The sequence below is a fragment of the Carex rostrata genome, chromosome 28, assembly GCF_964058835.1.
Source record: "Carex rostrata chromosome 28, lpCarRost1.2, whole genome shotgun sequence".
In the NCBI taxonomy this organism is placed as follows: Eukaryota; Viridiplantae; Streptophyta; class Magnoliopsida; order Poales; family Cyperaceae; genus Carex; species Carex rostrata.
In genome coordinates, this window is record NC_135945.1 from 1,329,848 (window position 1) to 1,439,856 (window position 110,009).

The window sequence follows — 110,009 nt, forward strand, 5'->3', positions numbered from 1 at the left end:
AGGTTGATCCAGGACTTTAGACCTTTCATTGAGCTCAGTGTTTTGCAAGATATAATTTTGAGGATCTTCAAACTGACCAAATGCTCTCCAAATGTAAGGGAAGTCAGTGATTGACAACCCTTTATAACCAAGTTCTCCAAGGCCACACAATAATGCAAGTCCAATGATTCCAAACTGGAGATGTTCGATATTACTAGAGTACGCAGAGAGGTAAGTTCATTGAAAAGCAATAGTTCACTCACCTTAAGGTTCGAACTCTGATCCAGCATCAGACTTAACTTTTGCCTTGTCCTCTCATAAACCATTGATTCAATATTTGCTAAATTTTCAATTGATATAAAAGAAAGTAGAGAACTGCATGGAAGAGGTGGTGGTCGTAAAATTAGTGGACACTCAAAAATTACGAGTCTCTCTAGAGAAGGAAACCTCTCCAAAACCTCAGATTTAACACATCCTGAGAGAGGAAAATCTAGTAATTTTTTGCATTTATTAATTTTGAGTATTTTGAGGCATGGAAACAGTTGAATTTGGTCATTCCACACCCATTTTTCGAGATATGGCAGATTTATGTCCAACTCTTCCAACGATGGGAATTTCATGCCTTGATGAGTACCATAGCACTTAGGTCCAATTTCCCTCACAGCCAATCCACTCAGCTTCAAATACTTGAGAAACTCTAACTCCCCTATAGGTGGAAGCAGATCCCATGCTTTACAATTCATTAGAGTTAGAGATTCAAGAAACATGAGAGAGGGCTCCAACCATGTGGGAGAAGCCACACCACCATATCCATTTATTTCAAGCAATTTGAGGTTGGTATTTGGTTTAAGGCCCTCCAGGACATTTTCGTTCTCTTGTTCACCATATTTCCAATTTAAATACAAGGCATCAAGCTTCTCTTTCTCTGCTAGTCTAGCCTTGCTTGCCTCTGCCATAGATTTTACGTTCTCAAGATTCCGTATGTGGAGTGATCCTCGAATATCCTTAAGAGAGCCCAATTGTTCTATCTCAAAGCCAATCTTTTGTTGAACATCAAATTGTTTCAGCTTTTGGAGAGAGGTTAGTTTCCCTACATGCCGTATCTTAGAGTGAATGTTGTTTCCTTTAACAATAAAATGCCGTAAGCTAACAAGGTCACTAAAATTATTTGGCAACTCATTCAGCAGCTGCCCATTTGCAATTTCAAGCACTTGTAGGTGATATAACCTACATATTTCTGTTGGAAGGGTCTTGCAAGTGTTAAAATTCGGAATAAGTAATATTAGATACCGGAGGCTTACAAAATTATGTTGTTCTACCCAGGACTGTAGATTTAATCTCACTGCACGGAGAAATTTTGTTTTTTTTAGCAGGTCCGAATTATTTTGAAAAATACTTGAAGTAAACGCATCCCAACTAATTATTGTGCTTAGATTCTCTCCTTCCAAAAACGACAATGCCCTCACTATTGCGTCTTCAACTTCAGCCCTTTTCATACCATGAAACATCGACAAATGACGTATGGTAGGTGAAATTTGTCTAGGTTTGGGACCATTAATGGTTAAAGATTCTTTGAAGGCAACAATATGTGCCAAATCATGAATTAAGTCATGAAATGTATAATGCACTTTATCACCATATCTTGATTGTATGGTTTGGAAGAAACCACGGTCGAACATATCATTGAAGTAAGCCCTCCCAATATCCTCTATCCTTTTGCCTTCAGATCTTACATCAAGAAAACCTTGAGCCATCCATAGATATATCAACCTCTTACATGTAAAAGGGTGATCCTCTGGAAAAATAGCACAATATGAGAAACACCTTTGAAGATGAAAGGGCATTTGCTCATAACTTAACCTGAGTGCTGGCATAATATCATTTGGTCCACTCTGAGATTTCCACTCTTCGCTATCCTTGATTTCAATCCAATATCTCACATCAAGGTTTTTTTTTAACAGAGCACTTACAGTTTTTGCTGCCAGTGGGTTACCCTTCAACTTATTGGCAATTCGTTGTCCGATATTTCTTAACCTCTGATTTCCTCCAAAGTTTGGATCATTGAATATACATGTACTAAAGAATGATAAAAATGCATCCTTATCTAGACCTTGCAAATAAATATCTCTTGCATTGACCATTTTGGCAACAGATTTGTTTCTAGTCGTCACTAAGATTATGCTCCCTTTCACCATGCAACAATTTAATGGAGCTACCATTAAATGCCATTGACTCTCATCATGCTCTTCCCACATGTCATCCAAAACAAGTAGGAATCTCCTGGAGACCAATTCGTCCTTAAGTTTATTTTGGAGCGTATCAAGGATAGTGAGTTCGTCATATCTGTTGCCACATGCACATTCTAGCATATCGCGTGTAAGTCGGTCAATATCAAACCGAGTAGACACACAAATCCATAATCTAATCTCAAAATAGCTCTGAACTTTTGGATCATTGAAAACTAGTCGAGCAAGGGTAGTCTTCCCCACACCACCACTACCAACTATTGCTAGAACAGGGACCTTTCCAACTATTGTAGATTCTTCATTTGTTAATAAGTTCATTAGTTGGTCACGCTCTTGATCTCTCCCAAAAACAATAGGTTCAATGAGAAATGATGATGTTTGCCGTAAGTTTGTTCCTTCAGTTTGACTTACTTCAGTATTCTGGGCAGTTATAACTAGTGCTTCTCTTTTCAAAGCCTTGCGTACTTCCTCCTCAGATTTCTGCAACTGCTCAGCTAACTCATTCATCCTTCGGGACAGATTAATTCTAGAAGAGAAGATTTTGGGCAGCGCTACTAGCACATCTCGTGCAGAGTGAAAAGACATCCCTTTCACATTTGAAAGGATGGAACGGCTTGCGAGCTGAAAGCTAGAAGAAGAAGAGGATGCAACTGATGATTTACTGCTGTAGTTTACACTCTCCTGGGTACCTGTTGAAAAAATTATACCAAATATAGAAATTAATTGAATCGTAGTCTGTGACCGTATAATAATGGAATTGACATCTAGCATAACTTCTGAGACGTAATATACTAATTATTGGATAATAACTAATGAGACATGTTAAGGACATATTGGAGATGTCTATTTCTGCAATAAATGGACAACACATCACTTCTTCTCCAACTTCCACAAAGGATTATTCCTCGTCTACCCAGGTTACGCACTCATTTTAAACCAGAGCTTTTTCTCTCCTTATTTGTTGGTTTAACCATAGTTAATGTAAATCATAGTTAGCTTCAGGGTTAGCCTTTGTTAGCTTTTCTACATATTCATGAATCGGTAATCGCGATGTACTCAAGGATGAATGAACAAACCTAATTCTTAAATTCTCTCCTCTCAAAGTTTACAAATCAAGACAACACTATATTTTCATGCTGGATTGTTCTTGTGGAGTGTTTACTGCATTCTTGATTGTAATTACGAGATGAATCTATAATGTTTTCATGATTGCATCATCTCCACATGTTTATGAAACAACACAATTGCAATAACTAAAGTACGTAAAAGTAACATAGCATGGATGGAGGGCCCCTGGGCATTGTGCAAGACAAAAATAGAAGAGTTTTATCTAATCTAAACAAACCTGTGCAATTACTTATGAATAGAACCAAAATGGGAATACAACAATGGTCCACGAATTGTTAATGGTCGGTTACAAGTAGAGTCAGATGAACTGCCGCAACAATATGCAAAGTTCTATAGCTCGTGGCTTGCGGTCCTATGTGCACTCTAATCTATCTAGCGATGTAGTATTTAGGAAATAGGTTTGAAGCATGGTCTGCAAACTCGGTCGAGTCAGACCGGAATCGGCCAAGTTGAATCGGAATCGGACCAGACCAAACCGAGTTTTGACCGAGTTATGTGGATGGGCGAGTTTTGCGGTGAAAATCGACATAATCGGTGAAATTGGACCGGAATCGGCTGACTTTTTGTCCAAATCAGACCAATTGTCACAATTTGGAGGCGATTTTCTCCGAGATGAGCCAATTTTGCTTTTTGTTCATGGCTGGTCGAAGGAACTTGGGATTGGGGAGGAAGATAGGTGAGACTCTGAAGAGAAGAAGGTTAAGTATTATAAAATAATAAATAAATATGGTGTTATATTGTTTTAGGTTAAGAATATAGTTTGATTCATAGTGAATCATGTCCGGCCGGCTGAATTTTCTTTTATTCAGAAATTATTTTCGCTATTAATTTGAAATAAATTATAGGTGCATGTCAGCATGTGACATGAAATGAACTGTGGCCATCTAGTATTTTTTTTTTGTTGTAGTTAGCAATTCTCACATGAATTAATCAAATGTTTAATTTACATTGATGCATATCCATCTTTCTACAAAAGAATCACATCAGTAAAAAAAATAAAATAAAAAAATAACACACAAATATAACAATTAACGTTTTGAAATAATTGGTCAGAAAAGGAACTATATTAAAGTGAGAGTATACATATAAAAATTACAATATTAGTAAATTAACTATATTCAAGTTTAAGTAAATAAAAGAGACATTACATTGAGTTGTTTAATAATAATAATAATAATAATAATAATAATAATAATAATAATAATAATAATAATAATAATAATAATAATAATAATAAAAATAATAAAAATAATAATAATAATAATAATAATAATAATAATAATAATAATAATAAATATGGAGGTTTTTGCTTTACTTTTTTTTCAATTGGCCGATTTTAAATGTTTATATATTAATATATTATCCTTTTTGTAAGATGTGGTCTTATCATTATTTTTGGAATAATTGTCTATTTGCAATTTTTCTCCACATTTTTAATACAAAGAATAACGAGCTGATCTAGCCAGTTCGATATAGTTTATGACAGTAAAATAGTGTGTTTTGATTGTCATACTTGTATTATATTATATTATATTATATTAGAGGTCATATGAGTATAATCTTTTGCCTCAACATAATTTTTGACAATTTAATTTTTTACCATTTTTTTCTACAAAATAAACTTCCGCCAGAAAAATCTGAGTTTTTATTTTGATCTGATTCGACTGATTCTAACCGATTTACCCGATTCCAATCCACGGTCAAGGAACCGATCCCAATTCCGATTCCAATTTTGCGAACCATGGTTAGAAGAGGACTTTTTCGGATTACTGATACTTGTAAATATTTTTCAATCAATACAATTGTTAATTGACTCTTAGCCGCTTATATACCTTCAGATAAAAAAAAGTCAATGACATGTAGATTTTAATTAGTTGAATTTTATATATTTCATTTCAATCAAGAAAAAGCATATATCTTCAATAATGACTGTTTATATATGAAAGAACAATAACTTTTCTCTGGTACCTGTCTGATGAACCTCATCCTCCAGCCGGTAGTAGTCTAATTCGTCAAGCAAGTTTTCAGCTCGATACGCGAGTTGCTGAAGGTTCTCAACCAACTTCTCCAGGAACCTATTGTTGGTACGAAGTCCGCGGGCACTGGTAAGCAGAGCACTAAGCTGCAGCAGCTGGTCGTTGAGGGTTTTGAACTCGTTTCCAAGGCCGATGCGCTTTGCCCATGCTTCCAACAACGCAGTTACATCCTTGTTGAGAAGAGTACTCATCAGCCAGCCGATTGCCGCAATTGACAAAGGATCCATGCTACTCTGGTATCAAACAGGAGAATACAAGTATGAAAGTTATTAACTGGAAGAAATGAGAGACAGAGGCTTCAAGAGAAAGATAAGAGCTTGTTCAACAAACTACTGCTACCTACGGGTTGGCTGTAACTATTTTTTTAAAGCGGGTCGTGTAGTTTACTAAGACTTGTGTTGTATTAGAAGTTCATCTTATGTCAGCAGGGACTAACATATATAGTAACATAGCAACATGACAGCTGGTTTATATATACTCAGAAGTGCAAAGACATAGTCAATGGATTGTTATACTCAGAAGTGCAAAGTAGGGGTGTCAACTGGTATGATACGGGTCGGGTGGAGATATTTTCATACCCGCCCGTTATGATAACGAAAAAAAATCTTTATCCTTATCCGTATTTTCGAATACGGTACGGGTCGGTAAACGGATAAAAATGTGCCATTAACATTTCGATTTGTGTTTTCGATAAAATATTTTTTTAAATAAGAAATAAAGTAATAATTAATACAAAAACTTTATTGTATCATGTAACATCTTCGTACAAATATATATCTATATATATAATTTTTTTTTAAATTATCTTATACCAAAACGGGTAAGATAACGAAAAAAATCATTACTCTTACCCTTACCCGATTAGCTAACGGAAAAAAATCTTACCCTTACCAAATTCAGACCCGACCCATTAGTATATTGTATGAGTCTTATTGGGTCGGGTTAGGTGGCTCTGGTCGTGAGAAGTAATTAACAGTTTGGAAGAAACAACCAGGAAATTTAGACCAAAGGGAAGGAAAATAAGGAACAAAAAATAATTAAAATATGTCTGTTTTTCTAAGTCAACTTTTACAAACAGCTCCTTATTATACACAAATAAATTATCCCCAAAATTTCCTTTCTCATTTATTCTTTCATTCCTCACCTCATTTACAAGTCAACTCTCCATTACAGATGGCCTTTACAGCCACAAACAACCGTACCGACATCACGAAACTCTCCAAGGTCGCCAGCGGATCGTACCGGTACGAAATCGACTTCTCACAACTCGAAAAGATCAACACCGGCGAGTATATCACCTCTCCATCCTTCCGTGCCGGTGGCCATGAATGGTCCATAACATGCTATCCTCTTGGAAACAAGGAGATTGCAAATGAAGTGTACCTATCTCTTTTCCTTGATCTCCGTACCGACTCAAAGGATGTTAGTGCAATCTTCGACTTCAATTTGTTAGACAAAAACGGCCGGCCTTCCGCCACTCAGTCAAACCGGACTTGTCATGTTTTCGAGAAATCCGGGTACGGGTGGGGTTGGCCAAGATTTGTAAAAGTCGAGGATTTGAAGGGGTCACATGTAATAGATGAACATTTTGTTATTGTTTGCACTATTACAGTTCTAAGTGCTTCTCCTTGCCCTGTCACGGTACCTTCATCGGATTTGCACTTGCATTTCGGTAAACTGTTAGAAGATAAAGAGACGTCTGATGTTATTTTCGATGTAAATGGTGAGTTTTTTCATGCACATAGGCTCGTGTTAGCGACTCGTTCGCCGGTTTTCAAAGCAGAACTGTATGGTATGATGCATGAGCATAATTCGACGGAGATAAAAATTTATGACATGGAGCCTCTCGTGTTTAAGTCGTTGCTTCATTTTATATACACAGACTCGTTGCCCAATGATAATCATGGAGATGATGATGATGATGATGATGATGATGATTTGAGTTTGATCACGGATGATATTTTGATGACTCAGCATTTGCTCGTAGCCGCTGACCGGTATGCATTAGATAGACTTAAGTCAATTTGTGAAGCGAAACTGTACAAAACTGTTACTGTTGAGACAGTTGCAACCACTTTAGCAATCGCCGAGCAGCATAACTGTCGTCAATTAAAGGAGGTTTGTATTGAATTTACTGCGGTACCAGGAAATTATACCAGAATCGCATCAATGGACGGATATGATCATCTAAAACTATGCTGTCCTCTGATAATCGAAGAAATCCAGCATAAACTCAATGGAATCTCAATTGACGAGATCCGGTGTGAAGAATCTGGTACAGAATCCCCGTGCCAATCAGTTGAACCAATTTAATTGTTCATAAGATTTTTATTAGTTATTTTTTCTGATAGTTTGTTTTGCTTTCTGATAGTTCTTTTTTCTGAGAAAATGTATAATGTATACTGTAACAATTCATAATAAAAACCAGTACAGTAAAACAAATTAAGAGAAAATCTGTATCAGTATTTTCATGCAACTGTCCACTGTAAATTTCTTTTTGGTGTTTTTCCATGGATTATAGTTGTTGATTTTTTGAATGTTAAATCTGAAACACTAATTTGATAAAAGATAAAATCGCCTGAGGCCTGGTATAAACCCAGTTTCAAAATTTTCAGCACATCAGCCCGTTAACAAACAACCCCAAGAGGCCGAGTCCATTCCTCAGAGATAACTCAAATTTTGAGATTAGATCTAGACTCCTGGATCAATCCGGTTGATTCAATAATCGTGCCAAAGTACATCGAACTGTCTGCATTTAAAGACATAATTTGAGTTACCTTAGGTGTTAAGAATTCATCGGACCCACAAAATCATCAAAAATAAAAAAAAATAAAAAAAGTAAAAGGACAAGAGAAGAGGGACAAAAAGGATTTGGTTTCCCTATAGGAACACAAATTTTGAGTTTAGATCCGAACCGTTCACTCAGATTTAACACGAATATTAAAGTGATCCCATGCATTTCATATTTGATCGAACGCTCTGAATCTAAGCTCAACTTTTGGGTTACTTAACGAGATTCGGACCCAAAACAGGTCCATTCCTGATTCTTTACTGCCATCACAGCTCACAACTGGAGAAACCCATTGACTCTTCGCCATGTTCAGCCTTCGAATCCACTCCATTGACTCCTCCGTCTCCTCCGCCACCTCCACCGCCACCGCCGGAGATTCCGCCTCCACCTCGGCTTCCGATTCTTTCGATGCCGGACCTAGCACCGCCACCTCACCACGAAACCCTAACCCTAATCAAAGGTTCAAGATTGTTCGTGGTATTGTTCATCTATATCGCAATCTTTCTCCTTCCCCAGCTGCTGCCTCCTACGCCACCGCCGTAGCCTCATCCTCCTCCTCCGCCTCCACTGCTCTTCCCTCCAATGATTCTTTTCTCCCTGTAATGCATTACTGTCACTAGTATTTGGATAAAATTATTACTGTATCTAGAAATTGGTGTTTATTTTTATATTTATATTTGAATGCATACAGGCGATGCGAGGGAAGCTTCTCTTTGTGCTGGCCATTGCTAATGCTCTATCGCCAGATGATTTTGTTTGGGTTTGTGATTCCTACATTCAACGTGCCTCTAGCATCACCTTTATTAGGTGCTTATTGAATATTGTTAGTGCCGTGCCAGTACGAATTACTTCAGAGCAGTGCTTAATATCTAATATAATTAATTTTTTTTTATACTTAATAGGAATGATAGCATGGAGGATCGATATAGTGTGTTAATTGAGTTTGATGATCAGATGGCCACTGATCGGTTCTATCTCGAACTTAATGGTTGGAGATTCCCTTCTTCAGATGTTGTAAGTTTTTTTTTTTTGTTTGGTGTGAGAAAAATGTAAAATTTTCAATTTAAAAGTGTTTGTTATATCACAAAACATCTGATAACTATAGCAACAGTGATTGGTTTTCTGTACTGGTATCTGGTATTACCTTTGTCAATAGAAAGGAATCTTGTGGACATTCATTTCTTTTGCTATGATGAAATTCAATCTGTTTCTAAACATAGGTTTAAATATTTGTAGGGAGAAGTATGTCATGTGTTTTTCTTAGTCTCGGCTGAGTTTACTCAATCTTTAGAGATTGAGACTACGCCTCCAGTTGGTTCTACCGAGCTTCCGTCTTGTCCCATTTGTTTAGGTAAGTGATACAATATTTCCTCCCTTAGGCACGACCATATCTGTTACTGGCATTCCCATGGTCCTGGTTCCTGGTTGATATAATGTAATTAATATATGAGGATTTTAAAAATTTTCATTTTTTGTGCATCCATCATGCATCCCCTTTTTAATTTTTTAATAACAAAATTTTTAAAATATATGTCTAGATAAAACCGTTAGATGTGATCTATATTATTTTCTCTACATTCACATAAATAATTATCACTTTCCGGTTTTATTTTTATACGAATCAATAATTTAAAAATTAACTTTGAGAATTTGTCCATATTTTGCAAGATCTTGATACTGATCAAAACAAACTCAATATGTCGTAATATTTTATATGTGCATAGAGAAAACGATATAGATCAAATCTAGTGTTTTATTTTGACTTTTGAATTTAATTTTTAATTTATTAATGTTGAAAAAATGAAGGCAAGAGGGAGTCACAAAAAATGGAGGCATTTGAACCCTCTAAATATATATTAATTTTTTATTCTTATTTAAGGAAAAAGCTTGAAATAATTACATTTCTTGAGACTTGATTTTGTCTAATACATGATTTTTCTGATATGTAATGACACAGAGAGGCTAGATCAAGATATCAGTGGGATTGTAGCTACAACCTGTGACCACTCTTTTCAGTGCTCATGTGTGTCAAAATGGGTTAACTCTTCATGCCCAGTAATTTTTGTTTCCCTTCTTTTTGCTATCTTTATTATGGATTTCACTGAAGGCCTTGTTATCAGAAAAAAAATAAAAACAGCATTTCTTTTCTTACTGAGCAATTTTTTGTTTTTTCATTTTTAGGTGTGTCACCTCTGTCAGAACCTCTCAGCAAAACCTACATGCTCAATTTGTGAGACAAATGAAAATCTCTGGATCTGTTTAATCTGTGGTTTTGTTGGGTGCGGAAGGTATTCTGAATTTTTATTCGATCTAAACTTAGTGCAAAGTGACTTGATAAGACGTGATCAACAATATTATATGAACTGTACCATTTCGATAATCAGGTAACATTGAGACTCGTTATCTACTATCTTAAAAACAGTCTTGAAGATCATACCTTTTGTTGTTGTTTGCAAATACCCCTAAAATATACCGTGTAGTTTTCTATGACATGCTTTGATGATTCTTATTATTCAATCACTTCACTAGTATAGCCCGAATGAGCGCACACGGCAGTAATATAAAGAAAAAGAAAAAAAGTAGGAAAAATCTGCAACAAGTACATAGATTTGTTGCATAGTTTATTATGATATAATCTGAAATTAAAGGTTATGCTTTATGAGTACGGTTAAAATGCCCCATTGTTTTTGTGCACCAATCCAGCCTCATATCCTTATTATGAAAAAAACAATAATTTTGTACCTATTTGAAAATTAGTAAAAAAGTTCCAAAAAATATAAAAATTGGCCTCCAAGCACATTTTAATACGGAGATCATGTTGAGCGGTTCGGGTCGACTGTTTGGAATTTGAAAACGAAGATAAGAATGTGAGGCATAATTGGAGCATTTTAACCCTACTCATTCTTTATTTCGTCTAAGTTCTAATAACCACCAAGTTTTGTTCTCATGGGTGCAGATACAAAGAAGGGCATGCCTTCAAACACTGGAAGAACACACAGCACTGCTACTCATTAGACCTCGAGACGCACCGGGTTTGGGACTATGTCGGTGACAACTACGTGCACCGGTTAAATCAATCCAAGGGTGGCGACAAGCTCAATAAATTGCAGTCCAAGATGGAGTACGGTGACAGTTATGACAATTGTGTTTGCAGCGAGGATTCTGGCTTCATTGGAGCTATTCTGAATAGCAAAATTGATGCAGTATGAGAGTATTATGTTAGAATGCATTTTTTTTGCTTGTATCCGTGGATTTTCATTTTTATTACCCAAATTGACCTAATTTAAGTTTGAAATCTGGACAAAGAAGGCCATTATTTTTGTCCAAATTGACTTGATTTTAAGTTTGAAATGCCTCATGTCTTTCATGCCTCACATCCTTATCTCCATTTTCAGCGTCCAAAAAGTAGATCCAAACCGCTCAACATGATCTCCATATTAAAATGTGCTTGGAAACCAAATTCTATTTTTTTGGAAATATTTTAGTATTTTTTTTAGATGGGTACAAAATCACTGTTTCTATCTATCTAAAAAAATAGCATAAAATTTTCAAAAAAAATATGAAATTTGAAAATAGAGATGAAGTATGTGAGGCACGATGAGGCATGAAAGATACGAGACATTTTAACCCTCCTGTATTTTAGAATGAACTTTTTTTGCTTGGTTCTGTGGATTTTCATTTTGGCCCAAATTGACTTGATTTAAGTTTGAAATCGGGATCAATCAAGCCATTATATCTTTTAGATTTGGGACTGTAGTTTTTTTTTTTGACAAATGTAGCACGTGATTCATTACAGATCGTGGAAGAGTACAATGCTCTTTTAGCAAGCCAACTCGAAACTCAAAGACAGGTACTGTTTTATTCCTTTAAGATTTTGGGTGTTGTTTTTTTAGTTGATTTAACAGTTGCTTTATTGGAAGGATTATAGGGGTATGGTCACCAGATCACTTCAATTCAACCTTCTTTTACTAAATTTCTGGTATTTAAATGAATTGAGGTTTTTAAAATTAGTTGGGCTGTAGTCGTAATATTTGCAGCGAAAGAAGACACTAATTTAGAGAGCCCAATTTGATAGGCTGTTGGTTTTTAAAAAATTTCTTTATTTTTTGCAGTATTATGAAAAGTTGCTTATAGAGGCAAATAACCAAAAGGAACACTTCTCTAATTCTGTGGAAAGCGGAGTGAGCATGAAGCTACATGAGATTCAGCAAAAGATAGAAAATGTAAATAAAGAAAATAAGGAGCTAGCAAATGTAAGCAAAATTTGATCTGGTCCTTCATATAATTTAAAAGATCCCTTTGTTTTGCTAATTTCTCTCCTTGAATTATTTTTTTAATACTGAATGCTTGTTTTTGTTTTCAGATGAATAATGATCTAACAAAGAATCAGAATATATGGCGTGAAAAACTCAAGGAAATTGAAGAGAGGTACTTGGTTCCTAGTTTATGCAAGCCATGTAAAAAAACAACAATAAAAAATATAATACTTGCTATATTGTTTTGATGAATGCCATTTATTTCTGACATCGTTAGTAATAGTGGATTGTTTGTGTTCTTCTAAAGGGAAAAAGAAACGTTGAAGTCGAAGGATTACATGATTCGAGACCTTGAAGAGCAGGTATGTTATACCTCCTTTGCTAAGTAAACCCACATTATGTTCAAGAACTAATCCAACATTTCAAAGTAAACTAACAATATAAACATGATAAACCCTAGTTATGCAAGCTATGTAAAAACTATTGAATTCATGTAACTGTGCCTAACTAGTGTCGTTGGTTTCTTTAATTATGTACTGTGTTTATGCTATGTAATTGCTTTGAGTGCTCTGTTTTTATTTAAAGATCCCATGTTTCTCGATGAAGGAGAACAAATTTGTTGTGCAAAATATTGTTGCAGATTTTTTTCTCTATTCACAAAGTAATATCCAGCATTTCTCACAGAAATGGCTGCATTAAACCTTTTATGCTGATCCAATTAAGAAATAATTAAAGCTTTGGCCAAAATCGACAAATAATTAGCATAATATCCATTTTGTATTACATTAGCTTTGTGGTGGTGGATTGTAATTTGTAGAGTATCTCAAGAAGTTTATGAGTGAGGCTATGGTATGGATCAATATCTTCATTTTCAAAGTTCAAATAGTCCATCTGAACTGATTTTACATTTTATAGAATTTTTTTACTTTTTTTTCAGATAGGTAGAAAATCACTACTTTTGAATGGTCTAGAATTTTTAGATCAAGTGATTTTATACCCATCTGAAAAAATAGCAAAAAAATTATAAAAAATGTAAAACTTGTTCCATAAGTACATTTTCATATGGAGTTCATGTTGAATGGTACAGATCGGCTGTTGGGACCTTGAAACCGGAAATATTGATCCATAGTACGGACCAATCTGTGCTATGCATAGTACAGGTTCTATTTGCAATGAGGGGAAAATATTGTATCCCCTACCAGCAAACCATGCTAATTATCAAGTTGGATCAATTTTTTTTTTCACCCAATTTCCAAGCATAAATTTCTTACGAGAAATCATTTGTTGGCTATACAGTTACGAGATTTCACAGTGTGCATTGAGGCTCAAAAGACAATTGGTAAGATGACAGGTGCAGATGAAATTAAGGGTGGCATGCTATTGCCGGTTCCTTCGCCTCCTACCAAAGATAAAAGGTCTTCAAGGACAACTAAGAGAAGAAATTAAAACACCATTTTTTCTCTTCTTTAACATATTACTTGTTTCTTTTGGAGGAATGAATATATTGTACAGAAGTTACTAGAAAGGCATACAGAAGTGATAATTAAGTAGTGCGGTTGCGATAGCAGTGTCTCTGTTTATAGATAATGTTGTGTTATGGATTTCTATATTCGTCAGAAATATACTCTGCTTGTGCTAGTTGTTATATGCCGCATAAAGCTAGGTTTTCTTAAGTTCACCAAACAAGTTGCGATCAAGTTGAACATGTCTTTTTCTATTTCTATTTCTTTTACTTGTTTTTTTTTTTTTGAGAAGAAGAGTTGTGAGTTGAATGTATTGTACAGATGCTACTAGAAAAGGCATGCAGGAAGTTGTGATAAATAAATAATGTGGTTGTGGTAGCAGTGTCTTCAGAAAAATATTTACCTGCTTGTTTCTTATATGCACCAAAAGTAGGGTTTTCTCAAGTTCACCAAAACAAATTACTGAGTTGAACATGTTTTTTTCTTTTTTCTTTTACTTTATTTTTGAGATGAAGGGTTGAGGCCATTGTTTATGCCCTGTCCTAAGCTGGGTCTAAAGTCTTAACCACATTTTCTTTAGCAAGGTTTGGAGAAGCATTTGACCATCTATATTTGTATGACATAAATGCTCTCAATGTGCTTAATACTGTTGAATTATTGGAAAATTAAACCATTTATTATGACCCACTGCACAGTTTGAAGTGTATACATCTTGAATTGATATGTTAATTCTATTGAATTCATTATATATAGTATCAAAATTTTAAATATGAAAATCTACGTGTTCATTTTGGCGCAGTAGTCTTTCGTTACTTTTTTTAACTTTCTGTTTTATCAAATTATCATGATCTACTTTAAACCAAGGTTCTAAATAGTGATTATAGCGGTATAGCGGAAGTTATCATACATAACGATTTTTCATTTTCAAATTTTATATTCTATATTTCTACTAATTATCAACATAATCAATATTAGAGAATTGAGGTAACAACTAAATGACAACTAATCTAAGTCTATATTTTTTTTTATCAATTACGCAAATAAAAAGAGAAAAAAAAAAATCTAAAAAGTAACATTATTTAATAGTTCATACTTCATAGTATTACATATTATAATAGATGAAGAGCAATTAATTTTATAAGGTAAATGAAGTCAATATACATATTTAAACATTTTATATATTATAATAATAATAAGCAAAATCAGCTTTCAATTTAAACGAATGATAATAATTTTACAAATGAATACTATACGAAGAGCAATCAAAATGAAGAATTAATATTTGAATATTTCTAGATATAGAATAAGAGAATAAATAACAAATAAAAACATAAGCATGTAGTTTGATTTAGCATACTTATCGTAGAATACCATATAGCATTAGAAATAAGAATAGAAGTACAGAAGCCCATATAAATTGCAAAATAAAAGCTCATGTAGCATAGCGGTAGCTATAGCGCGTCGCTCATAGCAGTAATAGCAGTCGTAGCTAAGTTAATGCACTTTTATCTCATAGCTTAGCGTTTATGGTCCGAAAAAGCTATAGTGATATTATAGCTAGCTATTTAGAACACTACTTTAAACTCTTGATCAGACTGTACTGTACCCATCAAATTCAAGATGTACGAAATTGAGGTATGAGTTATATTAACAAATAAATAAACTAAATTGGAAATTATAAAGAAAATAATTATTATTTAGCATTTTTAATTAAGGAAAACCATACTTTCTGCCATTACTCGTATAAATATTTCTTGGTGCAAAGTTGGAAAAATAATTAGTTTATAGATTGATCCATCTTAATTTAATTCTAGTTTCTTTGAAGAATGTTGCCTAAAATTTGACCATTTTAATTTTAGTAAAATCTATAAACGATAGTTATTATTAAGTTATCACTACTATTTAATTACATACAAACACTAGTAGAGTGTTGCAAAGACTCTCAATTGAAGAGTGTTGCCACTACTTACTTTTTTTTGTCATCTACAGACACTACTTGAGTGTTGCAAAATAAGTGTTGTATTAGGGTTGCAACTACCCTCATTTCTTACCATCTGAGACACTACTAGAGTGCTACAAAGACCTTCAATTAGAGTGTTGTTTTAGAATTGCAACTACCATATTCTATTGCCATCTAACGACACTATTAGAGTGTTGCAAAGATTTTCAATTGAAGTGTTGTATTAGAGTTGCAACTACTATCTTTTGTTGCCATCTTGAGACACTACTAGAGTATTGGAAAGACATTCAATTGAAGAGTTGTATTAGGATTGCGACCACCATCTTCTATTGCCATTCGGAGATACTACTAGTGTGCCTCAGAGACCTTTAATTGGAGTGTTGTATTAGGGTTACAACAACCCTCTTCGGTTGTCATCCAGAGACAAACGTTTTTCAAACGTTATAACGTTTGTAACTTGAATTTTGAATTTGATACAGTTGTACTTAACGTTCTGATATTCCTAAAACGTTACAACGTTTCAAGTTGATTCTGTACAGCTGTGATTCATCAGTTCTGTCAGTCCTAAAACGTTACAATGTTTGTAAAACGTTACAACATTTCAAGTTGATTTTGTATAGCTGTGCTTCATCAGTTCTAAAATGTTACAACGTTTTAAGCTGTTTCTGACAGACCTAAAACGTTACAACATTTTACAAACGTTACTAACGTTTGATCCCTGTGTAAACAGCCTCAAACGTACTTTACCAAGCTTTTGATTTTACAATTTGTATTCTTGATAACTGTCTTCATGATTTCTTCAGTCCAAGTATTCCATAATGCAATTCCATTTGACTTGAACCTACATATCTTTCAAAAATAAAAGAAATCATAAAATTCAATAATTGTATGTTTTGTAAATTAGTCAAATAGACGAAAAAAATTATTGCTCAAACAACAGTAGTTGCAACCCTAATACAACACTCCAATTGAAGGTCTTTGCAGCACACTAGTAGTTTCTCCAAATGACAAGAGAAGAGAATGGCCGCAACCCAAGTACGACAGTCCAATTGAAGGTCTTTCCAGTCCTCTAGTGGTATCTCCTGATGGCAACAGAAGAGGATAGTTGAAACTCTAATACAACACTCTAATAGATAGTCTTTGTAACACTTTAGTAGTGTCTTTAGATGGCAAGAGATGAGAGTAGTTGCAACTCTAATATAGTAGTTCAATTGAAGGTGTTTGCAATACACTAGTAGTGTCTTCAAATGAAAAAAGAAGAGGGTAGTTGCAAATCTAATAAAACACTCCAATAAAAAGTCTTTGCTACACTATAGTAGTGTCTCTAGATAGCAAGAAAAGTTGGTAGTTGCAACCATATGACAATTCAATTGAAGGTCTTTGCGGCACACTAGTAATGTCTAATATGGCAATCTAACTTGAGTGACTTGAGTCTCTGTATAATTAGTCAAAGGTAATTCAAGTTACTCAAAAGTTTTTATTTCTTAGAATGTGCAAAAATGGAATTAGATCTCTGTCCTTGTAATGCCTATTAAAGGCATTAATTAGGTTAGTTGTATGTTTGTATGCATGTGTTTCATTATTGGAACACATTAATTGTTTATGAAATTATTTGAATTGTTGTTCTTGATTGCAGGAGGGACCAACAGCTTGGGAATATAGCGGTTCAAAGGATTTGTGTTTGTTGGCTGACGTTATGTTTTTGTTTAAGAACAATCAGTGATGGTTCTTATCAAAGAACCGTCACTGATGAGTCATCTTCATTAATGCCAGTGATGTGAGTTCAGCTAAGAGAGAGGAAGAATGCTTTGGGATTTCCAATAACGAAGAAAGGGCGATGAAGAGAGGAGACGTTATGTTTTTTCTTTTATTTTAATTTGTTGTCTCCGTTTGTCTCATCAAGTGACCTTAATCGGCATGACTCCTAAATCATATCCAATGGTTCACACAGTAACAACACTTAGGGTGAAATTCTGTTAGAAACATATTAGTCGTACTTTATATATGTATGTATGACTGACACCCCATGAGTGCAGGAGCAACTAAAGTCAATAAAGTTACTCAACCTTTATACCTCATTTTTCAAAAGTTACCGTTATGTTTCCAACAGCTCTTTGTACATCACAGCTATAAAAAGCCCACTGTAAAAATCAGCAATATACAGAATTCATTTCTTAATTCACTGTCTCATTTATTTCCATCACTATTCCGCAAAAGCAACATGGTATCAGAGCACTGATCCATCAATAAAACAAACAAGAGTCTCAAAGAGGCCACCAAAGAACTGTGCAGAAAATACTGACACAGTCACCCAAAAACAATCTCCAAAGACTGTTTCAATTCAGCACCCATATCAGAAAAAACTGAGTTTCATCAATATGTCTCAACAATTTGATAATTCCAAACTCACATCTATAACCCTCAACGGCAGCAAAAACTACATCCCATGGTCCAGATCAGTAACCATAGGTATCAGTGGCAGAGGCAAACTGGGCTTTGTCACTGGTACTAAGAAAAAACCAGTGGCAGCTAAACCACTGGAGCCAACTGCCGAAGAAGAAGAAAAAATTGAGGAATGGCAACAGACAGACCACATGGTCATGACTTGGATAATCAACACAATGGAGCCCCAAATTGCCCAACCATTCATGTATGCCAACTCATCAAAAGAGGTATGGGAGAAAGTAGAAAAACGATTCGGGCAACAACGTAATTTTGCTCATATATTCAACCTCAAGCAAGAATTAGCACAAATCAAGCAAACAACCCAGACAAATTCACAACTGGTAACTGAAATCACCACAAAATGGGAGGAACTCAAAATATATCTCCCACCAACAGATGATCCCGATGAAATACAAAAAAGAGCCGATCAAGATCTAATATTTACTTATCTGGGGTGCCTTGATTCGAGTTTTGAAGCAATCCAGTCACAAATTCTTCTCACAACCGAAATGCCATCATTTGATGAAGTAGTGGCAACAATTGATCGAGAGGAATCTAGACGACTCCTAATGAACCCGCAAGAACCCCAAGCCTCTGAAAACAAAGCCTTCAAAGCACAAGCTCAACCCATTCAAAACCCTAGAACGGAGATGAGAGGAGATCCAGCCCTCAGGTGCGATCACTGTAAGAAAGAAGAACATCGGCGGGAGGGATGCTGGTTCCTCTACCCTCATCTCCGACCTAATCGCAGGGGGAACGGGGGTTTCAACAAAGGGGGAGAGAAGAGACAATGGGAAGGTCGTGATAAGAAGAAGGAGAAGAGGGGATTTGTGGCATCGGCGACTCAATTTGAGTCGGGCTCGAGTCAGGGGAACGGGTCTAACCAAACCGATTCAACCACATCTACTTCGGATCCTATGAGGCAGCTGCTTGAGTCTCTATCTATGCTGCTAAAGAATAATAGCAAAAATTCTGGTATGGCAACACATTTAACCTATAATTTAAATTCAATAGATTGGATTTTAGACTCGGGTGCAACTGACCACATGACCGGTAATAAAACCTTGTTAAATAACTTTGAGGAATGCACAAATGACAAGTTTGTGACCGTGGCAAATGGTGAAAAAATGCAAATAAAAGGAATAGGTACAATTAATATTTTTTCCAAAGAACTACCAAATGTGTTATATCTAGAAAATTGTTCATCAAACTTGTTATCCATTAGTAAAATCACAACCGAATTGGAATGTGAAGCTATTTTTACATCTAAGAGTGTGATTTTTCAGGAATGGATAACCAAGAGAGTGATTGGTAAAGGAGTTTTAGAGAATGGACTTTATATGTTGAGTCAAGAAAAAATTAATCTAAGTGCCAAGAGACAAGAAGATTTAAGCACTCTTTGGCATAGACGAATTGGGCATCCTTCCGACAAAATCTTAAAATGTATTTTTAATTTTTCAAAGGTAGATTGTAGCAATTATGAGTGAAAAACCTTTTGAATTAATTCACTCGGATGTATAGGGACCGGCACCCATAGAATCATTTAATGGTAACAAATATTTTGTTCTCTTTATTGATGATTTTACTCGCACAACTTGGTTGTACTTAATGAAAAATAAAAGTGAAGTTTTTTCACATTTTCAAGAATTTTACAATTTCGTAGAAAATCAATTTAATGCAAAAATTAAAATATTTAGAACCGACAATGGAACGGAATTTGTAAATCAAAATTTTTCAAATTTCTTTAGACAAAAAGGAATTTTGCATCAAACTACTTGTGTATATACACCCGAACAAAATGGAGTGTCGGAAAGGAAAAATCGTCATCTTCTAGAGATGACACGAGTTTTATTATTTCAAAATAATGTTCCTAAAAAGTTTTGGTCGGATGCCGTTCTTACCTCAACATATCTAATAAATAGATTACCAAGTGCTATACTTGAGTATAAAAGTCCATTAGAACTCCTTTATCAAAGAAAAATCAAGATAAACCATTTGAGAGTATTTGGTTGTACTTGTTTCGTACACAAACAAAGACAAGATAAATTGGATCATACGTCAATTAAAACAATTTTTTGGGATACTCATCACAAAAAAAGGGTTATAAATGCTATGATCCAATTAATCACAAGTTTTATATCTCTAGAGATGTGACCTTTTTCGAAAATGAACCATATTATAAAAATAGTGAAAAAGAAATCAACATTCAAGAACCACAAAAATTATCCATAATTCCACAAATCGAATTCTTGGAGAAAGATAGACCCCAAATTGAAAATGAAAGTGAGATAGAAGAAACCTCACAAAATGAGACCAATGAGGAAAATATGGAGAGAACTAATGAAGAGGAAACTCTACTACGAAGATCAACAAGGACCATACAACCGTCAACAAGGTTAATTAAGAGACTTTGTAACATACAAGGTACAATATCCTATTGAGAATTTTATTTCTTATGATGGAATTTCAATTCCACATAAATTATTTCTCACCTCTATTTGTAAAGAACCCGAACCAAATAATTACCTTGAGGCCGTAAAAAATCCTATTTGGATCAAGGCCATGAAAGAAGAATTGAAGGCACTTGAAAAAAATGAAACATGGGTCATTGTACAACTACCAAATAATAAAAAACCCGTAGGGTGTAGATGGATATATAAAATTAAGTATAATAGTGACGGTACCATAGAACGGTACAAGGCACGCTTGGTTGCCAAAGGGTACACCCAAAGTTATGGTATAGATTATTATGAGACATTTGCCGGTGGCCAAAATGAATACCGTAAGGATTTTATTTTCTATTGCGGTAAACCGAAATTGGAAACTATACCAAATGGACGTAAAAAATGTCTTTCTTCAAGGAACACTTGAAGAAGAGGTGTATATGAATTTACCACCCGGCCATGAGAAAGAAAATGAACATAGATTAGTTTGCAAATTGAAGAAGTCAATCTATGGATTAAAGCAATCTCCAAGGGCATGGTATGGCAAACTAAGCTCTTATTTAATTTCTTGTAATTTTAAAATTAGTGATGCCGATCACTCATTATTTGTAAAAAACTTAGGAACCAACACTACTATTGTATTAGTATACGTAGATGATCTTATAATTACCGGAAATAATCAAGAATAAATTCAAAGAATAAAATCTCAATTGAGGGAACAATTTGACATTAAAGATCTAGGTTATTTAAAATATTTTTTAGGTATAGAAATAGCTTACTCAAAAGAGGGGTTATTTATTTCTCAAAGAAAATATATTTTAGATTTATTGAAAGAAACCGGTAAGATAGGATGCAAACCGGCCTCCACACCAATAGACGGTAGGTACAAGTTGAATATTGAGGATGGGGAACCTTTAGAAGATGTCAATCAATTCCAAAGACTTGTAGGGAAATTAATATACCTAACCGTAACTCGTCTGGATATTTCTTTTTCGGTAAGCCAAATTAGTAAATTTATGCACTCACCAAGAACACCTCATTTAGAAGCAATTAATAGAATTTTAAAATATCTAAAGGGAACCCCGGGAAAAGGAATTTACATGAGAAACAATAATTCTAACAATGTGTGTGGCTATTCCGATGCAGATTGGGCCGGTAGCTTCGATCGAAAATCGACAACCGGATTTTGCACATTTGTAGGCGGAAACTTAGTCACATGGAAAAGCAAGAAACAAAACGTCGTGGTACGATCAAGCACCGAAGCGGAATATCGTGCCATGGCATCCACCGCAAGTGAGTTGACATGGATCAAGCAACTACTTTCGGATTTGGGAATTAAAATTAATGCGCCAATGCAAATGTTTTGCGATAATCAATCGGCTCGCCACATAGCATCAAATCCAGTATTTCATGAGAGAACTAAACATATCGAAGTTGATTGCCATTTCATTAGAGAAAAAATTCAAGCGAAAGAAATTGAAACTCCATTCGTTAGAAGTGAGAATCAATTAGCGGATGTCTTTACAAAAGGGTTAGATCCGAAATTATTTGAAGAAAATATAGGCAAGTTAGGCTTGATTGATATCTATACGCCTAACTTGAGGGGGAGTGTTAAGAACTAATTAGGATTAGGGAATAATAATAGCCTCAGATTATACCATTACGGTATTTTATTCATCATAGGCTAGTATGAGCATTAAAGGGAGCAACTAAAGTCAATAAAGTTACTCAACCTTTATACCTCATTTTTCAAAAGTTACCGTTATGTTTCCAACAGCTCTTTGTACATCACAGCTATAAAAAGCTCACTGTAAAAATCAGCAATATACATAATTCACTTCTTAATTCACTGTCTCATTTATTTCCATCACTATTCCGCAAAAGCAACAGTACTGGAAAAATATATACACACTACTGACAATTCATATAAACATATTTCATAATCCTGACCAGTTAAAATATATACCTGTCCAGGTGGGAATAGGAGAGGTGCATCTGTTAGCATTATTTTGTTTGCCTCTTGTATAGCTGTCTCATGAAATTTCTATAAAGAGAACTTCCATTGATTATGATAATTTCATAAAGAAAAAGAAAAGAAAAAGAAAAGTAAAAGAATATATATATATATATATATATATATCTTTTTCTTCTTTTTGCTTCTTTCATTCTTTCCAGCATACCACGTAATCAGATAACTAGCTAACAATAGTAATCTCAATGTCAATTCTAACATATTACAAAGTTGTAATATGTAAATTCTTCGCCCTTCAAGATATACACACTTGGTACATATGCATATACATTATGTACTTTTGGAAAAACAATTGTCATATAAAAGGAAGGAGAGAAATACCTGCACAGTTGTCGAGTTCACCATTTCTTATTTCACCAGATTCCTACAAAATAAAAAAAAGGAATTCAAAAGAAAGACAACACAATTTACACAAGAAAAGAGAAGAGAAAGAAAGAGGGCTCACTTCCAAGTCCTGAACAAAGCCATTGATTGATCGATACAGAGCATAAACTATAAGATCAAAATCTAAGCTCTGTGGTAAGAAAAATTAAGCAAGTCTTTAGCTATGAATGCCGATACATGATTCTCTTCTACTTTACATGATGCATATATGCAAGTTAACCTATACCATTTTAAGATCACATTTCATTACCTCAACCAAATAAACAATTAAACAAAACAAAATTAAATAAAAAACCATATATTAGCTTACATGATACTTTTAGGGTGATGTTGCATGACCGACCACTGCAAGTAGAACCTCTTGAAATATATTAATGAAGTGGCCTACAACAAGAAACACATAATTAGTTTAATTTATGCAATATGATCCATGAAAGGATATAAATTGAAAGTGAAAGGGAAGCATAGCGTACCTGAATTTTAATGGGGAATTGAAAGGCCTTACAAACTTCTTGTATCTTTTGTTCATAAAAGATGCGCATGTATTCCTCATCTTGACATATAAGAGAGATTTTATGTTGGTATTTGGTTCAACTGAATTTGCAAAATAAAAAAAATAAAAAATTAGGGGGGGGCTTTTTGCAATTTCTTTCTTTTCCAAAGAATTTCAGAATTTCAGAAATGGTTAGAAATGGTTACCAGTGGTATTGAGGTCAAATAGAGGTTCGGGATAAGATATGGATCTATTTAGATAGATAAACGATGAATCTCATACTTTAAACTGAATTCTTACACTAAATTATCAACACTGACGGTTTTTCAAAAAATAGTTAGTGTTGAGAACCAACACTGACCCTTTTTAAAAAGAGTCAGTGTTGGTACTCAACACTGACTTTTTTTAAAAAGGGTCAGTGTTGAGTACCAACACTGACTCTTTTTTAAGCGTCAGTGTTGAGTACCAACACTGATGCTTGAAAAAGAGTCAGTGTTGGTACTCAACACTGACTGTTTTTTGAAAAACTGTCAGTGTTGATAACAAACACTGACTGTTTTTAAAGCGTCAGTGTTGAACTGCAACACTGACTATTATTTAATAAAAGAGTCAGTGTAGTATGAGCAACACTGATGCTTTGCTTAAAACAGTCAGTGATTAAGGGTCGGTGAAGGGGTTTTTTGTACTAGTGACAACATATATAAATATAGTGACTATAATAACTATTTCTAATATAATTAAAAGCCTACGGGTCAAGTGTTAAAAAAGGAAACATATCTTTTAAATAAAATAAGGAGTGGACACTGGAGCCATACTTTCAACGTCTCAGATTTAGAAACTAATGAATATTTTATGAAAAAAAAAATCAATCAGCAATTTTCAATATGGAGAACAAGATGAACGGTTCGGATCGACCGTTAGGATTTTAAAAAGTCGAATATTGAGCCGCTGCACGGAGGGGAGCTATGTTATGCGTAGCATGCTAGCATATTCCTATATATATATATATATATATATATATATATATATATAGTACGGCTAACGCGCTTCCTCTAGCATATGGGCCGAAATGCTTCCGGTGGAAATTTGAAATTTTAAAATCCAAAAAGTCGATCTGAACCGTTCATCTTCTTCTCCATATTAATATCTGCTTGGAGACCAAATTTTACATTTTTCTGAAATTTTTTACTATTTATTAAGCCATTTTGAAAATCGCTGATCCAACGGTAGCTTCTGATTTTTACTGTTTGGTAAGCCACCGTTGGATCAGCGATTTTCAAAATGGCTTAATAAATAGTAAAAAATTTCAGAAAAATGTAAAATTTGGTCTCCAAGCAGATATTAATATGAAGAAGAAGATGAACGGTTCAGATCGACTTTTTGGATTTTGAAATTTTAAATTTCCACCGGAAGCATTTCGGCCCATATGCTAGAGGAAGCGCGTTAGCCGTACTCTATATATATATATAAATACACACTCATATACATAAATCAAGAATGGCTAGAAACTAATAACATAAGGCAAACTAAGACCTGCCAAATGCTAACTCAAACAAAACAGATGGTGTAAGACACTTTTTCCATCGGTTGATAAATCTAATAGACATTGTTAATAACATTTGTCATCGGTTGCAAAATGCAAGAAATGGCATTGGATAGTCAACACTGTCTGTCGGATGTTCGAACCAACGACATAAGAGCATCTCCAATCCAGCAATTAGAATTAATTGTTAAACAGTCACGTCATTGAATTTAGCAATTAAAGGGTTCATAATTTCTTAACCCCTCCAACCCAGCAATTGCTTTTTAACTTTTTTTTCAACTCAACAGCGATATTTCTGTATTTCCTTTCGTTGCCCTCTATCTTCTTTATCAGAGGAGCACGCTCTCATGCATCTCTCCCAATCCACCATCAGCAAAGCAAAATTCCCTCTATCTTTCTTCCATTAGAGCACTCCATCTCCATCCCAGCATCTCCCTCTATCTTTCTCACTACCGTCGATTTCCCAATTCCTCTTATTTTTGTCTCTACTCTCTACTCTTCTCCTTTCTCTCACTTCCAATTTTCTAATGGAGATCAATACAAAAGGTCAAACACTCAAGCCTCTGTCACGAATCCTTCTTACACCACTATTAGCAACTTTGCATTAAAAGTTGTTGATTTGAAACTAAAATCTTTTAGCAAAGGATAATTTAGCAGTCCATCCATGCTTTAGTATGATTAGAATTAAGTTCAAATCACAAATTAATAGAACAAAATAAAGATTACATTAAACAACAATTTTACGGGAACTGAAAAAAAATACAATATAGTTGTTTTACTGAGATTTCGATGGAAGCATCAATCAACAAAGTCTATGCCAGAGACACACACACACACACAAGTATTTCCTTTCTCATTTCGCATCATTCCTTATTCACGCGCACACTCAAAGAGAGAGAGAGATATACAGAGAGGTTTTTGATGGAGATAGAGTAAAAAAAATATGAGCAATTGAGATTTCAAAATGTAGAGAATAAAAAGGCGAACTGAGAGAAGGTATCGGTACGACGTAAGATGGCCAGAAACATGAGACATCTGATCGGAGAAAAGGCTTTTTTTTTTCGTTCTTCTGGGTTCTGAATTGATGGGGAAGAGAGAGGGGTTTCGAATTTGATGGGAAGAGAGAGAGAGTGATTGAGACAGTAGCCAATAAAAATATAGGATTTTGCCAGCGTAGTCTTTAGAAAGCGTTTGCTTTTAAAGCAAATTTGCTTATTTAGGAAGTGTCGTGCATTCCAACAATTCTATTAGCAATTAACACGTCGGACTAAGCAATTCAAAAACAATCTGCGTTGTAGATGCTCTAAGTACTTACGCCATCAATATTGAGTTGATGGCATATGTGTATACATGCGATAGAAATCGATTCAGCAACTGATGACGAATTATAATTTGAATCGATGGTAAAGTGTTTTTCTGTAGTAGTACTCACATTTTGTGGAAGGGTTGAAATGGAGTTCGTCTGGGTTAGGGAGATAGGATTTTCGATGATGTTGTGGAATGTGGATCAAAACATGTACTTAATTGAGGCAAAGCTGATCTAGCAAGCTTTTGATCACCGTATGTTACGCATAACATCCATCAAAATATAAATATTACACATGCATTCCAAACATCAGAATTAAAGACACTTATTCTTACCAAAACATACAAGTTAAAATAAGGTTTCTCACTCGAACCCTTAACTTCCTAGGATAACATAGATTCAAATAGCCAACATAAATAGCCAATATAAAATTCAAGTTGATGCAAGCAGAGAAAGCACATCTGCGGTGATTCAACCCCTACTATGAGGCACTGCACACAACAAAAGAGGAGACTTCCTTTTTGTAGTTACTCCTCTAGTCACGGTCATGTCCAGTTCTTGAGGCTTCAACCCAAAAGGAAGCTCCCAATTGAAATGATACAGAAGGTTTGCCATTGTCAGTTGAACAAATACTTAACTAAAGGATTTACCCGGACAATTCCTACACCCAGCACCGAATGGAAAGAATCCAATATCCATTTCTTTCGAATCTGCACTGTCACTGTTCACCAAATACCGCTCTGGCTTGAACTCCTCTGCATCTTCCCAGTACTTTGAGTCCCTTCCTGCCAGTGCACAAGAAAAATCATTGATGAGCAGGCTGTACATATTGATTACTGTTTTATTCTGACGTATTTTACAATTAATGTTTAAATAGTATCAGTCAATTTAAAAAGATATATACCAATAGCCCACATATTTACAACAACAGCAGTCCCCTTGGAAATTTCATGGCCAAAGATGTTAGATGTCTCTTGACACACCCGTGGGATTAGCGGAACCACCGGATGTAATCTCAATGTCTCTTTGATATATAACAAGAGGTAAGTAGTCGAGTTCAGCAAAGTCAGATTCAGTTATGATTTTACGGCCTCGTAGTCGTCTCACCTCATCTCTGCTGGTTAGAGATAATTCTAAATATGGCAGGATTATGTAAATAATTTACATTTCTGTATATAACTTTTTCTTGATTAATATATGTTGGCTTTCAGCCAACCTTCAAGAAAAAAAAAGGGGTGCAGGTTTTAACAGATTAGAATTTAATTCATGCAGGGCAAAGGTGAGAGAAATTTTCTTTTTGGGCCATACTGTCCTCTCTCAGAAAATAAAATTAATGTGTTCTAATCTTTGAAATTAGGAAAGTAACAACAATTTTAATATGCATGTCCCCCAAATAGGAATGTTGAAAAATCTCATACTTCTGTTTCTAAAAGGTTAAAAGATATCATTTTTTTACTTGGATCGTTAGAAGAAATAATTAATTATTTTGTCCTCTAAAAATTATTTTATGCAATGTTTCACTAATAAACGATATTCAGAATAGAAATGGACAAGTGCTATACTGTCCTCACAAATTAATTAACAAATAATGCAGCACAGCAAGAGTAATTAATAAACATAACATAAATGATAGAAAATTAAAAATTATGTGAAAACTATACAACATAAAATAAAATTCATTACTCCTAAAAACTTTATTTTAAGAACATATATATAAATTCGGATAGGATGTCTGACATACAATTTATTATTATTCTTACAATATAACTAAATACTTCAGAAAATAAAATAAAAATATTAAAATTAAGCATACTAATAACATTATTCTAAAATGTCACTAAAAGTTTTTATTTTCATTCATCGATTCATTGACTTGAGAGACTTGATTGCTGACGCATGACTTGCGTCTTTTTTATATTTTGTTTTGGTGGTATTCTAAATCAGGTCATATGGTCAACATTTTCGATATCTTCTTGTGATAGTTGTCAAAGAGAATAATAGTCACGATAGATGCTCCATGATTGTGAGATAAGTTCAAAAATAAAAGTAACAAAACATTTTGAATTATCTTTGTTAAGTTGGAACTTGAGAATTTGAAATAATATGAAAGAATGTTGATGATCAAAACTTATTTAAAAGAAATAAAGGTATTTACTAATATGTCAACTAAAATAAAAGACATATCTACTTTTAGTTTCATTATTTATTTCCCTTATTTGTACCGATGATTATCTTCCTTTATAATTAAAAATTTTCAGCTTTATTAATTTGCTTTTCTGATAGGGGACAGTATGGTATAAAAGAAAATTTCTCTCACCTCTTTATCGTGCACGAATTAAACTCTGACCTGTTAAGATCTGCACCCTGATAAAAGCTAGGCCCTTCTCTGGTATAAATACAATTTTGAACCTCATGGAATCGTGGTCCTAATAAAATCCATTGGATGTATAGCTAGGCTCGTGCACGGTCCATATATATCTGAGACCTCACAGCAAGAATGAGACACTTTTCGCGAGGATAAAAAAGTGACTTTTTGTGACGGACTACTCTCATTATTTAGTTTTTTCTTTTTGCGACGGACGACCGTCGTAAATGTATTTTTTCTCTCTCAAAAAGTATTTACTTTGTTGTAGTGCCTGAAGCCGGATCATGCCATTGGTACAATCATTCTCTGAGACCTAACAAAATATATATGTTCCGACTAACAGATCCAAATTTGATTCGACTCGACTTCTTAAAAAAGTCTAGCTGAGTCGAATGCAGACCAAATCAAGACCAGAACATTTTTCTTCAAAATTGAACGATCCGAAAGTTGACCTAATACAATCCTATCTGTTACCTTACAATATTTCAAGAGTCAAATGAATCCGACCCGATCAAAACATGATGATGCCAATCTAATGCCACATTAGAAGTAATAAATTTCACTCAACTAAAAATATCTCTCTCCCAATCCGACCCGACCCATCACAAATTTGCAACTGATTTAAAATTGGACCACTTTAGAAATAAGTTTCACTCAACCTTAATAATCCGCCCCGATCCGCCATAACCCATCTGAAATTTGTAAATGTTTTAAAATTAGACCACCCGAAATGTAATCCGTCTATGAAAGAAGAACTTCAAGTATTAAAAAAATTGTTATATGGAATATTCAACCATTACCATAAAATAAAAAAAACAGTAGGATACAAATGGGTTCATAAAATAAAATACTAAAGCGATAGATTCATAGAAAGATATAAAACTCGGTTAGTGGTCAAAAGATATACCCAAACTTACGGTACTTATTACAAAGAGATCTTTGCTTCAGTAGTACAAATGAATACCATAAAAATTTTACTTTCTATAACTAGGAAATAATGGTTGAAATTTACATCAAATGAATGATAAAAATAAGTTTCTTCAAGAAATACTCAAGGAAGAAGTTTATATGAACTTACCATGGATCATGAAAAGAAAAAAAAATACAAACCTTATAGGTTAAAAAAAATTATTTATGGACTTAAAACAATCATCAAGAACATAATATAGAAAACTATCTCAATATTTAATTTATTGTGATTTTAAAGTAAGCCAATCTAATAGAACAGTATTCTCAAAACATGAAAACAATGATATTACAATTGTTTTTTGTATATGTCAATGACATAATTAAAACCAGAAACAATTATGAAAAACATAACAACGTTAAAAGATACTTAAAAGAAAATTTTGAAATGAAAGACCATGTAAACTTAATTATTTTTTAGGAATTGAAATAATTCATTCAACCAAGAGACTATTCACTTCACAAAGAAAATGTACCTTGGACCTTTTAAAGGAAACGAGAAAAGTAGAGTCCAAACCGTTCTCAACACCCATGCATAGATAGTAATTATAAATTAAATTCTGAAGATGGAGAACCACTGGAAAATATAAATCAATTCGAGTGACATGTGGGAAAATTAATAAACCTAATAATAACTAGGCTGGACATATCATTTTAGTAAGTCAAATTAGTAAATTTATGCATTTATCAAGAAACCCGCATTTTGATGCAATTGGTAGAATTTTGAGATATTTAAATAAATCACCCGGAAATGGTATATGGATGAAAAATAATAAATGTAATGTTGTGTGTGGTTATTTCGATGGAGACTAGGCCATAAGCTTTGATAGAAAATAAATAATCGTCTATAATATTGCACGTTTGTAAACAGAAACTTAGTCACATGGAAAAGAAGCAAAATGTTATGGCACAATCGAGTACGGAAATGGAATAACATACCATGGCATACACCGCAAGCGAACTTACGTCGATTAAATAATTGTTCAAGGAATTGAATTTCACTATTCATGGACCAATGTAAATGTTTTGTGATAACAATGCGGAAAGGCATGTTGCTTTGAAAGCGTTGTTTTATGAAAGAACAATGCATATTGAAGTGCATTATCATTTCATAAGAGAAAAAGTTTCAGCAAAAGAAATCAAAGCTCCTTACGTGAAAAGTCAATATCAATTAGTAGATATCGATCTTCACGAAATATCTCATTTTGAAAGCATTTAAAGAAAAAACAGGCAAGCTAGGATTAACTGGTATCTATTAACTTGAGAAGGAGTATTAAGAATAAGAAATAATTAGAGAATAAATTAGAAATTATGTAAAATAGGAAAAAGTAACTTTTATCTTTCTTACAATTAGTAAAGTACCAACGGTACAATAGATCTAGACACTATATAAACCCCATCATATATCTTTTGTTCTAAAACATAACAAAATATCAATAACAATATAATACTTCAATATTAATTCATAAAACTTTCACGTAGTTACAACTTACAAGGATAGAAATGTTGAACATTGATTCAATAATAGAGTTAATGGATTCCATAATAATATCTCAGAAATTTATAGCGACACTTACCTATGAATAGGGGTGTCAATGGGTACGGTACGGGTCGGGTGGAGACATTTTCATACCCATACCCATTATAATTGACCTTACCCATACCCTACCCATACCCATTAAAAATTGATCTTACCCTACCCTACCCTTACCCGTTAATATTATCGGGTAACGAAACGGTAGCGGGTGAATAACGGATAATACTAGTATAATAATTAGTTTTATTGTATTTTACAAATTAAACATCAAAAACTCATTCATTTTAACACATATATAATTGTATTTCTAATAAAAAATAAAATAAATGTGCAATCAATTCCAACTAAATTATTTTGTATAAAGAATAAAAATTCAAAAACACGAATATACATTTAAGTGGGTTGAAAATTGAATTGAGTATACATTTAAGTGAGTTGAAAATTGAATTGAATATATATTTGAATTTTATAATTACCCTATAGGGTAACGGGTACGAAATAGTCATTACCCATACCGTTACCCATTTATTTAACGAAAAAAAATTCTTACCCATACCCATACCCAATAAGCTAACGAAAAAAAATTCTTACCCATACCCGCCTTATCGAATACGATACGGGTCGGATAAACGGCTAAAAAGGTACCATTGACACCCCCTACCTATGAAGGTCGAGCATTTCTCTCTTTGCGGTGACTCGTGCTAATTAAAAGCCGAAATTTTTAAAAATACCATTTTCGGAAAATTAATAAATCAAAACACCATTTTCGAAATTTTTTATTAAAAACAGCATGGCCGCTTCTGTGGGAAGCGGCCACATACAATCGGGCCGCTTTGGAGGGCAGCGGCCACTGGAAAACACAAATTTTCTGAATTTTTCCTTTTTTTTTTTTTTTTTTTTAAAACAGAAATTTTTTTATTATTTTTATTTTTTGTATTAAAATATTAGAAATGTTGAATATATTTCTTTGAATATAGATGGAATGCAATATAATTTGATTTATTAGAAAGACTGCAACAAATAACCCGGATTAATATTTTTCAGGCCGGATTTTTCGCGGCTGTAAGAAAAATTAATATATTTCTTTATGTGTTATTGGAAAAAAATAAAAATGTTTAGATTCTGAGTTATTGATCCCGCTTCAAAAGTCACTTCTAGATAATTCAGAAAATATTGTGATCTTTCTAATACATTTAATTTATAAAAAATTATATCTATTTTGAGAATTATTTTTTAAAAACAATCATTAAATAAATTAAAGTTTTTATTTTTTTTCAAAAATAGATACAACTTTTTATAAATTAAATGTACTAGAAGGATCATAATATTTTCTGGATTACCTAGAAGTGACTTTTGAACCGGGATCAATAACTCAGAATCTAAACATTTTTATTTTTTTTCCAATAACACATAAAGAAATATATTAATTTTTCTTACAGCCGCGAAAAATCCGGCCTAAAAAATATTAATCCGGGTTATTTGTTGCAGTCTTTCTAATAAATCAAATTATATTGCATTCCATCTATATTCAAAGAAATATATTCAACATTTCTAATATTTTAATACAAAAAATAAAAATAATAAAAAAATTTCTGTTTTCAAAAAAAAAAAAAAAAAAAGGAAAAATTCAGAAAATTTGTGTTTTCCAGTGGCCGCTGCCCTCCAAAGCGGCCCGATTGTATGTGGCCGCTTCCCACAGAAGCGGCCATGCTGTTTTTAATAAAAAATTTCGAAAAGGGTGTTTTGATTTATTAATTTTCCGAAAATGGTATTTTTAAAAATTTCGGAATTAAAAGCTAGGCCCTTCTCTTGTATAAACACAATTAATTTTGTATCTCATGGAATCTTCGTCCAAATCTGATATATGAAGCACGGCCCATAAAGGCCCATATCTGATATATGAAGCACGGCCCATTTCTAGAGGTGCTAAAACCTGATCTGACCCGAAGGATTTGTCCAACTCGTATGATCCAATTTCCGAATTTCGATTCGATTATATATCTTTTTTAAAGTCAAACAGTGTCAAACTCAACCAGATCTGAAGTGAAACGACTCGACAAATTAAAATTTGACTTGAACTGACCTTTGGCTAATTCTATCCGTGACCATGATCCATAATTACACATCCTCAATTAGATCCGAAATCAGACATGTCACTAGAGGTGAAAACAGGTTGGATATTATTCGATAAAATCTGAATTTGTATTCAAAAATTAGACATGGATATTTGATATCCGAATATCCGTACAGATAGTGGTACATATATGGCTTTAAATTTTAATTATACATATCTGAATAATAAATATATACCATATAGGTTAATATATATTTACGAACATCCAATATCCTATCTGTATCGAAATGTATCTTTCCAAAATTCAATTTATATATTTATCCGAAAAAAAAAATATGGTTATAATTTTACCACTATCGGATCCGTTTTCAGCCCTACCTGACCCTACATGGGACCAAAAAAAAAATTGAACACTTCTTTGCAAGAATAAATCAAATGAATTTTCGAAATTTGTCTCAATTTTTTTTCAGACTATTCTCTAGTTTTTCAAAGATTATAATTATTTCCAAATTGATCCTTAAATATTCACATAATTAAGTTTTTTTTTTCTTGAAACATCAGAATTTTAATCTACTTATATGAACTTAAAGAGAACTAATTAAATATTCTCGAATCGTACATATATCATCCTCAATTCACAAACTTAAAATCTCATCAAATTATTTCTAAATTTTAAATTTATCATTATATAATGACATACAAAATTTACCCAATTCATCATTGCACTCGAATTATACATTAATTATAACTAGATTCGCAGACATATTTTTTTTTAATTAATATAGGAGGTTAAGTTATCAAACTATTTAATATACATAAAAAATATTATTGCAAAGACCAAAGACTGATTCGACAAACTTTTAATCTCATGGATTATTTATCATTTTTCAATTTATTATTATGTACTCGCATATAAAATTTACCCAATTCATCATCAACAAGCACACAAATGTTGTATAGCAAATGCATCATAAAATCCCTAAACAGGTGCACCCAAAAAGCATCCAACGATTCCTATCACCTCGCATTCTTTTCCCCAGAAACAGAAACCTTCCCGCCAAACCCCGTTTACCCTTCTTCCCAAGTTCCCATCACCTCTCTCTCTCTCTCAATCTCTTCTCCTCCCAAAAATGGGGAGCATGACAAAGCTTGCACTTGGAGCAATGATCACAGTGGCACTAATCTTTGCTCTTTTCCTCATTCTCTTCCTCCTCCTCTTGGTCGATTTCGTAACCTCCCTTGTCAAAACCCGAAAGCATAACCCGAATCAAAAACTCGACTTGGAATCTCCAGATCCAAAATCACAACAAATTTCGAAACCAAACACATTTCCTTCTTTCTACGCTCATGGTGTTTTACAAGCTCCTACTTCCTTCCTTCTAACCGTGCCCAAGCTCGAAGCCGCCGCTGCTCCACCGATCAAACCGACATCTTCTTCCCCAGTTTCTGTCTGTTCATTGTCGGGTAGCGAGAGGTTTGTTTGTATTTCAAACCCAGTTTATGACGGTGTTCAAGGTGAGGTTCATCATGAGAGTAGTACTCCATTTGAGACCCCAGGTACTTCTCCTTCGCATTTTGGAGAGGAGGAAGAATGGTCACCGCCACTTGGATTTATGAAGAAGTTGCCACCGGTTCGACAATGGCATCATGAGTCGGTTTGTACGAATGACGTGAACCAGACTTCGTCGTATTCGTTCTCGTCTAACACTCATTGTTTCTCGCCTTCTTGGTGATTAATTTGAGAAAAGATTTTACCTTTAGTGCTAATATATTGTTCTTGTTCTTGTTTACTTTTTATGTTGATGTTGAATGTATACTTGTTAAAAAATTTCTTGTTAGTGCTTTTAAGAGGGAGATATTAGAGCTAATTGCTAATAATATAATTAATACATTCTCTTTAGAATAGATTATTAATGGAAGTTTGATTTTGATTAGCCTTCTGCTCTAATTGGTTGTTTTTTTTTATTAATTTAATTTTTTGGAATGTGTATACACTCACTATTTTATTCCCACTCTCATGATTCTATTCATGATTATCTAATTTGTTGTTATGATTCATGTGACCAATCTATTGTTGTACTTTATAAATGAACTTTAGTTTTATTTCATTTGCAATAGAATAACTAAAATTCCATATTAACTTTGTAATTTCTAAGTAGGGATGGGACAAAATGTTGGATTTAATATAAGTCAATTAAGAGAATTATTACCATTGGTGTACATTAACAAATTTCTTTTTAAGTTCTTATTAGTGAATTGTTTATTTTTGAGACAAACAGGGGATGTTTCTAGGAGGCACAGAACCCTATTTAGAATCTTGGAATTATCCTCTATTTTATTTGTGTTTTTAATTTATTGTATTGTACTTTTTTTGGGCTTCAAGCCTTCAACAAAGCAGCTTCTTAATTTTGGGTCCGGATCCCCTAAAGTAGCCCAATCTTTGGGTTTTAGATCGGGACCGTCCGATTCGAATCTGTCGCTTGAGATTGCTTCGAGATTTGAATTCATCTCTCGGGATGTGTGCACTTCACTTTGAATAAATTATCTCATATTCAAATCGGACAGTCTTAATTTAAAACTCAATCTTTAAGTTACTTCACTGGATCTGAATTCCTTAATTTTAGACAAGAAACAAATATGTTTTAAAGTACAAGACAGATATGATAATTTTTCGATGGTATAAACTACATATTTTTTCGATGACATTTTTTCTTGAGATTCTTGGAATATCAGTGTACCTCTAAGGTCATCTGACATCCAAAGCGTATGTCAAATAAACTTTGCACTTACTTTTGAATCCGGTACGTACCAGAGTTATCTGATATTTTAAGATTTGTACGCACAAATTTAAAAGCGTATCGAACGGATCTCGTGATGACCATCAAACTTAAAAGTAGATCCAAAACACATTGAACTTACTTTGCGCTTGCATCAGACTTTTTGACTAACTGTGCAAATGAGAAACCGCACCTACATTCGTGTATTTCCTTTCATGTTAATCATAAAGTATTTATTTCTTTTTCAAAAAAATAAAAAAATCTATCAAATGAGATACAAGAAAGCTATGTTACTCTATACTCCACAATAGACTCTTTACTCATATCGGATACGTATCGAATACTGATACAAGTATGATACAACCACGATACGTAACAGACGCTAGCCGGTGTATCGGATGAGTTGACATATTCTTAACCTTATGATACAGTCACCAAATACTTGTTGAAATGCACCAATATGGCCGGAGACAAGCGCACATGAGTTGCGCCCATAAACCGTGCATACATCGGTGCAAATGTGCATTTTTTGTTTCTGTCGATTTCTTGATTCGAACTTGGAAAGTCCTGTTGAGCATCAAAATCTTTAATCACTACTAGAATATTGTTAGTAATAGATTTTCGTAACTATGGTATTTAATTTGTACTTAGGTTAAGTTTTTAAAACTGTGTAAATTTGATTTAAGTTATGATTATCTAAATACAATATATAATATAATAAAAAATAATATATATAATAGACGTATGATATTCTTATTATTTTAAATTTTAGGTATCATCGATTTACCGTATATATATCGTATCTGATAAGATATCTGTACTTGTATCCATACAATAGAGAGGATGAGTGAAGTAATTAGAAAACATTTTGTGATAATGTTCTATGCAGAAGCAGTTGGAACTTAGGAAGGGCTGTCATGTGGTGGTTTATGTGGGCCTAATAAAAAGGTTGGTCAAATACACGGTCTGTGAATTCAAAAATTTAAAAGACAAGGAAAGTTCAAGGCTTGGAAGCTTGAAAAGGAGAGTCCATTAGCTCTGTTATCTTAAAGTAATTGCAAAGTTGTACTATTATTGTCATCTAACAATAAAGGTAAAAGTAGAATATTGGACTCCTACTTTCATAAAAGCTGAAACAATATTATACATGCTAAAAGATATTAATACTTTTTTTAAATTTATAATTTAAGGAATTTGGAATAAGAAATGCTAAATTTAACTTATATTTTAATTAAGCTCTAATTATGAATCGATCCATATTGTTATTCTTTTATAAAACCAATTATTGCTTTAGATATTTTTTACGTAGTTCTTATATATTTTCTTAAATAAAATTGTTGTGTAAAGCTACAAATTGTTGGATTCTAATATTTTTATGTGAGAACAATTCTATGTTTGAACATTGTATATTAATAAATTATTCTTGATCATGATGCAAAAATAAATACAACTTTTGCTTTTGTACATAGTAAAAATATTTTGTTGAGTAAAAAGTTCTTAACACAGAATAATGGCTGATAATGTAGTAAAAATATTTTGTCATAAAAATATGTTTGTTGTTCATAATATTAACAATGACACAATAGTATATTATAACAAGCAAAATGGTCTAAATTTTATTATGGGTGAGTTTGGATACAGAGAAAATAACGTTGTTCTGGATTAGTGCAATATTTTTTTCTGCTATATATTTTCTATTTGGATCACACAAAGAATAGCGTTATTCTCTGAGTTAGCATCGTTCTCGCTAACCGACTCAAAACATGAGTTAGCACTAATTCTAGAAAAAAAATCACCATTCTTGCTGCAACATCCAAACACACCATATATATCAAAGGTGATTTAAAGCTTCCACCTTAATCTCATACAAAACACCAATTTGATCTACCAAAATGAGTGAAAATAAATTAAATGTTACAATTGACAAATGCGAAACTTATTTGAAAAGGGTTAAAATGCACTGTTCCTTTTGTGCTCCTAACGTGCACCCTTCTCTCATATCTTCATTTTCAAAGTTCAAATAGTCGATTTGAACCTTCCAACGTGTTTTTTCATATTAAAATGTGCTTGGAGACCAAATTTTACATTTTTGAAAAAACTTTACTATTTTTTTCAGAATTTTTGATGTTGTTTAGTTTAATCAAAAATTCTGAAAAAATAGTAAAAAAATTTCAAAAAATGTAAAATTTGGTCTCCAAGCACATTTTAATACGAAGAACACGTTGGAGGTTCGAATCGACTATTTGAACTTTGAATATAAAGATATGAGGAGATGGTGCACATTAGGAGCACAAAAATATGATGCATTTTAACCCTCCTCAACTTATTTAGCAATTTGGCGCAACAACAAGAATAGAATCGAACTAGGGTGTTCTTAATCTCACCAAATTGTTTGGTGAGCTTCACTCCAAAAATCATCAAATCGGTTTTAAATGACGAATTCGAACCGTTGAAATCCACCTACCTTACGAGTGATGCGTCTGCATGTGAAAATTTTAAACATTCGAATTAATTTAGTATAAAGTCAAGCGGTCAAAAAATGTTCAAAAAATGAATGCACTAAAATTAATTTATTAACCTTCTAATTTTGACCTATTGACTTTATACTAAATTAATTCAAAATTTCAAATGTAGACACATCACTCGTAAGGTAGGTGAGTTCTAACAGTTCGAATTCATTATTTGAAACCGATTTGATAAATTTTAGAACTAAGCTCACCAAACATTTTGGTAAGCTTAAGAACACCCTAGTTCTACTCCAACAACAAATAAAACAATATAAAATAGACGTTCTTTTGTAACAGATATAATTGCATGCATACACATGCAATAGATTAGATAACAGAACAAGATATGGCTAAAAGGACAAGGATTGGTATAAAGTAGAGATATTAAAAGGCCTGGCAAAGTGTGCATACCTATTCTATGGCTCATGCTCTTCCCAAAAAAAAAAATCAATGACAAATGAAAAGAAAGCAAAACACTGTAGCTCGTGAGGCGCATTACCTACTCTAAAGTCTAAACTGTATAGTTTAATAGCAAAATGTTAAAAGCACTTGAGTATCAGCTGGTAGAAAAAGGAGTGCGTATCCTCTGAGATATCTCAATTTTTGCGTGACCGATGTGTCCGGTGCCTATTCGGGGATAGCGAAGGGGGCCAGTATTATTTTTGCTTTGAGATTCGTATAAAACTATTTAAACGGTTGAGAGATTCCAGAAAGTCACGCAAAGCTTGAGATATCTCAGAGGATGCGAATTAGGTAAACAAGGGGTGCACTTTTTACCAGTGCATGTCGTTTTATTGCTTTGTGCTCAGCAATGGCAACATATGTCGCTTTCTGGTATTCTGGTTTTCTGGTTTCCACTTGAAGGAACTTGTCTTCTCTCTGCGCTGCGCACAACTTGTGATGTCAGTTGTTGCTGTGCTTCTTTGGCTCTAAACTCTGGTTAGGGTTGTCAATTAGGTATGTCAGTATGTGGCAGGATTTTCTGATACACATTTCATGGAGAATAGCGTATGGTAAGATGCTGACCGACGGTTATTGCATCAGAATTTATATATCTTTCTTTGTGTTTAATGGGATATGCTCCTGTCTATGATTGGAGTGAATTTTTCTTTTTTTGGTGAAAAGTGTTTCATTTTCAATTCAGACAATTATTATACAAAATTAAATATAATTGTTGTTGGCTTTGTCCATCAAACAAACATACATGACAGGATGTTATTCAAAATAATAGTGTACTGAAAAAACCCCTCGGGTCTAAACCCGGATCGGGATCTGACTCGGACTGACCTGATTCTTGCTAGACTTCAGGACCGGACTGGACTAATTCTAGAGTCAGATCTAGCAAGGGTTTGGGCTGGTTTTTCCACTATACCTGTCCAAACCCGACACCTGCCTAACCCCGATCCGGTTTGGCTTGTTGTCTAATCACTGAAAAAAAAATATATGAAATTCGATTTGGCTTTTTTAACTTTTAAAATAGAGACATTGATTCATAACACAGATCGATTCATAATATGCATATTACCATAATCTCACTCAATGTACAAAATTAAAAATTTTATATAGTTAATTATTGACACAGGTAAGATTGATACTTACAGACAAATAAATCGGCTGTTATTCTTTTGGAATAACAAGAACCTGTTTTTTCTCATCAAATAGTTGACTTTTATCGAGATTCGTGCATGAAAAAATTTAAATAATTGAATGAGAAAAGGTAGGTTTCTATTATTCCAAAAGAATAACAACATATTCATACTCCACTTTTAAGGGATTTATATTATTTTTTTAAATCTAGTTTACTCAATCACAATAATGGGGTTGTGTTAAATATATCAAACTGAACCGACCACTATTGATTGAAATTTTAAGTTTGGAATCTCGTTATTTATTAATATTTAAAGATAGTTGACTTAAGTCTATTTTTATCTCACTATTGAATATTAATTTGTTTTGACTGAACTAATTAATTTGGTAAATAATTTTATTCGACAAATGGAAAGATCGTGCTAATTAATTGAATATTATTTTGATAATATAATATAAGTCTAGTCGACAAGTGGAAAGAGATCGTGCAAATTTGACTTTTACGGATCCCCATAAATTTTTCAATTTTTGAAATTTGGTACAGTTCGTAGGCTCCAATCAAAACATTAACTTGGAATCTTGGATGGAATTCAAAAAAAGAGATGCATTGCAAATTTATTTATGTGCATAGCAGATCTACGAATTTTTTTTAATAAGCCATAATTAGAAAAAAAAATTTATGAAACCAACATAATTATTTGTTTTTTACAAAAAACATAAGACCTAAAATGCCATTTCAGTCCCGATTTTTTTTTGTGGGACCGAAATGGCAATTCAGCCCCATATATTTTTACAATTTTCAACGTATTTTTTTTTTTCAAAATATGTGAAAACGGATGAGACCGAAATAACAATTCGGTCCCAAAAAAAGAGACTGAAATGGCTTCTCGGTTCATATGATTTTTGTAAAAACCAAAGCAAATAAGTTGGTTTGGTAAAATTTATTTTTTTATTTATGGTTTCTAAAAAAATCCCAGATCTACAGCGATTTAGAGGGTTTTCTTCTAATTTTTTTAATCATATCTATTAAAATTTAATTAATTTTTATTTATTTCTTATATACTTCGTCCCATCATAAAATGATAAATGTGTACTTGTTACTTAAAAGTGAGAATTCTATTTTGTGACTGTGAATATTTGACTTCAATTTTCAACAATCACACATTATATATTTTACGTTTCAGTTCTTCTAATTTAAATTTTCGAGTTCTGTTCTGCTTATGCGAATTATAAATTAAGGCCTAATATCGAGTTCTAATTTTCATGATTGTTGTCAAACTCTAAATTAAGACCAAATATCCAGTGGTAATTCTTAATTTCAAATTGATCGAAGTTCAAGCTAAGTTCATTTGGATGCAATGTGGAGCACAATGGTTTGTAGAGAGACAAAATGTAATTCAAGAACAACGAGAAATATTATACTACCTTAATTGTTTTTGGGCTTTAATGGGCCTCTTTTGGGCCAGATATATCCTGATGTACGATAATTTTGTTCCTTTCATTTTTTTCTCTTTGAATTTTTTTGTACATTGTTTGTTGCATTGGGCTTTTACATCGTTCGCTCAGTTGAACGAGTATTCTCTTATTAGCTAACTCAAAATTTTAAATCTATTTAAACTATAATAATTGAAAAATTTGGATCAATTTTAAAATTCACGAGACAAATTAATGAAAAGGAAACAGCTCTTAAGTTTGCAACAATTATAATGAAACGGTCCGAATTCTTTACAATCAAACTCAAATTTTGAATTACCTCAAAATATGTGAATTTTGCTCAGTGAGGAATGAGACCACATCTTTTCTGACATGCTTATATGTTGTTAGTATTATCATATTTTGAGTTAACTACCTAACATTTTGTTGGGATAGGATCCTCTGAAGTAACTCAAATTTTTAGTTTAGATCCGAACCGTCCAATCAGAACCAGAACCAATTCGATCTAATATGAAAGGTACATGCCTTTTTTTATTATTCGTGCCAAAGCAGATTCAACGGCCCAGATCTAAACTCAAAATTTGAGTTACTTTTGCCATAATTGAGTAGCAATCTTATAAATTGAAACATATAGAAGTCCTACATACTCCATTTATTCTTTGTAGCTGTATACTTATATAAGTGTCATATTTCATGACTTGAAATTAGATTAAACCTACATATGATTCAAGAAATTAACTTAACTAGAATTAAACTAAAATAGCCTAATAGTAAGAAACTGAATAAAAATAACAACAAACTAGAGACAGAAAACAACTAATAAATAAATAGAAGGACTGAGCCCAAAATCTTAACTAAAACATTACAAAACTCAAGTAGTATCCCATACAAAATAGATTTGGAAACGACCTATTGAACCTTTAAAATGGACTTACAAGGTACCTAGATCAAGATTATGACAATAATATAATCAAAGCAACCTTCCGGCTGACCAACAACCTATAACACTAGTCACTACTCACACAAAGGTTAGGAAGTAAGCCCCACAACCCAAAGCGGCAAAGAACAAATATAATTTGATACAATCCCTTAAATTCTAAATGATCTGTTCACTTTAATTCAGAAACATTAATCTTGTTAAATATCTCTTTCGCAATACTCGAGCAACTTTTTATCAAATGGATAAATCCGTTGGTTGCCATGGAAGATACCAAGGCTTTAGGAGACGAAAGATAACAAGCACTTTTTAAGGTACTTAACTGTGTTGATCAGCTAGAGCAAGTGCGGTGCACACATTTCTCACATCAAGTCCCTCACACAGCTTCTCTTCAACTTCACCAGTGCAAATCGATCAGCTGCTACCAAAAGATGCTGAGCCATCCCTGTATCAGTAAGTGTTTCAATTTCTGGCAGATTGTCAGTATAAATATACAAAAGTAGGGCCTCAAAAACCGGAGTCTCAATATCTGTAATCTTGATCGACGGCTCTTTAACCTCTTTGAACATACTCGAAATATGTGCGCGGAATACAGGTGAGCTAGCTGCTACCACGCTTCTATGAACAGGATAACATTAACCATCAACCTCAAAATTTATGTCAGCTCCCTTTTCAACAGACATGAGAGTGCCTAGTTGCTTATATAAAATGGAGGGTTTAACTATTAGGGGAACTCTAGAATCGTATGTCTGGGGTTCTCCTATAATGGTAACATTACAAATTATGGTAAGACTATCGTTTCTCAAATACGATGATGCTTCCAAAACATTCCTCCTGATAAATTTCTTCCAAAATTTACTGATGTATAATCCAGCCTGTGTTGCTCTCCTCCTGTAGAGTGGACTAGAAGAAATAGGCTAAACTTAACTCTTGCTTTTTCGTCTGATTTAGGACAGGAAGACTGATATGTAATCTGAGCTCGTCTCGATGTCCCCATCTAGGTAGCACTTGATTCTCCAGTCATGTTCTCCTACTGTGAAGGTTTTGGAAAGGATATTTGTGCCAAATCCACGACCTTTGGTGAGTGAGTAGTTGTGTATCTCGAAGTGGTGAACTCCATTAGATGTGTCAACACAGCTTACTGAGCTCAATTGTGGAGGGCTATTACAAATAGTAGAAAGAGATATTTTAGTTGTGTTATTAATACATGATATGCATGACAAAATAAGACATTAAATGCAAAATGGGTCATATTATGCAATACATGAAGAGACACAAAATCGGGAAATACCATGCAATTAACTTTGGTTTTCTTGATAAAAATTCAGTTAACTATTTGTATCAAATCGTTTCTTATGGGTAGCTGATTTCCTAATAGTAGTAATAGGTCCATTATCCAACTACAGTGAGGCATAATTTGGAGATTTATTTTAGTACAGGTACTCTTCGTAGCATGCATCATATTCTAATAGCAAGTGCTGGACTTCTCCATTTTAATCAAACACTTTAGAAGACCTGAGACGAATATTTCTTCTCAATCAAGAATAAAAGTTTCCTTTTGTATTTGTTTAATTGACAGCTCATGCTTACCATTTCTTATAGCTTACCTTGTAATCAAGTCGCCTATTAATAGGCATGTCATCTTCTTATTCGATATATACAAAACAGAGATTTAAAACCTTCTTCTTATCATTTACCAGTATCAAATGAATAGAAAATAGAAACTTTTATATTCATATATAATACAAGAGGAGGGTTCAAATGGCCTCATGCCTTTCCAAAAATATAAAATTTTCTCACCAAGCATATTTTAATATAGATATCATGTTGAGCGAATCAGATCTACTATTTTGACTTTAAAAACGAAGACAAAAGTTGCGAGGTCCAAACGGGCATGCATGAATGGCATGAGGTAATTGAACCACCCTCACACTAGTGGAAAAACTGAAATCAGGATCGGCCTATTTGGATCGGATGTATGAACTAACCGATACTAATACCTATCTGAATCGGTTTTATCAATAAAACCGATACTAAAAGCTAATGAAAACACAACACGTGAACTAATTGAATCGGTTCCTAGTTAAGAACCGATCCAGATAGTATCTGGATCGGTTCTAAGCTAAGAACCGATCCTAATACTTGATAATTAGGATCGGTTCTTAGCTTAGAACCGATCCAGATACTATCTGGATCGGTTCTTAACTAGGAACCGATCCTGATACTTTTTTTTTTTCAAAGATGGTTCTGCAAAAAAAAAAAAATATTAATAATAGTATCAGGATCGGTTGTTTATAAACAACCGATGCTGATACTTTTTTTTTTTTTTTTTTTTTTGCAGAACCAACTTTTAAAAAAAAAAAAATAGTATCAGCATCGGTTGTTTATAAACAACCGTTCCAGATAGTCCATTTTAGGTTTTTATTTTTCCGAGCTCATCCCTTCTCTCCTTGCGTTTCTCCATTATTCAAAATTACAACTCTCTCAACTCCTTGTCTCCTCTAGCCGCCAGTCTCCTCCTCTCCCTCCATCTTGCCGTCTCCTCTCAGTCCGATTGGCTCAATAAAAAGAGTGCTCGGTGCTCAACGCAAGTGTGCTCGGCGCAATAAATCCACTCACTCGCTCGGTGCTCGGTGCTCAGCCCTCTCCTCTCAGTCCGCTCGCCTCTCAGTTTAGGTAAATTTGCTAGATTAGTTTTGCTAGTTTAAGTAATTTCAAATTATCAAATCAATTCAATTCGGTTTCAAATCAATTCGGTTTCATTTAAATCAATTCGGCTAGTTTAGTTTTGGATTGAAATTACATGAGATGGTATTATGTTTTATCAAATCAATCCGGTTTCAATTCTTTGGGTACCATAAATCCTAAAAGAATAATATTGCAATTTTGCAGAACCAACAAAAAAAAAAAAAAAAAAAATAGTATCAGCATCGGTTGTTTATAAACAACCGATGCTGATAGTTTCTATCTGGATCGGTTGTTTAACCGATCCAGATTATTGTAGTATCAGTGTCGCCTTCATCAGGATCGGTTGTTTAACCGATACTAATATGCGTATATAACCGATCCTGATTCCATATTTTCCACTAGTGTCATAATACAAATAAATATGTAGCTGGACTAGCTTAAAAGAGAAAAATTGCATTGGAAGGTAAAGAGCGCACCAGGTTAGAACAAAGCCATCTGAGCTAACAAGGTTTCTTTGAGCAGGAAAACTTCGACCATTAACGTTTCTAGAATCGTATATCTGGGGTTCTCCTATGATGGTAACGTTACAAATTATGGTAAGAGTATTGTTTCTCAGATACGATTAGGGGTGTCAATGGGGTACGGTACGGGTTGGGTGGAGGCATTTTCATACCCATACCCATTAAAATTGACTTTATCCATACCCTACCCATACCCGTTAAAATTTTACCTTACCCTACCATACCCTTACCCGTTAATATTATCGGGTAACGAAACGGTAGCGGGTGATAACGGATAATACTAATATAATTATTAGTTTTATTATATTTTACAAATTAAATATCAAAAACTCATTCATTTCACAATATGTAATTGTATTTTTACTAAAAAAAATAAAAATGAATGTGCAATCAGTTCCAACTAAATTGTTTTTTTATAAATGAAAAAAATTCAAAAACACGAATATATATATTTAAGTGGGTTGGAAATTGAATTATATATAGGGTCCGGCTAATTTGCTGCCGGCAGCATTTTAGCCGGAGGTGCTGCCACTGTTTTTTCTATTTTTTTGATGTTCAAATGACAAATCTAAACCGTTAGATGTTTATTCTATATTATAATCTACTTGGAGACCAAATTTTACATATTTTGGAATTTTTTTACTATTTATTAAGCTGGTTTGAAAATCGCTGATTTCAGTAAATTTCTGCAGCATTGAAATCAGCGGTTTTCAAACCAACTTAATAAATAGTAAAAAAATTTCAAAAAAATGTAAAATTTGGTCTCCAAGTAGATTATAATATAGATTAAACATCTAACGGTTTAGATTTGTCGTTTGAACATCAAAAAATAGAAAAAACAGTGGCAGCACCGCCGGCAGAAATGCTGCCGGTAGCAAATTAGCCACAACCTATATATATATGTAAATTTTATAGTTACCCTATAGGGTAACGGGTACGAAATAGTCATTACCCATACCCTTATCCATTTGATTAACAAAATTATTTTTTTACCCATACTCATACCCAATAAGCTAACGAAAAAAAAATCTTACCCATACCCGGCTTATCGAATACGATATGGGTCGGGTAAACGGCTAAAAAGGTACCATTGACACCCCTAGATACGATGATGCCTCCAAAACATTCCTCGCGATAAATTTCTTCCAACCTAATTCTTTGGAAAAGGAGCTGAATAAATTTACTGATGTATTGTTCGCTTACAAAAGTATGCTACAAAGTTTCAGTACAATGATTAATTGTACCTTTTAAAACCTTGAGTTACTCTCGATTAAGACTGTAAGTGCACAGCCCTGCTCGTATAGTAAAATCAGGTATCGATCCACAGGGACGGTTCTTTTCTATTCTAAATCACCACTTATCCGAGCTAAGTACTAGAAGTGTGAAAAGTTGGGTTTGATTTGTTTATATTTCCTAATTTCGAGTGACAGTTCAATTAACAGTAAATGAAAGCAATTAAAGGTTTTGGTTTTGAACAATGATAAAAGGCGCTCCCAGGGTTTCAGGTTTCATCCCAAACTTTGCCCTCTCTGGACCTATCATCCGACTCGCATCATCTCTGATGCGACCCGTTTGATGCGACTCGCATCATCTCTGATGCGGGTCGCATGGCCCTCGAGCAGAGCTGACATGTGTTCGTATCTAAGTTGATTTCTTGTGCGAGGCTTCAACCTGTAGCTCTCACCTACTGGTATCTGACCTAAATTGATTGTCTGGTTTGCTAGAAGTATCCACAACCTTTCGATAATGGAAAGTTCACCTCTCGGCTACTATTGATCTTAGATCTACTTCAAATACTCAATCACAATTGCAAGAAACATCAAGGCCAAATTACTAGAAGAGATGATATAGACATCTAACAGTAGACAATCAAGAATCAATCAAGCAATCAAAATCAAGCAATCAATGAATACTCAAACAAAGAATCACACAAGTTCAAACTTAGATCAAAACAACATGCAACTCAAAGACAAAGTTTAGAGACTACATCCTAACCCTAGGAACTAAAGATCTACTCAAGCATGGTGAAAGAAAGCATAAAAGAGAGGAGAAGAGAAGAGATCATGATGAAGCTCGAAGATCCAAGGTGGATTGGAGAGGATCTTGCAATCTCCTCTTCTTCTCCAAGCGATCTCCAATCTCTCTCTTCTTTCTTGATCAACACTCCAATTCTTGAGGATTTGAATCTTCAAATTCGGAACTCCCTCCCTGGTAGCAGGGGTGGTCTATTTATAGACATTTCAAAACGAGTGCTTCAATTCTGGGCCTTAATTGGGCCTTTGCTGTCTGCTCTGGAAGCTCGCGATGCGACCTGCATCAGGTTTGATGAGGGTCGCATCGACTCTGATGAGGGTCGCGTCAGATGTGATGAGGGTCGCGTCAGATGTGATGAGGGTCGCGTCAGATGTGATGAGGGTCGCATCAGATGTCTCAGAATTTAGTAACTTCCCTGATTTTGCCCGTTTTCTGCAAAATAAGAATGAAATCGCAGCAGTACCACATTCTATGGATATTTAATGTAAAATACGCGATTTGGTGGTTTAAAACGCAGATTTTGATACAAGAATTGGTCGGAACAATAGATCAAATATGGAGATATCATGTATAATCTGGCCTGTGTTGCACTGCTCCTATAGCATGGTCTAAAAGAGATATGGTAAACTTGACTCTTGTTTTTCCGTCGAGTTTAGGACAGTACAGGAGGAAGACTGATATGTAATCTGAGCTCTCCTGTTTGTCCCCATCTAGGTAGCAGCTGATTCTCCAGTCATGTTCTCCTACTGTGAAGGTTGTAGAATGGATACCTGTGCGGATCACAACCTTTAGTAAGTGAGTAGTTGCGTATCTCGAAGTGGTGTACTCTAGTACTAGATGTGCCGACACGGCTTATTGAGCTCAATTGTGGAGTGCTATTACAAATAGTAGAGATTTATATATAACACATATATAATGTGTAGTGTCAAAATGTAATAGTTGGGTTATTTATTACCATTTCCCGGTGTCCATTTTGGTATAGAGCTCGAGTTCTCATTTCAATTTCCTTCTTCTTCTCGATTGCAATTAGAGTTTGTGAGAGGATCTTATCTGTAATGATTTAGACAAAGAGGAGAGGGTGAAGGCCTCTAACGGTCTCAGATAAGAGCTTGCAGAAAGCTTTAGTATTTAGTTCGGAATTTGAGTTTCAATCTCAGCCAAAACGCAAGAGAGAGGAGGAAGAAAGGAAGAGCGAGCTGACGTGGAGGGGGGGGGGTCCATCGTCAGTTTCTCAGAAACACGACATATCGCGTTTTATCTTTTTAATTTATCTTGGTTGAACCTGGTGTTCGATGAGACTCATAAGGGCTTGAACACGGCACAATAAACGCCTGGAGCATGCGGGTTGAAGGGGTTAGAGCGCGCTCAGAGCATCTACATCCGTGAAACTCTTGGAGTTTCTAAATAACTGTTAACTAATTTTTAGAAATTTTGTCTCTGAAAGTTTCTAAACTCCCACATCCCTGAAACTAAGATTAGAGTTTCTTAATTGCCACATCAGCAAATAAATTACAAGAGAAAAGAATTTCAACCAATTATTTGGCCACGTCAGAGTTTATAAACGGTTTCTTATTAAGAAACTTTGGAGCAAAGTTGCTAAATAAGAAACTCATCTGCATCCCTGAAACTGGTTTAGCAACTGCCACATCAGATTAGAAACTCCAAGAGTTTCAGGGATGTAGATGCTCTCAGCGCTGAGTTTTAATTCTGGCTCCGGGTTTGGGTAAACTGGGTTCTTGATACACCGAGCCATTGATAGCTTGGTGCATGGGGTTTAAACTAAATGAAACAAGTTCAGCTATCTTTGAACATCAGCAAAAAAACACATGTAGAGGCTGATCTGTGGGTCCCACCATGTTAGAGCTAGTTTGTTTACCCAAACTGTACCCAGATAGCCCAGTCTAATTGCTAGGGGTACCCCCAAACCACGAGGCACCAATCATAATTTTGAATTTTGTGAATTTCATAAATTTTCAACAATTTTGAGTTAGGAGATGTGTTTTTATATAAAAATTCATGATTTTTTTTTTGTACACTTTAATCATGAATTTTGTTTTGTGGACTTTGTCTCCTCTTTTGTGGTATTGTACCAAATTAACATATGATTGACATGTTGATTGGCCAATTTGTTAATAAGAACATCTTTGTCAAAATTAATTAAATCCCAACTTTTTAGGGTACACCAAAGTGTTAATACCAATTTTTTTTTTATAATAAAATAGTAGAATTATACGGGTCAGCGAAAGAGGAGAGGAGAAGAAAGGATACGATAGATTTTTACTCTTTTTTGTCTCTTCACACTGACACAGACAGATAGAAATTTTTGTTTCATCTGAACAGTATCATCTGGCAATAATTCTAGACACAAATCTAAAAGAAATCAAACGATCTACACTGACCATCGGACCAGATGTCTGACGGATATCGGAATGTCCCCGCTACCTTATATTGAAGGTAAAGTAAAAGGAAAATTACTCTGATTTGACTTTATAAATATAAAGGGTCCTCATATTCAATTCTTTGTTTTTGAATTGACTCTTGAAACAATTGTAGTGCTAAAATCAGATCTATGTTCTTGTTTTTGCAATGATAATATGTCAATTAACTCATGAATGCTTTGAATATAAGTAAAATAATAAAGATGGAAAACGTGATATTATCCCATAAGACATTCACCTAAAAAAATCAAGCTAATCATCTAATTTTTCCTGAAGAGATGAATTTTCGATCTCAGTTGTTAGTATTAAAATAAAATAAAAGATCTGACACCTTGAACTATCTTTCAGCGCTACTCCATCTGCTGTTGTGCACTTAGGATGGAAAAAAAGGCTTCGGGGAGTCGGATCCGAGCAACCAGGTTTGGTTGATCTGCGCTTGGGCAGAAACAGGGGTACCAGTATAGTGGAGCCACCGATGCGTGCCTCTAGGTCGAGCTCGGTGTTGAAAGTATTTGTTATAGTTTTTATTTTCTTGATGTCAACAAAAAGTGGATGTATGAAAAGAAAATACCGTAATATATCCTTATGAGAATACAGTGTTGATATCTTTTTAGGAACTATCCCGATAATTCAAAAAATAAAAGAAAAAGGAAAACAATTACTGTCACTCAAAGACACCGTTCAAATCTCATCTGCTTTCAAATAAGACACACTTCTAGCTAGGAACACTAAACTTTTTCATGAACATAATTTGTTTTTCCACAAGGCTTTTGATCAGTAATGATCATATAAACCGAAACATATATTCCCTACATGCTCCATTTTCGTACAGTCATATATGTGTCATATTTCATTACTTCAAATTAGATTAAACCTTCCCCTAATTTTAGAAACTATTCTAAAATTAAACTACATTTGCCTAATAGAGAAAAAAAAAACTGGATAAAAATAATGGTAAACTAGAAAGAAAACAACAAACTTCCATTGCTTCATTGCTTCACATCTCTCGTGCAGAAAAAAAATAAAGAGCTTCGTCCTAATTGAGAAAGCTGCTAGAGCAAAACATGTTCTTTATTTTAGTTTTGGAATATAAAAAAAAATATAGATGGGATGAGCCCCAAAACTGAACTAAAATATTTCAAAACTCAAAGTAGAAGACCATACACCATAGATTTAGAAACGGTTCATTGAACCTCTATAATTGACATACAAGGTAAGATCATGACAATAAGATTATCCCTACAAATTTTGAATGCTCTGTTTAATTCAATTTAGAATTAATCTTAATGGATATCTCCTTTGCAATACTCGGGCAACTTTTTACCAAATGAATATATCCGTCAGTTGCCATGGAAGATACCAAGGTTTTAGGAGAGGAAAGATACTGCAAACAAGCACCTTTCAAGGTACTTAAATTGTGCTGATCGGCTAGAGAAAGTACAGTGCACACATTACTCACCTTAAGCCCCTCACAAAGCTTCTTTTCACAACTTATCCTCAACTTATCTAGTGCAAACTGATCAGCTGCCACCAAAAGATGCTGAGCCATCCCTGTATCAGTAAGCATTTTAGTTTCTGGCAGATTGTCGGTATAAATGTATAGAAGTAGGGCCTCAAAAGCCGGAGCCTTAATATCAGTAATCTTGATTGATTTCTCTTTCGCCTCTTTCATCAAACCTGAAAGTTGTGCGCGGAATACTGGTGAGCTGGCAGCCACCACGCTTCTATGAGCAGGAAAACTTCGACCATCAACCTCAAAATTTATGTCAGCACCCTTTTCAACTGACAAGAGAGTACCGAGTTGCTTATATAAGATGGAGGGCTCAACTATCGGGGCAACTCTAGTATCATATGTCTTTGGTTCTCCTATCACGATAACATTACAAACTATGGTAAGACTATCATTTCTTAGACAAGATGATGCTTCCAACTCATTCTTGTTAATAAAATTTGGCCAACCCCAACATTTGGAAGAGGAGCTGAATACATGTTGTATTGAATTTGTCCTGTGTTGCACTGCTCCTGTAGCGTGATCTAGAAGAGAGATGGAAAACTTGATTCTTGCTTCTTTGTCTGATTTAGGACAGTATAAGAGGAAGACTGATATGCAATCTGAGCTCTTCTGGTTCTCCCCATCTAGGAAGCACATGATTCTCCAGTTATGTTTTCCTACTGTGAAGGTTCTTGAAAGGATATTTGTGCCGATTCCACGACCTTTGGTAAGTGAGTAGTTGCATATCTCGAAGTGGTGCACTCCAGTAGATGTGCTGACATTGCTTACTGAGCTCAATTGTGGAGTTCTATTACAAATAGTAGAGACATATATAACACATAATGTGTAGTATCATAGTGAGAACAAAGTTCAATTTAGTATAGGTACTCTTTGGATACCATATATAATATATACATATATAAACTGAGTGAGCATAAAGCCAACTGAAAGATATATGTAGGGAATTTGCTGGTATGTGTTAGGCAGAATTTTTTTTTTATTATTTAGTGTAACTTTAAGAATTTTCAACAAGAAGTCGACCGACTTCATCGCTCGTATTATAAATGTAAAGTTTGAGCAATTGATTTTGTCAAATTTCAACAAACAATAGACTATGCTGGAATAGTTATAGTAATTTTCTGAAACAATTTATGGATGCTAAAGATTGAAGAGGGAAAGATGATACCTATTGGTTGTATGCTTTCGCAACCAAGAAATTATTGACATGCTCATCTGTTGGCAATCTGCAGTGAGGTAGATGATTCATAAACTACGAAGACGGGTTGAAAGAAATTAAATACTATAATCAAAATGTAGTACAGAAAATAAAATAAAAAAGGACTGTGTTTGGGTTGAAATGGTATGGGGTTGGGAACTGGGGATGCAAGCGATCAGTGTTTCATATTCTTAATTTTTACCATAGCAAAATTTGGATATTCTTATATTAGATGGCAATATGATGAAATATTATTACCTATTTTAAGTAGACGCTATTAAATGAAGACGCTTATTATTTTTAATTAGAAAATAAAAGAAAAGAAAAGAAAAGAAAAGAATAAGAACTAAAAGTAGTTACAATTTAGGACGTGGAAAGTATCAATTATAATTTGTTTGTTTTGTTGATGTCAGCAAAAAGTTCATGAAAATAATATATATAAAATTATAAGCCAAAATATAAACTAAGTATATGATCCTCAAATGCAATGATCGTTAGCTCTCGACCCCGCCACAGTTTATTGTATTTTGACGTCACCCCTGAATTTTTCTTCGTATCAATTCACTGATAATGGTAATGCTAAGTGCAAAATTTTACTTAGGTGCACCCATATCACATTAACAACCATGCACAGAGGCTGATCTGAAGGTTAGTCAGGAATGGCTAAGCCACCATATGATTTCAAAATTTTAAATATGTATATTGAAATTTGATCTAACTTTTTATTAAACTTTATATAGAGTCTAGCCCTCTTCATAAAATATCAAAAGTTTGCTTGTAGTTTAATGGTCAGACTACTATTTTGTGAGTGCGAGTACCTGAGTTTAAATCCCACCTATCACATATTGTGTATTTGAAATTTCAGTCACCTATCTATGATTTTTTAGTTCCGTCGTTAACCATGAATGTAGTCAATGTGCATGGTCAGCAAGGGAAGATGGGGTACGGCAGTCATGCGGCAATGGACATTTTGGGGGACATCATTTGGTTTGAAATTGTTTGGGGTGGTGAACAGGGGATCGATAGAAGTGATCAATGTTTTATTCTTAATTTCTAGCTACCATACAAATATTTGGATATTCCTATACCAGATGGCAATATATATGATGAAATATTACTACCTTTTTAAAGTAGATGCTATAAATTAATGAAGACGCTTATCATTTTTACAAAGTAAAGAAAATAAAATGAAACTAAAATTAGTTACAATAGATGTGTGAAAATTAAATCTTCAAAATTAGGGATATCATATGTGATATATTGCAGCCTTTTTATATTTAATTATAGGCATTGGAAGATTTATATTTTAGGACGTGGAAAGTATTTGTTAGAGTTTGTTTTGTTGATATCAACCAAAACAGCATAAAACTAATATATCCACAGATCATCATTCAATATGAATTCTTGATTCTCCGATAATGGTTCAATGTTAGTAATCTTGATCGACTCCTCTTTCACCTCTTTCATCATACCTGAAATATGTGCATATAACATAGATGTGTTGATAACCACCACACTTCTATAAGTAAGAAAACTTTGACCATAAAACTCAAAATTTATGTCAGCACCTCTTTCAACAAGTAAAAGAGTGCCGAGTTGATTATGTAAAATTGAGGACTTACCTATCGGGAATAATCGAGAATTGTATATTTGGGTTCTTCAATAATAATTGTTTAATTACTCATAACTTAGCTAGATATTTTATAATTCCTGCTATGTAATGTTGATTTTCTCCATTATCTTAGTAAATTATTATTTGAAAACTAAATTCTTAATCATAGTTGATAGCACACAATCAATAGCATCTTTATACAATATTACGTTATAAATGTTGTTACATACGCTGCAAAATATGTTGTTGCTCCATATTATTGAATGCAAACTATATAGTTATGTTATAAAAGTTAATTCACAATATACTTGTGAGAGATAATGCATTATGCATGATAGAAAACACACATTTGTGATGAGTGATCCATGCAATAATGTATGACAAAACTTCTGCGAATTGATTTGTGTAATTGACTCATTACCATTTTTTCAGAAAAAAATATTGATAGTAATAAAACAAGCGGTTCTTGCATGGACTTGAAGGGTTAAAGCTTTTAAGAAATATGCATTAGATGAACTTATGAATATATATAGTCATTATACAAGTGAATTGGACACATAATAAACAAATCACCAATTTAGTTAAAACAACTCGCTCAAAGTGCATCAATATGCAAAATTTAATTAGACACACCATTACACTGTCAAAATTACACCAGGACCAAATAATAAGGTAAAACCGAGACGTAACAAACATAATATTTTTTCTAAAGTGACAATATATCTTTCTTTTATATATCTTATATTGTTTCAATATACATAATTTGTTTTTGGAAGAGGTTAAATTATAAATCTCATGGAAAAATCAAAATGTTATATACGGTAATTAAGATACTAACTAAAAAACTGTTGCTGAATAATATTATTAAGAGGATTTCTTGTTGAACTATATATATATTAAGTTTAATATTATTAAAATAACTACAATTTTATAATATAAATACAAATTTTTCTTTCCTAATAGTATGATTGCATGGTTGAACCAGAATCCTTGTAGGATTTGTTGAACCGTGTACACTTCTATGCATAAATCAAGTTTTACATTTTACCCTTTATCCCAACATTAAACTTCAAGCCCTTGATCCCCCCCCCCACACACACACACACACTATAAATGAAGGTGCTTATTATTTTTAATTATAAAAGAAAATAAAATAAAAGAATAAGAAACTAAAAGTAGTTACAATATGTACTTGAAAAATGAAATCTACAAAATTAGGGAAATCATATGTGATATATTGCAGCGTTTTGTTACATTTAATTATAGACGTACGTTCATGAGATTTATAATTATGACATGGAAAGTATTTGTTTTATTTTTTTTGTTTTGTTGATGTCGGCAAAAAGTGCATGAAAATAATATATATATAATTCACATACAATGCAACGGTAATGTTGTCCAAAAATATAAGACAAAATATAAAGTCCTCATCATCTATACTAAGCATATGATCCTCAAATGCAATGATCATTAGCTCTCGACCCCGCCAGAGTTTGTTGTATTTTGACATCACACCTGAATTTTTCTTCGTATCAATCCACTCATATTTAATTTATATAATATAAATGTTGAATTAATAGATCATGAACAATCTTTACAAGCACTTGAAATGCTTGCAATCGACTAACATTTGGCTTATTGTGTTGTGGATCCACTAAAACCTCGATATTCTATAAATGTGATACGCATTAAATGCTACCCACAGATCATTATTCGACAAGAATTCTTCTTGTCTCTTCAATAATGGAGCACCAAATTATTAAAATGTGCCGAAGAAGCTCACATTCACTTCTTGTAATATAGATGTGTCATTGAATGTTGTTGATGTCGGTGTCCACGATTCCACAAGGAAAATATCGGCCATTCACTGGTTGTGTCTGTGGCTTAGGAGGACATCCTTTTATTTTCTTTTCTTCTGCATTTTTTTTTGCTTGACGGTAAGTGTGTAACTCTGTCGACTGATAATAAATTTTGTTTTGTATAATTCTATAGCTGGAAATAACAAAATGAAAGCCACCATTCCAATCAAAACTGCTTCCAAGCAAACACAATAATAGGACGACCATATATTTTCAAGAACATAATTTGTTTTCCCAAAAGGCAATTGAGTAGCAATCATATAAAATGAAACATAGAGAAGTCCTACATGCGCCATTTATGTCGTGTAGTTATATAGGTGTCATATTTCATGACTTCAAATTAGATTAAACCTACACCTGATTTAATAAACTTAACTAAAATTAAACTAAAATTGTCTAATTAGTAAGAAAATGAAGAAAAAGGGCAGTAAACTAGAGAAAGAAAACAAAGAACTTTCTTTGATTCATTCTTTCATATCTCTCATGAACAAAGAAAAGAGCTTCGTCCTGTTTGAGAAAGATGCTAGAGCAAAAAATGTTCTAATTTATTTAAGTTTTTCAAACAAACAAATAAATAAATAATAGATGGATGAGTCCAAATATTAAACTAAAATATTACAAAACTTAGTAGAAGTCTGTAAAACATTGGTTTAGAAACGGGTAATTGAACCTCAATAATTGACATACAATGTACTTAATTCAAAATAATGACTGCAAGATTATCCCTACAATTTTTAATGCAATGTTTACTTTAATTCATTAAAATTAATCTTATTGAATATCTCCTTTACAATAGTCGGGCAACTGTTTACCGAATGGATAAATTCGTCGGTTGCCATGGAAGATAGCAAGGATTTAGGAGAGGAAAGATACTGGAGACAAGCACTTTTCAAAGTACTTAAACTGTGTTGATTGGCTAGAGCAAGTACAGTGCACACATTATTCACATTAAGTCCTTCACAAAGCTTCTTTTCACAATATCTCCTTAACTTATACAGTGAAAACCGATCAGCTACCACCAAAAGATGCTGAGCCATCCCTGTATCAGTATGTATCTGAATCTCTGGCAGATGGTCAGTATAAATGAACAGAATTAGTGCTGCAAAAACCGGAGCCTCAATATCAGTAATCTTGATTGGTTGCTCTTTTGCCTCTTTCATCAGATTTGAAATATGTGCGTGGAATACAGGTGAGCTGGCAGCCACCACGCTTCTATGAGCAGAGAAATATTGACCGTCAACCTGAAAATATATATCAGCAACCATAAACCCAAACTGAGCAACCATTTCGATAGACAAGAGAGTAGCGAGTCGCTTATATAAGATGGAGGGATTAAATTTTAGGGAAACTCTTGAATCATATGTCTTCGGTTCTTCTATGATGGTAAGAATACAAATTATGGTAAGACTATCATTTCGTAGACACGATGATTTTTCCAACTCATTCTTCCTGATGAAATTCGAGAAGCCCAAACCTTGGGATGTGGAGCTAAATAATTGTACTGATGTATAACCCGGCCTGTGTTGTGCAGCTCCAGTAGCATGGTCTAGAAAAGATAGGGTAAACTTGACTCTTACTTTTTCATCTGATTTAGGATAGTATAGGAGGTAGACTGATATGTAATCTGAGCTCTCCTGTTTGTCCCCATCTAGGTAGCAGCTGATTCTCCAGTCATGATCTCCTACTGTGAAGGTTGTAGAAAGGATATTTTTGCCAATCCCACGCCCTTTTGTAAGTGTGTAGTTGCATATCTCGAAATGGTGCACTCCAGTAGATGTGCCGACACAGCTTACTGAGCTCCAAGGTGGAGTCCTATTACAAATAGTAGAGAGATATATAACTCATAATGTGTAGTGCTATAGTGAGCTTACTCTTTGGACACCATATATATATAATATATACATATATACACCGAGTGAGCATAAGGCCAATAACTAAATGATAAACGGGGAATTGGGTGGTATGTGTTAGGCAGAAAATCAAATTTTTATTATTCAGTGTAACAAAAATTTTCAGCAAGAAGTCGGCACATGTTATCCCTCGTAATGATAAATGTGTAGTTTTGATCAATCAAGTTTCTCTAATTTCAACAAACTATAGAATATCCTGGAATAGTTACAGTACTTTTTTGAAATAATTTTAAGGATAATGAAGATTCAAAAGAGTGAAAGATAATACCTATTGGTTGTTTGCTTTTGCAACCAAGGAATGACTTCTAATATGTTCATCTGTTGGCTATCTTCAGGGAGGAGAGGAAAAGAAACTAGGAAGAAAAATAATCTATTATAATGCAGTACAAATAAAAAAGGACTGCTTTTGGTTTGAGATTGTTTAATTTGGGGGTGGTGAACAGGGGATGCAAGCGATCAATGTTTCATTCTTAATACCAAAATTTGGATATTGCTATATTAGATGGCAATATGATGAAATATTATTCCCTATTTTAAGTTGGTGCTATAAAATGAAGATGTTTATTATTTTTAGAAAAGAAAACGAAACTAAAATATGTTACAATAGGTACTGAAAAATTATATCTACAAAATTAGGGACATCATATGAGATATATTGCAGGCTTGTTATATTTAATTATAGGCATTCAGATATTTAAATTTTAGAACGAGGAAAGTATTTGTTATAGTTTGTTTTGTTGATGTCAGCAAAAAGAGAATGAAAATAATATATTCACAAACCATTCGATATAAATTCTTCATTCTTCGATAATGGAGTATCAAACTATTAAAATGTGCCGAAGAAGCTCACATTTCCTGAAATCTAGATTTGTCTAAACACTATTGATGTCGGTCTTCACGATTCAACAAGGAAAATATCGAGCAAGCAATGGCTGTGTTTGTGACTGAGGAGGGACATCCTTTATTTTCTTTTCTTCTTAAACTTTGTTTTTGCTTGACTTGACTAGTCTATAACTCTGTTTGATATCAAAATTTTGTTTTGTACCTTTTGCGAGCCCACTACCCCCCCCCCCCCACCCCCCCCACCCCCCACCCCCACCCACCCACCCACCACCACCACACACACACTACTATTTCAATCCATGTACTTCCAAATATATATATATATATATAAAAGGGAATAATAGAAAAATATAAACTATCAAAGCCACCATTTCAATCTCATCTACTTCTCAATGTATAGAATAAATATAAAAAAAAAAAAAGTGGCCAATCAATGAACGAAAGAAATCTCCAAATGATCAAGTCCCATGCAACATCTCCATTCTCCGGTTCACTTAAGAAAAAATTAACCATCTTTGAATAATTGCGTAAAATTAATAGAAAATAAGAAGGCACAATACAATTTGTTTGATCAAAATTCACCATCTTCAAAGAATAGTAATTTACATCTTCAGTGCAAGTTTACTTCTTGAGCTTGGAAATCGGCAAGATTTAATTTTAAAAAAATGAGGTTTGTGTTTGTTTGTAATTTTTTAATTACTATTCATTATAAATTTGAGATTAAAGTTGATTTCACTTTTATGTTATGAAAATAATGTTTTTTTTTTTAATTTGTACATAGATAAATTTATGTCTAAGTGAAAGAAGTTGGATTCATATATATTTCAAGGTGAATGAAAGTAACTTAAATTCTCAAACTCCAGCTAAAAATTCAAGTCTTCATAATCAGATTTCTGAACCAATTCCACATGTGGTGAATATTGAATAAGTTAAACCTTCACATAATTCTTCTAGATCTTTTAAATATAAGAGAGATCTAGGTAAACGTCTTCAAATATTAGATTTATCGTACTAATGAAAGAGATGAAATTAGAAAATTTTACATACTTAACGGGCCTTGCCAATTTCATATGGATGAATATCCATATCTAGAGCAAGGATATCAACGCCGTAGGTTTCAATATCATTGGTTCAAAAAAATTCCTTAGTTAAGTATGTATTACGTAAATTTGCTTGTGTTATATAAATTTTATTTTTAAATAATGTTTAGTCCCCCTATATTCAAATCCTAATTCCGCCCTTGCTTCCAACATGGCACACTTCTTGGACCACCTTACATTTTTATGAACATATATAATTTGTTTTGCCATGAGTAGCAATCACAAAAAACGAAACATATAGAAGTCCTACATGCTTCATGCTCCATTTATTAAGTGTAATTATATATTTATATAAGTGTCTTATTTCTTGACTTCTAATTAGATTAAACCTACACCTGATTTCTGAAATTTAACTAAAATTAAAATAAAATTGCCTCATAGAAAAAGTGTTATCATTTGTATGTATCTCCATTCTATTATTAAGCACGTTGGGTGTCCGATCCGCCAACAGCTACGATTGAAAGGTGAAACTTCGGATTTAATCTCAGCACTTCAATTACATAATTTGTCTTTTTTTGATTAAATGCATCTGTTTTATGTATAGAAATCTAAATTTAGTTAAAAACATACCCACCACATGTGCTATCACACGATAAGTTACAATTAAAATTGAACAAATTCTAAAATTTAGCGATATATTTATCTGTTTCCTTATTTCTATGTTTTCATATTTCTTCTCTTCAATTGAGAAGACTTTACCTTCCATTTTCTTATTTCTTTGTTTCCTTATTTATTCTTTGTTTCTATACATATTGGTGTGGGCAATTTAGAATATATTTCCAATATATAATATATCAATGTGTGTGTGTGTATATATATATTCTATAAATTGAAAACAAATAAGAAGAAGAATATAAATTAGAAACAAAGAAGAATATAAATTGGAACGTGTGTGTGAATATATATTTCTCTTATAATATGTGTGTGTGTGTGTGTGTGTGTGTGTGTGTGTATTTCTCTTATAATATGTGTGTTTATATTCTTCTTTGTTTCCAATTTAGAACACACACACACACACACACACACACATTGATATATTATATATTGGAAATATATTCTAAATTGCCCACACCAACATGTATAGAAACAAAGAAAGAAAAACAAGGAAATTAAAAAAAAAATGATTTCCATTGTGATTCGTATAGAAACGAAGAAGTAAGGAAACAATAAATAAGAAAATGGAAGGTAGAGTCTTCTCAATTGAAGAGGAGAAATATGGAAATAAAGGAATAAAGAAACAAATAAATATATCGCTAAATTTCATAATTTGTTCATTTTAAATTGTAACGTATCGTGTGGCAGCACATGTGGTGGGTATGTTTTTAACTAAATTTAGACTTCTATACATAAAGGAGACGATGCATTTAATCAAAAGAAGACAAATTATGTAATTGGAGAGCTGAGATCAAATCCGAAATTTCATCTCTCAATCGTAGCCGTTGGTGGATTGGACACCCAACGTGCTTAATAATAGAATGGAGATGTGTAGTTTTCAGCAATCAAGATTCTCCAATTTCAACAAACTATAGAATATCCTGGAATAGTTACAGTATTGAAGTGCCACAGAAGATCTGGAGTATACCATAATGGAAGGTGGTGCGCAATATTTGGAAGGCAAGCTGGAGATTAATCTTTGTTGTATACGATTATTATTTGTTGCATTATAATATTATGTAAACATAGAATTAGTCAAGCTAAGTTTGGAAAGTAGAATAAGGCAGATTGTTGCCTTCCTGCGCATGACTCCTCTATATATTGATATATCTCCTGTAAGCAATGTACACAAGAATTATTATTCCATTAAATAAAATTGGGAGGGAAGGGAGTTTCATGGGAGAGCTGTGTTCTTTATCTTTATTCCGTTAAATTAACATACAGTACGTTTTTGAAATAATTTTAAGGATAATGAAGATCAAAAGATTGAAAGATAATTGTTTGCTTACGCAACCAAGGAATGACTTCTAATCTGTTCATCTGTTGGCTATCTTCAGGGAGGAGAGGATTAAGAAACTAGGAAGAAAAATAAACTATTATAATGCACTACAGAAAAAATAAAAAAAGGGACTGCATTTGGTTTGAGATTATTTGGGGGTGGTGAAGAGGGGATATAAGGGATCAATGTTTCATTCTTAATTTCTAGCTACCATACAAAAATTTCGATATTGCTTTCCTAGATGGCAATATAATGAAATATTATTACCTATTTTAAGTATATGCTATAAAACCAAGATGCTTATAACTTTTGCAAAAGAAAAAAATAAAGAAAATGAAACTAAAATTAGTTACAATAGATACATGAAATAGTAAATATTCAAAATTAGGGACATTATATGTGATATATTGCAGCCTTTACATTTAATTATAGGCTTTTACAGATTTGTAATTTAGTACGCGGAAGGTATTTTGCAATAGATCCATCCATATCACATCAAGAACCATGGTCTGTACGGAAAGATAGATGCGGTACAACAAGTATGTGACAACAAACATTTTTTATAACCCATGCATTTTTTAAACCTACGGACTTCGCGAACAATCTCCACATGAACTTGACATGCACTCGATTATCATTCGACTTATGTTGTTGTGGGTTCACTTAAACCTCGATATTCTATCAATGTGAAATGCTTTAACGGTTATCCGCAGATAATCATTCGATATAAATTCTTGATTCTTTGATAATGAATCATCAAACTAATAAAATGTGCCGAAGAAGTACATTTACCAAATACAGATTTGTCATTGAACGCTGTTGATGTCGGTCTCCACAATTCAGCAAGGAAAATATCAAGTAGTGGTTGTGACTGCGGAGGGCTGAACCCAAAAACATAGATGGGCTGAACCCCAAAACTAAACTAAAATATTACATAATTCAAGCACAAGTCCAGACAACATAATTTACATACACAGTACTTAGATCAAGATCATCATGACAATAAGATTATCACTACAATTTTGTAATGCTATGTTTACTTCAATTCAGAAAAATTGATCATATTGAATATGTCCTTTGCAATATTCGGGCAACTTTTTACCATATGGATAAATCCATCAGTTGCCATGGAAGATAGCAAGGCTTTAGGAGAGGAAAGATACTGGAGACAAGCACTTTTCAAGGTACTTAAACTGTGCTGATCGGCAAGAGCAAGTGCAGTGCACACATTCCTCACATCAAGCCCCTCACAAAGCTTCTTTTCACAGTTTCTTCTCAACTTATCCAGTGCAAATCGATCAGCAGCCACCAAAAGATGCTGAGCCATTCCTGTATCAGTAAGCGTTTCAATCTCTGGCAGATTGTCAGTATAAATGTACAAAAGTATGGCCTCAAAAACCGGAGCCTTGATATCAGTAATCTTGATTGATTGCTTTTTCGGCTCTTTCATCAGACCAGAAATATGTGCGCGGAATACAGGTGAGCTGGCAGCCACCACACTTCTATGAGCAGGAAAATTTCGACCATCAACATCGAAGTTTATGTCAGAACCCTTTTCGACAGATAAGAGAGTTCCTAGTTGCTTATATAAGATGGAGGGCTTAACTATCGGGGGAACTCTAGAATTGTATGTTTGGGGTTCTCCTATGATAGTAACATTACAAATTATGGTAAGACTATCATTTCTTAGACACGATGATGCTTCCAAAACATTTCTCCTGATGAATTTCTTCCAACCCCAATCTATGTGAGAGGAGCTGAATAATTGTACTGATGTATAACACGGCCTGTTTTGCGCTGCCCCTGTAGCATGATCTAGAAGAGATAGGGTAAACTTTACTCTTGCTTTTTCATCTGATTTAGGACAGTATTGGAGGAAGACTGATATGCAATCTGAGCTCTCCTGTTTATACCCATCTAGGTAGCACAGGATTCTCCAGTCATGTTCTCCTACTGTGAATGTTGTAGAATGTATCATTTTTCCGACCCCTCGCCCCTTGGTAAGTGAGTAGTTGCGTATCTCAAAGTGGTGTACTCCTGTAGTTGTGCCGACACAGCTTACGGACCTCGATTTAGGAGTGCTGTTACAAATAGTAGAGAGATATATATAACACATATATAATGTGTAGTGTCAAAATGTAATGTATTTATGTTGTGTTATTAATATTCTATAGTGATATGTATCACAAAATAAGGCACTAAATGAAAAATGATTCATATTACACAATACTACATGAATAGAGAAAAAAATGGGAAATACCAGGCAATTAAATTTCCTTTCTTGATAAAAATCCAGTTAAGTTTTTGCATCAAATTGGTTCTTAAGGATAGCTGATTCCCTAATTGGTTTATCATCCAAGCACTGTGATGCATTATTTGGGGATATATTTTAGTATAGCTACTCTTTGGAACATGCACCATATATAATACATAAACATATGTAGCCGGACTGGTTTAAATGGGAAAAATTGCATTGGTATGTAGAACGCGCTCCAGGTGATGAGCACAAAGCCAACTGAATGATATACACAGAATTGGCTGTTTTGTGTTCGGCAGGAAATCAAATTGTTTAGTGTTTGGTTTAACTTAAGAATTTTAAGCAAGAAGTAAATACCAATTCTATTACTAGTAATTATATAAATGTAAATTTTAAGCTATCAGCTTTCTGATTTTTTAACAATGAGAGAAAAGGAAGAGAACAAAGATGGTACCTGTTGGTTGTTTGGTTTTGAAACCAAGAAATGATATTTGGAGTGCTCATCTTTTGGCTATGTGCAGGGAGGCAAAGGATTCAAAAACCACAGAGGCAGGGTGAAAGATAGAAAATAGTATAAGAAAAAGAGAGTACAAAAGTATAAAAAATGGGGACTGCGTTTGATTGTTTGGTTTGGGGTGGAGATGCAGGGCGATCACAGTTTCATGAAAATATTAATATGCTCAATTTAGAGACAAAAATTAGAAACCACAAAATGATGCATTCATTTATGTCATACCAAAAATATGGATATTACTAATTTGAAGTCAATATGATGAAATACTATTACCTATTTTTAAGTAAATGTTATAATTGAAGATGCTTATTATTTGGGAAACAAAATGAAACTAAAATTAGTTACAATATGTGAAATATGAAAGCTACATATTTAGGGACATCAATTGTATGTGATCTATTGCAGTCTTTGGTAGGCATTCAGAGTTGTGCAAATTAGGTCGTGAGAAAGTATTTCTTTTACAATTTTTTTATTGGATGATGTTGATAAAAAATGCATGAAATTTTTTTATATAAAAATCACATAAAATTAAGAGGCATTAGTTGTTGTTTATATGGATAAGCTAAATTTATTCAGTTCCCAACATAGACTGACTATGTTGTATATCAATTCAGAAACATGACCAAAATTAGGAGAGATCATCGATCGACAAAAGGATAGTACATCTGTACATGTTGACAAAGATTTCATGAAATAGATTTATCTAAATTAGAAACAAAAAAAAAAGATCTTAATTTTACCAATTCGGTGAGTACGCGTATAGACGGTTCTCGTAATCTTGAATCATATGCTTGCACTGCTTCAGCTGATCAACTCATAAATGAGACCACATTCTATCAAATTCCTTGCTAACAGGTTACATGAATTGACACAGATAAACCAAATTTGTTTGCAGAACACCAACTCCGAGCTACAAAAATACTGATATACATTCAATGAATTTCTTTTGTCAGTTCAGTTTGTATTTTCTCTTTAATATATAGTTTATTTACCATTTCTTTTCAAAATGAAAAGCACTAAATTGTATGTTTATTTAGACAGTTTGTTTGTAATTGGTAATATATTTTTTTTCTAATTGCCAAATAATTATCTATTTAAGAAATTTTGCAATGATCTTGCTCAGGTCATTTTATACCAAAATCAATAGCTCCAAAAATAAAAGCACTAAATTCATATTATATTAATTGTACTGTAATTAAGTTTCTTCAGTAATTTAGTACAGCATATTTTATCTTGTAAAAACATGCTTCCAGGTCAATGCTTCAGTATTTATGGCATTGATTGAGATCCATGATTGTAAAACTGTAATTTCAGCTAACCTCTCATCTTCTCGCTCTCAATTGGATTTCTAATAGGGAAATAAAGTTTTCCCACTTAGAGTGAGAAAAGAATCCAAATGTACTAAAAAAGACAAAACCCTCCTTGTCACCTATTTATAGCCACTGGTCATTACATTGGATTCATGGTTGCTTGAACCCTGGAACCCATTGTTTGCCAAAACCATAGATCTTAAAATGGTTTTTGAGGAGCTTTTTTCTATAATGTGTAAATGTGCATATACTAAAATATTTACTTATGTGAAGTAACCAGATTAGTCAGTAAATTGGCCCATAGGGACATCAAAACAACTGAAATAACTTGTCACAAAAGCTTAGTCATTGAATTGTTAAATGACTTGATGAGTATCAATATAAGAGAGCACATATGTATGTTTCAGTCAAAAACCCATATTCATAGTAAAAATTAATTTGCATTAAACAAATTCACTTTCATCCAGGGGTGTCAACAGGTACAAATTAGTTGGGTGGAAGCATATTCGTACCCTTATCCCTTATGTTAACAAAAAAAAATTACCTTTACTCGTATCTGATCAGCTAAATGAATAAAAATCCTTATCCATACCCATCTTATCGAATTTGGTATAGGTCGGATAAATAGGTAAAAGGATGGTATTGGAAGATATATTTGAGCCATGAATAAAACTATATCATATAATTCATCAACTCCGTATAAATATATATATCTATATATATAATTTTATAATTTTTATTTTTAATTATAATGGGTAAGGTATAGTCTTTACCCGTACCCTTACTCATACTCAGTAAGCTAAATGAGAAAATGAAAAGCATTACACATACCAATCTTATCAAATACGGTACGGGTAGGGTAAACAGGTGCCCTTGAGACCCCTACTTCCATCCAAATTTGGTCCAATTATTTCGCTTTTGGTTGATAAAAATAGCAATAAATGGTTCAAATCCATCTCTTTTCATTATTTATAATCTCCCTTATCCTAAACATATAGAATTTTAAATATCAACCAACTTTATTATAGATACATTCCGAAAGGTACAAAGAGCAAACTCAGAAGAGATGCTACATATCAACAAAGTTCCATTTCACTAAATTGATGCAACGCTACAGCACTAGAAAAAGCATCTTATCAATTCAATTGGGAAGCGTAAGAGACAGTTCTCACTATCTAGGATTATATCTTCTTGTACTAGCCTTTCCAATCTGCCATCTCTTGGGATCCTACGGCTGAGATGCAAGATGGTCGTCACTGTCTCAGCTGGTCGATTTATGAATAAGCCCATGAATCCCACCAAATTCCTTGCAAATAGCGGTGCTAGAGGCTGCATAAGACACAAATTAGTTAAAAATATATATATATATATTGATCAAAGTGGACAAAAGAAAAGGTTTTGCTTCTTACCATGAGTAATCAAATTAGTAGTCGGGAGTAGATTCTATGAGTAATGATCCTACCAAACTTAGAGTGAATGCCTAAATAATAGATATCGTTTTGACGGCCTAAGAGTTTAGGCACGCCAACAAAAGGACAAAATAAAGGTGAAGGTTACTCAAAGTTACAAACAATACCAGTAGGCATGGTAATAACAAGTGCCATCTGTCAAGGCTTACCTTCCCGTATTACCTCTCGAATGCACGTGTCATTCCTCTGCCAATACCTTTATTCAAAGAAAATCGTTCCTGCAAAGCTTGTCACGTGACAACACCTTCCTTGCTTCTCATGCTTCCATATAAAGCAATTTAAAGAAAACCTCGCTGATCCCTTAAAAGGGCATCATCATTTGGATTGCCAAATTAAATTAAAAAAAAAACCCCGATAACAGGTCATGTATATGGATGAACGAACAAACTGCATAACAGAATTCTTTTAAATGAAAATAAAAAATAATAAAATGAACAGATCAGTACAAATCCCATTTGTTCCTGATCTTATTAATAGACCAAGTATCATTAAAAACTGAAGTCTAATAGGAATATTAAAAAGGGCAGTAGAAACTATATTAAAATATTCAATGCACAAAAAATGGTACACAAATAAAACCATGCAAAAAAAATAAACTGGCACTAAAATAGAAGTCTAAGAGACCATACAAAAGGACACACAGTTAACATACTGATAGCTGGTAAAGAAGAATATTCCACAGCAGAAAATGTTATACTACTCAGAAATCTGGTTCCTCCACATATTCCTGCTCTTGCTCCTCTTCATACTCCTCTTCGTCTTCATCGATTTCATCGTCAGGCGCCACATCATGGGGCAGCCATGTTGTCAGTGGTGTTGGAATTGGAGGAAGTTGCGGAAATACATTTGTTCTTGCAGGAGGCTTCGGCCTATCCACCTCCTGAAATCTCAGAGAATTATTTAGAAAAAATGAGCAAAATGTAGATGGGTGGCAATACTGACATTTATAACAAGTGAAGGAACTAATGCAACAAAGGTAATTAAATTAGATGTAAACTGAAGACAAGTCACTAAAATCTGACAGTAAAGACCCTTGCATCTTTTTCAATTCTAGTTCTGGTATCAAAGTTCACATTTAAGGATAAAAGCCTATAAGTAACAGCACAAAAACAAAACTTCAAAATTTAGTATAAATTAAGACCAAAGAAAACAATACTGCCACCTCACAATTCACAAATTGAATTGACAAATGGAACCAATGAAATCCAATGCAAGAGTTACAATTTTACGTTCTAGTAAACATCCTATTGTCAGATGTACTCCATTTTACATTCTGGTAAACATCCTATTGCTGGGAGTAGGTTCTATTACATTGCACTAGAATCGACTTCGTAGAGAAATTACCAGAAAAAATCAGTACAAAAAGAAAGTAATTAAATTAGATGTAAACTGAAAGACAAGTCAGCAAAATCTGACAGTAAAGACACTTGCATTTTTTTCAATTCTAGTTTTGATATGAAACTTCAAAATTTAGTATAAATTGAGACCAAAGAAAACAATACTGCCAGCTCACAAATTTAATTGAAAAATGAAACCAATCAAATCCAATGCAAGAGTTCAATTTTACATTCTGGTAAATATCCTATTGTCAGATGTACTGAATTTTACATTCTGGTAAATCACTATTACGCATCAAAATCACTGTCACTTCAACTAATCAATTAGAAGGGAACAAAGAAAAGAAAGCATACATATGGAAAATCTAGAGGGTGGCGATAGGTGTGCTGCTCTTCCTCCTGATCCCACACCAAGCACACCGTCAAATCTCTCCGACGCCGTTGAAGCGCGCACGGCCGACTTCGAAGAGAAATGCAGCTATTCGTTGGACTAACAGTGACAGCTCCGTTAGAGTTTTTGACGACCGGAGAAGGAGAGAAGAAGGCGGCGGTCGCCGCTGAGAGACACCACAAAGAGGCCATTTTTTGTTCTCTCGTTATCCCTTTCCTCTCTAGGATTTTATCTGAGACTGAATAGTGGGCCATTGGGCTGAAACTGGGCCGAACAAAGCCCATAATTTATATATTTCGTCCGTTATTTCATTTTAAGTCCATAAATGAAATGGGTTCCGTTATTCCAAATTTTGTGTTTTGATCAGAACTGTCCAATCAGAGTTCGGACAAAAAGTGGGAAACATCTGACGGTCCAGATCTAACCTCAAAATTTTGAGTTATTGTAGGGGATTAGGATCACATCTAATCCGACTTTGCTTTTTTAGTTTTTCTTCTGATCTCGTCACAAGTTAAAACAGTAAAGTCGTTCTCTTTATGATAAGGCTTGTGTTGCTATTTTATGTGAAGAATGGAGGGAAGAAACATAAATTAATTATAAACCTTACAAATTCTAAAATTTAAATGATTTACAAGTTATGTTTATACATGTTGCACACTATTTGGTATTTTGTGTGTTTGGATGAGAGTGGGGTTAGCGAAAATAGCGAGCTAATTCAAATTCGAAATAGTCGCTAATTCAACATTTCAATGAAAAATAATGGAATAGCGAGCTAATTAATTCTGCTAATCCAACAGTTTGGATCAATTACTTTTTCACCCAGACACTTTACATATTTCAAATTTTCTTTTGTCCAAATTAACAATCCTACGTACTAGAGGACCAATTATTTGAAATACTGACAAAAATATATGTAACAAATAGGTACCAATTTTTTTATCAAATTATGCCTTGCACACTCTAACAAATGGATTAATCACAGAACCAATCCAAAGAGATCCATCTATCTCACTAACCTCACTGATCAAAGTACTGTCATCTCCATTCAAAGCCTCCAAAATCATGCCTTCCTGATTCAACCTAAATGCCACTGGTACAGTGCCGGCTGGGTCATCGAGCTTCGTCGAAGCCATAGCAACCCAGTATTCCCCTCTTGGGTTTCTTTTTATGTTATCTGGGTAACCTGGTAGATCGACAAAGTGCTCATAGCTACCCGTTTTGGGGCCCTTGATCCAGTATTTATGGATCTGGCACAAGGAGGTTTGTGCAATCAGGAGGTGTGTGCCATCATGGCTCACTACTACGCCGTTCGGGTACATTAGATGGCTTTTCAGGATGGCGAGTTTTTCAGTCCTTGGATCGTACTTCATCAGCCTACCAGTCGAGTCATTCGAAGCGATCATGTCATGATGGTTCCTGTTATACATTACATGTCAGATTGAGATTTTAGTTTCAGTAAGGATCAGCCATTACATGGTAAAGACAGAGCATTAATTGGAAAAAAAAAAAAAAGCTTTCAGTTTCATTCTCATTATCAAATATCAATATTGAAAATTTGAAACAAAAAAATATTTTATTATTATAACTTACTGTTACTTGTTTAATTTTGTAGTAAATATAGTTTTAGAATTTAGAGTATCTCTCTTTTATGGTTCATTTCTTGGAAAATATAATTTAATTTAAAACATGAAAATAATATGTGTTGTTCATATAATTTAAATTTTTTTCAACAAATAATTAAAAAAAATAAGTTGAGCTATAATGGCATTTTGATGTATTACCAATGATATTTTAAATTTAATAACATATATAATGCGCCTTATTTATATAAAAAATAGTACATCAATACGTTTAATCTTTTAACTTGAACAGTATGGTGTAAGAAATCAAATAAATGTACCATATATACATCAATTAAAAATAAAGTATCTTTACTATCCATCAGTTCTGAGAAAAAAAAATGGCAGAGCTAATTGAAACTGAAATCAACCATACTGGTCCATTTTTTTATGCTATTGCGTCGGATGATGTATCAGGTGTGTGTATATATATATCAAAAGTTTAAATAACATTTATCACGTTATAACGGAACAGTTAAAAAAATAACGGTATTGTCATATTGTGCCACTATGGCATGCTATAACATCAATAGCGCTATTTAGAACTCTGATATAGATTAATGACTAACTAAATGTACTCACTAAGTTGATGGGACAAGATCAGATCCAAGTATTGGATGGTGGGATTTACAACTTTACAGTTCAGATTAATTTAATCCGATGTCTATTTGGGGATAGTACACGGAGACAGTCTTATGTGTGCCTTGAGATCCGTGCAAAGTTAAAAAGGTCGGTCCAGATCCATTAATTCTAAAAGATTTTCTTGTCCGGTACGTACCGGGAAATTAAGATATGAATTCGAGTGGATGCGGATTTTGAAGTTACGAAATTAAGAAGTTATTTTTACAAAAAGCACGGGATCAATTTACGGTATTCATAATATTTTATTGAAAAGTAAAATTAAGTGATCGCTGCTATCGGTGAAATAAACAACACCTGTTTCTTGATCCACATCTAACCCATTAGTAAATTTAAATGGATCTCCTCCTGCCTTTCTTGCCAAAACTTTCACCAGACCGCCTTCTGGTCCCACTACCAGTAAGCCATGGGAAGCATCTGTTATGTACAAATTTCCAGTGGCATTGTGGAATTGCAAACCCAACGGTCTACCGCACTTGCTCTCCGTCATCTCGCTGGTTTCCCCCTCGCAATCTGGGTCACTGTAATGAGAAAAAAATTAAATGGATCAATGTGGAACATTTAAGAATGAGTTGAACTAATCCTACTTTTCTTCGGCATTGAGGGTTTAATTCCAATCTGATTAGATCGATTCCTACCAATTCATCCGATTCCGACTTCAAAGCCAACTTATCGATTCCAATTCTGGTTCCGATTTTCAGCGCTTAACAATGCCTGATTAAAAGAACCGGGACTTTTCGATGCAAATTAAACATGAAATTCATAACTAACATAAATAATAGCGTAATTTTTTATTTTTCTCTTATGAGGATTGCGTACCGATGCATCGAGTTGTAGGCGAACTCCTTCCAACCAAGTTCAACCCCTAGCCACTTTAGGATTCTTCCATTAGAGACCCCAGTATATGGCCCGTGCCCAAATCGATCAAAGGATATGCTCTCGGGACCAAACCCGTTGTGGAGCTGCAGCTCGACAATGCATTCTTCAATGGTCTTTGTCTTATAACCCACACTGAAAGGAAGAAGAGCAACAAAAACAGCAATGAAAGATAAGTACCTTGGTTTCATATATATATTGTTTGAGGAAGAGTTTAGTTTTTACTTTGAATGATGTTGTTTGACATCTTCTTTTGTCTTCAACTTATAGCTAGGTTTTTATATAAGGTTGAGGCCTTATTGCTTTACCCTTTTTTTTTTTTAATTTGGTTTAGAATGGTATATATCCAGCTGTGCAAGTACCTCTATAGATATATAAATATGAGCTTGGTTGGGGCCCGGTGGGGTACACATTGAATAGGGGTGTCAACGGATACAATAAGGATTGGGTGCAACTATTTTTATATCCGCATCCATTACAAATTATTCTAATTATCTATACTTTATAATTATCTGCTACAAATTATTTTACTCGTACCTTACTTTTAACCGTTATGTTTATCGGAAAACGGAAACGATAACATATAGATAACAGATAATGCTAATATAATAATTATTTTTATTATTTATTAAATAAGACATTAAAATATTAAAACATAAACATTTATTTCACATATGTATAGTAAAGTGGTATGTTGCATATTGGTACCTTATTTCATTCATAAAAGACTAGGATTTTCTGTAGATACAAATGAACTAGTTTCAGCGCTTGCACAACATGCACGTGTATAATTATTTGTTCAAATATTAAGTACTCTTTTCAATACTTATTAATATATAATATATATAATTTTTTTATAATTAAATAGGCTTTACCTACACTTTTACCTATTTAGATAACAAAAAAAAATCTTTACCCGTATTCGTATCTGATAAGTTTACAAAAAGAAAATCTTACTTGTACCTGTCTTATCAAATACGGTATGGATCGGATCGGGTAAATGAATAAAACAGGTGCCACTGACGCCCCTAACAATTGATGTATACTAATTTTTTTAATCTCTGAGATGCTTATTTATTTCGAATTGAATCCCAGCTGATAATACGGTGGCCACACGTTTCCGATCTAAAATCTGTTAGTAATCTTTTCCGAAATATTTTATGTGCTAATTAATTAATTTAATCTCTTGCCCAACTGTCCAAGCTGTCTTACTCGTGCTTATATAATATTTTGTGTAAAATGTCAATCGATCAAATAATTTAGACATAATATTATAAACATTTTGGGCATTTTGGACATTTTTGACAAGAATAAGTGGATTTTTTATTTCAAATAGAATCAAATTTTAATTATTTTAAGAGAACAAGCACTATTGGTTTGATTTGTATAAAAAACAATTCCACCGATTCTAGAGATCAATGGAGGGAAAAATAATTATTCGATTTATGACTTGAACCAAATTTAAATTCTCTCTCCACCGATCTCTAAAATCAGTGGAGCTGCTTTTTATAGGAACTATATAAAACAACAATGCTTATTTCATTAAAATAATCAAAACTGATTCTATTTTTAAAAAAAAATCGAATAAGTGAGTATCATAGAGTACAAGTGCTTAACAAATAACAACTTGGGTATTTCTTTCAGATATTTTGGTCGGTAATAACTATACTTTAAAAAATTTCCTTTTTTTTTTTTTTTTACTTATTTGAGGCTGAATAGTGGGCCACTGGGCTGACACTTGGCCTACTAAAGCCCAGACTTTATATATTTAGGCCGTTATTGCTATTTAGTTCACAAAATCTAATGTTTCTGTTCCCCTAAATTAATCAAAATTTTGTGTTTTGGTAAGTATTGTTCGATTAGAATCCGAATCAATTCAGTTCAAAGTGGAGTGCATGAAGTCCCTTTAATATTTGTGCTAGAGCAAATCGGACGGTACGGATCCAAACTCAAAATTTGAGTTATTGTAGGGGATCAGAATTCAAATCTAATCTTCTTTTTTTTTTTTACTTTTTGAAATAATCTCTATAAATTTATAATTTGCAAATCAACCCCTACAGTATGCGTGAGATAAAATATAACCCCCAAGTACGTGCTCTTTAATTACAAAAAAGTTCCTTCTGCATTGTTGAGGAATTATGAGTAGATTTTTCTCCGTCCTTCAAAAGGACCGTATATGTGTATTATTGATATAATGTACATATATTTATTTGAAGGTTAGTGATTTTAATATCTACTAACAATTCAATCGATAAAAAATATATTTACAACAAGTTTAGTGACTTCAATTTCTAAATTTGCTTCTTTATTTTCACGAAAATTTCAAAATTACTCTAATCACCATTAATCACTCTCTAAATTCCTACATTTACTCTTCTAATTAATCATTTTTCTATACACTCATAATCACTCTAATACCTTAATTTTCATCTCGCTCCACGACTAAATCTGCTTAATTTTGTGACCATCACTGCGCTATGACAACTGGATCTAGTCATTATCAAGTTCCGATCAAGATGAGGACTCAACGCTCTGAACTCCAATGATACTGCATTCTCAAGTTCGTTCGATTCGACTTCCTCCCCTCTCCGTCATTCTCTTCTCTTCTTTAAGAGGTAGAGCCGAGAAAGAAGGAAAGATATTGCTGTCGGAGATGAAGCTTCTGCTCATTCTAGATGGAAGGGGTAGAATGAAGGAGTGAAAGGTGGAGGGGACGGGTTGGCGCGCGGCTGCTCTTATTGTAGATATTTCTTATATACTAGTTGTCCATGCTTTAATTAACCTTCTGCTCATTTTCCTTTTAGGCACATATATATGAAATTATATATTTGAGACGTTTAATCTGGAACGAAGGGATCCCATTGACATTTGTTAATTTAAACTTGATAATTTTAACAAGAATTATAAATCAAGGATACATTACTGCAAAACAAAAACAAAAATTGTAGATGTTTCATTGGAGATATAAATAATTGCTAAACTATATATATTTTTTTCTGCAATTGATCATATGGTATCAGACTTGAAAAGTTGTAACAGGAAAAAAAGGGAATGAACAACAAGACTGATGCTCAATTCCTCAATGAATCCATTTCTGGGTGTACTCGCATGCATTAGATGACAATTAAACAAGTGTGTTAGTTTCCAATTCCCAAACTAAGATGACATTTCTTGATTTAAGCGAACATGCATGGTATGTGATGCATTATGTCAGCTTAAGGAACAATTTTTTAATTTAATTTAATTTAATTTTTTTAGAACAGATTACAGATCAACGCAATTAATTGTGTAATATTCACATAATTACAAGAGAACTTTCATCTGAATTTCGAACCTATAACATTTCATGCATAAAATATTATATTTTGCCACAAGATCAAAGACTGATTCTTGACTTAAGAATAATAAAATTACAAGACTTGATTGGCATTCCAATGCCTATCAGCTGGTGTCATGTCAAATTAGTATGTATTTATTTGAAGGACTTAATAGATTCTATATGATTTGAGGTTTTATGTACACTGTGATCAGAAACAATCTTTGCAAGAATTCAATAGAGTTCAATAAAGTTGATTTTAGTATGATTGATTTAGAATTGAATTTTTCTGACCACAATAAAAACTAGATCGAGAAGAATTCAGTATAACAGGTTTCAAAAAAATCCTAACTTTTATCTCTATTTACACTTATGCCATTCATTTAGGGTTAACGCTTACAACATAAAAGGTAAAAGAAAAAAAAATTAAAAACAAAAGAGAAAACAAAGAGTGTCTCGCAACCCAAACTCCATTTTATCAGAAGAGAACAAACAAAATTACTCACCGTAGAGGTGAAACTATCGATAGATGGCGAACGAAAAAGAAGGGAGAACAAGGTTAGGAGTGTCTCTTCACAGTGGTCCGTACAAATTGCGTCAAATACTATCAAATTTTGAGGCGATTTTACAGCGTGATTTCATCTCCTTCAAATCGCACTGATTTAATTTGACTCTCGCCTCTTTTTCGTCATCAAATCCATTTTCATTTCCAATTCCTAGGAGGTGTACTGTACTAGGATAGCATCAATTTAAAACTAAAATGAGGCTACCAAGGATGCAAAAGAAAAAAACTTTAAGAGTTATAAATTTTTGTATTCCTTGTATTGGAAGTTTGTGGCAGCAGAGATCATCCAATATGTACAGTACCTGTTTTAATTTCTAGTGTGCAATCCGTTTAGCTATGATTTGGCCCCCTACTCTATGCTGGAACAATCAAATGTCAATCAATGTGAACTTTTTAAAAAAAATATGTGCGCTTTTGAAGGTGTACTTGTCATGTTTTATTTTTTTTTTTTTTTTTGTGTGCAAATTTCATGTATAAATTAACCTCTCAAAAATCTCGAAATTAAGTATTTCTCCCTCTAAAAATAATAATATCATATTTACCCTTATAAATTTTAAAAGCTCACAAATTTATTCAATTTATGAATTTTTCCAATACAACTCATTTAAGTTAATATAAAATATCCATTTTATCCTTGATGTGGATCAAGTGCGCACAACTCTCGACCATGATCAGATATCAAACTAAATTTGATTTGATACCTATTGGAACGCTCCCTACTCCATTGCTGAGTCCTGAGACATGACTCGATCGGAGGATTTGGGGTTGTTTTGTGGTAATTCATTTTTTTTTTGTAAACCACAAAACTTCCCTATCTCGATCGGTGGATTTCTATAGGATGATTTTATTATTGTTTTAAATTAGTTGATGAAAAGATTATAGTGTCATTTCAGCCTATATAACGCCAACTTCAAAATATATCGAATCAACTTCAAACGGTGAATACAAATCGTTCAAATCCATCTATTTCATTAGTTGCACGTTTACATGCAAAATTTATAACTTTGCGAATTTATTTAGTATCAAGTCAAGCGGTTAAATGTGTGAGTTTTTAAGTTAATTTTAATGCATTCATTTTTCAACATTTTTGACCGCTTGATTTGATACAAAAATTACTAGAAAATATAGAAATATTGCATGTAAACGCATCACTCATAAAGTAAATCGATTTGAACGGTTTGGATTAGTTTATATTAGTCGTTTGAAGTTTATCCAATCAATTTTGTAGTTGGTGTTATATAACACCAATATCATACTAGGCGCCGGACTCAAGATTACATGTCTTAAATCAATCCAAATTTAATAGTGGTTTAAAAGTAAATATTTCAATAAATTACAAACGACAAAATAACTGAGTAATTTATTGTTGACAGCGCAGTTCAGATTATAATACTAGGTTTCTGCTATCGGGCAAAATATAGCAAATGGATATGGGCATTACCATTATACTGGTAAAACATCATTTTCAAGGAAAGAACTAGAAAAAGACAACAGTCCTTAAATTATTTCCAATTGTACCACAATCTCAACTACTGCATGGAAAAAGTCAAATTCATCTTTCACATTATTGACATCCACATGTATATATCACGCTGTTTCCTTAAGGCCAAAATAATAAAATAACAAGTTTAATTAGGTCTCCGTTAATCCATCAAACATGTATATATTTCTAATTAAGTTTAAATTCAGTTGACTTTATTTTGGCATCTTTTTTGGAATTTTAATATATTTTTTCTTATGGTCATTTAGTTTTGTTATTTACATCAGAAACTATTTTGACTTCAATGTTTTCCTAAGAAAATATCTATTAATGAAATAATTTTATTTTCCAGAAAATGTGTTTAATAACATTTATATGATAACTTCTGTTTGATATTATTGCTGTAAGTTGTGTTATATGAATCACTGCAAATATTTTCTGATATATTTCTTCTAATGTCGAATACTAATAAATATCTATATATCCATGCAAACAACTATTGTCAAAATGGAACATAATTTTCTGAATATTTCTTTTAATGCAAATAATGATCAATATGTCAATACAAATTAATTACCTATAAATTAAACTATTTAATTATCGACTTTATTTAAATTGATTGAAAAACTATTGCCATGATTTTAAAAATAATCATTATCAAGTGTTACCTCTCAATAAAAATAAATAATGATGAAGAAAATAAATTTTCATCATTGTAAAATTTTCCTCCATCTACATTATATATGTATGAGGAATTAGAATTCTGTTAAGAACCCAAAAAAAAAAAAAAAAAAATTGAATTCTGTCGTGGTCAGATGTGGATTTATTTGTGGGTCAAGTCTGTTATCTGTCATTTTGTTAATTTTAAGGAATGATGCTTTGCTTTGATATCATTATTTTTTATTTATTTATTTATTTAGTTCAAGGCTGTACCAAATTAACAGGAAATATTATAATAACGAAAGCCTTGTGATGATATTTTTTTTTAAGGTCAGCGAGCATATGCCTTGTGATATTATTTTTTCTTCATGTTTTATTTTATATATATGAACTAGTTGCCTATATATATATGGCGACTAGTTACTCCTAAGTTTTGGCAATTAATTTCTAGTAAATCTTCTTGTTTCGATCCAAATTATACAGCAAGTACAAAAATTAGAAGTCACTACTATAGAATACCATATCACCTACGGTTGGAAATCAATCAACATCGGTTATCCAGAAGTCAGTGATGGCGTCGACAGGATAGGTATACCCATTACCGACGGTTCTCTGCGTAGTAAACGTCGGTCTAGAGTGCACAAATCAACAGTTTATTAGAAACATAACCATCAGTGCTAATTTTTTTTATCTACTGTTTAAATGTGAACCAACTATCGGTGTTGAATGTGTTTTGTCGATGTTTCTTACTGAGACCGTCGGTGTTGGGGTTTTTTATCGACATTTGTTTTGTTCGAGCCATTCATGTTGGATGTTTGTTTCATCCTACAAATATGAATGGACCATTGGTGTAGGCCATTTTTATCGATATTTCACACAATTTAACAGTCGGTGTTGGTAGGAAATCATTCATAGAAATCTACAATATATAAACCAAATTTACAAGACACAATATAAACAAAATTTACAACTTCCATACACAAAATATTGTATTTTAGCAATCTTATGTTATGATTGATTTTTATTTGTATTTCCTCTGATCTATAGCAGCTTATCTGACAAGTAGATGTGTTGAATTATAAACTTAATTATTGTATCGAGAGCATCGACTCAATTTTGAGAAGTTAGAAGTCTTCAAAGAAAAAGAAAGTAAAAAAAAGAGGGCTGCCTACATAAGAGTTCAAATTCAAATTATCTTGTAATATATAATAGCCTTTAGAAATCATGAATGTTCTAGAGTTAACCAACTTATGTATTATATAAATAGAGGTATGAGCTTCTATAGGAAGTAGTGCATGAGTGAAATATATACAAGCCGTGGAATAGGAAAAACTAGTCTCTTGTACTCTTGTTTTGATATAAGAAATATATTTTGAAGTTATCTGAACTGGCAGTCCTAATCTATCTGATCTTTTAACTCGGCTACTCTTCCAACTCTATAAATAAACCCCATAACTATTCGTGTTCTTCACTCACTCACAACCTTTTCTTTGTTTATATATACTCTTCTACTTAATTTCATTCAGTAACTCAATAACCATGGGCAACGAACCAACATTATTCACAATCATCAACAAAGCCGATGAGGACTACTGTCTTGCCATCCATGGTCGTAAGGTCGTGATTGCTCAATCCATCCCACATGATCCCTACCAGGTTAGCTAGCTGATTCTTATATTAAATCTATCTTCATCAATCATCACCATGTTTTATATTAATGTGATATGATTTCGAATGTGAGAGCAGCAATGGTTTAGGAAGGATACTGCGACAATGGACGAGGAAGGTCAACATGCCTTTGTGCTTGTCAACAAAGCCACTAATGAAGCAATCATGCACAACGGAACAAGTGGTCCTGTGAGTCTTTAGTTTTCTTCCTCTAGACACATACATATTTCTTGACTACAGAGCAAATAAAATTACAAATCTCTGACAAATTTAGATCATGTTCTGTATGGTTTTTTACTCATTACCTTCTTCTTTCCAAATTAGATGAGTCTGGTTCCATATGATGTGGCGTCGCAGGACAAATCAGTGCTTTTCACTGAGTCCAAGAAGGATGACCAGAGTTTCAGGTACATCCGTAGGGCCAGCGTCATCGCCTACCACATGACCGCCAACAACCACGAAATCCAAGATGGTAGAATCATTGACCTTTCGACTGGGACCCACATCAGCGAATGGTGGAAGTTCACATATAACAATAAGGACCAGCTGGGTGTCACCATCTCCTGTCGCAGCAAAGAGGGCTATAATCTTACCATTCGTGATGATACTGTAATGTTGGCTCCGGCTGATTCGAAAGATAAATATCAGGCGGGTCATATATCTCCTTCATTATTATTATTAAATTCCTTTATAAATATTAATATAGTTTTACCTTACATATTATATGTTACAATCGCAGGCATGGATCAAAGATATTTCATACGGTAACCAAGTCAAAGATGAAGACAATCGACGGTCCTTTGCATTGGTTAACAAAGCCACAGGCAAAGCGATCAAGCATGGTTTTGGCCCTGGATATCTAGTAGGCATCCACATAGCTACATAATACATCCTTTATATAAGAAAATAAAATATTTTGTTGCAATGGTGTCAATATATTGACAGCTTTCTCATTCAGGTCCAGTTGGCACCATTCAACCCAAATTATCTGGATGTATCGCTCCTATGGACAGAGGACAGCAAGGATCTTGGCTTCCAACAAATAAGAATGCAAACCAACAAATCGGTGGTCTTTCATGCATTTTATGTGCACCAGCCAGACTCGAACAAGGCACTCCTAGCATTACGGCCAAAGAGTGATAGCTATGATCAACATTGGAAATATCAAGAAATTGTGTGAGTTTTTAGGAAATTTCTGTTGGCAAGTAATAACTTCTCTTGTGCCATCTTTTTTGATAATTTACTCTTGGTTTTCCTATAATAATAAAACAGAAAGATCTGTCTCTATCAATGTTTTTTTTTGATGAAACTGTCTCTATCAATGTTTTCTTAACATATCCAGTTCTTTCTATTTTGACTATATTTTGACAGAGGTTTACTTTTTTATAACAATTTTTATATTGCACCAGATAGTTTGTTCTAGTAGCTATCACAACACCAGTCCAGTATGTATTTCATATTTCCAAATGGGGTAATTAAGCAACTTACATGACACAACTGGTTGTTAGATATAAATATGTCACACAACCTAATCCTCAGCTCTTGATGACTTCCTTTCTTTAGCATGTGAGATGTTGGAAATGCTTCCACCACGGGCGATCAATGGGACCCCAGTAAGGGAGACTTCTTTTTTTGACAGCAGCAAGATGATTCCAAGCCGGGCCGGTAGTAATGAATGAAATTAATTAGTTGTTGATTGTGTTATGGATTGCTTAAGCTAATTAAGAACTCTCAGCTATGGTTTCTTATGAAATTTGGTTTCTGGCAACAGTAATATATGCTTTGTATTTCAATAAGAACATTTGTCATCAGGTGTGTTTCTCAGTTCATGTGTGAAATTGTAATGATGTCAGTTTTAATAAATCATTGTGTGGTGTTGTTTGTTTTTATTCCATTTCTCTCTGCTTCTGAAACCAGGTTGATCTGGAGATTAATATTGGATTCCAGTGCTACACGATGTATGTACTTGTTAAGATGAACACGATAGGTCTCTAATGTGTTATAACTTAGGAAGTGACGGAGTTCGAATATTTATATAGGATATAAGCTAGGGCTGAGCCAGACTTTCAAACTATGGGTACACAAACAAATTGTAGGGTTAATCATATAAAATTTGCATGATGTGTATTGAGGTGAATTTTATAGTACCCGTAGCATTTTACTCTAAACTATATAGAAAATCATGTATAAGCACATAGATTTTGAAAATGAATAGGGTTAATGACCCTCCATTCACTATCACTTAATCCGTCCCTGAGGGGAGCCAATAAAATTTGTATGGGTGTTTCGAGGGTTCGTTCAACATTTTTGAAGGACAGTGAAAACACTGTCAATTTCATTGATAGAAAAAGGTTATGTACAAAGTATTCCTCATCACTACATCTCTGCAGTATATCTACATGTAATTACAACTCAATTAATTAACTAACTAATCAGTAGGCCGCCTGATCTTGGTGTACACCCTTTGATAGAATGCGCACTAGGAACATCCGTTTTTATGACATATATATATACATATCCACGATAACTACAGTAAAATTTCATTTGTGAATCAGAATTAATAAGCTAGAATATAATTAATATCTAACTAGCTTCCACACATTGGAAGACATATGCTAGAATCTATTTCTTCCACATTGGAAGACATATCTAACTAGCTTCCATAAGATCAATGGAGATGCCGTAATGTTTTTACCACAAAATAATAACAGACACAAATTTAGAAAAAGCAAAAAATAAAACGTACGAGTATAAAATCATAAGCATAGAAGGAAAAATCAGCTGAGTAGGTCCGGAATCGGATGTAAGTGAGCCAAATTTCAACCGAATTACACAGATTGCGAGTTGTCATAAAAAAACCGGACTCAACAGTGTGAAACCGGCTGAGTCAAGCAATTCCAGACTGAGTCTCTCCTAGATGGCCGATTTTGCATTTATTTTTTCGGAATCTGGAATTTGTTGTTCTAAGTAGCAGCCCGAAAATTACAATTTACAGATTATGCGTAAAAATGAAGCAAAGCAAACGATGCGGGGGGAGACTATTCTGACATATAGGGTCCGCACTAAAAAGCATCAAGGGAATGAACCTAATAGATTGGGCCTCTGTTTTATCATATTAGGATAATATTTATTTTCCTTTTTATCATGAGGAGGATCCACTTATAACATTTGTTGTAAGTTACAATATCTTACAATAATTCCGATTCCGATTTTTTCTTCTATGCTCATAAGCAGTCAGATCTCAATCATACATACATCTTTCAAATTTAAGTATCAACGTTAGTGGTACAATCATTATTGTACAAAGATCGTTCATAACACTACAAAGTTTCCTAGGAACATATTTTTATATGTTACAATATGATAATCTGCTTCTCAGTAACAAGTTGCCTGGGTATTCCTAAGATCGTTAATACAACTACAATGACAACTAATTAACTGAATAGTGAATACTATACATGAGGTTTGCTCTAATTCATTTTGTAATTACTCAGCCAATATCTTCTTGTTTATAGCATTACTGTTCACGAGGACAAGAGATTTCTCGAATTCAAAATCAAATTATGTACTAAATTTAAATTATTATTTACTGTGTGGTGTGTTTTCCCTTACACTTTTGTCAAAAACTAAAAGAAAATACTATGACATGATTTTTTATGCGATTGCTCATGTAGCCAGTCCGCTGGGCTTGATCGAGTTCTTTTGGGGCTAAATAAATTGAGGCATATAGAAATCAAAGTCATCAAGGAGTTGAGTTTTATTTCTACAAATTTGAGGGACCAAAGTGAGTATTTGGATAGAATTAGCAACGCGTTGTGTGCAACTAGAGCTATGGCGCACAACATCAAGATAGTAGGCACCAATGGGTGGAGACCAATAGGAAAGGGCAATTTGAGAGACTCAACTGGGATCGTGGCAGATGGCGGTTTTGACGGAAGTTTGTGTGCAATGTTATTAGTAATTATACATTGCTCTCCTAATAAGATGAGGCATTAATTTTAATTACAACATCCTTTTATGACACTGATTCAAACCATATATGTTTCAATTTTTTAAAATTTTATATGCTAAATTTCTGTTTTTCTCCATACCTTTTACATCCCTAAGACTTTTATCACAATAAAATCCTATACATAACTTCCAAAAGCAAAACACAAGTATATAAAGTCGTTTAAGCATCAAACAAAAACACTTCATAAGACTTAACATCACCCTTCATTCTGCTATGTTATATAGTCAAGTCAAGTCATTTTGCGTATGATGTCTTTCACAACACTTGAGCAACTCTTTAACAAATGCTCAAAACCATCTGTTTCGATGGCAGAGTTCAAGGCTTCGGGGGAGGCAAGATGCCTGAGACATTCAGCTTTGAGATGTGATAAATTGTGCTGCTCAGCCAATGCAAGTGTTGTACCAATATTACTCGTGTCAAGATTGTTACATAGCTTTTGTTCACAAGTTGACCTCAACCTCTTCAACAAGTACCTATCAGCTGCAACGAGCAGATGTTGAGTCATCACTGTATCAGCATGCTTATCAATCTCTGGAAGGGTGTCGTTATAAATGAAATGAAGCATAGCCTGAAATACTGGAGCCTCCATGTCTGTTATCTTAATCTTCTTCTTTTTCGCCTCTATCACCCGACCGAAAAGAAGTGACTTAAATACTGGTGAGCTAGCAGCCAGAATGCATTTATGCGCCTGAAAGCTCTTACCACCTACTTGAACAGTTATATCAACACCAATTTTATTGGACAGGAGACTACCAAGTTGCTCGTGGATATTAGAAGGTGGAACGGGAACTGTCACGGGGACATTATCGTAAGTCACCGGTTCTTCTATAACGGTTACATCACAAATTATTGTGAGACTATCCTGTCTAAGACATTTTGAAGTTTCAAAATCTTTTGTTTCCAAGAATTTGGGGAAACCCCAGCCGGCGCTAGAGGTCTTGAAGGTTTGCGGTTCAGATTTTGCCATGTACATTGCTTCACCAGAAGCGTAGTCCAGAAGTGAGAAGCTGTAGATGGCTCTCGGTTCACCTAATTGGGATGTGAATTCGAGATAGACAGACATATAATCTGAAGACTCCTTTGTTACTCCATGAGGGTAGTATTTGATTATCCATTCATAGCCATCGACAAAGAAGGTTCTTGAAACGATGAACTTGCCTATACCGCGTCCCTTGGTGAGCGAGTAGTTCTGAACTTCGAAACTGTGCCTTCCATTTATAGTACGCATGTGACTTACAGAATCTATTTCTTGCCTGTTATTACTCAGAGCAAATTATACAAAAATGAAGATGTTAGAATTTGATATGTCATGTTATATACACTATACTATAATTCAAGAAATTGACGTAATATATATATACATTTTTTAGAATTTTTTTTTACTATTTTCTTAGAATTTTTTAAAACCAGAAAAACACTGATTTTGAAAATTCTAAAAAAACAGTAATTTTTTTTTCAAAAAATGTGAAATTTAATCTCCAAGCACATTTCAATATTAAGAACATGTTGAGAAATTCGAATTGATTATTTGAACTATAAAACTGGAGATATAAGCGCAAACTAAAACACTCACTTTAATTTGCAAAGTATGGTAACCTATCTCTCAATATATATACATGTGTACTGGCTTAATCATATATGTAACTAACACAACAAGTAACACGCAACAAGAATGGGAGGAGTATTCGCGACCGATACTGTCGGTATACCGTCGCAAATATTACCTTCACTAATAGAAAAAAATACTTTTATGACAGTATACCTTCATAAATAATCACTTTTATCGTCGCGAATACTTTCACATTCTTGTTGTCATGCACACTTGACCGACATTACAAAGCGTCGGTGATAGAATGCAAAGGCACAAAAGTATATTTTGTACAAACCACTTATATTATACTCTCCCTACATGCTGATGATGCTGAAACACATACATATATAAACTTATCAAATTATAAATATTTATTGCTACATGGTCAATCTATATCACCTATTACTTAACCAAAGTTGAAATTTATTAATCCCCACTAATTAGTTGCTAGCAATTCATGAGGCTTTTTTGTATTTTGTTTCATTCTTTATTAGAAACACTACTAGAATAATCGTTTGTTGCATGCCCAGCATCAGTTTGTTGCATGGTAGAGACGGCCCATGCGATGTTTATTGACTTTCTTAAACTTGTTGCATGCAAATGCCCATGTAACAGGTATCACATGCAATTGTGTGATGTACAACCATACAACTGTGTGATGTTCAACCATGCAAATAAGTTTTGAAGGTCAGATATTATAATTAATTCGATATCCATGCAACAGCTCAACTCTATGGCCATACAACTACTTATTATATTTTATTAAAGGTCCATGCAACTACTTAAATCCATAGCCGTGCAACTACTTAACCCCATATTTATATTATATTTTATTGAAAGTCCATTTGAAAAGTCCACTATTCGCATGTAAATAGTCTGGACTGAAAGTTCCAAACAATTGCATGGGATTAGCCGTGCAGTAGTTTATTTACTGGAGACAGATTCATTTCTGTTTATTTGATATCTCTTTTTCAATGAAACTCTTTAATTAAAATTCACAACAACAACATGAAGTTCAATGATTTTTTGTACGTAAGCTTCTTAAATATTAACCCAAAAGGAGCCCTATCACATAACCTAGTTCCATACTAAAAATTAAGACAACAATTAAGAAATCTCTGGATAGTTGACTCGACGAGCTTGTTCTCAACATTATAAGGTTAATATTTCAGGTTCTTGTAAATTTCTTAAATGTTAATCATAATGCAAACGTAGAGAAGAAAGAAAAATTTGAAACAAGAGATTAAAAAGAAAAAAGTACCCTTTGATTGTTTGCGTAGGCCCACAGGAGTTTGTTGAGTTTTCCATTTACAATACGTGTGCTTCTGTGTGTGTGTGTGGGGGGGGGGGGGGGGGGGGGGGGGGGGTCTATCAATGAGACAAAGGGAGAAATATATATAAGGTTAATTGATATTGCCCCCATTTTTTACCTCTATTTCCTCTCCAATTTTATCATCAAGTTCTAAATATAACTTTAGCATGATCTTCATTTTATGACATCCAAAATTTAATGAGGCCTTGCTATATATATAGTGGCCTCATTTATAGAGTGCTAATTAAAGAGAAATGGGCGCATTCAACCTAGTGCTTTTTTTGGAGTTGTTTTGCAATGTGGTTATGTGAATAATTGTGACCAGGCACGGAAATAGCTAGAAACTTCATATTGAAGAAAAATATATATTGATAATAATAAAGTTTGATGAACAAAATTATAAATTTTCATTTTATATATCGGACTTAATTAGCCTCCATTCTCTCCCACTTAGAATGAAATGAGCTATATATTTTGAACACGTTCATTTCTTATTATTTTTTAACCGCTTGATGTAATACTAAATTAATTTATAACTTTATAAATTTAATATGTAAAAATAATACTTATTAAGTTCACAGTCACAGACAACTCAAGAACCCGATTTTTTTATTAATAGAAAAAAGGTAAATAAATATCGAAATAGAGATAGGATTTCGTGAAATTTCGGAATATAAGAAAAACGTGATGGAATATCACGTTCATTGAATATTATAAACTATCACGTCCAGCTAATCTAAATTGTAAACTCCTTCATTTTCTAATTAACTAAAAAAAAATTACTGGACGTGAGAGTAAATCACGTCTAGCAAAAGAATTTCTGCTTTGGTCATTAGTTTACATTTTAAATTTTCAAGAAAAACAATCACGTCCAGATTTTGAATTGTTGGCATGTTTTGGCTGAACGTGATACTCTATTACGTCTAGAATTTTTTTTAGTTAATTAACAAGTGTGGTATTTAATTAGCTGGACGTGAAAGTTTATAACGTGCAATGAACGTAATTGAAATTTCATGAAATCCTATATCCTACGCTCAAGAACACCTAGTTCTACTTATTTTTTCTTTACAGCAGCAGATCGATGGAGTCCGTGTCCCTCCAAGTACCTTAGATGCAATTTAAAAAGATGGACGATCCAGATTAATTCCAGCCGGACCAAACTGAATCCAGTGCCAGGTCAAACAATGGGGTCTTCTTTTGAGATTCGTGCCAAACTAAAAGAATGGTCTGGATTTATCCCTCGAACGTCAGGTACTGGAGTGATACGGCTTCCAGCGGATGCGGACAACACGAACACTGAGCGAGCGCCAAAACGAAGAATCCGTTTCCTCTAAGGTAACATAATATTTCCATTTGGATTATATGCGTCCGATTGGAATCGGCACCGCTTTAGTAGTCTACGGATTCTGATTAGACAGTCTAGATCCAGACATAAATATTCTGTTACCTTAGGTAACTAGAATTCCAAAATAAATGCCTCTTCTTTCTAAAATCAAAATCAAAAGCAATTCAAATCGAATTATCTCTCTAGAAAAAAAGAATGTCTTGCCAGGCAGTGGCAGTCGACATCCTCTCCGATTCCGACGGCGATTCCTCTCCTCCTCTTGCAAAACCCCCATCAGCACCAGCGCCTTCTCCGATTCTTCTCCTAGACGACGATGATCCGACTCCGACCAAGCCCGGGCCTACTAAAACCACCCCGTCGGCTCTCGTCGCACTGTCTCCTCTTGGATCTAGCCCCGATGTCACCATTTTGCCTTCTTCTTTCGCTCGCCCCAAGCCCCGTGCCTCCTCTGGTAACGTCGCTGGTAAGTAACAGTAGCGCTTTGGTTCTTAGGTTTTGTTATTATATTAACTGGTAAAGAGTTCTGATTGAGATAATTAGGGAAGTAGAGAAAATACCCGTTTTACCCTTTATAAAAGGTATAAGAAAAATGTATCCTGTTTAAGAAAAATATCAGTCTTATATTTGATTGGTTTCTAAGGGCAAATGGGTAATTTATCTACTTCTGACAAATACACGGTGACATTTAGGTATACCCTTGTGTATGCATCAAATGTAGAGAAATGACTCATTTGCCCTCGAAAACCGACCATTTATAAGACCGACATTTTTGCATATTTTTCGATGTTTATATTAAAGGGTAAAATGGATATTTTATAAATTTAAAATAAGTTTAAATATAAAAGACAATAAAATTGGTAAATTTGTGGGTTTTTGAAGTTTAGAGGGTAAATACGTAATTTTGAAGTATTTGAGGGGTATACATGAAATTGCCCATAAAACTTTGGGGGAATATACCAAAGAATGAAATACATGAAGTGAACTGATTCAGCCTTTTATATATTTATTATATATAGGGATATCTGGAATGATACTTGTGGAAAGTGATGATGAATCAGATAGAGCAAGTTGTGAAGGAATTGACAAAGAGCCTGTGGCATCTTCTCCCGAAATAGAAAGTCTATCAGATTTAGATAAAAACTGTGATTCTCAGTTATCTGGTAAAAGCAATACTAAATATGAGAGCGCTAGTAGAAGTATCAGCCTCAGTCAATCCGATGACTGTCATGGTAATTATCTATTGTAAAATTTATATGCTTCTTTATTGTTGGGTTTTGTTGAGCATAATTTCATGTATGCCCTAGTGCAAAAAAAAAAAAAAAAAAAAGGAAAAGAATGAAAATCAAATACTTTGCAGCTCTGACAAAAAAAGAGGTTTCACAAGTCCCTTGAAGCATGAAAATATATCACATGTACCTCTTGCCCATATTTCTTTATAATGTCTAATTAAACCTCTTTTAATAGTCTAACTATGGTGTGAAGGCATGGGTTTTACATAAATGATTCCCAAAGGAAACAGGACAGACCAAAAGGATATAGGTTGTCTGCTTTGGACCACTTTTTAGATTTTTGTAAGGGTAGAAGTGCTATTATCTACTTTTGAAAAATTGTGTGGTATTTCTTGATTTGGTTAGTGCATGTGTGGTTTTGACGTTCTGTTGGCTGCAATGAAATTGTCCTTATTTTCTATGTTTACTGATACACTGATAGTGTACTTAAGGTATAACGGACTTGTCAATGGTGGGTGATAGAAGTCAATATGATGATCCCTTGGATGACAACGTTACAGCAGAGGTAAAACATTGTTCCTTTCTATTCAGGTTTATCAGACTGATCTGGTGTGAGAATTGCCAGTACTATCAATGCATGATGCCATTTTGGTGGTTTTCAAAAGATCAATATCATGCTAAGTATCAGTACTGAACATGATAAATACAATAAAATTTGGGTCAACTTTTTGTACCAGTACTGAATTTGAGTTGTGCTCTGTTTTTTTACTGGTTTTGTTATCTTGTATTTTCTGTAACTTTAATAAGGTACCAAGATAATGACTTGCATGCGATGTAATATGGAAACATTTTGATCAGATCAGTCAAGACACAAATGAAGAAAAAACCTTAACACAAGAAGGAAATACACGAAAGAGGAAATGTGCAAGTGATACTAATGGTTCCAAGGCTCAAGCTGCTGCTAGGAAGAAGCAACTGAAAGAAGAGAAAGCTCAACTTGTCAAAGAAAGGAAACGAAAAAGACAGGTCAGACTACTGCGCTTATTATTGTTATTTAAGATAAATAAATAATTTTTGCTATCATATATCAGTGGGTTAAAGCACATCTTGTACAAGCTTATCATCCATTTTTTATAATATTTTAGAGTTGTCATGCACCATTCTTGCAGAATGCTTTTTTTGTATACCTTTTTGCTATGGAAGGTTCTATGAAACTTTTGGCAGTGCTTTATGGCGCTAGGGAGTACTCTTTGGGCTACTTTAATTTATAAGTACAAGAGATTCAGTACAAATGAGGGTAGGAGGAATTATCCTTTTTAACCTTCTACCGACTATTATTTTCATATAGGATAGATGCGGAATGGCCTATTCATTGTGAAGCTATCAATTTGTGTTAATTTATATTCTACAGAATAAAAGAGCAACAGGATCAGATATGACTTATTCCAAGTAATGGGGATAAACATTTCTATGACCAAACTTTTGAGGTATTGAATTGAGGCTAATTGTTTCACTCGTTCTCACTAGTATTTGTTTACCACAGGAAGAGAAATTGGAGAGGGAAGCTAAGAAAGCAGAGGCACTGGAGATGAAGAAATTGGACAAGGAAAAGAAGAAATGGGAGAAGGGGAAGTTAGCCCTAAAATCAATTGTTGCAGAAATTGATCCTAAAGTCATACAGGATGGAAGACTTGGAGGTTGGTTACATCTTGAAAAAAGAGACTTATTTCTCTTTTCCAAATTAAACTCGATCCTGTGTTCCATTGCGAAGACATAGTGATTAAACAAAAGTTTCTGATTTTACAGATCATACCCAATTATCTGAATATAACAGTACGACAACTAAATCTTTTGGACCACTTTGTGTTTTAGTTGGAAGTTAAGTCAACCAAAATTTCCTAACCTGTACATAGAATATGGACCAATACAAAGTCTTCTTTATATGATTTTATTGTTTTACCGTAATTTGAGCTTCTGTAAAAGATGGTTTTCTATAACAAAACGGCTGTCAACATGTAAAGTTATATAACATTATAATTAATGTTAACCTAAATTTTTGTTTTGTTTTCGATATTAAGAAACAAATTTTGGTCTGACTGGCTTAAATAAAAATACTTTTTTGTAAAAAAAAGTAGCATTTTGAACCAGTGTTTCATTTAGCAATGTGAAGAACACAATAAAACATAGGTGACACAAAAACGATAACGAATAGCTCCCCTTAACCTCTCCTAATGTAAAACTGCTACTTAAGCATTCAAGCTGTATTGCAGAGACTCAGAGCTTGAATTGCACAAAGGTGCAATATTGGGTTGAGTTGTTGTTTGAGGCACAATATTAATTTTATGGAGGTACAGTTCTTTATGAGCAGGGATTTTGGGTAACTGGCAAAAATTCTGTGGATCTCGGAGACGATGTCACTTAGTATTTTTTATCTTTTATTGCATGCAGGACATCTTTTGACTAGGTTCGCAGAGAAGGGTTTCTCTTACCGAATTACAAGAAACCCAATCGAGGGATCAATCCTTTGGAAGATGGATGTACCTGATGAAGTTGCTCAGGTAGTATGTGTGCTACATTATTTTCCTTAAGTTATATGGTAAAAATATGTCTAATTTACTCACTAATTTTTCTTTGTTTACTTCTCATATCATGTCAGAGTCTTAATATGCCATGCTTTCTTGATGTCAATTTTAATTAAGTAATTTTTTCTGTAAATGACCCAAGGATAAAGAAAATTCTATTTAAATATGACACATGGTACTTTTATTTATTTATTTATTTTTCAAAACATTATGCTTATTTGTCTGTTACTTTGCAATGTAGAATTCATCAGTGGGGGCTGAAGTCCCTTATGTTGTAATGGTGTATCAAGCCAAGGAATTTTGTGATCTTGTCAGAAACAATTTACTGATGGACCATGTTCATAAATTGCGAAGGCAATATCCATCTTTTACAATTTGTTATGCCACCAATAACTTAATGAGCTACCTTAAAAAATGGTCAGGTTTTGCCTCCTTTTCATTTTGCTTTCTTATTTTGTTAATTTTATTTTCAGTACTGTTGTAAGATCAATTTCTGCCTTATATTTGATAAGAAATGAAAAAAATAAGCTAGACATTTCCATTTACCAGCTTGTGCCAGTTTTCTGTAATTAATATCAGTAGAAAATTTAAACTACAATCAATAATAATCACATATGGCCCCATTTATTTCTTTTCCAATAACTTTGGCGAACATTTGTAGTGAACAAAGCCAGTACAAGAACCCATCAACATCTAATGGTTGGAGAAGCCCCCCAGTTAATGAGGTATGTGCTTTCACATGAATTGTACACAACCTGAGTGCTAAATTATATGATCTAATATATTACATATGGAAACAGCTGGCTTTTGCGGACTTTCCTACTACCCTGCCTTTAATGTTGAAATTTGAAATGCCAAAACAATCTGAACCTAGATTAACCCCAATAACTGTGAGAAAGTAACAGAGTTGAGCAACCTGAACCTGACCTCAACCAATAATTTGAAGCTTGAACTTCTCAAAACACTCTACATGAATTCTGAACATAATTGGCACATAAAAGCAAAAGAAAATGACCTAAATCTCAGTTATAATGTGTTGTGTACAAGTATCTGAAAATGTGGTCATTTTGTAGGCTATTTCAAAATTAGCTACGCATTATTCTCAAGTTCACTCAAGACAATGCATAGATGAAGCTGAGCTTGCTGACCATATTGTTGGATTAACATCTAGCCTTGCCAATTGCCAATTCAGGTTATTAAAATCATATTTCAAACTTGCTACGCAATCTGTGTGAACAGAGGAAAAAGGATTGACATCCAAATTCTTGTATTTGTAGTGAATTAAATCTGCAAGTACTTTTTTTTTCCTTTGGAATAAAACCATCTTTTTCCCACAATATCAAACTATTGTATACATACCTTTAAACAAGAAGTTCTCTTGATGGAAAATTTCATATAAAGTTAAAAAGCAAGGCAAGCTTGGTCATTTGGAATAAAGATACTTTTCATGATACTTATTTTATTTCAAACGGGGATGCATGATTTTTCTTGTATAGCAGTGTTCCAAGTGATACTTCTCTTTTCTTTGGTTATTTGGTCTATAAATTTATCCTTTTATGTTATTTGGCTTCAATAGTTGCTATATTTTGGTTCTGTTTTTTTTTGGGTCTAAAGTTCTCACATTTTTCTTTTTGTAACAATGTAGAAAGAAATTGACATGGTTATCTGTGAATGCGAATGGTTCGTTCGTTCCAAATGATGCTGTTGAAAAAAATCTAATTAAGAAAAATACTTGGTAAGTAATGCTTATTTCTTTCAACAAATGCTTCCAGTTGCTATAGGGTAGCTTCTGGTTGCAAATTGATTGCTCTATTTGGTACTTTTATTTTTATTAGTAATGAAATTTCAAGACAATCATGCAATGTTACAAATGAGGACAACACAGCAAGATAATGTAAGGTGAAAGGAATAAATTCATTTGTCTCCTTGTACGACAAAAGACCATAATCCATTTTGATCTATATAACCCTCGTGTAATTCATTATAATTGAAAGCTCAACCCTTTGTTTCTTAGCTTTTGTATGTATAATGCAGTTTTTATTATTTATTATTTCCATAGGAAAATTATCCATCTTAAAAGGTTCAGATTTGGCATGATATACAAATGTAACAAACTCTGGATTGCAGGTTGAAGGCCCTCCTAGCTATTCCAAAGGTGCAGCCTAGACATGCAATAGCTATTTGGAAGAAATACCCAACCATGAGATCTTTACTGAACGTGTATATGGACCCATCTAGATCGGTGAGTTCTGTTTTAAACTTGGATGCACAAGCTATTTGTGGATCTTGTTACCTATTCCATGCCATAATGTTTCAGCAATGGGCTGGGAACAGTAAATAGTAATGGCTGTGAAACCCAATAATATAATTAGCGAAACTGATATATATGTAATAATTTTGCTTCAAGCACCATCAGAATGGAATCTGATATATAGGTAAAACATTTTTTTTTTTTTTGCAAGATATTGTGTTAAGAAACAATGAGATACCAACCAAGCATCTCAGCGCGATTGACTTATTTAGAAGGCCCTTCAGGTTCACTGGATGTGTTGTGTCCCTTAAGATTTGTATAAAAATGGCCTGTGAACCTTCGGCTGAAATCACCCCATTATTTGTTTTATATGGGGGGCAAACAGGGGATTATGTGGTGGGGTTGGGTCAGTTTGTGAAACAAGGAATTAGATTCACAGCCATTGTGGGTTTCCATTGTGCGGTAGGAATTAGGCAAACAAGGCAACCTGAACCTTTGCTGAAATCGGATTTCGGCTGTTTCGCTCTATATATCCTATGGTCAGGTAAGGTTCAGGTCGTTTGAGTTGTCAAAATTTTAAGTTTAGGGATTCTGGTAGATACTGCAAAAATTTTCCAGCTGTGTATGGTGTCATTTTGGGTTGTTTTCATCATGACTTGCTTGACAGATAGAAATTCTTAGGTTGCAGGTTGGTTTATTCTCAAATTCGATCCATTAATTTCAGGTCACATTTTGCTAGCTTGTTTGTGTGATAAATTGTGACTGCTAAATTTAGTTGATATGATAACAGGTGCATGAGAAAGAGTTTCTACTGAAGGACCTGGGGATGGAAGGGATTTTGGGTAATGGAGAGAGGAGGTTTGGTGAGGTTTGTTCCAAGCGGGTTTATCGGATTCTCATGGCACAGTCTGGTGGCATCAGAACTGACGATGTGGAGGATGGTGCCGATTTTTTTGGCTGAAATTGTGAATATGATTGGATTAACATTGTTTTTTTGTTCTATATTAGTTGAAAGATACATCATACTGATTTAAGCATATCATAGTAGTATGCTTCATTTGATGTGGTGTTGGTTGTTGTTCGAGCAAAGGGTTCAGTGTGGTTTGTTCACCTCTTTAGTTGAGTTTGATCACAGTTTTGTGGGATTGAGAGAAATGGATTTGTTTTTACAGAGTACCTTCTTTTTTTTTTTCTTTTTTTTTTTTTTTTGCTTTCCTTGAGGCCCATAGGCCTATTACACTGACAGATTGTCATATAACAAAACCGGAGAATTGCCCCCCCTGCCCATTACAAGCTGACATTCTACCCCGATTTGCTAAGCAGTGAGCCTCCCTGATACCTCTATCCTGTCTGGACCTGTGCACCACTTGAATAGAACTCGTAGCCTGATTTTGAATCCTCCAAGCCTCCCATAGTTCTTTGCTTACTCTCCAATCCGGTATCAGAGGTAACGGATTCGCCAGAGCATTAACAAGCTCCAGTGAATCAGAAAAGACTTTTCCCCCTTGACCCCCATTACCTGCCACCTCTAGCAGACCTTTGCATATCGCCTGAGACTCCGCATGGGTTGCATTAATGGCTTGGACCGCCCAATACTCCCTTTTGATAGTGGTACCATGATGCACAGTAAGAATTCCTATCCCCGCACACCCTTGTTGATCCCAGGAGCCATCGACGTAGCAGCAGAACCCTCTTTCACAATGATCATTACTGTCCTCTGTGAGATTGGGCTGATCCCTTCCCCTTACCCTTTGCTGAGTACCAGTTGCACACGCTAGGATCGCTGAATCCTCGAGGGCCCTGTTCCAAAAGTTCTGACACGCGCGAAGAGATTGCTTCTTACCAGCATACATGGCCTCATTCCTGCTCCGCCACACTGCCCAGGCGACTGACATGAATTTCGGGAACTCCTGATCCCCAATCTCCTTTCCGACCGCCTGAATGATTTTCGAAAATTCCCCTACCAGCATATCAGATCTGATACCCAATGGGGACGCAAGCCAGGCTGCTCTTGCAAATTCGCAATGGAAGAGCGCGTGGTTAACTGTCTCACTCTCCTTTTGACATATCACACACACGGGCGCAACCGAAGCGATTCGTCTCGCAATGACCGCCTGTACCGGGATTGCATCAAAGGAACACTTCCAGATGAACAACTTAAGCTTCGGCAACAATCCCTTATGCCCCCATACCCAGTCCCAGAATTGTTTATTTCCAATTGACGGTTGAGCACCCCTGATTAACTGGTAGGCTTTCTTGGTACTGAAATTTCCATCTCTCGCATATGTGAAGATAAGGCGGTCCCGTGCCGGAGGACGGGTTGGTCTGATTATATCATTCGTTGCTATTGAGAGGGCCACCGAGAACCCAAAGAGATTTTGCAACTCCTGAAAATTCCAACCATGTGTTTCCGGATCAATGAGGCACTCTACAGTCAACTCTCTTTGTCCTCTGGTTAGCGGCTGAAAGGATTGCCATTGGCGGAACCATGGCTGAGCTAGTGCCCCAATCTGACTCCCATCTCCAATTGACCATGCCAACCATGTGTTTCCGGATCAATGAGGCACTCTACAGTCAACTCTCTTTGTCCTCTGGTTAGCGGCTGAAAGGATTGCCATTGGCGGAACCATGGCTGAGCTAGTGCCCCAATCTGACTCCCATCTCCAATTGACCATGCCACATGCAGTTCAATCAACCCCCGCATTTCTACTAACTGCCTCCACAGCTTTGAACAATTTGCTCTTCGTCCCGTCAACCAATAAGAGCCCCTTGGATAATACTTCGCACTAACAATCTGTATCCAGATACACTCCTGACCTGAGATAATCTTCCAAACATTCTTCATGAGTAATGCCTGATTGAGTTCATGAAGGCTCCTTAATCCCAAACCCCCCATTCCTTTAGGACGCGTAACTTTATCCCAAGCGACATACGGCATTCTCTTTTTGTCCTCAGTGGATCCCCAGAAGAACTCCCGCATGATGGCAGTGAGCTTCTTTATCACCTTAGTCGGGAAAAGGATAGTACCCATAGCATAGACCGGTAAGCTCTCCATTACCGATTTAAGCAGAACTAACCTTCCCGCCTGAGATTTCTAATCATGCGGGACTTCCACGAATTCAGCCTTTTTTGAAAGATTTCTAATCATGCGGGACTTCCATTACCGATTTAAACAGAGTACCTTCTAACTAAAATCGTCATTTTCCTTTACTCTGCTAGCCGGTAAAACAGTCAAAACTAATCTAATCATGTACGGCATGAGACTTGCTTATTTTTATTACTCTTCCTCTAGGAATTTGACTATGACATCTCATGTTTCAAAAAGAAAGCTGCTGTGTGTTGATCATTTTTCTTATGATGTTTCAACAAGTTGAATTACAATTATTTAAGCGTCGGCATGCAGAGTAAGATAATACGATATGCAGGAAGCCTATTATGATTTCATGAAGCATTTGGAGTCTAGTGGAACCAACTTTTCCTAGTCTGTTAGAGGGAAAATTGTTCGATTGAGCATTACATGAAACACATACAAGTACCAGGCAGAATCAGGAATAATCAATCATTAATCGAAGGTGAGAACTAATGACAGATGAAAGAGCACCACAGCCTAGACAATTGTCAGAAAAAAAAAAGTCTGTCCAGAATAAAATATGAACTTTATAATTTGCTTGCTGTGACTGCTCCATGAGCTCTAAAAAATGATTAACAAACCCAAGCTAAATAGTAAACATAAGCATTGTTTGAATACTGATTAATTCTAAAGATGAAAAATTGCAGTAGTTCATGGAAATCCAATCCCAGTCTGTACAAATAGTCAGAGGATAAAATGAGTGTACGTTAATACAAAAACGGCCTTTCAAAATTGCTTTTGTAATTGATTGAGGAATAGAGGAAACAAAGAGCAGTCATCTGAAAATTAGCAACAGCTTCCCAATGTATATTCTTGCGGCTGGAATAACTATTGATTTTAGCATTCGAATCTCCTGCCCCCGGGGTGCTGGAAATTTTTGCCGGGGTGGAACCGGTTCCTGTTAAAGGGTTTAGTTACTGTTACTTTTTTTAAATGAGGGTCCACCCCGCAGTGACTCTGGGGGCAGGAATTTCGTGCCCCCAAGGGGGCAGACGATTCGGTTCCTTGATTTTATTGGATAAACCAACAACGCCCCCTAACGAAAAGTTAACAGTGGAATAAATAACCACGGGGTTATTTTTCTTCCAAAGGAAGAAAACAGGATGACTTGAGATGATCACACATGTAGAAAATGCTCCAGAAGACATCAGGATGAGCTTGGGTTCTTCATGCTCTGCAGAAATGCGGGATTGTTAATTGTAGAAGGGAATCAATCATTCCTAAATGAACTTTTGAAGTTTCCCAAGTAATAAAATTTAAATTATGCTCCAAATTTCTGTTATAACTGAGCAAATAAATTCACACTCACTTCCCTTCCAAAATTTTAGAAATAAAAGCAAATGTTATATCAAATAATTAAATAAGAATGCTTGTAATTGTCTTAGTCACCTTGAAGGTGGAGACATATCACAAGCAGCTCTGAGATTCCATCCAAATTGTTGATGCTTACAGCATAAAGATAAGTAGCCATGGACTGCTCCCAATGGTGTTCCGCTGTGCCCAACTCATGGGATAATAATAAAATTAGTTCACTTTGATTTTTTTATTTATTTATTTGCTTGTTAGTTTCTCTCTCAATAACATATTTGTAAATAGCATTATTTATTATTTGAGGAAAGGACAGGCAATAAATAAGCAAGTTAGAAGCTAATTACCTATCACCAGGCACGACATTTATTGGGTAGCTTATTACTCCATTTCATCATCTGCACAATTTCACAAGAACCACAGGGACAAATTTATAAATTTATCATTGAAACATGAGGATGGCACCCAATTGTAATTGTTAATTTACAAAGAATGTCTTAAATATTCATTACCAAGGGGTTCAATAGAATGCATTTCACACCATGCCTTTAGCCTAGGGCATCCAGAAATAACCACACATTCAGACACAGAGGACAACAACTTGAGTAGAAGTTGGGGCCATTGGATAATTGCCGAGGTCTCTAAATTGGTCTGATTTCGGAGGCCTTTAATGTGCATTAGATGCTTATTACTCGTAATCTCCAGCTCTGTTAATGATGATTAAATCTCTACTCATAGTAGATCCAGAGAAAGCATGTTATGGCTGTCAATACTGTATATTTATTAGTTTTATCTGTAGAATATATTTTGAGATATGATTTACTTCCTAGATTATAGGGATTAGAATAAATGAGATTTACTTCCTAGATTATAGGCTAGATTATAGGGATTATAATAAGTGAGATTTAATGTACAGATTGTATAGGAGATCTATAAAAGAATGGTCTGAACCTCATATTGAGCAGACAAGTTATTCTAATATCTTCTCTCTTGAAATATTCTCTCAGTTGTCATGGTATCAAAGCTTTGGTAGTTTCTTAGTAATCCTTCTTGGTTTTAGTTATCAAGACTTGAAACATTCTCAAGTCTTCTTGATTCTATTAGTTATCACTTTTTTGTCCTCTCCTAGTAGATGGAGTTTTCTCAGAAGAGTGCCATCATACCTGTTTGTCTGAATGGTAAGAACTATCCGTTATGGGAGTTTAATCTCTGTTGTTTCATTCAAGGGCAAGAGTTGTGGGGCTATGTAGATGGGTCTGAAAAGAAACCTGGTGTTAGCGATAAAGTGGGGTTAAAGAAGTGGTCTAGTGAAAATTCTAGGGTCATGAGTTGGATTTTAGGATCTGTTGAACCATAGATTGCTATTAATCTGAGGCCATACAAAACAGCAACCGAAATGTGGAAGTATCTTGAAACTATCTATCACCAAAACAGTGATGCACGCAAATTTCAATTAGATATGGAAATCCATGAATTTTCTCAAGGTGAAAGAACCATCCAGGAATATTACTCTAATTTTATGTCTCTTTGGCTTGAGTACAATTCAATTCTGTACTCTAATGTTCCTCCAACAGCTTTAGCCACTGTTCAAGAATTGCAAGAGAAAAACATGAGGGATCAATTTCTCATGAAACTTAGATCTGAATTTGAGCCGACCCGTCGGCAACTCATGGCGAGATCTCCAATTCCTTCCTTAAGTGAGTGCTTTCAAGAGCTTACACATGAAGAAATGCGTATGAGAACTCGGTCCAGTTTTGAAGAACAGAAGATGGCAGTAGATGCATCAAATGTGGCCTTTTTAGCTCGAGAAAAGCATAATTCTCGGGTCATGAACAACATCCAGTGCTTCTCATGCAAGGAGTATGGCCATATTGCTAAAGATTGCAAGAAGAAATTCTGCAATTATTGTAAGAAGGATGGTCATATAATTTCTGAATGTCGTCGCCGACCCAAGAAGATGCACACTGCTTTGCAAGCCGTTGCGGTGGAGAACTCATCAATCCAGTCTTCCACAACCACACAGCCCATGCCCACACAAACAACCATTACTGCTGAAGCAATTCAGCAGATGATTCAATCAGCATTGTCAGCCATGGGGCTGTCAGGTAACCTCTCTTCAAAATGGTATTTTGATTCAGGAGCTTCAAATCACATGTCTGGAAATTCGAAAGGTTTCATTTCTTTATCTCCATACCATGGTTCTGGCCAAATTACTACAGCAGATGGAACAAATTTGCCCATTTCTGGTATTGGTGCTGTTTCGGTGAACAATAAAAGATTAGAAGATGTTTTATTGGTACCAAAACTGTCTACAAACCTAATTTCTGTTGGCCAGCTTGTTGAGAATAATTGCAATGTGTATTTCACACCTTTTGGATGTATGATACAGGAGCAGGAAACTGGGAGGATAATCGGGAAGGGGCATAAAAGTAAAATTCTTCCTTTTCCTTCTAGAACCAATCAAACCACAAGGCCTTTTGAGCTAGTCCATTCAGATGTATGGGGTGCTTCGCCTGTTGTTTCAAGTACTGGATTTAATTACTTTGTTACTTTTATTGACGATTTTACTAGATTTACATGGGTGTATCTTTTGAGAAATAAATCAGAAGTTTTTCAGTTCTTCAAGTACTTTGTCAATATGATTGAAAATCAATTTGAGTGTTCATTAAAAACTTTACGATCTGATGGTGGTGGAGAATATATTTCCAATAATTTCCAACAATATCTTTTAGAAAAGGGTATTCTCCATGAAAAGTCTTGTCCTGCTACTCCACAACAAAATGGGGTGGCAGAACGGAAAAATAGACACATACTAGACACTGTTAGAACACTTCTTTTAGAAGGGGCTGTTCCACCTACTTTTTGGGATGAGGCTGTTCGCACCTCGGTTTTTCTAATCAATCGTCAAGTTTCAAAAAATTTGCAAAATCAATCTCCTTATTTCTTGTTGTATAACAGGCACCCTAGTTATGATATGTTGCACACTTTTGGTTGTATTTGTTATGTTCATCTTCCTCCAAACGAACGTACAAAGCTTACTAAACAATCTACTGAATGTGTCTTTCTAGGCTATGCAATAGGACAAAAAGGGTTTCGTTGTTATGATCCCAAGGCTCGGAGAGTTCGAATTTCTAGAAATGTTATATTTAGAGAGTCCATTTTCTATTATCAGCATTGCTCCATTCTGTCACCAACTGTCTCTAAGTCCGTGTTACCTCTTTTTCAAATTTCACATGCATCTTGTGATACTCAAGTGTCAAATCGATTTAAACCTGGTTTTGTGTACACAAGACGAAAAAAGATGATTGATTATATGCCTCAACCTGAAGACTCTTCTCTTAACCTAGTTCCTAATCATGACATACCAACTGTGGGAGACTCGATTGATACGGGTCTACGTCGATCAACACGGCTGACTCAACCTCCACCAAGATATGGCTTTCTGGCAAGTTCTCAACCTTGTGATGTTCCTGGTTCGTATCAGCAAGCTGTACACCATGATTGTTGGAAGATTGCCATGAAAGAGGAGTTGGATGCATTGCACGAAAACAACACATGGGAGCTGGTTACATGTCCTGCTGATGTTAAACCCATTGGTTGTAAATGGGTTTTTTCAGTCAAATTGAAACCGGATGGATCTCTAGATCGGTATAAGGCTAGGTTGGTTGCTCTTGGTAACAAACAGAAGTATGGTATTGATTATCTCCAAACCTTTGCACCAGTGGCAAAGATGACCACTGTGCGGGTTGCTTTGGCTCTTGCTGCAGCTCGAAACTGGTCTATAGTACAAATGGATGTGAAAAACGCTTTTCTTCATGGTGAGTTGAAAGAAACAGTCTACATGAAGCCTCCTTCAGGTTTGATCCTTGACTCACATAGCAAGGTGTGCAAGCTCAATCGGTCTTTGTATGGACTGAAACAGGCACTGCGTGAATGGTTTTTTACTTTCAAATCCATTGTTCTCTCTGCTGGTTTCTGTCAGAGCAAGTCTGATCCGTCATTATTTCTCTCTAATACTTCTCATGATTTTGCTCTAGCTCTTGTTTATGTAGATGATATTCTCATAACTGGAAACGATGTGCATAGCATTACCAAACTGCAAGCAGCCTTAGAAGCTGCATTTCACATGAAAAATCTTGGGGAGGTTCAGTATTTTCTTGGCCTTGAAGTTCACCACACAGACAAGGGTATTTTTGTCAACCAACACAAGTATCTCAATGAGTTGGTAGACATGGCTAATCTCAGTAAGTCTAACCCAGTTACCACACCTATGGAGATAAATCTTAAACTTAGCAAGAATGATGGTGCACCACTAGCTGATCCTACTTTGTACCGAAGCCTTGTTGGCAGTTTGGTATACCTCACCATTACCCGTCCTGATATTTCTTTTGCAGTGAACATTGTAAGCCAATTCATGACCGATCCCCGACATTTGCATCTTGCTGCGGTTCATCGCATTATTCGTTACCTCAAAGGTACTCCTGAGAGAGGTCTGTTTTTCCCTTCCGATTCTTCCTTGCAACTTTCAGCATATACTGATGCTGATTGGGCTGGCTGCCCAGACACAAGAAGGTCAACCACTGGGTGGTGTGTTTTCCTCGGGAATGCTCTCATTTCTTGGAAATGCAAGAAACAAGACCGAGTCTCTAAGTCTTCAACTGAAGCAGAGTATAGAGCTATGTCATCAGCATGCTCTGAAGTTGTTTGGCTACAAGGACTCTTGGCTGAACTTGGAGTTGCACAAAAGGCACCAACATCTTTGTATGCAGATAACATGAGTGCTATTCACATATCGGTTAATCCGGTATTTCATGAGCGTACTAAGCACATAGAGGTTGATTGTCACTACATTAGAGATGTAGTAGATCGGAAACTCATATCACTTCCTCATGTGTCTTCTGCTCTACAAATTGCTGATATCTTCACGAAGGCACTTGCCAGTAATCGGCATGAGTTTCTTGTCAGCAAATTGATGCTGGTCAACTCACCATCATCAATTTGAGGGGGGATGTCAATACTGTATATTTATTAGTTTTATCTGTAGAATATATTTTGAGATATGATTTACTTCCTAGATTATAGGGATTAGAATAAATGAGATTTACTTCCTAGATTATAGGCTAGATTATAGGGATTATAATAAGTGAGATTTAATGTACATATTGTATAGGAGATCTATAAAAGAATGGTCTGAACCTCATATTGAGCAGACAAGTTATTCTAATATCTTCTCTCTTGAAATATTCTCTAAGTTGTCAATGGCAACCATGAATAACTAATGACATGAGAAATGGTGGTACTTCTCCAGCTAATCATCTAAGCAACCTGAGTTCACATAGCTTCTTGAGGGTCTCTAGCTTCCGGCAACTCTTTATCTCTAGCTTCTCAAGATTATAGAAGTTTGTATGGAACTCCAGACTTTGTTTTATGTAGTTTTCTATCAGATGATCTGCAAGCAAGAACTCCTGACCCCTTTTCTGCATTATATTCTCAATCCCAGCTCCTTTTGAAAGATGAATCCTGGTATGTTAAAAGAACATATGACAAGATAAGAACTTTTTAATATATTATACAAAGTAAAAATATTTCCTTCAAGAAGATTGGTGACTAAATTTAAGAAAATCATGCTGAGTACAATAATTTAAGTACCTCTACTATATAGTTCAAATGCTGAGATTGACACCAGCTTTTCAGGGAAGGACACTCAACAATGTTTATGGAGATAGGCAGATCTCGTGCCATTGGATAAAATAATACCATGAGCCGAGGGCATCGCACGACATGTAGAGTTCGGAGAGAATGAAGGCTTTTCAATCCCTGGAGTGAGGTGAGGTAGATGCATTCTTCAATGTGTAGACTCTGAAGTAGTTGTAAAGGCAACAACTTGAACTCAAGCTTTGAAAAGGAACATTTGATTAGTTCTAGCCTTTGAAGAGAATCAAATTCGGGGACTGAACCCAGATTTGGACAATTGTTAATTCTAAGACTGTGCAATACTGGACAATAGTAGAGTAGCTCCTTCAGAGATGGGAAGATAATCTTTACATCTTGAGTGGTCAAGGTTTGGAAAAAGTGGTCAGCTGGAGTATTACAAATTAGAACCAGTGACTTGAGTGATGGTAACTCTCCTAGATCCCAAAAGAATAAGCCATTATTAAGTTGAAATTGCATGATAATGGCTACTCTACTATTGGAATTAGTTTCAAACCACTTTGGATATACAATTCCATGAATTGCATTTACTTTCAACTCAACTAGTTGATTAAGTGGCCTCAGACACTCTACTAAGCTTCCAGACCTGTAATATATGTATTTATTGATGTTCTCAACTGGACAATAGTAGAGTAGCTCCTTCAGAGATGGGAAGATAATCTTTAAATCTTGAGCGCTCAAGGTTTGGAAAAAGTCGTCAACTGGAGTATTACAAATTAGAACTATTGACTTGAGTGATGGTAACTCTCCTAGATCCCGAAAGAATAAGCCATTATTAAGTTGACATTGCATGATAATGGCTACTCTACTATTGTAATTAGTTTCAAACCACTTTGGATATACAATTCCGTGAATTGCATTTACTTTCAACTCAACTAGTTGATTGAGTGGCCTCAGACACTCTAGTAAGCTTCCAGACCTGTAATATATGTATTTATCGATGTTCTCAACTTGCAAATTCTTGTATTTTTTGAGGTTTCTTCTTTCAATTTCCGAGTTGTGCTCGGCACACTCACAAAGCACACTTTTCACTGGATTCTTTTCAATTGAGATATTTAGTGAACTTCTGTTTAAAACGCCTTCAAGTCCACATAACATTATCAGCCCCAAAAGAGAGTCACTGGTACTCAACTCAAGGATGTCCAGGTTGCAAAGCTGGTTTATTGATTTCGGCAAACTTCCAATGCAACCACCAAGGACATACATGCACTGAAGATTAACGAGATTCCCAATCTCATCAGGTAATTGCATGATGTTCCAGCACCTTTCCAAGACTAGTGTTTGCAATTTGTGAAGCATGCAAAATGATTCAGGTAATTGTGTAAATTTGGAATCTGAAATATGCAGTTTCTTTAGGTTGGTAAGGTTTCCAATGCAATTTGGCAATTCTTTTTTTTGATAACCCTGCAAGTACAACATTTGTAGGTTAGAAAGTTCGCCAAGTGATCCAGGTAACTCGTTAATCCCAAAAACAGTTATGCTAAGAAACCTTAGGTTGACCAACTTTCCAATGTGGATAGGCAATTCTTTTAGACACCAAAGAAATCTTATTCTTAATGCAACTAGGTTAAAGAGTAGTGTTGTTGATGTAGGCAGCCTCTCAAGGTTACTATGACCGAGTTCAAAGTAGCGGAGGTGCTTTAGATTGGCCATATGCTCCAAGACACGTGCATAGGCACCTTCACATTTCAACACCCGGAGGTTTGCATTGGTACATAATTTCAGATTATTCTGCCTCACCATATCCATATGCAAATTGTAATCTAAATTAGATCTGCAGCAGTTAACAAATGTTCTGACAAATAAATTATCGCCACTCGACCTGCCAATCATACTACAATTCTCCGTATACACATGATGCACTTCACTGGATACAACACCATTTATACTCTCTTGTATTGGTACAAAATTCACCCATTGAAATAGATCTTGCTAAATCATGAATTAAATCATGCAAGGTAAAGGTCTCTTCCCACCTTTGTTTATCAAGCGTTAAGAAAGACCTCCTATCCAACTCATGGATATACTTATCCCCAATGCGTTCTTCACTTTTGCTACCTCTAGATTGAATATAACCATGTGCAATCCACATATAGATTATTTCATCTTTAAGAAATCGATAACCTTTTGGAAATAAAGAGCATAACAAGAGGCAAGGTTTCAATTCTGAAGGCAAACTGTAATAGCTTACCTTGAGAGCAGGGAATATCTCATCTTTACCATCACATTCCCATAATTCTGACTCCAAGACATCTCTCCAGCTATATTCGTGCATGTTGCAAGATAGAGATCTAGCGATAGACTTGATTGCTAGCAGGATACCAGCACATTTATTGATGATTTGTACACCAATATCCCTAAGCCTCGAGGAGCCACCTATGATTTGACCCCCAAATGCACAGTGCTCAAACAACAAGCTACACTGCTCTTGTGGCAAGCAGCTCAGATCATGTTGATGTGTGGTTCGAATGATCTGAGCTACAGCCTTGCTTCTTGTGGTCACTAAAATTCTAACTGACTTGGCGACTCGAAGTGGTTCTAAAAATTGTTCCCACTTACTGGGTGACTCATTCCAAACATCGTCAAGCACTAAAAGGAGTTTCTTTCCTTTAATTTCTTTTAAGAGAGTCCACTGTACCGCACTTAATCCCGTTAAGCCACTATACACATGTAAAGAGATAGATTCAAGGACCTCTTTTGTTATCCTTGTGACATCAAACTGAGGAGAAACATATACCCATGCGCTCAAATCAAAATAACATCTAATCTGGGGATCATTATACACTAGTTGGGCAAGTGTTGTCTTGCCGACACCCCCCATCCCAACAATTGAAATAACTGAGGTGTGATTTGTTCCCTCTCTATTCCCCGACAGTACAAAATCTAAGACCCGCCTCTTATCTTCATCCCGACCGAAGACAGCTGTCTCATTCACCATGTGGCTTGTCGGCATCAAGACTGTCCAAACACGATCCCGCCTTTCTCCATCATCCTCTCTCAAACACAGGACCTCCCTGTCTCTTGAGATTTCATCAAACCGATCTATCACACCCTTAATTTTTTTGGCCATTTCACCGGAAATAATACCCTCGAAGCACTTCATCTCTGTACCATATGCTGATGAAGAGGTCGTGTTGAAGAATAAAGCTAGTTAGATGATTAAATTGTAAAATAAGGAGAAGGGTAAAGTTGCAATTTAGGAATAGTACCTTTAGAAAGTTACCATTAGACCTCTAGAGAATATAAATACACCATAGCAAAGAGATTGTAATCATAGGAGAAAAAATCGACCGTTCCGGCCTGGAATCGTATGGTACCGATCAGATTTCTGACCGAGTTACGCGCTAGACTCAAATTTCGGCCGAAATAGTCCAATTTCAGTCAAATTCCGGCTGAAACGGTCATATAACAATCTCCAAAATTACTTTTGCCCCCAATGTGATTTCGAACTCTATATCTCTTGAATAAAGGCCCATACAACTACCACTCCAACATACTAGAATTATTTGTTAGAAACACAACTATATTGATATATAAGCCTTGTAATTTGTACTATATACAAGTATTGAAATATTTGTATTATATTTTTTTTAATAAATTATTTGATTGTCATCGTTTGTTTAAACAAAAATTGTTGACAAATTATATTTTTATCAATTTTTTCTGATTTTTTTTAGTATAAAACAAGCTTCTGGCAAAAAAAAGTTCGATTTTCCGAGCTGAATCGGCAGCTGATTCACTGATTCCAGATCGTAATTGGCTAGGACCGATCCCGATTCCGATTTTTTCTTCTATGATTGTAATATAACATATTCATAACAGAAAAAAAATCAATAGAAGAGAAATACTCAATATCTATAAAGAAAGTCTCAATATTTATAAACTTACATGTCGCCCCTTCTGATTCCTCAATCTGGTGGCGCAATAGTTCGTATTGACACTCATCAAGGATATCCTCCACTTCGTAAGCAACAGTTTTGATCTCTTTCAGCCAAAGCTTCACAGATTCATCCCGGATCTCCCTCTTCCTGGAATCGTAAAGTGTGGCCTGAATCCTCTTGAGCAATCTTTCCAACCGATCTAGATCCCTTTCAATACCATCCTTTCCTTCTCCCACAGACGAGGTAGCTCCCGAGCTCCGAAGGGAGCTCAGCAGACCGCTCAAGGTTGAAATCACAGAAAAAATGAACTCTGCACCCATCTCTACTCTCTCTCTCTCTCTCTTGAAAAAATCTTGCCAAGGTTTTCTTTGCGTGTAGTAAGCAGAGAAGCTTGCCCAGGTTTAGACTTGGGTTGGAGTTGACGTTGACGTTGACTTCAAGTCAATTGTAGAAAGTGGACTTGTTGGAGCAGCCAACTGCATAGAAGGGCTTAAAGATTTAATGGACTTGTTACACCTCTTTTAAAGGCCCATTAGGGACCCTTCTGTACTCGGCCCATTAAAGATTTTATGGACTTGTTTCTGACTGTATGCAAATGGATCCTCCTTTATTTACAAAACTTTTCCTCAACTCATTTCTTACTTCATAAACAATATATAATAAAAAAAAAAATAACTGCCACTAAAAACATGATGTTCGATTACAATTACCCCCCTGTTCCTCATAATTCTGAGAAAACCAATGAAGGAGATAGGGTACATTAGAAAACTTATGAAGTAAATGGGGAGGCGGGGTCTGCTTCGGGATCCGTATCCTCCCAGGTATTTGACTCAACACAATTGAAACGGATGGTCCAGATTTAATCTCAGCCGGTGTCTGCTCGAGATAGCGCAGGGGCAGTATTATTTGTGCTTTGAGATTCGTGCCAAGTTAAAAAAATTAATTTTGAACCATCCGATTCAATCGTACTCAGTTAGTCAGGTAACCTGAGGGGATGTGAATTCTCTGCTTCGACCATTATTATTGTGGGTAGATTTGTAGTTAGTGATGAAGTCTACAAGTTAAATTCAAATATATTTTAAAAAATGTACTTCATGCAAAATTAAATAATTCGGCTAAACCAGTTAGTTAAACTTTCGAATGATATTAATTATCTTTTGTTAAACCTTAAAAGGTGCACTGGTTCTTGATTTTTATTTGATTAAATCATATTCCGACT

At 34.4% G+C, this 110,009-nt stretch overlaps 10 protein-coding genes, 4 long non-coding RNA genes and 3 pseudogenes across 21 annotated transcripts in view; 5 read left to right on the forward strand and 12 right to left on the reverse strand.

The window, feature by feature from the left end:
* LOC144545956 (putative disease resistance protein RGA4) overlaps positions 1-5,670 on the reverse strand; it is a 7,402-nt gene extending 1,732 nt beyond the window's left edge. Inside the window, exons 1-2 of the mRNA XM_078294504.1 lie at positions 5,322-5,670; positions 1-2,914 (exon numbers count right to left, since the gene is read on the reverse strand). The exon at positions 1-2,914 is cut by the window's left edge and continues 430 nt beyond it. Coding sequence (XP_078150630.1) covers positions 1-2,914; positions 5,322-5,616 — 3,209 coding nt within the window. The 5' untranslated portion in view covers positions 5,617-5,670. The remainder of the gene's footprint in view (positions 2,915-5,321) is intronic.
* An 857-nt stretch (positions 5,671-6,527) lies between these two features.
* LOC144545915 (BTB/POZ and MATH domain-containing protein 1 pseudogene) lies at positions 6,528-7,951 on the forward strand (annotated as a pseudogene).
* Positions 7,952-8,417: 466 nt separating this feature from the next.
* On the forward strand, positions 8,418-14,081 carry BRIZ1 (zinc finger (ubiquitin-hydrolase) domain-containing protein). The gene is made up of 12 exons (XM_078294438.1): positions 8,418-8,779; positions 8,872-8,987; positions 9,083-9,194; positions 9,417-9,531; positions 10,138-10,235; positions 10,362-10,468; positions 11,137-11,383; positions 11,977-12,030; positions 12,293-12,433; positions 12,544-12,608; positions 12,744-12,798; positions 13,733-14,081. The coding sequence occupies exons 1-12, from the start codon at positions 8,486-8,488 to the stop codon at positions 13,880-13,882; spliced, it is 1,554 nt and encodes a 517-aa protein (XP_078150564.1). The 5' UTR covers positions 8,418-8,485; the 3' UTR covers positions 13,883-14,081.
* Positions 14,082-23,330: 9,249 nt separating this feature from the next.
* On the reverse strand, positions 23,331-23,742 carry LOC144545982 (uncharacterized). Its single transcript, XR_013508655.1, has 3 exons — positions 23,638-23,742; positions 23,475-23,548; positions 23,331-23,384 (listed from the first exon to the last, which is right to left on the reverse strand). It is a non-coding gene; the product is annotated as an uncharacterized LOC144545982 (long non-coding RNA).
* Positions 23,743-26,777: 3,035 nt separating this feature from the next.
* Positions 26,778-27,620, reverse strand: LOC144545951 (uncharacterized). The gene is made up of 2 exons (XR_013508647.1): positions 27,411-27,620; positions 26,778-27,291 (listed from the first exon to the last, which is right to left on the reverse strand). It is a non-coding gene; the product is annotated as an uncharacterized LOC144545951 (long non-coding RNA).
* Positions 27,621-34,555: 6,935 nt separating this feature from the next.
* On the forward strand, positions 34,556-35,181 carry LOC144545481 (uncharacterized). Its single transcript, XM_078294049.1, has one exon. The coding sequence runs from the start codon at positions 34,579-34,581 to the stop codon at positions 35,179-35,181; it is 603 nt and encodes a 200-aa protein (XP_078150175.1). The 5' UTR covers positions 34,556-34,578.
* A 7,871-nt stretch (positions 35,182-43,052) lies between these two features.
* Positions 43,053-44,332, reverse strand: LOC144545482 (BTB/POZ and MATH domain-containing protein 1-like). Its single transcript, XM_078294050.1, has 3 exons — positions 44,298-44,332; positions 43,645-43,851; positions 43,053-43,308 (listed from the first exon to the last, which is right to left on the reverse strand). Exons 1-3 carry the CDS (start codon positions 44,330-44,332, stop codon positions 43,053-43,055), a joined length of 498 nt encoding a protein of 165 aa, XP_078150176.1.
* Positions 44,333-51,619: 7,287 nt separating this feature from the next.
* Positions 51,620-53,226, reverse strand: LOC144545996 (BTB/POZ and MATH domain-containing protein 2-like). The gene is made up of 2 exons (XM_078294544.1): positions 53,050-53,226; positions 51,620-52,671 (listed from the first exon to the last, which is right to left on the reverse strand). The coding sequence occupies exons 1-2, from the start codon at positions 53,094-53,096 to the stop codon at positions 51,633-51,635; spliced, it is 1,086 nt and encodes a 361-aa protein (XP_078150670.1). The 5' UTR covers positions 53,097-53,226; the 3' UTR covers positions 51,620-51,632.
* A 4,043-nt stretch (positions 53,227-57,269) lies between these two features.
* LOC144545483 (uncharacterized) lies at positions 57,270-64,314 on the reverse strand. The gene is made up of 5 exons (XM_078294051.1): positions 63,439-64,314; positions 63,123-63,258; positions 58,729-58,813; positions 57,363-58,362; positions 57,270-57,275 (listed from the first exon to the last, which is right to left on the reverse strand). The coding sequence occupies exons 1-5, from the start codon at positions 64,312-64,314 to the stop codon at positions 57,270-57,272; spliced, it is 2,103 nt and encodes a 700-aa protein (XP_078150177.1).
* Positions 64,315-68,394: 4,080 nt separating this feature from the next.
* Positions 68,395-69,842, reverse strand: LOC144545954 (uncharacterized). 2 transcript variants are annotated; one of them, XM_078294502.1, is made up of 2 exons: positions 69,578-69,842; positions 68,395-68,763 (listed from the first exon to the last, which is right to left on the reverse strand). In XM_078294502.1, exons 1-2 carry the CDS (start codon positions 69,803-69,805, stop codon positions 68,587-68,589), a joined length of 405 nt encoding a protein of 134 aa, XP_078150628.1. In that variant the 5' UTR covers positions 69,806-69,842; the 3' UTR covers positions 68,395-68,586. The 2 variants fall into 2 exon arrangements, with proteins under 2 accessions (XP_078150628.1, XP_078150627.1); XM_078294501.1 differs by having other exon boundaries at positions 68,395-68,766; positions 69,578-69,836.
* Positions 69,843-70,558: 716 nt separating this feature from the next.
* On the reverse strand, positions 70,559-72,939 carry LOC144545484 (protein STRICTOSIDINE SYNTHASE-LIKE 10 pseudogene; annotated as a pseudogene).
* Positions 72,940-80,308: 7,369 nt separating this feature from the next.
* Positions 80,309-81,617, forward strand: LOC144545485 (ricin B-like lectin R40C1). The gene is made up of 5 exons (XM_078294053.1): positions 80,309-80,425; positions 80,516-80,626; positions 80,762-81,085; positions 81,177-81,299; positions 81,396-81,617. The coding sequence occupies exons 1-5, from the start codon at positions 80,309-80,311 to the stop codon at positions 81,615-81,617; spliced, it is 897 nt and encodes a 298-aa protein (XP_078150179.1).
* Positions 81,618-84,665: 3,048 nt separating this feature from the next.
* LOC144545988 (BTB/POZ and MATH domain-containing protein 1 pseudogene) lies at positions 84,666-85,696 on the reverse strand (annotated as a pseudogene).
* A 3,161-nt stretch (positions 85,697-88,857) lies between these two features.
* Positions 88,858-95,816, forward strand: EME1B (essential meiotic endonuclease 1B). 7 transcript variants are annotated; one of them, XM_078294453.1, is made up of 12 exons: positions 88,858-89,160; positions 89,714-89,926; positions 90,418-90,491; positions 90,790-90,952; positions 91,470-91,623; positions 92,375-92,484; positions 92,750-92,925; positions 93,170-93,233; positions 93,582-93,700; positions 94,154-94,243; positions 94,636-94,750; positions 95,550-95,816. In XM_078294453.1, exons 3-12 carry the CDS (start codon positions 90,457-90,459, stop codon positions 95,718-95,720), a joined length of 1,197 nt encoding a protein of 398 aa, XP_078150579.1. In that variant the 5' UTR covers positions 88,858-89,160; positions 89,714-89,926; positions 90,418-90,456; the 3' UTR covers positions 95,721-95,816. The 7 variants fall into 7 exon arrangements, with proteins under 7 accessions (XP_078150579.1, XP_078150575.1, XP_078150576.1 ...); XM_078294449.1 differs by having other exon boundaries at positions 88,864-89,160; positions 90,785-90,952; XM_078294450.1 differs by having other exon boundaries at positions 88,865-89,148; positions 90,785-90,952.
* On the reverse strand, positions 92,944-93,236 carry LOC144545888 (uncharacterized). Its single transcript, XR_013508617.1, has 2 exons — positions 93,102-93,236; positions 92,944-93,057 (listed from the first exon to the last, which is right to left on the reverse strand). It is a non-coding gene; the product is annotated as an uncharacterized LOC144545888 (long non-coding RNA).
* LOC144545886 (uncharacterized) lies at positions 95,776-99,538 on the reverse strand. The gene is made up of 3 exons (XR_013508616.1): positions 99,279-99,538; positions 97,941-99,063; positions 95,776-95,936 (listed from the first exon to the last, which is right to left on the reverse strand). It is a non-coding gene; the product is annotated as an uncharacterized LOC144545886 (long non-coding RNA).
* A 6,880-nt stretch (positions 99,539-106,418) lies between these two features.
* Positions 106,419-109,171, reverse strand: LOC144545881 (putative disease resistance protein RGA3). The gene is made up of 3 exons (XM_078294457.1): positions 108,798-109,171; positions 107,101-108,026; positions 106,419-106,588 (listed from the first exon to the last, which is right to left on the reverse strand). Exons 1-3 carry the CDS (start codon positions 109,108-109,110, stop codon positions 106,550-106,552), a joined length of 1,278 nt encoding a protein of 425 aa, XP_078150583.1. The 5' UTR covers positions 109,111-109,171; the 3' UTR covers positions 106,419-106,549.
* Between the last annotated feature and the right edge of the window lie 838 nt (positions 109,172-110,009).

What these genes read in the sequence shown, in the direction of transcription:
- BRIZ1 (XM_078294438.1), top strand. Translation starts at nt 8,486, where the DNA reads ATGTTCAGCCTTCGAATCCACTCCATTGACTCCTCCGTCTCCTCCGCC. An exon ending in TGAATAGCAAAATTGATGCA is followed by an intron (nt 11,384 to 11,976) that starts GTATGAGAGTAT and finishes GATTCATTACAG; the next exon opens with ATCGTGGAAGAGTACAATGC. An exon ending in AACTCGAAACTCAAAGACAG is followed by an intron (nt 12,031 to 12,292) that starts GTACTGTTTTAT and finishes TATTTTTTGCAG; the next exon opens with TATTATGAAAAGTTGCTTAT.
- LOC144545481 (XM_078294049.1), top strand. Translation starts at nt 34,579, where the DNA reads ATGGGGAGCATGACAAAGCTTGCACTTGGAGCAATGATCACAGTGGCA.
- LOC144545482 (XM_078294050.1), bottom strand. Translation starts at nt 44,332, where the DNA reads ATGACATGCCTATTAATAGGCGACTTGATTACAAG. An exon ending in ATAGGCGACTTGATTACAAG is followed by an intron (nt 43,852 to 44,297) that starts GTAAGCTATAAG and finishes TATTTGTAATAG; the next exon opens with CCCTCCACAATTGAGCTCAG. An exon ending in GATTACATATCAGTCTTCCT is followed by an intron (nt 43,309 to 43,644) that starts GTCCTAAATCAG and finishes TCCTGTTCATAG; the next exon opens with AAGCGTGGTAGCAGCTAGCT.
- LOC144545996 (XM_078294544.1), bottom strand. Translation starts at nt 53,096, where the DNA reads ATGAGCATGTCAATAATTTCTTGGTTGCGAAAGCATACAACCAATAG. An exon ending in CGAAAGCATACAACCAATAG is followed by an intron (nt 52,672 to 53,049) that starts GTATCATCTTTC and finishes TATTTGTAATAG; the next exon opens with AACTCCACAATTGAGCTCAG.
- LOC144545483 (XM_078294051.1), bottom strand. Translation starts at nt 64,314, where the DNA reads ATGATACATTCTACAACATTCACAGTAGGAGAACATGACTGGAGAATC. An exon ending in CTGATGGATTTATCCATATG is followed by an intron (nt 63,259 to 63,438) that starts GTAAAAAGTTGC and finishes GTAATATTTTAG; the next exon opens with TTTAGTTTTGGGGTTCAGCC. An exon ending in CAAAAGCAAACAACCAATAG is followed by an intron (nt 58,363 to 58,728) that starts GTATTATCTTTC and finishes TATTTGTAATAG; the next exon opens with GACTCCACCTTGGAGCTCAG.
- LOC144545954 (XM_078294501.1), bottom strand. Translation starts at nt 69,805, where the DNA reads ATGGCCTCTTTGTGGTGTCTCTCAGCGGCGACCGCCGCCTTCTTCTCT. An exon ending in ACCCTCTAGATTTTCCATAT is followed by an intron (nt 68,767 to 69,577) that starts GTATGCTTTCTT and finishes CTGAGATTTCAG; the next exon opens with GAGGTGGATAGGCCGAAGCC.
- LOC144545485 (XM_078294053.1), top strand. Translation starts at nt 80,309, where the DNA reads ATGGGCAACGAACCAACATTATTCACAATCATCAACAAAGCCGATGAG. An exon ending in TCCCACATGATCCCTACCAG is followed by an intron (nt 80,426 to 80,515) that starts GTTAGCTAGCTG and finishes ATGTGAGAGCAG; the next exon opens with CAATGGTTTAGGAAGGATAC. An exon ending in ATTCGAAAGATAAATATCAG is followed by an intron (nt 81,086 to 81,176) that starts GCGGGTCATATA and finishes TTACAATCGCAG; the next exon opens with GCATGGATCAAAGATATTTC.
- EME1B (XM_078294449.1), top strand. Translation starts at nt 88,893, where the DNA reads ATGTCTTGCCAGGCAGTGGCAGTCGACATCCTCTCCGATTCCGACGGC. An exon ending in TCAATCCGATGACTGTCATG is followed by an intron (nt 89,927 to 90,417) that starts GTAATTATCTAT and finishes AGTGTACTTAAG; the next exon opens with GTATAACGGACTTGTCAATG. An exon ending in ACAGGATGGAAGACTTGGAG is followed by an intron (nt 91,624 to 92,374) that starts GTTGGTTACATC and finishes TATTGCATGCAG; the next exon opens with GACATCTTTTGACTAGGTTC.
- LOC144545881 (XM_078294457.1), bottom strand. Translation starts at nt 109,110, where the DNA reads ATGGGTGCAGAGTTCATTTTTTCTGTGATTTCAACCTTGAGCGGTCTG. An exon ending in GGAATCAGAAGGGGCGACAT is followed by an intron (nt 108,027 to 108,797) that starts GTAAGTTTATAA and finishes CCTCTTCATCAG; the next exon opens with CATATGGTACAGAGATGAAG. An exon ending in AGATATTCCCTGCTCTCAAG is followed by an intron (nt 106,589 to 107,100) that starts GTAAGCTATTAC and finishes TGAAATGTGAAG; the next exon opens with GTGCCTATGCACGTGTCTTG.